Source organism: Pogoniulus pusillus, chromosome 7, assembly GCF_015220805.1.
Source record: "Pogoniulus pusillus isolate bPogPus1 chromosome 7, bPogPus1.pri, whole genome shotgun sequence".
NCBI lineage: Eukaryota > Metazoa > Chordata > Aves > Piciformes > Lybiidae > Pogoniulus > Pogoniulus pusillus.
In genome coordinates, this window is record NC_087270.1 from 13,440,297 (window position 1) to 13,561,344 (window position 121,048).

The 121,048-nt window shown below is 47.6% G+C and overlaps 4 protein-coding genes and 1 long non-coding RNA gene across 9 annotated transcripts; 2 read left to right on the forward strand and 3 right to left on the reverse strand.

Moving 5' to 3' along the window:
- Window positions 1-1,334: 1,334 nt before the first annotated feature.
- FBLN7 (fibulin 7) lies at window positions 1,335-8,588 on the reverse strand. The gene is made up of 8 exons (XM_064146779.1): window positions 8,440-8,588; window positions 6,433-6,592; window positions 5,788-5,958; window positions 4,866-4,991; window positions 4,638-4,775; window positions 4,404-4,541; window positions 3,420-3,558; window positions 1,335-3,287 (listed from the first exon to the last, which is right to left on the reverse strand). The coding sequence occupies exons 1-8, from the start codon at window positions 8,518-8,520 to the stop codon at window positions 2,915-2,917; spliced, it is 1,326 nt and encodes a 441-aa protein (XP_064002849.1). The 5' UTR covers window positions 8,521-8,588; the 3' UTR covers window positions 1,335-2,914.
- A 1,335-nt stretch (window positions 8,589-9,923) lies between these two features.
- On the reverse strand, window positions 9,924-33,739 carry MERTK (MER proto-oncogene, tyrosine kinase). 3 transcript variants are annotated; one of them, XM_064145949.1, is made up of 19 exons: window positions 33,638-33,739; window positions 29,744-30,107; window positions 29,418-29,518; window positions 29,025-29,198; window positions 26,987-27,073; window positions 26,197-26,312; window positions 23,587-23,767; window positions 23,157-23,308; window positions 19,097-19,247; window positions 18,617-18,770; window positions 17,022-17,107; window positions 16,816-16,911; window positions 16,124-16,204; window positions 15,734-15,826; window positions 15,472-15,590; window positions 14,619-14,728; window positions 13,766-13,925; window positions 12,772-12,908; window positions 9,924-10,455 (listed from the first exon to the last, which is right to left on the reverse strand). In XM_064145949.1, exons 1-19 carry the CDS (start codon window positions 33,705-33,707, stop codon window positions 9,978-9,980), a joined length of 2,910 nt encoding a protein of 969 aa, XP_064002019.1. In that variant the 5' UTR covers window positions 33,708-33,739; the 3' UTR covers window positions 9,924-9,977. The 3 variants fall into 3 exon arrangements, with proteins under 3 accessions (XP_064002019.1, XP_064002020.1, XP_064002018.1); XM_064145950.1 differs by having other exon boundaries at window positions 18,617-18,737; window positions 19,097-19,250; XM_064145948.1 differs by having other exon boundaries at window positions 19,097-19,250.
- Window positions 33,740-40,939: 7,200 nt separating this feature from the next.
- ANAPC1 (anaphase promoting complex subunit 1) lies at window positions 40,940-74,869 on the forward strand. Of its 2 annotated transcripts, none has more exons than XM_064145951.1 (47): window positions 40,940-41,315; window positions 41,450-41,611; window positions 41,770-41,821; window positions 42,007-42,116; window positions 42,293-42,375; window positions 43,203-43,276; window positions 43,479-43,627; window positions 43,961-44,181; window positions 45,106-45,315; window positions 45,747-45,842; window positions 46,279-46,369; window positions 46,486-46,551; window positions 47,425-47,562; window positions 47,889-48,029; window positions 48,333-48,393; window positions 48,856-49,043; window positions 49,584-49,658; window positions 50,216-50,481; window positions 50,786-50,877; window positions 51,777-51,925; window positions 55,192-55,270; window positions 55,378-55,414; window positions 56,112-56,182; window positions 56,301-56,479; window positions 60,417-60,643; window positions 61,815-61,933; window positions 62,957-63,228; window positions 63,532-63,766; window positions 64,570-64,661; window positions 64,799-64,933; window positions 65,089-65,171; window positions 65,591-65,669; window positions 65,809-65,883; window positions 66,522-66,598; window positions 66,773-66,863; window positions 66,956-67,009; window positions 67,315-67,508; window positions 67,959-68,045; window positions 68,586-68,703; window positions 69,390-69,467; window positions 69,884-69,951; window positions 71,605-71,743; window positions 72,123-72,209; window positions 72,721-72,816; window positions 73,049-73,247; window positions 73,408-73,542; window positions 74,553-74,869. In XM_064145951.1, exons 1-47 carry the CDS (start codon window positions 41,103-41,105, stop codon window positions 74,666-74,668), a joined length of 5,859 nt encoding a protein of 1,952 aa, XP_064002021.1. In that variant the 5' UTR covers window positions 40,940-41,102; the 3' UTR covers window positions 74,669-74,869. The 2 variants fall into 2 exon arrangements, with proteins under 2 accessions (XP_064002021.1, XP_064002022.1); XM_064145952.1 differs by having other exon boundaries at window positions 43,482-43,627.
- Window positions 74,870-77,433: 2,564 nt separating this feature from the next.
- Window positions 77,434-114,854, forward strand: LOC135176711 (uncharacterized). Of its 2 annotated transcripts, XR_010302790.1 has the most exons (6): window positions 77,434-77,502; window positions 84,442-84,562; window positions 84,767-84,807; window positions 108,913-109,060; window positions 109,181-109,253; window positions 113,291-114,854. It is a non-coding gene; the product is annotated as an uncharacterized LOC135176711 (long non-coding RNA). The 2 variants fall into 2 exon arrangements; XR_010302789.1 differs by lacking the exon at window positions 77,434-77,502 and having other exon boundaries at window positions 84,434-84,562.
- On the reverse strand, window positions 102,770-116,030 carry BCL2L11 (BCL2 like 11). The gene is made up of 4 exons (XM_064145954.1): window positions 115,941-116,030; window positions 115,347-115,725; window positions 110,018-110,130; window positions 102,770-106,255 (listed from the first exon to the last, which is right to left on the reverse strand). The coding sequence occupies exons 2-4, from the start codon at window positions 115,714-115,716 to the stop codon at window positions 106,166-106,168; spliced, it is 573 nt and encodes a 190-aa protein (XP_064002024.1). The 5' UTR covers window positions 115,717-115,725; window positions 115,941-116,030; the 3' UTR covers window positions 102,770-106,165.
- Window positions 116,031-121,048: the final 5,018 nt, after the last annotated feature.

Here is a 121,048-nt window from a genome sequence, read left to right on the forward strand (position 1 = left end):
TCCCCCCAGGCAACTTCAGGACAGATTAACAGGGTGTTTTAAGCAGGACAGGGAGGTCCTCATGCTCTAGGACAGGACACTTCAGCCTGTGTGACTGCAGGCAGCACTGGGCTACCACACCAGCCTCTTCTGTCTTCTCTTCTGATGGTCCTCCTGAGCTTTGTCTTCTTCCATTTTCTCAGTGGATCTTCACCAATTCCATCTAAAAGTGGGCAACCCCCTGTTGCAGAGGGGGACTCTGACACCTATGCCAATTGCGGCGGAGGGGAGAAATTAATTAATGTGAGAGGATATTTATAAAAATAGGTATATTTATTAACTTCCAATATTCCAACTCTCACCACCCCCAACCACTGAACTTTAATATTAATATTCGTTCTTACACGGTTATGAAGACATTATGAGATTATATATCTACAGAAACTTATTAATAACTAGCAAACATTGAAACTATTAACAGAGAGAGAGTGTTCCCTGCAGCTTCATGCCGCTTGGGGTCTTATACTGTAATCTGCTTTCTGCTTTATGGCAGAGGTAATAGAAATTACAGAGGCATTCAAGTATTTACTCACAATTTGGATTCATAAGAAATCACCTTCCAGGGCTACGTCACAGCCTATTGCAAGTGTCCAATTCTTCGGGGTCTCTGCCTGTGGACTTTGAGGCTGGAATCCTCTGGTTTCAGGGGAAATAAGAGTTTCTGACCTTGCTGCTGGCTCCTTCTGGATGTTCTCTTCAGGGAATTCGTAGGCAGGATCTCCAGGTACAGAGGCAGGATTCTGTGCAGTCTGAGCACGGGCCTCATGCTGACTAAAGGCAGGCATAAAGCTGCAAGGAAGTATGCAGGCAGGCAAGCAAGCAATGTGGGGAAGATGCAAGTAATGTGGGGAAGGCTGCATGCGAGCCTGTGCACCCCTATTTACTAAATGTGGGCCGAGAGTTAATGGTCTCATTGGCCACTCAAATGACCAGTCAGGTTGGCAGTCAGCCAAACCTTCCCATACCAGGCAAAAGGCACTTGCCTGGACTATCCCAAATATGGAGATCACATGGGCTTACACCAGGGACACACGAGCTGGGTGTGTGGGGGCGTACACAATCAGGTGTCCTGGGCAACTGACTTTATGGCCCCGGTCTGTTGTGCCCCTTTGTGCTCATTTACCCCTGGTGCAGGCAGAGAGACATGTTCAGGCAGAACAGGCATAAATGAGCCTATTTTTGGGCCTACAGGCCCTCCACGACCCCCCCAGGTCTTCAGCTCTGCAAGCATGTGCACTCCCGCTGGAGCCAGGCCACCCACCTCCAACACTCCTTGCTTTTGAAAACAGCTACAATTAAAAAAAAAAAAAAGGGCATTTTATTTTAATTTGGGACAGGGAGTGATCCTTCTGGTGGAGGAGTGATCCTTCTGGTGGAGGAATGATCTTGTTACGTTTCCTTACCCATCCCCGGCACAACCCTGGGATACATTTCCCTGCCCAGCTATACCATCCATCTGAAGCCAACCCAAACATCCTCCATCCACTAGGCTCCAGCAGCCCTGTTGCTAAGGAGCAGGCACTGAATATCCCTCCTTGTTCTGCTGGGTCCTGCCCCCCTTCCAAGCTTTTACTGGAAAAAACATACCCCCCCCAAAAAATCCAGGAGCTCAGTCTCCCAAAGGATGTAGCACAGATGGGTCTCCTGAAGTCTCTTCTCCTGAGGCAAGGCACCTCAGCCTTGCTGCCTTTTTCTGGTAGGGGGAAGCAGCAGACTCCCCTTAATTGAGGTCTTGCTCAGGGATGAGCTGCCCTGACATCAACCAGCTGCTTTCAAGCAAAATAAGGCAGAAAATATAAATTAAAGGAGTCAGATTGTTGATCCTGAACCCTGTGTGAGCGTCACGCCACAGCCACACGTGTGGGGTATTTTTATTCCACTCTGTGCCTGCTCAGGGGTTATATCATCATTTAATTGTGCTCAGTTATTTAATTGTGCTCAGCATAACAGAGAAACATGCATAACGTGAGGAAGTGTGAATAACATGCACAAGCGCTGCACCAAGGAACTGAAGGGGAAGGGTGTGAGACCAGGGAGGTGTATGTGTTGTCCCCCACAGGAGGAGGAAGTTAAAATGAAATATTCACACCTCAAGCTCCCTCAATACACAGCCAAAGCCCTCCCCAAGGTCATAGCCTGCAGTGGGGAGGATGCACACACATGACACAGTTCAGGAGGTTGAAGGAGCTGTTGACCATGGGACGAAGCATGGGATGGCCCCAGTACATTGCCAGTGCACTGGGATTCCTCCCTTGCCCACCAGCAGTGTCCCGCTTGCACCCAGAGCCAGCCAGGTCTTGTAGGGATAGATGGTCATGGATTTTTCCAGTCCTAGGAAATCCTAGGGAGTTGAGATTCCAGACCAGTTGCATGCCTGCAGGCTGCTGTGGGATTTCTCAGCATCCAAAGGGGAGCAGAGGCATGCTTCCATGGAGCTGGGGTCAGCGCAAGCAAGCCTGGGCTATCAGGGAGGAGAATGGTAGCCACCATGAGCCTCCTTTTTCCTGCATGCACCAGATGAACTTATTTCCTTAAAAAAAAAAGGAATTAAAAGGGAAATAAGTGCTGTGGTTTCTATCTGATGTTTTCTGCACTGTGTAGGACATGGTCTTTTAGGAGCCTCAGTGAGGATAATGCTTTGCTCCCGCACCTGGGTGAATAGGTTGACCCAGGTAACTCCTTTCTTTTGCACCTCATTTGCCTTTTATGGAGGTGTAAAACCTGCCTGAGCATAATAACCATAATGCAGAGAGAAGAATGGTTGGCTTTGTGTGAGATGTCCCTTGGAGCTCCCGTTAGATGCCTGCCTCCAGGGCTAGCGCTTGGGGTGGAGGATGCTGAGCAGGGACCATCACCTTCACAGATGCAACCTCCCCTAAAACTCATAGGCAGAGACAAAGAGTGTGATTTTGGACACATGCTTGGCCTGGAAGACACGATCCAGGTACTCAGACATGTCCACATCCACTTGGATGGTCTGGGGTCCCTTGAGACTCTGCACCAGGATGAGCTCTCCGGTTTGCCGGTCCGAGCGCTGCATCACGAAGTGGCCGCGGTTGTTGCCTCCCACAATGCCAAAGCGCAGGCTGTCAGGTCCTGGCCGGCCAGGTGCAGCTGCCGTGGCCATGCGGAAGAGTGGGGTGGGTGTTAGCAGGTTGGAGGGTAGGGGAAGGTAGTGGAAGGAGATGGTTTTGGGTGCTTGGTGGCACGATCGGCTCTCCATCGGGCAGGGGTTGCGCTCACACTGGCTGCAAAGGGAGGACAGGGGGAGGTTTTCAGGGAACCTCAATGCAGAATCCAGGTGGCATCAGATCCATGCAGTTTTGGAACCCAGCAGCCAAAACCACATAGATACAGGTTTTGCACCCCATTGCACTTACAAGGGTGCTGTTTTGACATAGGTGACATTGCCCATGGGCTGGGGGCATTGCGGGTTGACACACTGGAAGCTTCCCCCTGTGTTGATGCAGGTGGTCCCCCTTGTGCAGTTGTCCTGGGATAGGGTACACTCGTCAATGTCTGCAAAAACAGCAAGTCAAACTCAATAGTGAACCCCAACTGATCCCATTGAGGGGTTCCCATAGCAGAAAAGAGGCAAAATGGGTCAAACATCAAATACAATCAAAAAAGCATAGCTGAAAATGCCTAAGTTGCCTAAAATCTGCTCTATGCCTGCATTCCACCCCCTGGGCCAGATAGGATTAGTGGTAGGGCTCTCACAGCAGGAAGGCAGCTTATTTTCCTAACTTCAAGGGAAGATGTAACTTGTCTTTTATTTACTAAACACTCTGGTTAGTAAACAAGATCCCTGGCAATAAAATCAAGAGCTCAGAATGCCAGTATTTGCTGGGAGCATTGGCAAGATGCTGTGAAACATGCAGAAATAAGGGAGAAGAGGAGCAAGCATGAGTTTCTTCACCACAACCTGCAATAATCAACATCACGCAGCACAAAAAATATCCCAATTTTACATGAGGAGGCTTTCAGATGAGCAGTTCTGTGCACCCACCATCCCTACCTGCTGCTCTCAACCGTGCATCCTAACTCCTCACTCCTCACCACAAAATTCATCCTTCTAAATTCTATTTATGCTTCTTTTCAGGGACATCTCATTCATGGAAGATATCTCCACTATGGCAGTGAGGTTCCTATGCTCTCTTTTGATCAGATGTAACCCCAAAGCACCTCTGCTAGCACTTAAGCATCCATCATTTTCCTCCCATCCACCCCCAGCATGGGAACCACCGAGATTTTTGCATGCAGAAATGCTGCAAGCAAGGAGAAAAAAGGGAAAAACAATTAAAAAGCAATGTACAAGGTGGAAAAAAAAACAGTAAACCCAGCAGTTTCCAGCCCAGCCTCACCTTCACAACTCTTGCCATCGCTCAGGAGAACATAGCCGTCAGGACAGGCACAGCGGTAGGAGCCAGGGAGATTGACACAGGTGTGGGCGCAGAGCTGGAGACCCCCCTCCTGCTTGTACACCTCACATTCATTGAGGTCTGTGGAGGGAGAGATGAAAGGATCAAGTACACAGCTGAGAAGACCTTGCAGCCCACTGTGGTGCCACCACAGTTGTCCACGGCAGCATGGCTCACCCTGGCAGAGGCCATTGGCAGCTGTGCCGCTCATGTGGAAGCCAGGCTCACAGCTGCAGTGCTGAGTGCGGTCAATCTGGGCACAGCGGGGCTGGCGGCTGAATGCGGGGTCATCTGTCACGCTCCAGGCTGGGGGAGCTGGGGGGACACACGCCGCGAGATGCGGTTTGGAATCAGGTGGGATGCTGAAAGAAGCTGGGTCACCCACCTTGGCAAGGGGTCACCCACCTGTCTGTGCCTGGTACTGGCAGGTGGCTCCAGTCCATTGCTGGGGGCAAAGGCACTTGTACTGGTTCAGCCCCTCCAGGCACGTCCCACCGTTCTGGCAGGGGCTGCTCGAGCACTCACTGATCTCTGCAAAATAGCCACATTATTGCATTTTATTTTCATAAGATCACAGATTCATTTTTCTTGGAAGAGACCTTTAAGTGCATCAAGTCCAACACTTAACCCAACACTGCTAAGTCCTTGACTAAACCAAGACTCTCAGCACCACATCTACATGTCTTTACAACCTTTCCAGGGATGGTGACACCACCACTGCCCTCAGCAGCCTATGCCAGGGTATAGATTTTAACTCATGTCAAACTTAAGTCTCCTCTGGTGCAACTTGAGGCTGTTTCTTCTCATCCTATTTCTTGTTCCTTAGGAGAAGAGACCACTTACCACCATCACCTTGCTTTAACCTCCTTTCAGGGAGTTCAAAGTCTCTCCTGAACCTTCTTTTTTTCTTAATTTCAGTTCATTTCTTTGAGAGCACCACACACTCTGAGCACACCAAAACCATTTATTTTGCCCAGTTCAGATGCTGGCTGTCTTCAACACTGCCCCAATGCAATGGTTTGCTATGATGCTGGGAACCATCATAGCCCTGATGCCTCTTCCCCTCCTCTTTCCTGCTGAGCTCCAGCTGAAGCTCCAGCTGTAATTTCCAGCTTTCTTTGAGGATGAGAAGCCCCAAATCTCCAGCTGTGGGAACTGCAGCATCTCTGGGATTTTAGCTAGCTGCAATCTAGCAACATCTCTGTGCCTGCTGGACCCAAACAACCTCCTGTGTTTAGATAAATCACATCCCAGTCTTGCAGATCCCATCCCTGGCCATGAAGCAGCCCTACAACTGTGGCCACCAGCCCAGTACCCAGAGTCATACCTGCACAGTGGGGCTCCTGCCCGGTCCAGCTGCCATTGGCTTGGCATGTCCTTGTGCTGGAGCCCAGGAGCTGGAAACCTGGGTTGCAGGTGAAGTGAACTTCATGTTCCACCAAATACTTGGTGCCAAACTTCTTCCCATCAGCAGGGGCTTGCAGAGCAGGGCAAGAGGCTGTAGGAGCATGGTTATGGGAGAGGTGTCAGTGTCCAGATTTTGGGGGCACAGTTCAGCCAATTCCTCCAAAACCTCCTCTTTATTAATTATTTTCCTCAAGTGTCAGCCTGCTGAGGTTAACTAGTAACATCCAGTACCGCAGTGAAATCTCAGCAGGGGTGCTGGGGCTGAACATGACTGTTAGTTTTTTGCCACCCCTTTCATGCTTCCAGCACAGGACTGTAGCTCTTTTCTGGAGACATGGTTTTCCAGCCTGCTCACCTTCAGTGCTTTGTAGCTGAGGGCTCTTGAACCTCCCTGCATCTTACTGGGTTGGAGACATGCTCCAATTCATGAGCATGTAGATACAGATATCTCCATCCACAGAGATGTTCAAAGCTCCACATATCATGGCCCTGACCATCCCATCCTGCCTACCCCAGTGCCCTTTGTGGCCATAAAAGTAGCTGGTGAGAACCAGGGAGAACTCACCAGCTGGTGGCTCCGAGGTGGCTTTGGCCAGGGAGGCATGCAGGGTGCTCAGGCGGTTCTTCATCATGCGTAGGCCTTCTGTGAAGCGCGTCTCCTGCCCCTTCAGCAGCTGCTGCATCTGCCGGATGGCGGCCAGGAGCTGCTGCCTGCTGAGGCAGCTCTGTGGGGATGTAGCGGCTGCTCAGTGTGGAGGACACTGCTACAGTCCTCATGGTTCTGTGCTACCCCGGACCAAACAGCTTGCTCCAGCTGCAGAGAGATGCTCCCTAAGATAACTTAATTTCCCCCTCCTGCCTCCTCCATTTACCCAGGATGTACAAGAAGTCATTAGCTTAGGCATACTCTTTTACATCTGCGTCCTACATCTATGCTGTGTCCAGCTTGGCAGTCCTCATCACAGGAGAGACAGGGACCTGTTGGAGCAGGTCCAGAGCAGGCCACAAAAATGATCCAAGGGCAGGAACCCCTCTGCTGTGAGGACAGGGTGAGGGAGAGTTGGGGTTGTTCAGCCTGAAGAAGAGAAGGTTCTGGGGAGACCTTATTGTGGCCTTTCAGCACTTAAAAGGGGCCTGCAAGAAAGATAGGGACAGACTTTTTAACAGGGTCTGTTGCAACAGCACAAAGGATGGTGTTTTTAAACTGAAAAAGGGAGATCCAGACTGGATATAAGAATTTTTTTTTTTAATGTTGAGAGTGGTGAGACTCACACAGGTTGCCCAGAGGGGTAGTAGAAGCTCCATCTCTAGAAACATTCCAGATCTGGTTGGACAAGGCTCGGAGCAACCTGACCTAGTTGCAGATGTCCCTGCTTACTGCAGGGGGATTAAACTAGATGAACTTTAACGGCCCCTTCCAAACCAAAGCATTCCATGATCCTGTGATGATTCTAAAGGGGTAACACAGCACTGTGAGCAGGGCTGTAATTGCTCTGTTTGCCCTGGGAGAGATGCCATAACTCATGTTTCATCCTGCTGGAGCTAGAGCCCTGTCCCACTTCCACATTACAAAATAAGAGGAAAACAGCTGTCTTGTGAGCTCTTCTGGGGCCAGGAATGCTGGTGGGACTCCAGCCGGCAAACCGATCGCTACCACGGGACTGACTCATGCAGGAGATGGGCACTGTTATTATGGGTTTCCTGTGAAATGGGCTTTAAACCAAAGAGAAAGAGCAAGGGCTAAGAAAAGCCAAGGCAATGTTCGAGATCGGAGGTTCACAGAGTGCATGGGAGAAAGAGTGCAGAGGGTCTGGGCTGGGTGGCACAAACTCGGGGACAAAGGGGCACTGGGAAAGTATGAAGAGCTGCTGGGCACCTGGCCCCAAGGGATTTCTTTTCCCCCCCAGCCACACTGTGCAGTGGTGAACTTTTTCTCATTATTTGAACTTATTAGAAAGTGAGGGTTTACGGAGGAGAAATAAATGCCAGCCCAAGCAGCATGCTGTCCTCTCCTTCCTTAGTGCAGTTTCGGGGGGTCACAGGGTGGGGGCATGAGCCAGTGCTTGCAACTCTGGGGGTGTCCTACACCGAGTGAGAGGGAACTGAAAGCGAGTAGATGCCTGGCATGTAGCTGGCTTTAATAAACATCTCTTTGTTAGGGCTGGTTTTAACTTCCAGAGACAGCCTGAGCTCCCGGCAGGATGCTCAAGGGGGGCAATCCCCTGCTTCCCCATGACACCGAACTGTGTTCTTCCCTTCTGGGATATTCAGTGCTGAATTCAGGTGTGCTTTAGCTCCCCTCCCCCGACCCCAGCATTGCCCACCTGTTTGCAGGGGCAGGAGCGTGGTTTGCACAACCAGACTGGAACGGTTAAGTCCAATATAAGCGCCTCTCCGGGCTGTGCCCACCTGTTTGCAGGGTCCGGGGCAGGAGCTCGGGCCGCTCTGAACAGCCGGGCCGGAAGGACGGGCTGGCGCCCACCGCACTGGTACCGGGATGGGAGGACAGAAAAGATTCTTCCCGCCTCCCTGAAGCCCTTCCCGAGCAGTCCCCCGCCCGATCCCCGCTCACCTGGGGCGCCGGTGCCGCCGGGAGCAGAAGCAGCAGCAGCGGTGGCAGCAGCAGAGGGAGGCGGCCCCGCGCCCCCGGCATGGTCCGGTGCCCGGTTCCGCTCCGCTCCGTTCCGTTCCGCCGAGCAAAGGCTCTCCCGGGCTCCAGCAGCTGCCTCTCCCCGCCCCGACTCTCCCGCCCCCGCCGCCCCCGCCCCACGCGTGGTCATGCTCCCCCGTGGAGCTGGACGCGGCACTTCCCCGCCCCGGGGAATCGGGGCCCCCAGTCTCGGTACTCCTTCCCGGGGCAGCTGGCTGCAAAGACACAGCGTTACCGCTCCGTGGCTGCGGGGACCCTCTGTCTTGTCCTTTTCCGAGGGGATGCTGCTCCTCCTTTCCCATCACTGCACTCCATACCCTCTCCATACCCTCCCCATCCCTGCACCCCCTTCTCTATCTTTGCAACCCCCTCCCCATGCCTGCACCTCCCTCACCATCTTTGAACCCCTCTCCCTTCTCTATCCCTGCACCCCTTTCTGCATGCTTGAGCTCCCTTCTCCATCCCTGCACGCTCTCCCCAGCCCTGCTCCCCCTTCTCCAACCCCTGCAGTTCTTTCCTATCTCTACACCACTCTCCCCATCCCTGCTCCCCTTTCCCGAACTCTGCACTCTTCTTCCCGATCTCTGCGCCCCTCTCTCCATCCCTGCCAGCCTCTTCCCCATCTCCTGCACCCCGCAGGAAAGGCGGGAGGCGGCGGGTGGTGCGCGGGGTCCCGGCTCCATCCGGCGGCCGCTTGTTGTAGAGCAGCTGCTACTATGGAGCGAGCAGAAATTCCGCCCGCCCCGAGGTGGAGAAGGGACGGCTGGGAACGGCCAGGCCATTAGGGTGGCTTCACTCCCCTTGGAGACTCATACCCACCTCAAAAGCCACAATAAATGGTGAAAAGGGCGGGGAAAAGGCCACATGAGGCTGTCTACAGCCTTGCTGTTTGGTGTCAGTACAGCCTGGGTAGGAGAAAGTCAACTCCACATGGGGTGGAGTCACCTATGCCCACCCTGTGCCCCCTCAGCTTGGCACTATCCACTCTGGCTGTGCTCTGTTAGCCGTGAGAGGTCCAGAGTGGAGCCACGAGTCACCCCTTTCCTGTGAGCCATGAGAAGTTCAAATACTAAAAGCCTCCTACCTAGAATCACCAATTTGTTTTGGTTGGAGTATCGTCAAGTCCAAGTGTTAACCCAGCACTGCCAAGTCCACCACTAAACCATGTCCTCAGCACCACATTTACAGGGCTTTAAAAATCCTCCTGGGACGGGGACTCCACCACTTCTCTGAGCAGCCTGTTCCCCTGCATTTGACAACTCTTTAGGGGAAGAAATTCTTCCTGTTATACCCAGGTTTCCTGATTTCCCAGCTACAGCATTTAATTACAAACAGCCAAGACTTAAGCCCACGAAGAAGCTCGTGGGAAGGGCCAGACTCTGCCATGAAAACCACCCAGGAAGAAATAAACCCAACTGTTTATTAAAATAAACTCTCTCTGTCCTTTTTTACACCCCCTTTTACAGCAGCACTTCTGAGTCCTCCATGAAGTTATTGCCGCATGGCAGCTCTGATGCAAGTGAGCTGCCAGCAGGCAAGGTGCTGGCCTGGGTCCATGATGAGACTTCCTCACTGGCTGGCAGTAGTGGGACATAGGCCTCTTCCTCTGTGGGGCCACTGAGCTGCTCCTCCAGGACATACCTCGTCCCCCATGGGTCATTATGGTGGACATCCACAGCCACCAGTGCTGACTCTGCTCCAGGGGTGCAGGGCTCAGCAGTGTCCCCAGGGTCCAAATCAGAGTCCACTTGGGGGAAGCCTGAATCCTGGGTGGTGTCTGGGCTCTCTTCAGGCAGGCTGGTGTTGACATAGATGACATCTCCAGCTCTCCTGATGGTGGTCAAGTTTTCCAGCAGCTTCTCCAGATGGACCTTCAGCTGTGAGAATGTTGGTCGAGTGGCAGGGTCAGCTCTCCAGCATGCAGACATTATTTCATACCTGGAAGTTGGAAGAGGAGCATGGTTATTGTGGAGCATAGAATCATAGAATTATTTTGGTTGGAAAAGACCTTTAAGATCATCAAGTCTAATCATTAACTCAGCACTGCCAGGTCACTACTGAACCATGTCCCTCAGCATTACATCTACATGGCTATTCAATCCGTCAAGAGATGGAGAATCCATCACTGCCCTGGGCAGCCTGTTCCAGTGCATGACAATCCTTTTGGGGAAGGAATTGTTCTTCATGTCCAACCCAAATTTTGCCTGGCTCAACTTGAGTTTATTTCCTCTTGTCCTATTGCTTGGGTAGAACAAACTGATCACCACCTTAGTACAGCCTCCATTCAGGGAGTTGTAGACAGCAAGAAGGTTTTTCCTGAGCCTCCTTTTCTCCAGGCTAAACAATTCCCAGTTCCCTCAGCCACTCCTCACAAGACTTACGCTCTACACCTTTCATCAGCTTCATTTTCCTTCTTTGAACATGCTGCAGCACCTCAATGTCCTTCTTGGAGTGTGAGACCAAACTGAGCCCAGCATGGCCTCAGCTGTGCTGAGTGCAGCCCCACAGTGCTGAGTTCCAGGGGACAGTCCTTTTTGTCACACTATTCCTGGTACAAGCTAGGATGCTGTTGGCCTTCTTGGCCACCTAGGCACACTGCTGGCTCATATTCAGTTGGCTGTCAACAGGCACTCTCAGGTCCTTTTTGATAAGGCAGTTTCCAGCTACCTTTTCCCAAGCCTGGAGCATTCATGGGATTGTTGTAAACCAATTTTAGTTCCTTGGGAACATTGCAGTTCTGTTCCTGGGATGCTGAGTCCTTCCTACAGGTGCCAGTGCCCAGCTTGGATGTCAGGGCATTCCAGCAGCTCCCAGCAGCTCCCTGACAGGCTGTCACCTCTGGGCACACATCATCTTCTCTGCTCTTCAGCAGGCTGGATCCCATGGAAGGTTCCTTTGCCACATCATTCAGGAACAGGCAAATGTTCCTTGAAGAAACCAGTGACTGAGCAGTTTTCCTAGTTTAACTGGGTTTGTGCTTGCAGCTCTTAACAATGGAGGGGTTAAACATTTTCAGCTGTAATGGCACTAGAAGAAAATCAAGGAATAAAACTCAGGAAAAAAAAACCTTGCTGAGCTGCTCCAAAATGATAAGTTTTGAGGGTTCCACATTTTCCCCTTCCAGATTTAAAGACTTTAGGCACTGAATGACTCTGAGTAACTACAGAGAGTTTTATGGGGCAGAGAAGAGCATCACCACCCAAGACCTTCTGGTCAAAACTATCTTCATTAATAAGAAAAGAAAACATAAAAAAAGTTATTCCTCCACCATAACCTGCAGAAGATACTGCTCCTACCCCCACAGCACCAGTGAGATGACTTCAGCACTTCCCACCCATCTCACACAGCCCTTTGTGCCAGCCCTGCCAGTATGCCCCTTTCTTCCAGGATACTGGATGGGATTTCTGCTGTAGACTTCCTGCCTGTCAACCACACAAGGAAGAAAAGGTTAAATCCTTCTCATGTTTTTTAAGCCCCAGCCTTTAATAGTGGTTAGTTTGTGAAAGAAATGGAGGCAACGAGGTGCAAGGTAACATCATCTCTGGTACAGACCTGTCCCACTCCATTTGGAGAGGAGGTCTGCAGCAAGTGGGAGCAAGAGCACGCTGGAGTGGTCTTTAATTGTGCTGCGATGCAGTTTTACAGGATTTTGGCCAAACTAAGCCACAAATCCACAGCATAAGCAGTTGTTGTATCCTCTGTACTTAGAACTGATGAGGCCACACATTGAGTACTGGGTTTAGTTTTGGGCCTTCACTCCAAGAAAGATACTGAAGTGTTGAAGCAGGTCTGGAGAAGGGCAACAATGCTAGTGAAGGGCCTGAAGAACAGAGGAGTCCCTGAGGGAACTGGGGTTGTTCAGTCTGGAGAAAAGGAGGCTCAGGGGAGCCCTTCTCACTCTCTACAACTCCCTGAAAGGAGGTTGGAGCAAGGTGGCTGTTGGTCTAAAGTTGCAACAGGTGAGGTTTAGATTGGGTATTAGAAGAAACTTCTTCACTGAAAGGGTTCTCAAAGATTGGGATAGGCTCCTCAGAGACGTGATTGAATCACCCAGCATCCCTGGAGGTATTTAAAAGATGAACAGCTGTGGTGCTGAGGGACATGGTTTAGCACCAGACTTGACAGTTAGATAATGGTTGGACTCAATGATCTTAAAGGCCCTTTCCAACCAAAACAATTCTATGATTTAAGGTCAAATGTTACACAGGTCATCGGCAGGCAGATACAGAGCAGAAACAGGGTTACAGCACTCACAGTTCATCCAGGCAGTCCTCAGGCTTTTTCAGGCGCTGCCCATGGAAGAGGTACTCATAGATCTCATGGTTCTGCACCCCTGGGTAGGGCGTCATCCCTCGGGTTGCTATCTCCCACATGGTAATGCCAAATGCCCACTGTGAAGACAAAGGGAAAGTCGCTGAAAGGACATTTCCAGGAGGAATGAATGACTCTTTTCATGGGGAAAGGTCACTTGTGCAGTGGCCGCTGGGATCCTGCACAATGCTGACAGTTGTCACTCCAGTCCTGCCCTCCCCAAAAGTGGAAATAACAAGCAATGACACAGAAGAGGCTAGCAGCCCACTCAGTAAACCTATTCCAGGAGGCTGGGTGGGCAGTGAAAGGTCAGCACGTCCTGTTACGGAGAGTCTCCTGCTCCTCTGGCTTTGCACTTGAGGCTTCAAGAACAATCAAAACAAGCTGCTGCTCATGGTTCAGATGGGTGCACACTTCTGGGTAAAAAAGTGGCTGGATGACCAAGCTTAGATAGTCATGGTGAATGGAGTTAAATCCAGTTGGCAGCTGGTCAAAGTGGTGCTCTCTAGAGCTCAGTATTGGCTACCTTCTTGCTCTCTAAAGCAACCTGGAAGGAAGCTGGACTGAGGTGGGAGTCAGTCTCTTCACCCAAAGACCAAGCAATAGAGTAAGAGCAAATGGCCTCAAGTTGTGCCAGGGGAGGTTTAGGTTGGACATTAAGAGCAGTTTCCTCGCCCAAAGGGTTGTCAAACCCTGCTGAGGGCAGTGGTGAGGTCCCCATCCCTGATGGGATTGAAAAGATGTGTAGATGTGGTGCTAAGGGACATGGTTTAGTGGTGACCTGGCAGTGCTGAGTTAATGGTTGGACTTGCTGATCTTGAAGGTCTTTTCCAGCCCAAACATTTCTATGATCTTATGAAAGCTTGGCAAAGGCGGACATCTCAACCCAGGGACTGATTCTCAGCTCTTGTCTGCCTGCCCAGCCATGCAGACCTACCACATCGCTCTTGGTAGTGTAGACACGATCAGCTAAGGACTCAATGGCAATCCACTTCACTGGCATTTTGGCTATCCGGCCCTGGCGGTAATAATCACCACTGTAAATCTTCTTTGACAGCCCGAAGTCTGCCACGCACACTGTCATGTCATCCCGTAGCCTGTCGGGGGAACAGGGATGATAAAAGACAAGAGTTTGATGATGTGATGGTTTGGGGGTTACCCCGCCCCTCCCACACTTTGTATTTGCCCCAGCTAACTCAGACGGACCCTGGGAATATAGATGAAGCAATTTATTTACAGCTAGCAGAATTTACAAGCAGCTATTTACAATATATACAGTTATATACAGAAATATACAAAGGATAAACAATACAAAAGCACAACTCCCCTCCCAGAAACCTAAGTCCCCAGGAGGGGCTCTCAAACCACCCCAACACCTCCCCCCAGTCCTCTCAACCTTACCCCAGTTCTCAGGAAGAAGAGAGGTGCAGCCAAGAGGTTAGGGAGCAAGGTTAGTAGGAGCAGGGTTAATGAGATGTGACCAGGTCTAAGGCAAAAGCAAGAGAGAGAGACAAAATGGAGAAAAAGTCTTTCTTCTTCCCAAAGTTCTCAGCGTGACTGTGAGAGAAGTAGACACAATTGTTTTCATTTCACTGCCCGTTATCTAGTTCTGTTACCAAAACATTCTAGCTTGCTTCAAACTAGCACAGATGAGTCCATCTATAAAGCAGAAGCCTGAGGCTTCTTTCCCCATGTGTCCCAAGACTGAGGAAGCCATGTTGTGCTATAAAACCACAGGGCTCCCACTGATGTCCATCTACTCAGACTGAAACATAGGAAAACAAACTCACATGCAGTTTCTGGCTGCCAAATCCCTGTGGAGAAAGTGCCGACTGCTCAAGTACTCCATTCCCAGGGCGATGTCAACCATGAACTTCACCAGCGTCTGCAGGGGCACAAACTGGGAAGGGAAGGTGAAGGTTAGGCAGTGCAAGCTCTTTGGAAATGATGTTTGGTTTAGTCTGGAAGACTTCCCCATCTAGGACTGTTGGCTGACATCCTGGTGTGGAGATACCGCCATCAGCGGCATCCACAACAGCAGCCACTGTGGCATCTCTCAGCCTTGTTGGGCTAGCACCCTCAGACTGTAAGATTTAGTGAGTCATAAACCATCAGGAGCTGCAGATGTGGGGACAATTGTTTTAGCAATAACCTCAAACACTGTACCTCTGTGGTTCATGAACCCTGATGCAGAGCAAGTTGGTTACAGTTTGGCAGCAGACCTTTGTGCCAATGAAAGTCAACCTTGTAGCAGGCTGCATGAGCAAGAGGACAGCCAACAGGTCAGGAGAAACTACTCTTCCCTTTCATATGGCACTCATGAAGCCATGTCTTGATGCTGTGTCCCATTTGGGGCTTCTCGGTAGGAGAAAGATGTAGGAGACTGCAGAAGACCACTAGGGCTGGAGGAGAGTGTGTACAAGGAGGAGGTGAGATAGTCCAACCCAGAGAAAGGGTGGAGACAATCCCACAAACTTTATTGAAGCTGGATCCCACTACTGCCACCTGACAAAGGAAGGAAGCGGGTCTACAACCAACTCTTCTCATGCTCTCAGAAAACAAAGGCAGATTTGTCCCCAAAAGAGAAGTGGTGCCACCTTGCTCCTCACAGACATAGGGCCCTCTGCTCCCTGCACTCATTACCTGGGGTGCCATCTCCAGCCGTGAGCGAAGCAGGAAGCTGTGCAGGTCACCGTATTTCATGAACGGGAGAATCACCATGGGCTTGGGGACCTGCTGAGAGCTTAGCTCAATGCACACACCTGCAAAACATAAGACAGGTTGCACGGCCCTGTGGGCAAAGGCACACAATCCCCTTGCAGACATCTGTGGAGGACCTGTGCACTCCCTGGTCCCACTCCTCAGCCCAAATTCCAGCTGGAGGGTGGGGAGCAACAGCCCATACCTAGGAGCTTGATAACATTGGGGTGGTCAAAGTCCTTCATGCATGCTGCTTCACTGAGGAACTCTTCTATCTCCCTTTGGGAAAAGTTATCCACTGGGAAGGAGACAAAAAGGAAGAAATTTAAAATCCTAAGAGCTTAAACAACCCACATCACTGCTGCCATCTCCTCCCTTCATAGCACAGCTCCTGTGTGGGTCAGGGAAAAGGGACCACCAGGGTGTTTCTGCCATCCTTGGCCATCTGATACATCACCAGGAGCTGCAGCAGAGACCATCATACCCACAAAATGGTGCTAAGATGCAGAGAGAGCATCCAGGACAGGTAACAGGAATGTCGGCACCCACTGGGACAGACAACATCAAGTTTTGCAAGGCCAGGCTGATGACTTACACTTCATGGTCTTCACAGCCACCTTCTGTGGGGTGCCTTCAGGCTGGGTGAGACGTCCCTCCATCACTGACCCAAACTCCCCTGCACCATGGGAAAGAAGCAAGAATACCACCATGTTCTACATCTGAAACGCCGTAAAACAGAGACTACACGCCCGAAAGGCTACAGGGAAGGCTTGTGTCTCATCAGTTGCAGAAGGAGGACATGAAGCTACAATCTCCTTTCCACAACTACCTGAAAGAAGGTTCAAATAAGGTGGAGGGGTGGATCTGTTTTCTCAAAGAACAAATGACAGGATGAGAGGAAGCAGCCTCAAGCTGTGCCAGAAGAGGTTTAAGTTGGACATTAGGAAAAAAAAGTCTCTTCCCAGAGAGAATTTTCAAGCATTGGAACAGGCTGCCCAAGGAAGTGGTGGAGTCCCCATCCCCAGAGGAGTTGAAAAGCTGTGTAGATGTGGTGCTGAAGGACATGGCTTAGTGGTGGGACTGGCAGTGTTGGGTTAACAGTTGGACTCAGTGACCTTAAAGGTCTTTTCCAACCAAAACGATTTGATGATTCTAATCCAAGGGTCCTGGCACTTGGTCTAGTGACTCATCATCTGTGCCACATCTCATGGACCTGAAGCTAGGGGATGGTGTAAGTAACAGTGACAGTCCCTGTCCCATCCTCAGCTCCCCAGCCCCACCACTCACCTTCTCCCAAGACCTTCCCCAGGCTGAGGGCATTTCTGTCCACGACAACATCCTGCAGCTTCTGCTGGAGCTCACTGCTGACACCAAGGCTGCCCACTGCAGGAGAAGTGAACAGAAGCTCAGGTCATCTCCATCCTGCAGACATATCACTGCTGAGATATCCCCATCATCAGCCTCCTTGCAGAGGGATTACAAAACACACTCACAGGTAAGTTCCACAGCCCTCCGGCAGTAGGACTTCTTGGCTGTGTAGTTCACTGCTAGCTCTGAGTCGTTCCTGTTGAAAGCATTCCTGGTGGGACAGAAACAGGTCCTGCTTGGGCTATGTGTAGCTGCTCCTCCTCTGATGAAGGAACTGCCACTGCTGGGTGGGCATCAGCCCAGGAGTATGGGTAGAGAAGAAGGAAATGCACATTGGTTCTAATCTTTTTCATTTCCCTCTGACTGGGTCAGTGCCATTGCTTACTTCTGAGGAAAACAGGCACTTGATAAATAAGGAGTGAGTCACAGAGGGTTTTGGGTGAGGAAATGGGATACTAATTTCCTACTCTGACAGCCGTCTGTACCAGAAGGCACCTGGATCTACCACCTACTAAAGTGATCTCTTGTCCGATGCACAGCTCCAGCACGTCAACACACATGAAGCCATTCAGAACCTTTAGCCACAAAGAGACCAAAAGGGACATGCCAGTGTCCCAAAACAGTGGGCATGCTGCTGGGAGATGCTGTGTAACCACTCTGGCATGAGGCTGTGCAAGGATCCAGCTCCAAGGAGCAAAATCACAGCAAATGCTCCAAGGGAGCATCACAAAGAGAAAGCAACAATGCTACACCACTTAGGAAAAGGATCCTTACACACCACCCATGTTCAAACTGGGATGGGGGTGAAGCAATGGGAGATCAGAGTAGGTGAGATTCTTTCAGCACCTCAATAAACTTCCTTGCTGAAATTATTCTCTTCCAAAGGACTTAATCATAGAATCACAGAATCATGTAAGTTGGAAAAAAGCTTGAAGATCATCAAATCCAACCATTAACCCGGCACTGCCAGGTCACCTCTAAATCATGTCCCTCAGCACCACATTTACATGTCCCTCAAATCCCTCCAGGGATGGGAACTCCACCACTTTCCTGGGAAGTCTTCTGGGAAGAGATCTTACTAATGTCCCATTTCCAGTTTGGCAGCAGACACCCAACTGGCAGTACTTAGAACAGAAGCTGCTAGCACAACAATTGTTTAATGAAGCCAGCGGCACAGGGAATGAAATGCCACTTAGCAAGTCACAAAGCTGAGTGAGTAACATTGGCTTATTTTAGCAGAAAGCAGCCCTTTGTCCATATTAAAACACCACTTACGCAGCCAGGGGCCATCTCTGTCTGGTGAGGCAAGTCTTAGCCTCTTAGCAACTGGACCGAGACAGACTTGGTGTGTGATGAGGCAGGAGGGGTTTCAAAAGGGCACAGGATATTAGGCATCTCTGCTCTCTCACCTCTGTGTCAAAACGCTGAGGCCACTCTCCCATACCAAGTTGCACAAGTTTACTTCCCTTTAGAAATCAGAATAGTAAGTGAAAGGTGAACTGCTGGGCTAAGGAAGGGGGGTGGTAAGTACCATTGCTGCAGTAAAAATACTCTTAATCCCTCACCACAGGCACAAAAAATGCCATTTGTGGCACAATGTCAGTATCAGAGACTGAAACCTTGCCCCAAAGTCCAGCATGGGCTGTTGGCCACTCATCCCGCCTGTCCCGTGAGCTGCCCAGCTCAGGGCACCCTTGAAGCTGCCTTCTCTTCGCCTTACCCGTATTTTGTTTCCATGCACCGTTTCTGGATGACCACAGACAAGCAGAGGAGCAGCGCCACTGCAATCGTCCCACAGATGAAGCCCAGGGCTATGGTAAAGGAGTCTGTGTTCCCCGAGGCTGGAGTTGAAGAGCGTGTTGAGGTTATTAATCCTAAGAAAATATCCCATTAATGAAGCTGGGGAGAGTCAGCCAGCAGCACCCAGGGTCTGGGACACAATTTCCCATGGGATGAAACCAAACCCAGCAAAGCCCAAAGGGTTACCCAGGAGAAGAGGGCATGAGAGCTACTCATGGAGAGCAAGTGTCTCCTGGCTATCAAAACATGCCAAAGGTCCTAGATTCTTGGCTGACTGCCTCCTCCGAAGGAGGATGGAGGGATGCCAAATGGTCTCAACTGGGCAAGGAGGCATGCTCTTTGTGCATCTCCATTATCCTCTACACCCATGCTACACAGGCAGGGATGTGCATCTCCTTACCATGGCCAGGGATGAAGATCTCCACTGGGCTGCTGAAAGGTCCCACTCCCCCTTTGGTGACAGCAGCCACACGGATGGAGCAGGTGGCATTAGTGGCCACCACAGGCAGGATGGCCAAGCTGGTGTTCTGCTGGGCTTCAGTGGAGACGTTCTGCTGGAGAGAGGAAGGGAAGAAAAGTCTGGGCTGAGGGAAACGGCAGGAGGGAAACCCGGAGATTTACTGAATTGTCCCCTTGCCAAATGTCTGTGTTGCTTTGCTTTCACAAGCCCAGAGGAAATGCAGCACCAAGCTATTTACAGAGAATAATAGCCCTGCCTGCAAGAGCCGGATGGGATCTGGAAAGGGGCTGAGTGGCGTTTCCTGTTCAAACCTTGTGCTACTGTCACTGCAAATCAACAGCAGTGGGACCAGCAGCCTGAGCCAGAAACAAGGCAGAAACGTAACCTCCAAAGGAAGGGAGAGGTGCATTTTGTGCACCAGCACAAGTTTTGTCTCCCAGTCTTCTTTGTGGTCAGCTTAACCAGCAGAGGCTTGCACCCCTTTTTGCTGTCTGCATGGGATGCCCGTGTCTTGTGACAGGCTGCCCCACACACCTCAGCAATCCCTGAGCCTTGACACTCGCCACCAATGCTCCTACTCATCACCTCTGACTGCTTTCAGTATTCCTGGTCTGATTGTTCCAGTGCCCAGCCACAGAAATTAGATTTTAGGGCAGGTATTTTCTGTCTGTGGTTTTGTGTCAAGCTAATAATATTGCCAGTTCCAAAGGTGTGTTTCCTTGTGAGAGGTAGTGTGCTCTGTGGAACAGATATTTTTCCTTGGTAAATACACAAGTGAGTCTTTCCAGGCAAGTTTCCTTTGCTTTCTGGTCTTCTTCAGTTGAGAAAGTGCCTGCTGCTGACCTCCACTGATCTCCAGCTGTTATACAGCTGCCCAGGAGTGTCCCAAACATCTGGTAGGCTGCAGCAGCCAGCACAGCCCAGATCATGAGTCTGGCTGGACACCATGTGGCTGAGCAAAAGCAGGAGCTGATGGAGATTGATGGGCAAGGAGTAAATTTAAGCTGCTTGGAGGGAAACGTTTTTAGCTCACAATCATGAAAACACCACAGAAGTGGATATGAAATGTACCCCAGCACATCTGTGCTATTGGAGTGAGCAGATACCTGCTGCTGCCTCTGCTCCCACACTTCTGCTTTTCTCCCATCTCACATTCACAACATCCTTCAGCAGAAACACACACAAGATCTTTTCCTTAACACCAGCCTGAAAAAGCACCAGGATTCTTTCACAGACAGCTCTGATGTGTCATTTGAGGACGGAGCCCAGCTGATATCAAAGAACATGGAGAGCATGAGCACACTGGCAGAGCAGACAGCCGTTCTGGCAGGACAGAACTGCCAAAGTTAATGTTTTTTTGTGAGTACTGCGGCTCAAACAAGAACTGCTGGTTTAAGAATAAAACAAAACAGCTTTTAGAAAGTTTTTTAAATGGTTTTGAAGCTAGTTGTGGAGAAGAGGCCTGCAGGTGGCCCCACCGACACAGAAATGCAGAATGCCCCCACCTTTATTTTGCTGGGGTTGTTAAATCAATTCTTATTTTGGAGTATTTAATGTTTAGCCTGATCAGGGGCAAAACTCAGAGACTTTATTTCCGAGAAACTAAAGCTTCACTCTACAGCAATCACACTTCTTTTGTGCTTCAGACTGTCCATTCATCAGCTCAGAAGACCTTTAGAGGTGTATGGGAGAATCAGGTGCTCTGAAGAAAGGTGGCAGCACAGGTTCAAGCCATTCTCATGCCTCTCAGTTCTGTCATAGCCCTTATGAAAAGCTGTGCTGGCCCCTGCCCTTTGCTCTGACTCACATTTCTACCTTCCATAAACCCTGGGGCACGACAAAACAAACTGGCAACAAGCACAACTGTTTCCTTTTCTGCAGAGAGTAAATGTCCCTTGCATAGCCATCTCTTTCCTGAACCCACTATGTGGGTTTTTGGAGCCTTCCAAAAGGCAGTATTAATGAGAACAATTATTGACCAGGAACCCAAACAGAGTTTCACCCCATAAGCATCCAACTGGGTAGTGTTATAAAAAACAACAACAACAACAACAAGAGTCTCCCAGGGCTTAAAGGGCAAGTCTTGTTTTTGATTTCTGCTTGAGAAATGACACAGATGTCAGCATTTTTTCTCCACGCTAATCACAAGACCAAAACACTGTTTCCCTGAGTTCACTTGTTCTGGATCTATACATGATTTTTTTTCACAGGCACAAAAAGAGAACAGAAAATGCAGCATCCTACAAAAAAAAAAGAGTGTGAGTCACTTTTTCCACACCGGGTTCAGGCTGTCATTGCCTCTCTGCTTTCAGCCTGGGACAGAGGAAGACCAAACCACAGCACAGAGGAGACTGCTGGATACATCAGCAATGACTATCTGGAGGTTCCTTGATCACTGGCACAGCCTGGACAGGATGAGATGACCCAGGACTACCTGAGAGGTCAGGTCAACCTTGTCCTAGAAAACTCCTGAAGGCTGCTGCACAAAACCTGGAAAGGCAAGCAAAGTTGTGCCAGATGACTTTATATGACCCCAAAATGTTGCTTGAGCTATGAAACTCTGTGCCATGGGTTTGCAGATGAGTTAATGCACAGAATAAATCTCATTTGAGTATGGAACAATTCAAAACCCAGGGAACAATTTCTACTGAACCTTACGAGTGATTCCATGGCCAAAAGTATCAAAAGATGCTGCCAGAACTTGTCTGCCACTCCAAAGGCCACACTAAAGATCTGCAGCACTGGGAAGAACATCTTGCTCCTCGTTTAGAGAATAGGAGCCCTCTTGTTTCCTTAACGTGCAACTGCTCTTCCTAACATTGGTAATTTAGGACATTATTGTGAGTTATGTGAACACACAAAATGGAGACCACTTGTGTTGAATAAGCCCAGGTGAAAGTGCAACTCAATGCCCAGATGGAGACCTGTGATGAGTCAAGCTCCTCAGAGATCAGTACTGGGACTGGTGCTGTTTGACACCTTTGTTGGTGACACAGACAGAGGGATCTAGAGCACCCTCAGCAAGTTTGCTGATGACACCAAACTGTGCGGCACAGCCAACACGCTGGAGGGAAGGGATCCATCCAGAGGGACCTCGATAGGCTGGAGAGGTGGGCCCATGCCAACCTCATGCAGTTCAACAAGGCTAAGTGCAAGCACCTGCACTGGGGTCAGGATGATCCCAAACATGAATATAGGCTGGGTGATGAGTGAATTGAAAGCAGATCTGCAGAGAAGACGTGGAGGTGCTAGTGGATGAAAAGCTGGACATGAGCCAACAACATGCACTGGCAACCCAAAAAGCCACCTCTATTGTGAGCTGTATCAAAAGATACATGGCTAGCAGGTTAAGGAGAGTGATTCTGTCCCCCCACTCTGCTCTTGTGGCACCTCATCTGGAGTACTGCATCCAGCTCTTCAGTCCCCAACAGAAAAAGTACATAGATTTGATGAAGAGGGTCCCGAGGAGGGCCACAAAGATAACGAGAGAGCTGGAGCACCTCTCCTACAAGGACAAGCTGAAAGAGTTGGGTCTATTGAACCTGGAGAAGGGAAGGCTCCAGGAAGACCCTACAGTGACCTTCCAGTACCTGAAATGGGTCAGAGGGACTTTTTATAAGTGCCTGTAGCAATAGGACAAGGGACAATGGTTTTAAACCAGAGCAGAGTAGATTGAGATCGAACTTTAGGAACAAGTCCTTCACTATGGGGGTGGTAAGACGCTGGGAAGGGTTACCCAGAGAAGCTGTGGAGGCCTCATCCCTGGAAGTGTTTAAGACTAGTCTGGATGAGACTTTGAGCAACCTGGTCAAGCAGGAGGTGAAGTGGAACTGGGTGATTTTTAAGGTCCCTTCCAATTCAAGACAATTTTGTGATTCTGTGACATAAGCTCAGAAAGAATATGTGGAGGCACCAAGACCAAACTGGACATCCCTGATTGATGTCTGCTGGGAATTATTTCAGCCTTTAGCAATTCTTCCCCATTTCCCCAGAAACTTACCAACCCCTTGGAGTTCTGCCACCTGTACCAGATGTGATAGCCCTGCAGTTCCCCGTGTATCCTCCCCAGGGGTGGCTTCACCCATCGGACCTCCAGAGAAGAGCTGGATTTATTGAATGACACTGTGACATTCAATGGTGAGGCGGTGGGAGCTGTGGGAATCAAAGAGAAAGAAGGTGAGGAAAGCTAGATGAGGGTGCAGAGACGTGGTGGACTGAAGGGAATGAAGCTGTAGCTCAGCCAGAAAGCACATGGTATTTTCTATAGCCTTTTAATATTTTCAGCAGGTGGTAATTTCTGCCTGTGGGTAAATTTGCTTTCCCAAATCCATGACTCTGGACCAGCATTTAATCCAGAGACTCCTGCACAAAGCACAGCTGGACAACCAAGGCAGCGAAACCTTTCTCAGTCTCCTCTACTCATTTCCTACCTCCCTCGGTGGTGCTGGCAGGTATCCAGGGGCTAAATGCCGACCAGCCAACTTCATTCTCACAGGAAACACGGATTTTGTAATCTGCCATGGGCTCCAGCTGCTGGATGTGATACATGTGGGGAGGCACTGAGGTGTTGAAGAGAAGTGAGATGTTGCTTTGTGGAATGGCTTCCTTGACCTTAATTGAAATATCAGTTAAAAAACAGGGATTAGTCAGCAGCAACCTGCAGGGTGAGATGCGTGGCAAGGAATTTTACATCTGTAAACAGGATCCAGAGCCCTGCCTCCCATCCAAACACTGGCAGTGCCTTGTTCCTGTATGCTGGCTCATCTCTGACATAGAAGGCTGACTGCAGGCCATTTGTGGAGTTTGGGATGAGGGCTCCAACAACACTGAGAAGATAGAGCTGTGGTGGAGACATGGCAGAGATGTCTTAAATCACCATCACTGCAGAGAGAGGAGGGAGGAATAATCTGCTCTTTCTTGTGGCATGGAGCAAAAAGAGCACTCAATAAAAATACCAGGCAGTGAGTCACAAGCAAAAGACATTCCTTTTTAGTCCTTTTTCATGCCCCACATCATTACACCACAGGACTTATCACCATCGGCTCTAGTAGGACAAATCAGAGACCTTGTCAGACCCTATCACTACATTTAGCAGCAGAAATGAATTCAGCATACTACAAACCAGTCATGCCTTTTACACAAAGAGAAACCAAAGGTCTGTCTGCTGAGTGCTCATTTAGGTGCCCACACAGCTCTCCCTTGCAGCTCTCCAGAAAACATCTCATTTGGTGGGAAGCACCACAAGAGTGGGCTGGGCTGGGACAGTTGGAGCAAAGAAGGAAGAGCAAGAGACACCAGGGTAAGATGGTTAACTTGGAAGACAACCCACAAAACATGTTTCAGCATGAATCACAAGCACAAGGTCATGGAATCCTCTCAAAACGCTTCCATGCTTGATTTTGGGGAGGAGAGCTGCCTTCCTTCTTGAAGAACAACCATACCCTCTGAGTGCAAGGGATGGTTTCAGTATCCCCAGCAAAAATTGAAGAGAACAGCCTTCAGCCTTGCAGAGCTGAGAAGGTCCCTAAGCCATCACTAAAAGCATTGAAGGAAGTGAGCAGCGATCAGATGAACATGAAAGCCCCTTCTAAAATCACCACTGGAGCAGCTGTTCTCCTGAGGATTGAGCCTTGCTGAGCTATCTTGATCCTCAACTTGCTTTCTGGAATAAATCCACCAAATTAATGTGCTGTGTTTTTTTTTTTCAATGGGGCTTCACAAACTTAAACAGTTTGAACTTGGCAGGTGTGACAGCAACAGCTTCCCTTTTAAGCATCAGAGTGCTCAGAAATGAGTCAGCTGGTGGGCCACACTACTCAAGCAACAGGATTATAAAAGGGGACAGGAGCAAAAAGGCTTAGTCACTGCTGTGTTTTTGCCAGACATGTCTTGTTTTCCAGTTCGAAAGCTTATTTCCTAATGACAGACCGTGAACGTTAAGTCATAGGAAATTCCTTGACTCTCCACCCGATTTCCTGAGCTCCAGCTGGAATGCAGCAGTGGATGCAGTGCTAATATTAGCTCTGGTACCGTTCCTCTCTGTAACTCCTTTCACTTTTATCTGACTTCAAACATTGTCACTTTCCATGTGTTATCTCATCCAGAGTATAGATTAGCCAGTAAAAGTGCCCTTAAGAGAGTAAGCAATGAGCCTGAACTGTGAAACTCAGTGAAGTCAAACAGAGGAGGTGGCTACTCCTTCCACAGCTGTATTCATGCAGGTAGCATTTCTTGACTTGTCCAGAAGACACACAACTCCTCAACTCCTTCCCAGTACTTGCAAGAAGTGCAGACCTCAGAAAAACCTCCACCTTCAAACCTCAGTGGAATGACTGCTTGGTTGGGAAGTGTTTGACCAGGAGGTAAAAGCAAGGACAACCACATGACTGTAGCAGCTCAAAGCTGCAAAGCTTCCCAGACTGCTACTTGGAGCAGTTCTGGCCATCTCTTTATGAAGAGTCATTACATGTCTGCCCAAGGGAAAAGATTCTTGCAACTCTCTCCTGCACACTTCACAGGCACAAGCCCAAGAGATAGGCTCTTCCAGGCCAAAAATAGGCTCACCTGTTCCTACCACCTGTCACCCCTTATTTCTGCATCACTCCACCCCTGAAACAAAAGACAGCTCCATGCTCCCTGTGCCTGTCTCTATATGTTTATCCCTTTCATGGTAAGCAGATCAAAACCATTTTTTGTTAGCAGACCCCATAGAGGTGGTTTCTAGCATCTCCTTACACACCTGCTTCCATGTCAGTGGTGCTCTGGTGATAGTCAAGCTCTAAGCACTGCCTGCTGCTCAGCTTGGACAGCCTCAACATCGTGTTCCCCCAGAGTGCCCAGCCGCCTGGACCACAGAGCAGTGGTGGGACAGTGTGCTATCTTACCCTTTCAGAGCTGCCAAGTTCAGTCCAACTGAACTTGCCCAAGCCAACACCCTGGTAAAACCTGCATGGTTCATGTCAACCAACACCCATTTCCACCTGCCTTGGAGCATTTATCCGACAAGGGTTGCAGGGGCAAGGTGAGTTGTGGATGCTTACCTGGACGCTGCAGCTGTTCAAGGCAGAGAATGCATCAAAGCCCGGCACCCAGGATATCACGATACTGTGGGCTGTTTGGTTGAGGACATGCACGCCGGCAGGTGCAGAAGGTATCCCTGCAGGCAAAAACCAAGAGCAATCAACTGGAAGTGTAAGCACAATGGCAGCACGTCTGGTTTCCTCCTTGAAGCTCCTCGGCTACAGACCATCTGTGTGTCAACCCCAGGTACTGCCCTGGCTACAGCTGCAGCCATCGGTCTGCTCTGGGTGTTTCAGACCATTAGAAGGGACAGCAGAAAATTGTTCTTTTCAAGACAATTTTGACTGTGTTCTCTATACGTGAGCTGTCTGGGCTGCTTAGAGGCAGTGACGTACTGCAGGGAACACCTTCCTTGCAGTGAAGGAATGGCTTCCATTAGGAATGTCAGGAATTTCTGCCACTTTCTACCAAAAAATGTGAGCACTGCTCTGGTTGTGAAGGAAGGAAAAGACTGATACAGCCCTTCCGAAACCTGCTGCCGGGCTGACAGCTCTGCTTTCAGATACATTTTGTGGTGCTTCCTCCCACAGCGGCAACAATGGGATGACAGAACCATGCCGGAGGACTGTGCTACTCCATGCATCCTACTTGATCTTAAATGTAGGTTCAAAACAAGGAAAAAGAAGTATGGGAATTCTAAAACCACCTCCTTCAGCTTGTGTGGAATGAGTGCTTGGAATTGCAGAGACTAAGACAGCTTCTGTTTGGACAGCAGTCAACAGGCCAAAAAACTATCATGCTGCTGCTTACCTTTCACGTTGACCTGCCCGGGGTTGGATGCAGTTAGTCCTTTGCTGTTGTGAGCTTCACAGCTGAACAAAGCTGTTTCATTGAGACCTGTGGGGAAGAAGACAAGGGCCTGTTCACTGGATTGGCCCACAACACCCACATCACAGTAAGTTTCTACATGCTACTCACAGAAAACCTTTGTGTCTTCCTTTTATTGCTTTATTTCTCACCAGCAAAACAAAAGACCTTTTTTTTCACATTCAACCACTTCCCTTCATGGTATTTCTGCACTGACTGCCCAAGGATGACCTCTGAGATCCATCTTCCCCACCTGCCACGCTGTGAGCACAAGCATGTCATCAGTGTGAGATGTGGCATAGCAGGCAGGTCTCTACAGCTCTACACTACCATTGCACAACCTCCTGAGTAAGCATGTACTTTGCCTTCAAAAAGGGAAAGGCAGAAAGCAGAAGAGCCCACCACCACAGCTTGGATCAGATGACTTAATGCTTTTGGAAGATTGCTTAAATCTCCCAGCTGGTAGCAGAAGGACTTTTAGGGGCCACTGGAAATACCCGAGTGGAAAGGGCTACTTGTTTCCCTTGAGGTGTTAGCACAGAACCACAGAATCATAGAATTGTTTAGGCTGGAAACAAACCTTAAGATTATTGAGTCCAACTAATAACTTGGCACTGTCAAGTCCACCACTAAACCACGTCTGTAAGCACCACACTTACACATCTTTTCAATCCCTCCAGGGATGGAGACTCCATCACTTACCTCAGCAGCCTGTTCCAGGGCTTGGCAACCCTTTCCATGAACAAACTGCTCCTGCATTTGCAGGGGAATTGGACTAGATGATCTCCAGAGGCCCGCTCCAACCTCTACTATTCTGTAGTTCTAATGCCCAACCTAAATCACCCCTGGCACAACGTGAAAGCCATTTACTCTTGTCCTGTCACTTGCTACTTGGGAGAACAGACCAACCTCCACCTTGCTCCAAACTCCTTTGAGGGAGTTGTAGAGAGTGAGAGGGCCTCTCCTGAGCCTCCTTTTCTCCAGGCTAAGTAATCCCAGTTTCCTCAGCAGCTCCTCAGAAGACTCACACTCTAGATCTTTTACCAGCTTCATTGACCAGCTCTGGACACACTCGAGCACCTCAATGTCCTTCTTGGAGTGAGTGGCCCAAAACTGAACCCAGTATTTGATATATGACATCGCCAGTGCCCAAGAGAGAAGGATGACCAGTGCCCTAGTCCTGATGGTCACACTAGTGCTGATACAGTCCAGGATGCTGTTGGCATTCTTGGCCACGTGAGCACATGCTGGCTCATATTCAGCTGCTGTGAACCAACGTTCTCAGGTCCTTTTCCACCAGGCAGATTTCCAGTCACTCTTCCCCAACTGTATCCAAGATAACCTGGGCAGCAACAGCACTCAGATTTTCATCTCGTGCAAAAATCCCTACTGGAGGTGCCGGACTGTACCTCCTGGACACATTGCCTGCTATACAGTGAAGGGCTTGCCATGGTACACCAGGCACACCAAGCATTAGCTCACACTAGCAGCAGTGCTTCCCAGTGTGACAGGGTGTTTGGGACAGGAGGGCAACTGTTCAAATGCCCTGGCCTAGCATGTGCCAGTCAGATGTGAGAACATCCAAGAGCAATGACTCACTTCTTCCAGCTTTCACTGCCTTTGGATGCCAAGACAAGCCAGTTATAGTCCAGCTTCTAATTAGCTGAGCAAATTAAGAAATCTCTCCTCTCTTTTGGCTCTGCAGCAAAACCATGATGGGGTTTATGTCAAGTGAAGGGCTCTTCTCCCTACGCTCCACTACAAAGACACACTGCAGGTGCCCACCCAAAGACATTCAGAGGGGATCATCAGTAATGCAGCCCATAAGAGCAGCAGGGTGCTTGCTGCTGTGGCTACAGGCTAGAGAAAAAATCTGCTTCTTGCTTAGGAAAGAGTGGTTTGAGTGTCCTGCCTCTTTCCCTCCCCAGCAGCCACACAGAGGTGTTCCAGGTGGCCACGGCAAGGACACTGCTGGGCTCACCTGGCACAGTCAGTACTGATGGGGAGATGTGAGGCTTCTCATTAAGTCGGATGTTGTTGCGAAACCAGTAGATCTCCACAGGCTCTGGTGGACCCACAGCTTGGCAGGTGAGGTTGAAGGGACTGTTCTTTGTGACATTCAGCTTCATAGGCTGACGAATGAAGTGTGGGAGCCCTGCACAGACACAAGCAGAGAAGGAGTTTCACAGAACTTGGCAACATAACCCTGTCAACACCCCCTAAATGTCCTGCCAGTCACTGTGCAACATGCCCCTTCCTGTCCAGGAATCTTCATTTCTGGATGACAGCTCCCAGGTCCCTGGGGCTTGTCACTCAACCAGGGCACAATGCTCCACACCTCTTGCACACCCATCCTGCCCTTCCTTCAGCTCACCTTCCAGTTGCACCAAAATTGGATCCGACACAACCTCCATGTCAGAGATGTTGAGTTTGCAGACATAGGAGCCATTATCTGAGCGCTGGGCAGCAAGGATGCTGCCAGAGAGAAGAGAGACCATGTCAGGGCTTTAGCAGCAAGACCGGACCCACACACAGCTCCCACCGGAGGACAGAGCAAAGCTGCCAGCCTGGGGTAGATTTCAATCCATACCAGCCACCCCACAGTGCACACCGAGCAGTGTCTCCCTATTCCCCAAAGCTTGGCTTTGCAAGACCAACATCTTGCAAGGAGCCAACGTGTAAGGCATCCCTCCAGGTTACCTGAAGCTGGAAGTCATGGCCACTTCTTCCTCGTCAGAGATCTCAAAATGGCTGGTGGCAATGCGGTCCAGCACATGCAGCTCCCTCCCATCCTTCCATAAGGAAATGCCTGGGGTATCTGGCCTGAGCAGGAGCTGAGGTACATTGATGGAGCAATTAAATGTTACATCCTTGTGTTCATTAATCACAATGTGTCGCACCGTGGGGTTAAATTTAATCTGCCGCAGAGAGCTGGCTGAGGGCTCCTTCCAGGACTGCTCTGTGCTCTGGTGAGGCCAGTGACCAAGGCTGGCCACGCTTCGCTCGGGGCGGTGGGACTCTGCCGACAACTGCAGCCTTAGATCTCGACTTCGGTCAGCATCATCTGCGAGAGATGACCTCAGTTTCATTACCACCAGGCAGCAAGAGTCCCCCTCCAAAACCCTGCAAAGCCCCACCACTTCCATTAATAAAGACAGCTCACTGACAGATGCTCCAAAAATTCAAACTCTTTGATACCTCTTGTTACAGCCCTGAGGAGGAAACATGGAGCTGGGGGCTGCCCCAAGACTGGCGATGCACAAGCAGCACCTCCAAAAAAAGCCTTTTTAAAACAAACAGGAGCAGCTCTGGCTAAAGAAAGGGCTCCACTACTTCTCTTTCTGCAGGAGCTATTTCTGCTACATCACACCCCTGGGACTGGATCCCTGGGCAGGAGGAATTTGGGACTTTACTCCAATAAACCCCTTTTGGGGCCTCATCTCAAGCATTTTCAGCTGGGGCAGAGAAATCCCTGGCAGGGATTTCTCTGAGATCAGGCTCTTTGCTGGTGTTGCTGCTCCCTTCCCAGGACGAGGAGAGCGTCCCTGAAAGAGAGAGATGCTCTATGAATCACAAACTCTTTTCCAAAGGGCCTCCAACAAGCTGCTTTTCTCAGGAAACCAGCTGCAGATGGATGAAGAAATGCCTTCAGACAGTGTGTAGGAGCCGACTGCTCTTTAGTCTTTCCCCAGACGTTCTTCCTAAGGAAGGCTATTCACCAGCTCTTTCCGAGGGCTTTGTGCCTCCTCTACAAATGTAGTGGTGTTTTTGCCCTCCTTCCCAGCACTTCTCACCTCAGCCATGAACAGGATGAAGAGCAGCTCCATACAAAGCAATTTCTCCTAAACAAAACTGTGTATGTTTGAAGAGAGATCTAGAGAATATCTCATAAGTAGATGCTTCTGCCAGGCCATTTCCAAGCTTCCTAAGACTTTCAGAGGCACGGAGAAATCCCAAGCAGAGCTGCTGCTTTCACCAAAGGCATTGTGCTAGAGAGGAATTTCGACTTAATTAATTTTCTTCTTTCAATAATGGGGGGGAGGGGGAAGCCCTATTCGCAATTTAAAAGCCAACAGCGCTGGTAGAAAGCACAACTTTTGTATTTAACTGGTGTTCAGCTGAGTTTGTTTTGAGGCAGGGCTTAGTCCTCAAACATCAAACAAGCTTTTAAAGCTGTGTCATTACTATTGCCAGTAATGGGGGCTGAGCCTGGTGTGCTCTCCGGAGAGCCAAGAAACACAACCTAATTTTTGAGTGTGGATGCATTCCTTTGCTAAATTGCTCGCTATTTTTAACCCTCGAGAAACGCTACTTCTGCTTAAGACGGGGTTTTAAGTTCTGCTCGGTACAAAGGAAAGCTCAAGGCTCTCCCCTGGCTCTCACACAACACAACTGTTTTCCCTTTCAGAAAAGAAAAGCGCCACCATCCCCCAGGCGTTTCCAACCTGCTCCCTAAGCTCGCCCACCCCCACGCAAGCACACGGCACGTGGCTGCTCCGCGCCGCGGGCCGCGCCGCCCGCCCCCGCCGACCCGCAGCGACCCGCCACAGGCGAGCAAGCCAGCGACCCAAAACCCCTTCCTGCTCTCCCGGACGTCACCCAGCCCGGAGCCGCTCGCTGCCCAGCACAATTCAGCCCCAACAAGCTGCATTTATTATGCTCCTTTTCGCAGCCTTCCAGCTCGGGCCTGAGCAGCTCCCCCAGCAGGGACCTCTGGCCAGAACACGGACTCATGCCAGTGGTCGTTGCCCTTAGGATCCTCCCTCTGGGATGATTTTTGCTCCCCCCAGGCTGCTTCAAATTTGAAGGCAAAGAGGATAGCAGCCTCGTTTCATTTTCTATACTGATTAAGTGGAAAGTGATGTTTGCTGTCCCAGGAGATAAATACTTTCCTCTCTGACTCATGTAACAACAGGAATTTCTTACATCCAGCACTACCTTTGGTACCCCTTTCCATCCTCAGCTATTTGGGACGTGGATGTTTTCACGGCACTTTCAAAAGGGATTTGCCCTGTGTGGCAGGACATCTCTTAAAGTGTGCCCCGGGCAATTTGCTTAGGCTGCTCCTGAAAGCCCATGGCGGAGCCAAGTAGCTGAAAGCCTGCGTGGGCAACTGCCACGCTGGAGCAGCTCCCTTTGCTTACCACAGCTCGGCAGGAGGGAAAAGTTGGTGTGGAAAGAAATCTACTTGTGAGCACAGCGCTGTTCTCTTTAAACACCTGGGACCAGAACAAAACTAAAGAAAGGGATTAGAAAACGCCCAGGTCTGCCAAATAGCTCCACACATCCCTGGACTTCCCATTACAGGAAGGAATTCACCTGCTGGCAAGTTTTCTGCTCAGGCACTTTTTCAGAGTGTATCTTCACACCCGGACAGGCCAGGAGGAATTCAGACATCCTTGTCTGTGGGAATTTCCCCTAGGATCACATCTGTCTTCCAAGGAGACTCTAGCGGTTCAAACAGCACAACCAGTCCAGGATTTCACATTAAATTCACGGTGAGTTCTCCTCACTGCAGACTCCGGCTGTGAGAGTCAACACTTTTAACTCCACCCTGCCCAAAGCAAACACTCACATTCCTGCCTTCCCTGCTAAATCCCAGTGACACGCCGAGACCCCACTGAGCATGGGCTGCACACAACACCCCAGCAGCTCACAGCCCACAACCAAACGCCAGGCAGCCCTCCCCACATCACACTTTAAATCCAAAAGCTTTTGCCCCTTTGCATTTCTGTTTGTGGGTCACTAAGCACACGGACCTGACAAGCCAGCCGTGACAGCACCACAGTACTTATCCCTGTCCCACAAACCACAGTGTTTCCCACTGATTTGTCCCAGCATTTGCATGCTAGCAAGATAAATCCCGGACCTGCTTTTGGTCCCTGCGTGTCCCCAGCCAAGCACAGGCACATCACAGAATCACAGGATCGCAAAATCACAGAATCATTTAGGCTGGAAGAGACCTTTAAGATCATAGAGTCCTTAACCCAGCACTGCCAAATCCACTCAACCACGTTCGTTCCTCAGCACTGCACCTACATGTCCCACCAGAGATGGGGACTCTGACACTTTCCCGGGCAGCCTATTCAAAGGCTTCATAAGTCTTTTGAGAAAGAAACTGTTCCTAATGTTCAACCTAAACTTCTCTTCTTGTCCTCTTATTCTTTCTCTCACCCTATGTGGTTTCTTGGGAGAAGGGACTAACCCTCAACCTCGCTCCCATCAACAAAGTGCTGGGAGAAGCTTCAGAGGCAGAGCTGTGTCTTAGGACATCAAACTCCTCTTTCTGTGGGGCTAGTGGGCATGTTCTGCTGCCAGAAACTCGCGGAGAAGTCACTGCTGATTTAATCTTCGCTTTAGTCTGCATGCAGAGTGGGCAGAAGCGGGGTGCGGGGGCACTGGGCTGCCCATGCAACGCATCGCTCCCCGGCAGCGACCGAAGAAGGATCTGCAGGTAAAACGAACGAACACCCCGTCCCCGACTCACCCCCTAACCCCGGCACCCGGGCAGCCTCGCCATCCTCAGGCCGTCCTGGGCAGCCCCAATCCCGGACACCCGAGGCTTCCCCAGCCCGGGACACGCTCAGGACTCACCGGCCGCTCCGTTGAGTGGGCGCAGGGCCACTAGCAGCGCTGAGAGCAACGACCATCGCCCGCCGCCCATCGCCCGCCGCCAGCCCCAGCTCCGGCCCCGCCACCGACCCCGCGCCGCTCCGCCGCGCCTCGGCGCCACTCCGGCCCGGCCCGGCCCGGCACCGGCCCGCCTCCCGTGGGGCGGGGACTGGGAAGCACCAGGGAAGGGCGCTCCAGGCCTGTGGTCCCGCCCCGAGAGGTCGCAGAGGTGCCCCCGTCAGATGCTAGGTGGCAATTCTGGTGCTGAAGAGGTAGTCTTTCAGCTATCCACGGAGGGACAACTTCTTTGTGCGGTTGAGCTGGATTCATTATCTCCAGGAAGGCAGAATCACAGGATCATAGAATCACATAATCATTTGTTTAGATTGGAAAAGACCTTTAACAGCTAACCCAACACGACCAGGTCCACCACTAAACCTCTCACTACAAGAAGCACGTTGAGACGCTGGGGTGTCCAATGAAAGGCAGTGAAGCTGGTGAAGGGTCTAGAGCACAAGTGCTCTGAGCAGTGGCTGGGGTAGCTGGAGTTGTTTAGCCTGGAGAAAAGGAAGCTCTGGGGATACCTTCCTGCTCTCTACAACTGCCTGGAAGGAGGTTGTAGTGAGGTGATGAGTGGTATCTTCTCCCAAGGAACAAGTGATGGGACAAGAAGGAACAGCCTCAAATTGTGTCAGGAGAGGTTTAGGTTGGACATTCGGGACCATTTGTTCATGAGTAGGGTTGTAAAGCCCTGGAAAGGGCTGCCCAAGAAGTGGTGAAGTCACTATTCCTAAAGGGATTTAAAAGCCCTAGAGATGTGGTGCTGAGGGACATGATTTAGTGGTGGAATTGGCAGTGTTGGGTTAACAGTTAGACTCAATGATCTTAAAGCTCTTTTCCAACCTAAAAGATTTTATTCTTCTAAACCACATCCCTCAGCACCACATCTCCATGTCTTTTAAATCCCTTCAAGGGATGGTGAATCCGCCACTACTCTCAGCAGCCTGTCCCAAGGCATGACAATCCTTTGATGGAAGAAATTATTCCTAATGTTCAAACGATGCTTAGTGCTATTCTTGCTGTTCTTATGACTAGAACTTGCAAGTTTGGAGGATCAGGACTTGAACATTGAAATACCTTTCATATGAGGGCAGACTGAGAGAGTTTGAGTTGTTCAGACTGGAGAGGAGAAAGCTCTGGAGAGACTTTCTTATGGCCTTTCATTCCTTCAAGTGGCCTAATAAGAAATATGGGGGCAGACTTTTAGCAGGGTCTGTTGTGATAGGACAAGGGATGATTGTTTTAGACCAGAAGAGGGAGATTTAGACTAGATACAGGAAGAAACTTTTTACATTGAGGGTGGTGAGACAACCTGATCTAGCTGAAAATGTCTCTGATGACTGCAGGGTGGTTGGACTAGGTGACTGTTCCAGTGAGTTCTTTGGGGACCAGGGAATGCTCTCACACATGGGTACCCCACTCTGGGCACAGTTTCAACACTTTGTTATAGCTCAAATACAAAAACCATAAAAAGAAAAGGTGTACTGGAAACTACAATGCTTATAGCTTAAATGCTAAAGTCATAGAGAGAAAGGTATATGACAAGAAATGCAGAGTAACTCTATTGAACAAAGAGCAGGTTATACTCACCCTATCCAACTGATAAGCAAAACTCCTGAGATGTGTAGATTGCAGGGCTGGCAGGCACTTATCTTCTTAAGGAAGGCATCCCCACCAGGAACCACACCATCATGGTGGTAAGACTGGTGCCACTCCAACCCAGCTACCTAGGCTCTCGGTATATATGGGTTCAGAATTCTGTAACATATGGCCAGAACGTCCCAGAAGGCTGAAAGAAGGAGAACAGAGCTCCTCCTTTATTTTGGAATCCATTATATGCCATCTTTCCCTACTGCTTATGCGCGTACTTGCAAGCCCCATTTCCCCTGGATCTTATCTCTAGTAACCTAGTGATTATTGGCCTGTTGTAACTTCTCATCAAACACATACCAACTCTTTTCTCTTACAGTGACTTTTAAAGGTCCCTTACAATTCAAATCATTCTATGATTCTGTGTTCTGAGGACCAGAACTTGCATTCTTCTTCTTTATTTCCAACCTTCCTTTCCTGCAGAGGCTCACACCAAAATTGTGGGGACACTGCTGCTGCCTGAGGGAACAGGTACAGGACCCTACATTGTAGGCTAGGAAGGGCATGGTGGGCTGAAAGCATTGTTCCTTGTCATTTGCAAATCAATTAATATCAAAGAGAACCTATATCCTGATAGCGTGGGAAGGAAACAAGGAAGTTTCTAGGTATTCAGATCCTGACCCAAACACTGGCCACGCTTGAAGAGGTCTGGGACCAAGACATCATTTCTCCCACCACAAACAGGAAAAGACTAGGATTTGGGGAACTAGCAGACAGATGTGATTCAGTGTATTTCTTTGCTGCAACCTTTCTGCTCCCAGCTATGACACAAGTGTAACTTTCATTATTGTCTTCCTGAAGCCTTGAAGTTAGGAAAAGAGATGTATTTGTTTGATTAGCACACTGTGGAGATAGAGATGTGGGGAGAAGACAGCTCTGTGTTGACACTGCTCATTTCTAAGTGTACTTTATAACAAGAGCTGAGAAGGCTGTTAGAATTAAAATAACTGTACAAAATCCAGTCTGAAACATTTTCCAAAAGGGAAGCAAAAAATGTCTTAACTTCAGTGAAAAAAAAGAATAAATTGCTCCCAGACTTCTTTGACTTGCAAAGCTGCTTATTCACTGCATATTCTCAGACCTTGGTGACAGGGATTGAATTTCTCCTCTCCCATCACTGCCTCTTTTGCTCCAGACCAGCCTCTCACATCTTGAAGTGATCAGCAGTGAAGGAAAGGCATGTGTCACCAGAGGCCCATACTCAAGGAAAGAAGAAAAGCTGCTACAAGAAGATTGAGTATCTACAGTGGTGCCTAAGAGCCAGTGCAATCCACGTGTTGATTTTCCCCAGGTTTTGAGTGCATTTCTCATTCATCCAATGTCACCAGAGGCAGGAGGAAATAGGGGGAGACAGGCATTTGTCCCTCAGTCTTTCCAGGCTGGCTGTGGATACGAAGCTGTCATTTGTGGTCAGCCTTTGCCACACGGGTGCACTTTTGTCTGGCTGCATTCCCCATTCCTGCTGCCTTTGCAATTTTTGTGAACAAAGCAAAGGCCTTTGGACTTTGTGGGCTGCGGTGTGGAGACAACCCCTTGTCATATAATTCCCTGAAACAGCCCCTTGTGTTGGGGCAATGTCATATCATTCCCCTCCTAACACAAGGAGAGAATGGAGTGATTTCTACTGAAGAGTTACAAAATAAATAATCCTAACACATGGGCACGTGAAGAGGATTGAAGTAGTTCTCCAAAATCCCCTAATTTGGATCATTTCTCTGCAGTAGGTTGGTTCCTGTTCAGCACTGGTGTAAACTAATCTCCACTGTGTAGGGTTTGTTGTGGTTCACTTAGGCACAGCTTTATGTGAGGAAGAAGCTGGTGTATGGAGGTGGAGAAAGAAACAGAAGAAACAAGAGGAGAAGCTCTCAGTTGAGGTCTGTGATAGGAAAGGTCTGGAAGCAGGTGACAGGAGACAGTCTGACCACATTGGCTGTCTTGGGTTGGTGTTGTGAAGCTTCCACTTCACCAAGCATACTGCCATCTTCAGTTTCCTTCCAATGGGACCTAGGCTGAGGAGCAGCCTCAATGGCCTTTCTCCAAGCAGATTATGTATTTCCACACCTCAGAGCCGAAACTCAACAGTTGCTGGGGTTGACACATAAACAACTTGTGCTCTTCAGTCCCAAAGTATGTGTTTTGCCAAGACTTCAAAGAAATCCCCAAATAGTGAAACCCCCTATTTTCACTGTCTGTTGTTGGGCATCAGCCAGCAGCATTTGGCCCTAGAAATACTTTACAGCTCACCTTGGGCAGTAGGAGAGGGTTAAAAAAACAACTGATGGAAAAAGAAGGAGGATCAAAATAAAAAGGAGACTTTTTTGTTGGAAACAAAGGCTGCCTGTCTCTGTCTGAGCACCAGCATCTGACCCTGAACCAGCTAAACCAGTCATGCCTGCAGCTCTCTGGAGAGAGCACACACCTCTCCCCTAGGAAGAAGGAGGACAGAGCAAAGTGCAAGTAACTACGCAGGTACTAGCTGATTCTGAGGCCTAGATTTGTCTTGTAGCTCTCAGTTATCAGATCCATCACACAAGCCATCCCTCTGAGGAGGGACCACTGCCTTTTGAGTCCATGTTCTCCTGCTGTGTTGGTATATGTATGGACGCAGAGCACCAGGGTGTCTATATGTATTATCACTGGCTTTGCCCGCCTAGATGATAAGTTATAATCCTCTTCTCATCACATCAGCAGCTCCACAGGCATTCTCAGCTTTCTTTCAGCAAGCATTGTAGGTGCTCTCAGAGACATCCCAGATTTTTCAGTAGACCCTGATGTTAACTCTTTAGATATCTGTAGTTTCACTTCAAAGCGCAAACACTTCTTCTTCATAAGACTATCCAGAAACTCTGTACACAATGACACAATTGTGAAATGGGACCATTTAGCAGAAACAACACTCAGCAACTGGGATTTGAGCTATTAGATTACATTTCCCCCTTCTTTGCCATTTCTCTGTGTTTATTTTCACTTTACAAAATCTCTTTCCAATTGTCCCCTCCCCCCCAATTTCTGCTTCTTTGTGTCTATTTTAATTTCTGTTTTCTGGAGCGCCGCTTCTTTTAAATACCAGGCTCTTCTGGCAACATGGTTTTAGCTCAAAGCAGATGGCCCATTTGTGTTAAATATTATACTCTGGTCACAGGATGCATCTCCCAGACAATTTGCCCAGAAAACGGAATATTCTGTGGTGCTATTTTCTTGCGTTGCTTTCTTTGGGTACATAGCTCGTGCCACATCTCTTACCAGGCACATTCTGTCCCTTGGATCAGCTGTTTCTTCCTAGGACAGTTTCTTCTGGCCTGTAAATCATTTTGCAAAAGCAGAAAGACATCTTCAAAGGTTGGGCTCTGGATTGAACCTTCCTCATTTTGAGCCCTGGGCATTCTTCCCTACAAAGGTGTTTATATTTCGGTCTTTGTGTAAATTTGTCTCCAGGTGAAAATGTGGTCCCTGGCTGGATCTGGAGATCCAGGTTATCATTGCGTCCAGTTGTCTTCCTGCATCTAAGTTGTGACATGATTTGAAAGCACTCTGGTGAATTCCTCCTTCTCCTAAACCTGTCTTTCCCCAGCAGGCTTCTTCTCCTTTCTGAGAACACGAGAGTGCTTATCGTCATGCCTTGAAACAAGGATTCCCCAAATCACACGCTGCAAACACAGTTTCAAATATGTTTTCGGTTCTTCACCAGCTTCTCCCTCCTTTGACTTCTCGTGTGAAACTAATATCTTGAAATAGAGCAACCATTGTCATCAGAATGCACTATCCTTCCAGTTCCCATCAGGCTACTTTACACAGGCTTTGTTTCATTATTATTGCCTGTCAGACAACTTTTTGTGCTTCACACCACAGGTCCTAAGTAAGAAAAAGGAAGGGGTGGGGGAAGGCATTTTCTAGTATGCTATATGGATACAAGTTGAGAAACTATGCCAGGAAAACTAGCAGCTGGCTGTGATCTGCAGCCAGCAGCACGCTGTTGTTTAGGTGAGCAATTATGAAGGTGAGAGGTGAGAAAGGGAGCTCACTTTGCAACATTCTCATGGTTACAAGACCGCAGGGCAAGCTTGCCGGTTGTCGGCACATCCACGTGGGACAGGATGCCTGTGAGGGCTACAGTGCCTGCAGAATGGTCAGATTAACAGCATGGCGCTGATCTTATCCGTGAGACTGGTTCTCTTTGGAAGGATGAAACCAGTCTGGTTGTCCTACCGGATTGTGGCAGCTGAGAGCGCTCTTTCTGCACGCTGTTTGCTGTGGGACCACAGCCGAGGCCAGAACAGCAGATGCTGAAACCCAAACAGTCCAATTAAACACGGGGGACATCTGATGACACAGAAATGCCCTTCAGCACATCACACCGGCGAAATCTGGCGGCTCTCCTCAGCACGGCCAGGTTAATTGCCTGACATCTGGTGCTGGCAGTCAGAAGTGCAGTTACGAATGTTTTGGCACCCCCAGCCTCAGCCTTTACAAACCTTCCCCGGAGCAGTTTGAGGCTGTTTCCTCTTGTCCTATCACTTGTTCCTTGGGGGAAGAGACTGAATCCCACCTCACTGCAACCTCCTTTCAGACATAACCTCTCTTGAGTCATCACAGGGTAACAGCCACCTCAGGCACTGACTAGCTGTGTATCAGTGCAGTAGGTTGGGATCTTCCCCCCTGCCCCCCCTCTTGAAATTTACCAGACCAGCTCAGACAGCTTGGAATATTCCAACGAGCCTTAAACCAGCACAATAAGGGACTGTTTTAGTGGGCCCCAGCCCTCCAACACGTTATGGTAATCCCTATCACATGAAATGTTGTGTGCTATGTGTCTGGTGATGACTGCGTGTGGCGGGTGTTTGGGATGCTCTGGCAGCCCTATGAAATAGTTTAACATACACTGTATTTTCTCTTTCCCAAGCATCATGCCCTCCTTCGGGAAGTAAGCATCCGTACAGGCACTGCACAGGAATTCCATCCCGTGTCAGCTTTCACGCCTTAAAGCAAAATGATGTTGAAGCATCAGTATAGAAGGTGGTAACATCTAGTTAAAATACGTTCCTGTTCACTGCAGAGGGTTGAAGTAGATGGCAGTAGATGGCCTTAAAAGGTCCCTTCCAGCCCAACCCTATGATTTTATGAAACATCTGACTGCAGAGGTAAGAGTTGGCTGTAGGGAGAGGGATGTTTTTGTCACAAGTCTCAAGACATTTAGGTCGGTCCCCTATCTCTTTGCCGGCTACGTTCGGAAGAGAAGAGGACAAATCGGTTGATGAAGGGTGAGAGAGGTCCAAGTTCGTTAGGAAAGTTGCCATGGGACGCGGGAAACGGAGGCGCAGAGCGGGAGCAGTATGTTAAGTGCTGCGCTGCCCAGAGGCACAGAGCGCCACACGCCAGCGAACGTTCTAAGGGCAGGTGTGATCACGCCCCGCCGAAGCGGCACTTGAGGAGCATTCCCCTCAGGAGCCACGGCAGGGGCGCTGGGGCTCGGCGTACGGACCCTGCCCGCACCGAACGCCGCCGCCCCGCGGCCCGCCCGCGCTCGGCCACGCTCCTTCCCGGCGGCCCCCGCGCAGCGCCGCGGGGCAGGGCGGGAGCGGCAAGATGGCGGCGCCCACGTAAGGCGCTGTCGCCCGCGCTCTGTGGGCCGCGCTGCCGCCAGCGGCCCGGGGGCGCCGGAGAGCCCGGCCGCGGCCTCTGCGTCCCTGCCCGTCCCGCTCCCGCTCCCGCTCGGGAATAATGAGGATAGCGGGCCCCCATGTCGGACCACTCTGACGAGAGGGCGACGATGATTGCGGCCGGCGACCTGCAGGAGTTCGCGCCCCGGGGCCGCGAGCAGTGCCGGCGCCACCCCAGCGCCCTCAGCCTCCAGCTGCGGCGGCTGCAGCCCGCCTCCGAGCTCTGCTCCTCCGACGGCGCGGCCGGGCTGGTGGGCTCCCTCCGCGAGGTGACGATCCACGAGCGGCAGCGGGTACGGGCCGGCAGCAGCCTCCCCCGGCTCTCTAGCTCTGTCGGTAACGCGGCCGAGCCGCGGGCGCCGAGCCCGGTCTGGCTGCGGGGAGCGCAGCGGCAGCGCTCGTAACTGGAACAAATCTGGGTTTGCAGGAGAGCTGGCAGCTGAGGAAAGGTGTCAGCGATGTCGGGGAAGAGGTGGACTACGATGAAGAGCTGTATGTGGCCAGCAATATGGTCATTTGGAGCAAAGGAAGCAAAAGCCAAGCATCTACTGTTTATAAGGCGTTCACTGTCGACAGCCCTGTTCTGCAGGTAGGAACACGTGGAAAGGTGTGCAGGTTAGCTAACGAGTGCTGACTGCTTTGAGACCGCGTTCTGAGGTGGGGCTGTTTGGGGAAGTGCAGAAAGATGAGGTTGTGTGGCAGCATCGGCTTGTTTTCCAGGAATAATTATGCTGGTTTTGGTTTCAGGCCCTATGGTGTGACTTCACCATACCCCGGGAAAAGTCTGAAAGCGATGATGGTAAGTTTCCTGCTTACCGTACTGCCAAACGCCTTCTTTCAGCTCGGCCTTCTTGGCATGGGCAGTTCAGTTACCAAGACTTGCTGTGTTTCTAAGAAGGCTGTGCCCCTCAAGTCTGTGTCTTGCGTACAGAGGGTGTTGAAGAAAGGAAAGAGTTTTCACTGTGTGTTTGTTTTTATCCTCAGTTTCAGGCAGCGGTGAAATAGTAGAGAAATGTATCTGCATATTGCAGAATTCCTGTATAAATGTGCATAGCATAGAGGGAAAGGATTACATTGCTGCTTTACCTTTTCAGGTACGTGTTGTTTGGGGGTTTGTTTGTTTGGGTGGGTTTTTTTATAAGATCAGAAATGGGCTTCTTACCTGTTGACATGCTGTATGGGGACAGGGAGGTGTGTGTAAAGCACTGCATGAGTAAGTACTCGATTTTGGGCTTTTTAGGTCATGAATCTATCTGTAATTTTTTTATAGGTTGCAAATGTCTGGCCAACAAAGTATGGTTTGTTATTTGAGCGCAGCAGTTCTGCACATGAAGTACCTCCAAGTCCACCCAGGTATGTAATGAGTGGTTTTGCTTGCTTTGTTTATAAATTCTTTGCCGGCCTAATACAGAGAGTGAGAGGTGAAGAGCAGTAATGAAAAAGATCTCTGTGTTTGTGATGGGGGATGGGTGAAATCAGGTGAAACATCAGAAAAAGCAGGAAGAGGCTGAATTCTGACAATCTGTGGTATTCTTTCCGTTTTGTCTTAAGAGCTGATGGGGAATGGTGATCCTGGGAATAGGATATAGGAGGTCCAATATGGGTATTACTAGCCTGATCTTATTGAAATTTATCCTAGGGTTTGGTTGCAGGCTGTGATGGATGTCTGGGAGAGGCACTGAGGGGTTGTCCTTGAGACATTTTCTCTCAGCTGCAGGATGCTTTCAATGTCTGGAACATCCTGTTGTTTGTTTGGTGAGGATGCTGCAAGCTCTATACTCTGTGGCTGGGTGGCACGCAGCTGAGAAGCCGAGCGAGGAGTTGAATAATATGCTGATGAGCAGCTTTGAGCAAGCCACTTGCTCTCTCTTGGACTAAGTCTATTCAAGGCACTTGTAATTCTCTAGTCCTGAGAAGAGTTTGGATTAGAAATAGAGATCCTAAAATTGTTTATTCATTGCAAAAATAATGATTTGCCCTACTCAAGTTGGTCTTCAGTGAAAATCCTGTTTGATTCACCAATCTTTGGTTAATTTAACAAAGTTCTGTGAAGGGAATAGATGTCTTTTTGGGCCCATATTTGTTAAGGTCTGAGGAGCTGGTTTGGGATTGCAGCACATGTACCCGACAAAAGAGAGAACAGTTGGCTTTCAAATGTGCTTGGTTTGATTTCTTTCTAGAGAACCTTTGCCTACTATGTTCAGCATGCTGCACCCGTTAGATGAGATAACACCACTTGTGTGTAAGTCTGCAGGTAGGTTGACATCTTTAACGTGTCACTTGAAGTCCAGCAGTCTGTCTTAAATGTGTCACTCGAGCATATTCTGTATCACAAAATTTGCAAATTAACACTGAGGGAAAGTGCTCAGAAAGGCAACCCAGACTGCAAAAAATGGGTGTGAGAAGTGCTAATCCTTTAGGGCTCCTGTAGACATGATGCTTAACTACTTCTTTAGCAGGTGTGTTTGGCTCTTCTCGAGTGCAGTATGTTGCTGATTCCACCTTGAGGATCGTGTTTGTCACTGCTGAACCTTCCATCGTGATGACCTATGATACTGTGCAGAGTTTGCATACTGTTTGGACTCTTCGAAGAGTAAAGCCGGAGGTAACCATTCGCTGTCAGCTAAATATTATTGTCTGTTTTTGTGTGTTGACAGGCACTTATAGCCATGTATATTAGACATACCTGGTATTCGTGATTTATGTTGTTTAGAAGAGAGTAAGATGAGAGGCTTTTATGGCTTACTGCCCTGAAAACTGAGAGTAGTTTCTGTAACTGAAGAAAAGAGTGTGGTTGATAGGAACATCTGCTTAGGCTGGGCACCTACTTAGGCATAGATTTTAACACCTAACTGATGAAACAAGCCCTTTGAGAGTCATCCTGGTTGTTATTCCTCATGTGCTGTTTGTGCACAGACAGCTTTGCTTTCTCTCCCAGGAGCAGAACACAGTGCTGAAGTTCTCGGAGCAGATGGGCACACCACCACATGTGGCCACTAGCAGTTCATTGACTGCTCATCTCAGAAGCTTCTCCAAAGGAGACTCTCCTGTGGGCTCCCCTTTCCAGAACTATTCATCCATCCACAGCCAGAGCAGATCAGTGTCATCTCCCAGTATGCAGTCCCGCTCCCCATCAATCTCCAACATGGCTGCTTTGAGGTGAGTGCTGAACATACTGCATAGGCAGACAGTAACAAAGAAGATGAGTCAGAATAGGATGGATGTCTGGAATTGCTGTTTTGTGTTTCTCAGCCATTACAGATCTGTCCATCTAAGGTGTAGGCATCTCTGTCAGAGTATCCAAAAGCCCTTTGGGAGCACTACTGTGATGTTTGGTGTGCTGTTACCCCAAAGGCACAGGAAAATAATAGCTATGCAAGAGCTAAAGAAGCTGTTCTGTCATGATGTAGTCAGTTTGTAGTGGAGTCAGAGACTATTTGCAATTTTTTTAGTCCCAGGAGTGGTTTCAGATAGCTTTTCTAAAGGAAGCCATATGGAGAAGGAAGAGGTTAAGAGAGGTTTTTGAGGGAATGGACCATGTAACTTAAAATGCTGGTTTTTGAAATCTCATCTGTTGGTTTCTGACAGAGATGACTGGAAGTTAATTAGAGAAGTGTTTTCATAGAATCAACCAGGTTGGAAGAGACCTCCAAGATCATCCAGTCCAACCTAGCACCCAGCCCTAGACAGTCAACTAGACCATGGCACCAAGTGCCTCATCCAGTCTTTTCTTGAACACCTCCAGGGACGGTGCCTCCACCACCTCCCCAGGCAGCCCATTCCAATGGGAAATCACTCTCTCTGTGAAGAACTTCCTCCTAACATCCAGCCTATACTTTCCCCGGCCCAACTTGAGACTGTCCCCCCTTGTTCTGTTGCTGATTGCTGGGAGAAGAGGCCAACCCCCACCTGGCTACAGCCTCCCTTCAGGTGCTGGCCCGTATTACTATAGAAGAATAATGCTGAGCTAGCTACTGGTTTTAGGATGGTTTTGGTTTGTTTTTAAAGTCTCTACCAGTGTGGGATTCTATATCTGATCTTGAAAATGGGCTTTTCAGCAGTGTATCATGTCTTTGCTTGCAGCCGCTCTCATTCTCCTGCCCTGGGAGTCCATTCTTTCTCAGGAGTGCAGAGATTCAACTTCTCCAGTAATGCCCAGTCACCAAAGAGGCACAGCATTACCCACTCACCAAACAGCACCTGCAGTGATTCCTTCCTTGTACCAGAAACCGAACCAATTGTTCCCGAGCTGTGTATTGATCATCTGTGGACAGAAACAGTCACAAACATGAGGTGAGGGCTCGCGTTGGGAAGTGAGAATTTAGCTCCCTTTAAAAAGGAACTGGGCGCTTGCAACAGTTTTACCTGCTCTGTTACCTGTAGGCCTCTGAGCTGGGGAATGGTTTCATTAGATCCTTAAAGATCTACCTTGGTCATTGCTTTGGGGTTGTTTTTAAGTCTGTGTTATCAAAAGGGGCAAAACATGGCATAAACCATAAGACTGAGCAGAGCAAAGCCAAATGGCATGCACTCTGCATGTCAGGGAGTGGGGAATGTGGAGATTGGACTGCTACAAAATCGGCTTCAAGAGTAGTGGCCAAAACTGAGACTGGCTCATTGAAGTCTAATGTGACCCTACAGCTTGTGGTCACTGTGTTTTCCATCGTTACATTTTATTTTTCAGTAGTCTATGCATCGTACTGACTGTTGTGTCCCTCTTACAGAGAGAAGAATTCCCAAGCATCCAAAGTGTTTATTGCCACTGATCTTTGTGGGCAGAAGTTCTTATGTTTTTTAGTGGAATCTCAGCTCCAGCTGCGGTGAGCATCCCTGTTTTGGGATCAGGTGAACACAGAGGAGCACTCTGAAAATTACCAGCTAGGGGTTTAACATACTTATTCCTCCAGCTGATGGGATCAGTTATGGCTGCATCGCTGGCTGTCACGTGTGTTTTCAACTGTGACGGCACAGATGGTTGGGGCTATTTAATACAGGACTTGTGAGAGAACATAAACTGTAATCTGAATGATATTCTTTAGCCTCATTTTTAGCCTTTAGAAGTACATTGGGAGTTTTAATTAAACTAGCAAAGTAAAAATGATTTGTCTACCAGGGCAAAACAAGCAAAGGAGGGAGGAAGGAAACAGCTGTACCACAATAAAAGTAACTGTGTCATGCGACACTGTCTTAATTTTCTGCCTTTGTTCTGTACAGCAGATAAGACAGGCCTTTCTTTTTGTTACCTCAAATCTCTAGGTGTGTAAAATTTCAAGAGAGCAACGATAAGTCACAGCTGATCTTTGGTTCAGTTACCAATATTCAAGCAAAGGATGCAGCTCCAGTGCAGGTATGCACCTGTGTGTGGACTAGGAACTGTGGAGTATCCTGGCATGTTGCTGCTTGTCCAACCGTTGTCATTTTACTGAAACAGAAGCAGTTGAATACTCTGCTTGCTTCTTACAGGGCATTGATACACTACTGGTTCTGGAAGGCAATGGAAATCTAGTGCTTTATTCTGGAGTGGTTCGGGTGAGTAACGATTTTCCTATCTCAAAAGAAAGGTTTCTATATTTGGTTACAAAATGGGCTGTACAAAGAGATCTTGTGTGCATCACACCTTGCAAGGTGTCATTTTTAGGCTGCTGTAGACTGCTACTTATTTAGGAAGGTGGCTGTACTCATGCAACAAGGGTACTTAGGGTGCAGTGCTGGAAAAGTAGAAGTAGAAAAAGAAGAGTCAGTGGCACCTTGTGGTATGATTAAATCATCTCTTCAGTCTTAGTGATGGTAAAACACTGATGTAATAAAATGCTTTTAAAGAGAGAAAACCTCAAAAATATGGAAATTAAGAATTGTTCCTGAGCAAAAAAACTTTAGGACTTGTCTGTAGTGTGCCAGATTGTTTTAGATATCAAATTACTTGTCTTTACAAAGGGCTATTAATAGAGTGGACATGATTCATCCAAAGGAATTAAAAATTCTTCAGTTCTGTAGGGATGCACTATGTTGTCTCTGTGTGTGCAGAAACCTGGTACATTGTAGTTTATATCCTTGTGATCCTGTATGTCTGTATACCCCATATGTATTTATATATATGTATGTATATAAAAATGAGTAAACTCCCTAAAAATAAAGATTTCACATTGAAGCCTTGCTACAGCTTTAAGTGACCACTATTGCTACAGCTTTACTCTCAGTACTGACAATATATATTACTTTTTAGGGTGTGCCATCATCCAAAGACAATAATTACATCTAGTCTTCAGAGAAGTTAGGTTTAGTACATACCCACTTTTCTTAGAGCTTTTCCCTTACAGTTTTAAAATTTGGTGATGTCTGAGTACATAAGCAAAATTGTGGAAAAACCAACTGTTTATTTTCCTTTATATTTGTTACAAAAAGGTGGGGAAGGTTTTTATTCCTGGCCTGCCTGCTCCATCCCTGACATTGTCCAACCAAATGCCTCGGCCAAGCACTCCCTTGGATAGTGTCAGCACTCCATCCAAGCCGTTGAATAAGCATCTGGGGCCCTTAGAAGAGGTGAGAAGAAAGGAAGTCCTGCCTTGGGAAGGGTTTAGTTATAATGCCTTTAAATGATTGGTGAATTTTAACTTTAAAGTTAGTTTTTGGAGGAAAATATTTTCTTTTTCTTCTGTAAATCCCCTGAAGAAGCACTGTTTAAAAAAGATCTGTTTAATGCTGCCCTGTTGATTTATTTGTGAGTTCCATAAAACTTGTGAGGGAGAGATTGGAAAGATTTAAAACTGTTCTCACTCTACATATTGGTGTATTAAATGACAGGTTTAGCTGTCCTTTGCTCAGACCCTCTTTAAGAATGCTAAACAGTCATTTTTATGGCTTTTCAGGTGGTGCTTTTGTCACCAGTTCCAGAGCTACGAGATACTTCCAAACTTCATGACTCAGCCTATGTTGAAGACTGTACTTTTCAACAGATTGGAACTTTTGTTCATGCTCTGAGAGATCCTGTCCACAACAGAGTAACTTTAGTAGGTATTATCCTGTAATTTCAGTCAGCACTTAGTTAGCAAAGCAAAATGAAGGTCAAGTGTGGTTCAGCTGTGTAGTCAGACGTTTGCAGCAGCTCCTGATCAACAGCAGAATATCAGAGCACTTTCTCATCTCTCTCTAGAATACTCTAGAAGTGACATAATTTAATTGATTCCTTCCAGTGATTCAGCTTAAGATTGTTTTCATATGTTTCCTGGGGCTAATGTATGAGGTTGCAAATCTTTGTTGACCTGACTTTATGCATTTTGTAGTTTGACTCTTAACTGTCTTTATTTTTCCAGGAACTCAGCAATAACACAATGGTTCGGATTACAATTCCTGAAGTTGCCACTTCAGAACTGGGTATGATTCAGAATCCAGCACATTAAGTTGTTTTTCAAGTAGGTTTTGCCTAGTTTAGACTGTAAGGATTCAGTAACACATATTAAAGCTCTGTTAACTTACCTTCTAGAGCTACTGCCATTTCCTTAGGTGTGCTCTGCTTGCCAAACTCTTGGAGCTTACTTCGTTCTTTAGGTTGCTTTGCTCTCTACTGTTGTGTATGTTGTTGCTCTAAAAAGGACAGACAAACAAATTTCAGTAGTGAGCAGAAAGAGCCCATTTTCTCCTTTGTGTGATGAATTAGAGAGGGTGTGCTTAATGTGAGCTAAACGAACAGCTGTTGGAGATCGTGTGTTGTTTACGCAAAGAGTTAGAAGGAGGTGTAATAATAGGATCTGTAGAGATTTATAGCACTGATTGGAAGAAGTACCAGGAGGCAAGATGGAAAACATACTTAAATTTTATTTTCTTCTTTCCCCACAGTGAAAAAATGCCTGCAAGGGATCAAAGCTATCCTGCCCAAGGAGATCGCAGTACAGATGCTTGTCAAGTGGTACAATGCTTATAATGCTCCAGGAGGGCCAAGCTATCACTCAGAATGGAATTTGTTTGTTACATGTCTCATGAATATGATGGGTTACAACACGGAGAGATTGGCCTGGATGCGTAATGTAAGCAAGTGCTTATGTTAACTGTAGTGATAAATATTCAAGTTTCAGAATGGTCAGTGAATTGTCAGATTATATTTTGTTTCAAATTGTCAACAAATCAATTCTTTTGCTGTATTCCAAGTATACATTTTAGTTCGTGTTTATCATGGGATATATTTATAAGGTAGTTACCACCAACTGTCATGGTCTGATGAAAATAAATCATTAATATTTTACTGATTAGCAGTGATGCGTTAAAGATTTGCTTCACTTAATCTCTTTTAAACCCATTTTTACTAGAGACACAAATTACAGCTCAGATGCATGTTTCTTAAAGAGGATTTTCCATGTAGTTTTTTTATGACAACATTTAAAGTTTGTTTGGGTTTTTCTGTTTGTTTGTTTCTTGTTTTTTCCCCACTGTTGTACTGAATGTATGTGAAGTTTTTTATGAGTTGTGTAAGGCTGAGTTTGAATTTGGATTCCATGATTTGGTGATTCACTTGTACAAAGTTGGAAGCTTCAATACTGAGCTGCTTTTGATCTTTTTATTTCTTACAGCTTGATTTTGAAGGATCTCTTTCACCAGTTATTGCTCCCAAGAAGGCTAGACCATCAGAAACAGGGTCAGATGAAGTAAGATAGTTCTCTTTTAAAAATAAAGTAGGGAGTTGGTTGCTTGTTTTGAGTTTTTTATAGGCAAAGTAGAGGAAAAACCCCAGAGATACTGCATTTCTTCTGAGCTCATCTACAATTACAAGCCTTTTGGAGAAGGAAAGTTATTTTGCCCTATGGCTGCATCATGTGGCTTGCTTTGTCAGGGTTCTGGAGAAGTGGGTTGGACTCAGGAATTAATTTAATACGAAGCACAAAGCAATCTTAGTCTTCAAACAAGGTCAAATCTCTCCTGGGTGATACCTTTTTCAAATGAAGTTGTCCCACTCCTATGGCTACTGGTAAAAAAGATGAGGAGGATTACAGAAAAAAACACTAAGGAGGAGGGGGGAAAAAAGTGAAACTTAAGAATTTGATTTCTGTGTCTTGCAGGGTTTGTGCAGCACATTTACCTTACTGTACCGCAGTCACATTTGTATTGATTTATGGGGAGAGAGACCTTCTCTGCAACAGTGCTTTGGAGTTCTTTTGCTGGAAGGTTATGTTCACCTCTTCTCTTTCTTGTTTGTTTGCTCTAGGACTGGGAATATCTGTTGAGTTCTGATTACCATAGGAATTTTGAGTCTCATCCCATTGCCAAAGCTTTGCAACTGGACCCTCTGAAAGTTTCAGCTACAAAGGATGACTTTTCACAGAGCCTTAATTTGGATTCCTCAACCCTCCTTTTCACCCATATTCCTGCTATTTTCTTTGTTCTTCATCTCATCTATGAGGAGATCAAACTGAATATTCTAATGGGAGAAGGAATTCGCTCACTTGTTGTTCTTCTGGTCCAGCTGGCTAGGTAGGCCCGTGACAAATTTCAGATACCATATATCACAGACTGTCTCTTGATAATGAGGAATTTAGGGATTGCCCAGAGTGGAGCAGACTTTTTGTGGATTTGAAGAAAATGACTGTTTAAAACTTTATATACTTGGGGGAAATGAAACACAGATTCACTGCTTAGGGAAAAGGCAGTGCGTGTGAGCAGCTTCATATCCAGTGTGTACACAAACGTTAAAATAACCAGCAGAAAATGTCACTGAAATGCATAAAGTTTGTCTATGGGTTTCCCCCTCTAATAGGGTTTCCCACTCTCATTCTAGGGACTTAAAACTTGAAGCTTACATAGATTATTACTACAGAGACTATCCAGCCCTTGTAAAAACCTCTCAACAGACTTGCATAATTGATCAAGGTGAGTTCAAGACTTTGCAAAGTTGAATATTCAGTGATTGCAATATGAAGATTCTCTCTAATTTTGACCGTGTTGGTTACTTTTCCCTTTGAAGCTTGTCAGGACTTGGAATCCCAATATACAAAACTGTGCTTATAGTGCTGAAGTTGCCTTGTTCCTTTGCTTTCTATAACTTCCTAAAATGGCTGGAACAGAAAGAGCATAGTGTAGTCCTAAGTGCCTCATGAGTCGCTCTAGAGAACAAGATTTGGGAGGGAATGATGATTTCATCTTGGCAAGCTCCTAGCTCAGACTGGATGAGAAATCTTAGCAGCCAGCTGCCTCACATCTGGTACTGAGATGTGCCCCTCTTGTGGAAAGTATGGCTAGGCTGGCAGGCTTGTTGTTCATAGGTCATGAAAAACAAATCAGGATTAAATCCACAAAACTTAGAAATAAGGCCATATGTTGTCTTTGCACCTGTGTAGTATCCTACCAGCTGGAATTCATTAGTCAGGAAAGGACAACTAGTGTTTGTGCTGACTAAAAGTAGATCTCATAGTATTGCTCAGGCTTTGATACTCCTGTTTTTGGGCACAGAAGGCATAGAGGTTATAAGTCTATAATCCTCTTATTTATGCAACTGAATGTTACTCATTTACAAGACTGAGGTTTTTGAGAATTACTTTGTATTTATTCCTTTTAATCATGGACTGAGATAATTTTTGTTCTGGAAAGACAGGAAGGTGTCAGATTTTAATTACTGTCCAGCTGTAAACAGGACTAAGGCATAATCTAACATTTTGGGGAAATGCTGTATTTGTATTGTTAAAAGAAATGCTTTATTTGCTTTTTGGAATAGTGGAGAATTACTGTGCATTTGCCATGAACTCAGTGGTGTTGCTTTTCATATGATTAAGTCCATACAGGTTTCATGCACCACCCCTCATTTTTTTCTGCTGAGCCTCCAAGTATCTTTCAGTGGGTGAGTTCCTGTCTGAAGGGAGAAGGAGTGCAGCCTTATCCTTACTTACCAGGAATCTGTGAAAGGAGCAAACTGGTAGTACTGGTATGTGCTTTGGTAAAAAAGATATGCTTTATTCTGTCAACACCATGGCCAGCATTTGCCCCAGCTCCTTAGTTTCCTTCAAGTGAAGCACCCACAGTTGGGGAGTCAAGAGCAGAGGGTTAATTTGCAGTGGAGATGTACTGGAGGAGTATTGAGCCTGTGATGAAGAACTCTCCTGTGGTTATACTGTTTGGAATCTCAAGCATCTGCAAGTGTTGCTGCTCCATACTTATGCACAGACTCATAGAATAGAATCATAAAGGTTGGAAGATGCCTTCAGGATCATAAAGTCCAACCATTAATCTAGCATTAATCAAGCCCTCGACCAGTACCCTCTAGATGCAGCCCATTCCTTATCCACTCAACAGTCCACCCATCAAATTCCTTACCTTTTCAACTTGGAGACAAAGAGGTTGTGGAGGACCATCTCAAAGACACTGCAGAGGTCCAGACAGGTGACATCCACTGCACCTCCCTTGTCTGCTGATGTTGTCTCTTCACCACCAGGTTGGTCAGGCAGGACTTGCCCTTACTAAAACCATGCTGACTGTCTCAAGTCACATCCCAGTCCTCCCTGTGTCTTACCAGAGCTTGCAGGAGGATCTGTTCTGTGATCTCCCAGGCATAGCAGTGAAGCTCTAGTCCTCCTTTCTACCTTCTTTTAAAATGGGTGCAGTGTTTCCCTTCTTCAGTCTCCAGGGACTCGCTGCCAGGACTTTTCAGAAGTCCTTAGAACTCTGGACACATCTCATCACGTCCCATAGACTTCTGTATGTTCAGGTTCCTCAGGTGATCACAAACCTTGTCTTCACTTAAAAGGAGGAGGGACTTTGTCCCTCTGATCTCCATCTTGTGGTCCTGCAGCTCAGGAGATCAGAAGAGTGAGTTTGCCAGTGAAAATCAAGTCAAGAAAGTTGTTGAGCACCTCATCCTTGTCTGTTGTTAGTAACTTGCCTTTCTTGATCATTGTATGGATACATTTTCTTTAACCTTCCTTTTCTGGTTGACATACCTGTAGAAGCCTTCTTGTTACTCTTGCATCCCTTGCCGAGTTCAGCTCTGGCCAGACCCTGGCCCTCCCAGTTTCATCCCTATACAACTAGGTAGCATCCCTATACTTTTCCCGAGATACCTGGGCAGTGCCTTCTTGCCTTTGACCAGCAGGCTTCAACTCAGCCATGCTGGTCTCTTCCCTTCCTTGCTTGATTTCTCACACCTGGAAATCAAGAGCTCTTGTGCTGCGAAAAGCATCCTTAAAAATCTGCTGGCTCTATTCTGCTCCCTTGTCCCTGATGACTGTTTACCAGGGGGTCATACTGAGTAACTGCTTGAAGAGCAGGAGTTTTTCTTTCCTAAAATTCAAGGTCCTCACTATGCTCCTTCTCTGACTCATATTATATCCCTTAGGGAGTGTGAACTCCATCAGTGCATGATCACTGCAGCCCAGATTGCCTCCAGTCTTGACATTACTGATGAGCTCCCCTATACTGGACCAAATCCAGTATCGCATTCCCTCAGGTAGGGCTCTCGGTTTCCTTTCCTGGCAAGTTGTTGCTGAGGCACTTCATGAGTGTCCTGGATTGCCCAGAGCTCAGTGTTACTTTTCCAGCAGATGTTGGAATGGTGGTTGAAATCCCCCAGCAGGATGAGAATCTGAAGGTATGGTGTGTTCTGTAGTTGGAGTAAGAAGGCCGTTTCAGTAGGCTCCCCTTGGTAAGCGTGCAGTAGACACCAACCACAAGGTTCCCTTTGTCTCTAATTCCTATCCATAAGCCTTCAACTTGCTCTTTGCTATAATTTAAGGAGGTCTCTTCACACACTATCCATTTCTTAACATGTGGGAGATTCAGATGCTTTACTGAAGTAAACAATGTCCACAGCCTTTCTCCCTGTCCATTAAGCTGATCTCTTTGTCTTAGGAGATCAGGCTGGTTAAGCAGGGACCTGTGGTGGCTGGGCTTGAACCTCTGGTTGTCCTGCATGTGCCATGTGGTGGCACATAAAATTACCTACTCCATTACCTTTCCTGGCACCAAAGTCAGGCTGACAGGCCTGTAGTTCTCAGTATCCTCCTCTAACACTTCCTGTAGATTGATGTCACATTTGATAACTTGCAGACCTCATCTGTCTGCATCAAACTCTCTTGGGTATCCTTGTGCACTGTCAACTTCTCTACAGGGGGAGAGTACATATTTAGCAGAGAGAAATCCCTGTGAGTCCCCTCTCTTACTACTTCAGTATTACTAGAGGCTGTGGGTGGGTTTTGGCACCTGGGAGGAGGTATTTCAGATTGGGAAGGACAGATTGTAAGCAGCCCATGGTTCACTGCTTATGTGTGTTTTTGTGGTTTGCAGCAGTGGCATGTGCAGACTAATAATGTGACTTCAGGTTAACTGTATTTTGTGAGTGAGAAGTTCCATGTTTTCTTGGGCATATGTCAACATCAATACTTCGCATGAGTAGCTCCAAGTGCTGGTATTATCTTCTAATCAGCACCACTTGCTTGTGCACAAAACTTCTAAGGAAAAGACCTGCCTATACAGGGTCTGAAGCAGAGATGTTGAGCTTGAAGTGACTGAAGAGCAAAGGAGGGAGGAGAAACTCTAGCCTAAGCATCCAAGATGGGTTGCAGAGTTTCTGATATGAACTACCAGCAGCCATCCTGTCCTCTGTTTCAGAGTGGGGGGAGTTAGAGCAGCAGCACTGAGACTTCAAACAGTCTTTTGCCTTTGACTTGGCACTTTGTCTGGCAGTATCAAAAAGTAAATAGTGACAAAGCAATCACTTTGATTTTGCTGGCTAAGTGGCTGAGACAGAGTCTGCTTTGAATGGGGAACAACTTCCCATTTGGAGCCTTCACAATGTAGCAAATGTTCAAGATATTGAGGAAACCAAGTGAAAAATGGTCTTTGTAGATATTGTGGGTGGTTTGCAAGAGAAATCAAATTAAATGTGAGAAACATGGGAAAGATGGCCAGGAGCATGTTTTTCTGTTCAGAGGATCGTTTTCTTTTTACTTTTGTTACAAGTATTAGGGAAAATTCTGTTGTTTCACAGTGTCTTTTTTCCAAGCTTGAAGATAGAAATCTAAAGCATAGAAGTTTGTTACATACCTCAGTTGTTTCAGTCTGCTTTTCCTAACAGTGTTTTTACACTAAGCTTGTCCCACTGTTGAAGTTACTGAAGTCATTAACGTTCTGCCTGTTCTAACAGGCAACAGCTGCACGCTAAGTAACTTTGTGTTACACTGTTTCTCTCCTACCCAGAGCGTGGCTCTGTACATACTGGGTGATGAGAGCGCTGTATCTAACGAAGCATCACATTATTTGTACAAGATCATGCCAGGTAACAATGCTTTGATGCCATCATAGCATCTCCTCCTGTTTTGTGGTTTTTATGTGTTCTTGTGTTGCTCAGTGAACGTTGAAGTAATGTGGCTTTGTCTCTCCTAGGACAACGAAAGCAGCAGACAGAACAGGATGACAATCGGTATTGAATCACAGAAACATTCCGGTTATAAAAGCCCCCCCCCAGGATTATCAAGTCCAACCATTATCCCTGCTCTGCAAAATTCACCCTTAAACCATATCCTCAGGCACCACATCCAAATGACTTTTAAGCACATTCCCTGGGCAGCCTATTTCAATGCCTGACCACTCTTTCTGTGAAAAGCATTTCCTAATGTCCAGTCTAAACCTGTGCAGTCAGAGCTTGAGGCCATTCCCTCATGTTCTGTCACCTGTGAGAAGAGACCAGCAGCAGCCTTTCCATAAGATCTTTTTAGGTAGCTGTAGACAGTGACGAGGTCTCCCCTCAGCCTCCTCTTCTTCAGACTAGACGTCCCCAACTCAGTGTCTCTTTGTAAGATTTATTGTCCAGGCCCTTCACCAGCTTCATTGCCCTCCTCTGCACTTGCTCCAGCACCTCCACATTCCTCTTGTAATGAAGTGCCCAGAACTAATCACAATACCCAAAGTGTGGCCTCCCCAGAGCCAAGTACAAAGGGACAATCACCTCCCTGTTCCTGCTGCACACAGCATTTCTAATACAGGCCAGGATGCCATTGGCTTTCCTTGCCACCTGGGTGCACTGCTTGTTCATACTGAGTTATTTAATTGCTTTAAACTCAGAGTTTTTTACTTTTTGGTGAGTATTCTACTAGCTTCACTTTTATTCCCCTTTACAGGTGGAGTTTCAGACACAGCACATCTGTTTCCAGCCTGGCTGAGAAGTTAGTTATTTGGATGACAAATGTTGGTAAGAGCAGTTCAGAATGGTAACTATCACAAGTGTTGGCCTTGTGCTTGCATAATATGAAATGCATTTACCTAGTTCTGGTAAAACAGTATATTTTTTCCCCTTAATTCATTTTCAGGTTTCACCTTAAGAGATCTGGAGTCTCTTCCATTTGGTGTAGCTCTTCCTATTAGAGACGCAATATATTACTGCCGGGAGCAGCCTGCCTCAGACTGGCCAGAAGCAGTTTGTCTCTTGATTGGGCGCCAGGATCTGTCCAAACAGGCGTGTGAAGGGAACCTGCAGAAGGGTAAATCTGTGAGTATGGGCATAAATGGATTTCATGGTACTGGGTATAGGACAGAGGTCTCTGTTCCAAAACTTCCCCACTGTCTGTTGATGCCTGGGACACCAGGCGGTGTAGAATTTAAGGTGGAGGGCAGTGCAGGGTTTACATGCATGTGATGATTTCAGTCTGAAAACCAGCAACCAGCACAGGAAGACTAGATGTGTAGGTGTAGAAACTGTCAGTGTAAGGCAGATTTTAAACTTAATTTAGGCATGGTGCTCCAAAATTTTGCCTGCGTGGTTACTTGCTGCCTGTAGGTTCCCCTCGTAACAACTGTTAGAGAGGTTTTGATACTAGGTCCAGAGTCCCTGCCATCAAAGTAGCAATGGCACAGGGAGAATGAAGTGGCTGCTTGTCAGTCTGTTTCTTTCTCGGGTTGGCACGCCTGGTATTTCTCCTCTGGAAGAACTGACTTCTGAAATGCACTTTCCATATTTCTTTTCTTTCTCAGAAATTATGTAGTTATTTGTATCCTGAAGTAAAATGAGAAGAAGTCTGTATTGTTTTTCTCTTAAACCTTCTCTTCTGATGGTGACAATCAATAGCATCTTGGAGTTATAACTCACTGGTGTGTCTTTTTTTGAGGTCACTCTGGAAGCCAAAACTCTTAAAGTACTGACTAGTGGCATACATTAAAAAAATTCATAGTAGCAGATGGTAGCCTTTTCAGAAGTCAAGAAGAGGGATTTGTAGACTCAAGGATGTCTTGGTCAACGTATTTTTTGTTGCCTTAGCTTTGAAGTGTTTTGTGTTTTTTGTTTTCTTTAATAAAGGCTTCATGACTGATTACATAATGAAAGAAGCTAATTCATTTAGCAGAAAAACAAACTGTATATCCAAATCCCATGTATTAGCACTTACTAAAAATATACTTTATTTTCTGCTGGTGAACTTCTGCAAAACCTTAACAGTCCAGAATCTGAAAGTGGTGATCAATTTGATTTTTATCACTTACTTATAACAAAGCCTCGAATATATGTTACCTTAAAAGGATAAAGTGATCTTCAAACACCAAATTGTTTGTCATTTCTCAGGAGGGCAGGGTGGAGTTTCCTGTTTCAAAACGGATGCTGGCTATGTGGGTGGTGCAGTTATGTATTGAGATTTGCTGTGTATTTATCAGTTTTCATTCATCGGCTGTTAATTTCCTGGGGTCATGTGTTAACTAGTGAGCCTCAGGAAGACCTTGTGTTCAATCTACTCTGTAATTCTGTCTCTTTCAGCTTGCTGAAATTCTGAGGTATAGAATGGGATAAATGGCCAGGTCAAAGAGTTCTGGAGGGTTTTTGTTCCTGGATTTATCACTTCCCTTGTTATTCTAAAAATTAAACTCTTATTTACTCAGGTTAGAATTTATCTAATTCGGAGAATTGCAGAATTCCAGTGTGACGGGGGTTGGAGGGAACCTCTGGGAATCCTCTAGTCCAACCTTTCTGATAAAGTCACTCAAAGCAGGTTGCACAGGATTGCATATGCAGAGAAGGAGGCCCCACAACCTCTCTGGGCAGCCTGTTCCAGTACTCTGGTACCCTCACAGGAAAGATTTTTTTTTTTTTCCCTCGTGTTCAGTTTGTGCCCATTGGCCCTTGTCCTGCTGCTAAGCACCACTGTAAAGAGTCTGGCACAGTCCTCTTCTCCAGGCTAAACAACCTCAGGTCTCTTGGCCTTTCCTTGACAGAGAGATGGCTCAGTTCCCTCATCTTCACAGCCTCTGCTAGACGCGCTCTGGTAGTTCTTAATCTCTCTTGAACTGGAGAGCCCAGAACTGGACACAGTACTCCAGGACTGGCTTCGCTTGGGCAGAGAAGAGGCGGGGAAGAGCTTCCCTTGGCCTGTTGGCCACATTCTTCTTCATGCACTCCAAGAGGCCATTGGTCTTCTTGCCTGTGAGGACACATTGCTGGCTTATGGTGAGCTTGTCCACCAAGCACTTCTGGATCACTCTCCACAGAGCTGCTTTTCAGCAGATCAGCCCCTAACCTGTACTAGTACATAGGCTTATTCCTTTCCAGGGACTGAACCCTACATTTGCCCTTACTGAGCTTCATGAGGTTCCTCACCCCAATCCAGCCCATCCGGGTCTTGCTGAGTGGCAGCGCAGCCTGATAGTGTGTCAGCTTCTTCTTCCAAGTAAACTCCTTTCATACAGGTTATTAAACAGTGTCAAAGATTTCATAAATCTTACACAGAAAGAGTTTTTCCACAGTGCCTCTAAGTGAGAAAATGTTTCAGTAGTTTTCTGGTCTCATAGCTACGGTGTGGAAGTTCAGAAAACATCCTGGTGCTGTAGTGAAACCCAGAGTGCCTGGTGGCAACAGATTTGGAATATCCTGTCATGAAGGCTTTTTATTTGATTAGGCAGCTTGATTTTTGCCAATATTGCTGTGGAGGGGAATCCAGATTAAAGTTCTGATTCAGTAAAACATCAATGAGTAGAGAAAGTAACACAGATTTCTGAACAGAATGTGCAGAACAGCAGCCCTGGTTGAAGGGGTTGAGAATCCAAAAGCAGGTCATCACCAGGGAACTGTCTGTGCCTTCTGGAGTTTAACCTCCCTGTTAATGCACATCAAAATGCTCATTAGTTTTCTCATTTTCACTGCTGAGCTTGAAGAAAAAGAGAACCCCAAAACACATGTTTCGCAGCCATCACAGATAATTGTGTAGGCAGGGAGGGAAAAGCCCTTTCCTACTACTGTTCTGAAACAAGAAATAGGTTTGAAAGAAGTTTCATCTGTCACCTCTTCAAGTTTGTCAGTCTTTGCTCAGCAGCCTTCACTGCATCTTTGCTGTATTTGAGGTATCGTGTTCTCTCTTGATAGTTGTTTATCCCATTTAGATGTACTAAAACATTTGATCACAATATTCAGATCTCCTTGTGGCTAAATGAATTATAGAATTGTTTAGGCTGGAAAAGACCTTTAAGGTCATTGAGTACAACTCTTAACCCAGTACTGCTAAGTCCACTGCTAAGCCATGTCCCTCAGCACCACCTCAACATATCTTTTAAATCCCTCCAGGGATGATTATTTAACCACTGCTCTGGGCAGTGTGTTCCAGGGCTTGACAACCTTTTCAGTGAAGAAGAAATTGTTCATGATGTCCAGCCTGAACCTCCCCTGATACAGTGTGAGGCTTCTTCCTTTCATCCTGCTACTGCCTCTTTGGGAGAACAGACTGATGCTATCTGATCACAGCCTCCTTTCAGAGAGTTGAAGAGAGCAACAGTCTCCCCTCCACCTCCTTTTCTCCAGGCTAAACCACCCCAGTTCCCTCAGCCAGTCCTCAGAAGACCTGTTCACCAGACTGTTCACCAGTGTCTTTGCACTTCTCTGGACATGCTCCAGCACCTCCACATCCCTATGGGGAGTGACCCAAAATAACCCATTATTTGAGATGTGACCTTACCAATGCCAAGTATGGGAATATAATCACTGCTCTGATCCTGCTGACCACACTATTGCTGATTCAAGCCAGGATGCTGTTTGCCTTCTTGGCCACTTGGGCACACCACTGTCTGTCTTTGGCTTGCTGTCACCTACCACTTTCTTTTCTACCAGATGGCTTTCCAGACAGTCTTCCCAAGGCTGGAGCATTCATGGAATCATTGTGACCCAAGTGCATAACCCAGCACTTTGTCTTGTTGAACCTCATCATGTTGGTGTCAGCCAATGCTAGGAGTTACATTAGGAGAATGTTAGGAGTGAGTGAACTGTGTCATTCATGGTTGCACAAATCTCAACCTATTCTCCTACAGGCCCATCTAAGCGCAGGTTAGATAGGCAGGCACTCTGAAGTGCTGAGTGTATTCAGGTTGTGGTGGTGATGTTTGCTGGCTTTCTGATCGTTATCAATACCCCAAGGCATGACTGAAAGTGACTTCTCTTCTTCCTCTTTCCCTTACAGGCTGTGGGCCCAGTGCTGTCTTCTGATATTCCTTCTGGAATGGAATCAGAGGAGGACGAGGATGGCATGAATGACATGAATGAGGAAGTGATGTCACTGATATGGAGCGAGGATTTGAGGGTGCAGGAAGTGCGCAGGCTCCTGCAGAGTGCCCGTCCTGTACGTGTCAATGTAGTGCAGATGCCAGAAGCCAGTGACCATGAGTACATCGAAGAGAAAGAAAACCGGTAAAAACCATCCCTGTTTCTCACCTAGGTGAAACATTGCTTCAAGACTTTTGGCAGCTTAGGGTTCAGTATGTTTAACCAAACAAGGCCATGGGCTTTAGTCTGGTCTGAATGCTAAAGCAGGCCTGGGTGAAGGGCACACAGAGAAGGATTAGATTTCATAATCTGAGTCTTTGAAGCTCGAAACTGCTGTATTTGAGTTGAAGGGCTCTCCAGACTAGAGCAGCATATGGGCAGGATTGTTTGAACCCCAAACAGCATATTGAGATATGCTCAGTGTCAGTATGAGTTAGTGTTTGAAAGCAGATTGTAGCATTTCTTTTTGTCCACCTAAAAAGCATGAAATACAAGTAGGACCTAATCTGTGGAGAAAATGCTTCTGTAGAGAACAAAGTATTGTCCATCCTCTGCCTAAAACTGGAGAGCCCTTTGTTCAGGGCTGATCTCAGGCCTAATCAAGGTTTGGGTCACAGAACCTAATCAATTCCACAGAGATCAAACTCGCTGCCCTATCACTTTCCTGACACTGAAATCATTCTGTGCTGAGTGGCCTCACAATTGACCCCATATTGCTTCTTCATTCACCTGGTTTGGGAGTGTTCAAAGTATCTTCTTAAAAAAAAAAAGAACAAAAAAAGCAAACTTCAGAACTTCATTAACATGAAAGCACTGCAGAAGTAGGAAGCTGAAGGAATATCTGAAATTGTCTGACCTGACAAGCTGAGTAATTTAGCGAGTCTAGAAAGTGTTTCCAGAGTAAATCATAGAGAATTGTGGTCAGCATTCTTGGAAGCACACCATTAGTTCTGCACACAGGCTGTTACTAGATGTGATCACTAGTCATAGCAAGATCCTCTAGGGTGATGAGCTTTGTTTTGCTTTCTCCTTTTACCTTGTTTCTGATATGGCTGTGGAGCTGTCCGTAGCACAGATGTTCCACTTTGTGGGGAAAAAACAGTGGTAAGTTTGAACCTGATGTCACCTAAAGTGTATTTTTGAGATTCATCTTATAAGGACCAAAGATTTAGTTCCTAAGTTGGCCTAGTCAGAAAAAAAAATCAAAGGCAACACGATCTAGTAAAAAAAAAAACCTGTCTGTCCAGTGCCTGTAAGTTCATTTTATATCATGTGTTAAGTACCTAACTTGGTTTTGCATTTATCCTCCCAACAGGCTATTACAGCTGTGTCAGCGCACCATGGCGCTGCCTGTTGGACGAGGAATGTTCACTTTGTTCTCCTATCACCCTGTTCCAACAGAGCAGTTACCCATCCCTAAGCTGAATCTAACTGGTATGTTGGTCATAGTTTTCTTCCAAAGAACTTCAGTGTTTAGCAGAATGTGATGGAGATTTCTTTGTGAACCTCTTGTAATGTTGTAGTAGCTTGACCTGGACAGGCTGGAGAGTTGGGCAGAAAGGAACCTTATGAAGTTCAACAAGGGCAAGTGTAGAGTCGTGCATCTGGGGAGGAGTTATCCCATGCTTAGTACAGGTTAGGGACTGACCTGCTGGAAAGCGTCAGTGTGGAGAAGGACCTGGAATTGCGGGTAGACAAGTACACCGTGAGTCGGCAATGTGCCCTCATGGTCAAGAAGGCCAATGGTCTCCTGGAGTGCATGAAGAATAGTATGGCCAGCCAGATGAGATGCTCTTCTCCCTCTCTATTCAACCCTAGTGAAGCCACCTTTTGAGTACTGTGTTCACTTCTGGACTTTCCAATTCAAGAGAGACAAGGATGTACTTGAGAGAGTCCCTCAGACACTATAAAGATAATAAGGACACTGGAGCATCTTTGGAGGAGAGGCTGAGAGATCTGGGGCTGTAAATGGATGTGGAGAAGAGCAGACTGAAAGGAGATCTCCTCAGTGATTTATCAGTATGTAAAGGATGGGGTCAGACTCTTACCAGTGGTGCCCAGTGATAGGACAAGGGGCAATGGGCACAAATTAGAACACAGGAAGTTTCAAATATAAGGAAAACTTATGTGAGAAAGTGTGAGGATACTGGAGCCCTGGAACAGACTAATCAGAGAGATTGTGGAGTCTTCTTCTCTGGAGACTTTTGAAACATGCCTGGCCACCTCTTGTATACAACCTGATCTAGGCAAATGTGCTTTATCAGGGGAGCTGGACTAGATGATCTCCAGAGATCACTTCCAACCCCATTATGCTGGGATTCAGTAGTTTTGTGATGCTGGGACATCTCAGATCCGAAGTGTTGCCTACAAATTCATTTGGCACGCTGCTGAAGCTGACAGCTGTTTCCGAAGCAGTTTGGAATCACCTAATTGCTTTAATAATTCTCTCATTGGCAGGCCGTGCTCCTCCTAGGAACACCACTGTGGATCTCAACAGTGGGAACATCGATGTGCCTCCCAACATGGCTTGCTGGGCCAGTTTTCACAATGGGGTAGCTGCTGGCCTGAAGATAGCTCCTGCTTCACAGATAGACTCTGCCTGGATTGTCTATAACAAGCCCAAAATTGCTGAACTAGCAAATGAATATGCAGGCTTTCTCATGGCTCTGGGGCTCAACGGGCATCTCACCAAACTGGCCACACTCAACATACACGACTATCTGACCAAGGTGAGGCCTGCTTCATGAGCAGCAATGTCTGTAGGACTTGAATTCTTTCAGCAAAGCAAGAAAGAAAAGTCAACAGATTTCTTGGAAACACTGAAGTGGAAGTTTCCTGGTGTGGGAGAATGGCAGAGTTGCTCCATTAGTGTAAGAAGTGCAGGACTTTGTTTCTGTTTAAAAGGTTTTCGACAGTTCTGTCACTGAATCTTTCCATGTTGTCCACAGCTCATAGGTGTAAGTAAATGTTCTGAATTACTTAACCTGCTCAATTTCTGTCAAAAACAGACTTGTTAATCTTGACATTTACAGGGCCATGAGATGACAAGCATTGGGCTGTTACTTGGTGTTTCAGCTGCCAAGCTGGGCACAATGGATATGGCCATTACGCGCCTCCTGAGCATCCACATCCCTGCCCTCCTGCCACCAACTTCAACGGAGCTGGATGTCCCACACAATGTGCAGGTGGCTGCTGTGATAGGAATAGGCCTTGTCTATCAGGGCACTGCTCACAGGCACACAGCTGAGGTTCTGCTGGCTGAAATAGGTAGGTGTCAACATAGAATCAATCATAGAATCAACCAGGTTGGAAGAGACCTCCAAGATCATCCAGTCCAACCTATCACCCAGCCCTGTCCATTCATTTGCATTTGTTGTTTGGTAACTCCCAGAGGTAGCTACCAAAGATGGGGATGCTCTGAGGAGAAAAAATACTTTCCTTTTGCAAGGACAATCTTTTTAGCTCACTAGGTTGCTAGACTCGTGTTCTAAACTCTCCTGTTCATTGTTGAAGGCTTTCTGCACAGTAATAGTAGTAGAGCTGATTCTGACCAGTAGCTTTTGGATCTGAATTCTGTCCTTATTCTGTGTGTGGTTCTTGTGATTTTATTTGTAACAGTTAAGCTCTTGTTCCTGTATATTTGTAACTTTAGTTGAAAGACTGTGTGGTGTATTAAATAGAGACGGGGATAAATTTTTAAGGGTAAATTATATCTGTTGTGTTTCTGGTACTGTGATATGTGCAGTCTTTTCTAGCAACAGCTTTTTGGACACTGCTAACAGCATTTGGATAGGTTCAGAGAAGTTAAATTCTAGCCAATTGCAGCATGACTTTTTTACTGTCTCTGAACTCCAGTTGTATCATGTAGCAGTATCTACTGCTTCTGGAGAGGTTTGCTGTTTGGAGATGGATTAGTGACAATTATTACTAATTCTACTGACAACTTTCTTAAGAAGACACTGATTTTTTTTTTTTCATTTTTCTTATCTCATTAGGAATTTAGTGCTTAATTAAACAATATTTTCTTCACTGAAATTGTTAAAAAAGAAATTTTATTCTGTTTTTTCCAGGGCGTCCTCCTGGACCAGAAATGGAGTACTGCACTGATAGAGAGTCCTACTCACTTGCATCTGGGCTGGCCTTAGGCATGGTGTGTTTAGGGGTAAGACCTCTTCATTTCAACTGCAATTAGTAGAAGAATCACTATTTATTAGGGAGGGGTCATAAGAGCTGTGTCATCCTTGACTTTTGGCCTTCATACAGGAAGGAACATCCTTATTTCTTCTCTTCTTTCCTTAGCACGGCAGTAATTTGATCGGCATGTCAGACCTCAATGTTCCTGAGCAGCTTTACCAGTACATGGTTGGAGGTCACAGGCGATTCCAAGCAGGCATGCACAGGGAGAAGCACAAGTCTCCCAGTTATCAAATCAAGGTGTGTGTTGGGGTTTGTTTACTCATTTAAGCTGAAAATAGTAATGGAAGTGTGTGACAGTCACGTATCTAGATGCACCATGTGGCTTTGAATGCACTAGAGGTTGTTGCCTTGCCAGTCAAATGGTCTGAAAGTCTGCTTTTATGTTTCCACAGGAGGGAGACACCGTAAATGTAGACGTTACTTGTCCGGGTGCCACACTTGCACTTGCTATGATCTACCTAAAGACTAATAACAGGTACTAGCCTTGGAATTGTGGAAGTAATGAGCAATATGACGAGGAAATGGCCTCAAGCTACACCAGAAGAGATTTAGGTTGGACATTATGAAGAATTATTCCCCAGAAACGGTTGTCCAACCCTGAGACAACCTGCCCAGAGGCTGCCCAGAGAGGTGATGGAGCTGCCATTCCTGGAAGGGTTTAAATGACTTGTAGATCTGGCACTGAGAGATATAGTTTATTGGTGACCTGGGTTAACAGTTGGACTTGATCCTAGAAGCTTTTTCCAACCAAAGTGGTTCTGTGATTCTATGGATTGCTCAGATGTTTTGCAGTAACTTTTGCTAGCAATTGAAACTGCTCTACTTTGTGTGGCTTGCTTATTTGCATTGCTGAAATAAGATTTGGAAAACCTCTTCCTTTACTGTGCTTTGCAGATCCATTGCTGACTGGCTTCAAGCACCAGATACCATGTATTTGCTGGACTTTGTAAAACCAGAGTTCCTTCTATTGAGGGTAAGATTTTTCCTTTGTTTCATTTCTTCATGCGTGTTTCTGGATCGATTTAGTACATTGAAGAAATATTATTGATGTTTGTGCTGGTTAGTTTGGTTTTTCCCTTATGTTTTGATTTATTTTTTAAATTTTTTTTAAGACCTTGGCCCGGTGCCTGATTCTGTGGGATGACATCTTGCCCAATTCCAAGTGGGTTGATAGCAATGTGCCTCAAGTAGGTATTTCCACTTACTGTGCTTACTTTCCAATTTACATCTCACTGGATTGTTCTTTGTGTGAACATTTCCCCAGTCACATAAACTGCTCACAAAAATGTAGATTAATCCTGTTCACATGATAGAGGTGATGTTTTAGGTTGGATTTCTCCATCCTTATTGGACACTCCCATGGGATCATCATGCTAAAGAGAAGAAGATGCCACTGTTCAGGACATAGAACAGTGCCAGAGTGAGAAAGGGATTCAGTTTTCCTCCTCATTGCCCAAGCAAGAAGCCAGACGCCAGATTGCCATGGGGAGGCTTAAGTTGAGCATTACAAAATAGATAAGGTCTATATGGGCTCCTGAGGTCTTGTCCTGTTCTGTTTTCTCTCGTATCTGAGTGCAAATACTATTGTTTTGCTTCTGACATATTTCCATTGTTTTAGAAATCTTTAAGGGACCAGATAAAGAGCCTTTGTACTCTTTTGGATCAGAAGCACAGTGGAGCACTAGTGTGTGAGGGGGGGGAAATAAAATGGACCTGCATGTGGAACAGACCTGTTTTGTGTCACTTATGAATTCTCAATGCCCAGAGTTTTGGGTAATTAATCACTTTACCCTGGATGAATTTCTCTCTCTTACACTTTCTGTAGATCATAAGAGAGAACAGCATCTCTCTTCAGGCAACAGAGCTGCCTTCATCTGAAGACCTGAGCTTGGAAACACTTGCGTAAGTATCGTTTGAAAGAGATAGCAGCATACCAAAAAATTCTCTCCCTTGATATTTAGGGAATGTTACTCTCTCTGTTTTCCCTTTTTTTTCAATTGTAAAGGAGTTTGTGATGCTTATTCAGATGAGGAAAAGATAAATATTTAGTCATTTCCTGTTTATGTTGCTTATTAGGCAAGCTCATGTCTATATCATTGCTGGGGCATGTTTGTCACTGGGATTTCGATTTGCTGGTTCAGAAAATCTGGCAGCATTTAACTGCTTGGTAAGAGGTTTTTCTTTTTTTCCTTCCAATTTCCTTGGAACTGTAACCTATCTTTTGTATCTGTGTTTAGTGGGCATTTATTTCCTTTGCAGTACAAATATGCAACAGATTTCCTCAAGTGTTTGTCAGCACCAACAGCTTCAATAGTAAGTGCTTTCTGGTTTTCTCTCAATAAAATGGAGGCTTTGTTGTGTGAAGTACTTTGATAACTCTCACCTAAACCCTAATGAAAGCAAACCCATCCCTTTTAGTTTTCTATATTACAGGCTGTTTATAGAATGTGTTGGGGCTCTGAATCATTTTTGCTCAGGACTTCACTGTTCCTCTGCTCTCCCTGTTTCTGTGGAATGTGGTTTTTGCACTCTGGGGTAGAAAGCGGCATGTTAGACCCACCAGAAGAGTGTATTTGACCACAAAAGTGTAAGAATGCCTTTCCTTATTCTACTTGAAGACAGGTCACTATAATCTTGAAACATGCTTAAGTGTCTTGCTGCTGTCTCTTGCCATGGTGATGGCTGGCTCTGGAAACCTGAAAGTCCTTCAGCTTTGCCGTTTCATGCACAAGAAGACAGGTGGAGAGATGAACTATGGCTTCCATCTGGCTCACCACATGGCTTTGGGGCTTCTCTTCCTGGGAGGAGGAAGGTAACTTCCCATCTTCAAAGACCTTTCCCACACCTCTCTTCCTTCTCCTTGCTTTTTCCCCCCATCTTCCCCCCACCCCAATCCTTGCCTATCTTTCTTCTGACGCTTCTGCAAAAAGTGGAGCAGGGTGTGATTTCCTTAATTTTTATTATCATTTTTTAATAACATAAGAATGCATAAAGATGCTTCTTACTGTAAATGAAAGATCTTGTAAGGGAGGCAGTGAAAGTTCTTTACAGCATTACTTGAATAAAGACAAGGCAGAAGCATTACTACAGTATTTCTTACCGCTATGTTATGTTTATTTCTACTACTGTAGGAACACCTGTGTCAATTTCTTTCTTTTATATCCTTTGCTGTTGCCTTCCCTTCCCTGAAATACAAAATATTTTGAACACCTGTGCTAGTATCCGGGTAGCATGAAAACTAATAAATACTGTTTTTTAACAGATATTCACTGAGCACTTCAAATTCTTCAATTGCTGCCCTCCTTTGTGCTCTGTACCCTCACTTCCCTGTTCACAGCACAGACAATCGGTAAGGCTTGCTGGGGTCTGTATTTCTTTAAGCTAAATCATCTTTCAAAAGAGGTTATCTAGAAGCATTTTTTTTCCTCCAGAAAATGGTTTTTATTCATTTTATTTTTTCTTAAGGAATCGTTACAGATTTTTTCGGGGGAGGAAAGCCTACCAAAAAAAGTAGAAAACAAGAGATAAGTGAAGATGTAAGGTGGTGGTAGTGATCTCTGATCAGTGAGGAAGTGCACGCAGGTTTCTTGAGGCTCTGCACTGTGCTCCTGTGACTCAGCTGTTCCAGTTTGCTCAGCTGAGAAGGATCCCATGAAAGATCTGTCCATTTGTGACTCTTAATCAGTTTTAGTTAAGAGTCATAGAATCAGAGGATTATAGACATTAGGTCCAGTTTTGTTAGCCAAGCCGTACAGGTTACAAAAACATGAAAGCTATGATACCACTGCAGATTTCTCTTGAGTTTAACCCACAGCTGTATTTGGTTATTGAACGGTGCAGTTTGGCGATCATTTGTTGCCTGTGCTGAGTCCCTTGTTCCCCCACACAGGTACCACCTTCAGGCTTTGCGTCACTTGTACGTGCTAGCTGCAGAGCCAAGGCTCCTAACACCGGTTGATGTGGATTCGAACACTCCTTGTTACGCACTGATCGAGGTTACCTACAAGGTATGTGTACGGGAGGCAACGACAAGCAAAGGCCTTTGGGAATGTGTGGCAGACAGCTGAGGGACCTGACAGACCAGGGTTCGTTTTCAGGTCTTCAAACAAATGTGTAATGACTGACCTAGGATCACAGTTCTGCTGTTCTTAGAAAGGAAAAACTTTCAAAGGCACAGAGTTGGTTCAAACCACCTGTGGTTTTAAAAGCCTTGTCCTAATACTGCTGGCTACTAGTGTTTCTCTTTGATGCTTGCATTGTGTGTTTTCTGGAGAAGAGCCCTTTCTGCAGGATTCTGTACAGCCTTATGTGAGACAGGTGATGCTCATGGAAGGACTAAAGAAAGGATTCTTAGAATTTCAGAGTAGAAGAGCAACAGCCCAGATATATTGTTTAGGCAAAGAGTTCTGCACGTCCATAATATAGTTTATTCCTCAAACCTTAAGATTTCAGTTGAATTGTGCCTGTTTTGCACAGTGTTATGTGTTGATCCATCCATGGGAAATACATGTTCAGTTTAGGCTTATGTTTCCTGACATTAAAGGCAATGCTAAGTCATGTATTTACTCAGCACTCAGGAACAGAAACTGCCTGACTTTTGCCAAGGGAGTTGTTATAAATGAGATACAGGTTTTCTTTCTTCTCACACAAAAATGAACTTTACTGATATGTGACTACTGGTGGCATTTTGAAGGGCACACAGTGGTATGCAGAAGCCACAGAGGAGCTGATGGCACCCACGCTTCTTCCAGAGCTTCACTTACTGAAGCAGGTAAAGGAAGTTTCCATTTCGATGAGGGATTCAGTCACCCAGGTTTTGTGTCACAAACACAGAGGCTTAGTGACTTTTCTTTGATTCTCTGTCCAGCCTTAGCCAGACTCTGGATGATGCTGTCCCATATTAATGTCTCTAAAGACAATTTTGACATTATGAAGCACATACTAAGTTATGCCAAGTGCTTTTCTTTTGTCTCAGTCTAATCAGATCTTGATGTAGTGGGTTGTTCCTTGTGGCAGAAAGCTTCACTGTAGGAGAGACAAAACTGGGTGTTCTTTCTTCTGGGTTTCTTGGGTGGGTGGCACCATAAAAGGGCACCTCTTCTTTTAAGGGCCCAGAAAGAACTGTAGAAAATTCTTTAATTATATGATTCTGGTTATATCTAGTAATAAAAATGTTTACATTGACAGATCAGAGTGAAGGGACCACGGTACTGGGAGTTATTAATAGATTTAAACAAGGGAACAAATCACCTGAAGTGAGTATTCTTTACAATGCCTGACTGAATGATGACCTTGTAGTAATGCTTTTTAATTATTTTCTTTTTTTAAACCTCCTGTGCTTGTAACACCTACAGGTTGGAAAGAAGCCTGGTTTTGATCGTTTCACTGTTGTGCTTTTGACAGCACTTTAAGGGTGAAGAAAGAAACTGCGTAGTTGGTTTCACATATTGATGTGAATAATTCATGCAAAAAACAGGGCAGGGGAAAACCTGCTAGTAAAAACCGCAGATATTGGCAGCGGGATTGAGCGCTATCAGAAACCTTAAACTCACAGTTTTAGTTTAGTTTTGAGTTGATGTGATGTCATGTTTCCTACACTGTTGATACAGTAGTTGGCTAACTGTCACTGCTTTGTGAAACACTATTTTCTCTCATGTTACGTGAAGTGTACAAGGCACTGCTTACTGCATTTTAACTCTGAAAAACAGAAGTCTTACCGGAATGCAGCATCTGTGCCCAAAGTCATTCTCATCTTTGTGCTTAACCTGTGGTGTAACTCATCACTCTGAGCAGTGTAGAAATAGCCAGCTGCATTTTTTCCTCTCACTTGTTACTTCAAAGAAGAGACCAATCCCCATCTCACTGCAACCTCCTTTCAGGTAATTGTAGAGAGGAGAAGGTCTCCTCTTCAGTTTTCTTTCCTCCAGCCTGAATAACCCAAGTTTCCTCAGGCACTTCTCAGAAGACTGTTCTCCAGACCCTTCAGCTTTATTGCCCTTCTCTGGACTTGTGCTTTCTTGTGGTGAGGGCCCCAAATGTGAGCACAGTACTTTAAATCCTTTGAATCTGTCAGCTCTTGCATTACAACATTTTGTCCCCAGACCTTTAAAATTATAGGAGCCCAAGTGTGCCAGGGGAAAAGCAGACACATGAGAAATCATTTCCCCTCTCTTTCCAGATGTGAATTGCTGCTCTACAGTTACAATAATATTGTTAGTTTAAGTTATTCAACTCGGTGCCTACAGATCATGGCACATCTGATACTCTAGATCAGGTGAAGATGCAGCAGCTTTGCAGTGGCATAGCTTCGATTTGCCTTTGTTGGTAGACTTGCTCAGGAATAGCAGGGTTTGGAGGGGTTTTGGGTTTGTTACAGGATTTTTTTAAATTGCAGCACACCTTGAAAGCTGTGGATACCAAATTAACATGGTTTTCCTTGTTGCTAGGAGCTCATCCTAGAAGAGTAACAAGAATCTGCAGTATCTTCAGGAAGTTTTATTCCTTATATCATTGGTCAGAGTGGACCTTCAAAGGTCATCTAGTCCAACACCCTGCAGTTAGCAGGGACATGTGCAACTAGATCAGAACCCCATCTAACCTAACCTGGAATGTTTCTAGTGATAGGGCATCTGCCACCTCTCCGGGATGCTTGTGCCAGCGTCAAGATACTTTCAGGATGAAAAAAATGTCTGCCTTATAAGTAGGGCTCATGCCTTTTTCATCACCATTGCCTGCTGTCACATCATTGGTTAATACCTGCTTGAAGATACTAAAATTTCTGTGTATACAGAAGTGGGGCAGGGTTAAAATAGTCAAGACAAAGCCTTAATGGGAATATTATCGCATACGTGCTGCTGCAGGTTGTGCTTCTTTGCACATCAGTTGAAAAAGCACTGTTGTTGTTTCAGATCGATTCTGTCAAAGGGTGGTGTTTTGTATGTGAAGCTGAGAGCTGGGCAGCTCTCCTACAAGGAGGACCCGATGGGCTGGCGCAGTCTACTGGCACAGACTGTTACCCACCGGAACTCTGAAGCTCGAGCATTCAAGGTATCCCTCCCAGACTGCTTTCCTGCCAGGAATGCTGCCCCAGCAAGGCTGAGGGAAGCATGGTGCATCCTTCTGTGTTACTTATTTCCAGCACTTAGCTCTGAGTGCTGAAGGTGCTTGCGTTGCTGGAGGAAAAGGAGAAAGGAGGCCTGGTGGCTTTTACAGGGATGCGATGAGCTTAAGCTTAGGGCAGCTACATGAGCGTATGTTTGTGGTGGGCAGGCAGAAATGTGTGGCACATTTTGCCTACTGCTTTGTGTAGGTCCCAGTCTTTTCACTGGTGTGCTGAGGAAGGAAGGATTTGGTATAGACTGTTGTTCCATTTAGGCAATAAAACCAGAAAGTTAGTTTTAAGAATGCCTTTTGCTCTGTTTTTCAGCCAGAAGCAATTTCAGCTTTCACTTCCGATCCTGCCCTGTTTTCATTTGCTGATTACTTCTGCAAACCAACAGTGAACATGGGCCAGGTAGGATGCCTAGAGGTGGACTGGCATGAATTAAAGGTGGGAAAAACCTACATTAAACTGAGAAACAGAATTCAGCCCTTGAAGTAGTGGGGACAGGGAATATTCTAAGGAAAGTATACAAATAACATAGACCTTGCAGTTTTTGTTGAGTTTGTTTGTTTGTTTCCCACTGGTTGTATCATAGTTGCTGCCAGTTTGTCTACACCACTTGTATTCATTAGAGAATGTGTTTAACAAACACAAAGAGCCCTGCTCGGTGTCCTGAAGCATTCATGTGGAGTCACTGCAGGAGAATTAGGGTGCTTTGCACTGTATTTCTTTGCACAAAATGACTTGAGGGAGGGAGTAGAATATGCTGAGGTTTAATAAGCTCAAGACTGAAAACAAACTGCTATTTATACGACATGAGTGCATGAGTTGACTTTAATGGAAGGAAACACAAGCAACGCAAGAGCCCAAAAATAAATTGCGTGTAGCGTGTGTGCTTTGTTAAACACGTGTCTTTTATCAGAAACAGGAAATCCTGGATCTTTTCTCCTCAATCCTTTACGAGTGTGTTACCCAAGAAAATCCTGAGATGCTGCCCACGTACATAGCAATAGATCAGGTGGAGTAAATTCTTTCTTCTTTAAAGCTAAGTATTTTTAAAAGCGAAATGAATGAAAACTCAAATGACCCCAGCAACATTAGCTGGCAGTTTTCCTTGGTAGGTGCTTAGAAGGGCAACCCTTGGCCCAGTGAGGCTTGAGGATTAATTTACCTCATGGTTAACGACAGCAGTGTTTCTTTCTTCCTCCATTTCACGTTGTCCCCATTACTTTGTATCTCCCTTACTTTAGGCTGTGAGGAGGTTGGAAAGAAGAGAAATGTCTGAGACGTTTGAGCTGTGGCAGATAAAGTTGGTGCTAGAATTTTTCAGTTCCAGAAGCCACCAGGAGAGGATGAGCAGGAATCCAAACCGAGGGCTCTTCATGAACTCTGAGTTTCTGCCTGTGATGAAGTGCACTATCGATAATGTTTTGGATCAGTGGCTTCAAGGTATCAATAAGAGAATTCAATCTTGCCTCTGTGATCATGATTCATTGTGGAAAAATGGACACTCTTTCCAGCAGGCTTTCTCCATGGAAATGCTGTTGTGTTGTTTTGGTTTCCTCCCTCAAATTCTGCCCAAACCTCATAACTGTCTTGTTTGTTACAGCTGGAGGGGATGTCTCTCTGCATTCCTACCTAAGTGGGCAGCCTGTGGAGGAGTCTCAGCTGAGCATGCTGGCTTGCTTCTTGATTTACCATTCTGTCCCAGCACCCGGTCAGCTGGCTGCTGGAGGCCTGGAAGGTGAGGCTGGAGTGCAGGGCACTGCTCTGGACTTGCATGGACACAGGCTCCTGGGTTTGGCCTCATACCATAATGAGTATGAGAGGAGACCTCTCTGTACAGCTCCCTGATAGGAGGTTGGAGCAGGATGGGAGTCGGTCTTTTTCCAAGGAACAAGCCATAGGACAAGAGGAAATGGCCTCAAGTTGTGTCACAAGTCGTTTAGGTTGGATATTGGGAATAGCTTCTTCCCTTCGAGAAGGCGCTACAGAAAACTTCAAGACTGCCCAGGAAAGCTGTGGAGTCCCCATCTCTGGAGGGATTGAAAAGACATGTAGATGTGGTGCTGATGGATGTGGGTTAGCAGTGACTTGGTAGTGTTGGGTTAATGGTTGGACTTGATCTTAAAGTCTCTTCCAACCAAAACTGTTCTGTGATTACATGACCGATCCTGTGACAGCGTGCATTCCCTCTGAAAGCTGTTCCAGCCATTTTTGTTCTTTGACAATTGTCTGGAGTTGGGACAGAAGAGGTAGAAGCTTTATGCAGGGCTAAAGAAGCCAGAATTAGGCTGTATAAAACAGTCTTGGCTGTTTCCTGACCTGCAGGTAACAAAGTCCTCTTGGGCAGTGGAACCAGAGCAGATGAGCAGTCACAGGGGGATCTGTTCTTTTTATTGAGTCAGCCATATCCCAAATATCCTTAAATCTCTTTACTACAAGTCAGAACAATCACCTGCTTTTCTGTGTTTCCAGTGGTCATCTAATTTGGGATGCAGGGAAATTCTGGGCCCTTTCACTTTTTTTCCTGTCCCCCATCAGCCCAACGTGGGGATATACCAGTACCCCCTGCTTGCCTAAGCTTTTCAGATCGCAAAAGAAACACAGTGGAACTTTGATTTGAGGAACTCTGTAGCTTGCCTTGGCATGTGATGTGACTGCTACCACCTCAGTGGTGAGAGGAATCTGTTGTTGAAAGGCTTCCCGCAGGCCAGTGCATGCTCATTTTCCTTCTTTCTTTCCTCTCCTTAGGAAGTGCAAGCTTCTCTGAGCTGTTGTTGAAGTTCAAGCAGTTGAACGTGCCAGTTCGCGCCCTGCTCCGGCTTGCTCCGCTGCTGCTTGCAAATCCACAGTCCATGGTGCTGTAGGTCCACAGCCTTTGTTCTGTAGCAGAGCGAGCCATGTGGTGTGACATTGTAGTTCAAAACCGGGTAAAAAGTGATCAGTTTTGTCACTTCTCAAACTGGACCACGGATGAGACACCTAGGACCAGGAGTTATTTATAAATCGTTACCATGGATTAAACACCTGTAAAAGTGAACTAAAAATAAATTTACTTTTGTAACTAAGGGTTGTTTACAAATACATCTTTTTGTGGTGACTTCTGAAAATGCCCTAGCTGGCAGCCAAACAATTCCTTGTGTTTTAATTTCTTTGTGTGCAGTGTATCAAAATCTATTTCCAGAGGTGCTGGAGATGTAGGAAATTGGCAGCCCAAGAGACACCAAACTTACTTTTCCTCTCAAGTCTGGAGCTGGGATTGTTCAGTCTTGAGAAGAGGAGACTTAGAGGGGACTTTATGAGTCTCTACGACTACCTAAAGGGAAGTCAGGTAGGGATCAGGCTCTTGTCCTGTCACTGGTTGCCCGGGAGAAGAGGGTACAATCTAGAGCTGCGTCAGGGGATGTTTAGGTTGGATATTAAGAAGCGCTTCCTCACAGAAAGAGTGATCAAGCACTGGAATGGACTGCTCAGAGAGGTGGTGGAGTCACCTTCTCTGGAGGTCTTTAAGAAAAGATTGGATGTGGCACTTGGTGGCATGGTTTAGCCGATGTTGTGGTGTTGGATCGTAGGCTGAGCTTGATGATCTCAGAGGTCTTTTCCAGCCTCAGTGATTCTGAGATTCTGTGGAAGGGAGCACGAGTCACTCCATGCTGCTTGCTTCGTGCCAAGTGTGCTTTTCAAGAACTGGAATCAACTTCCAGTCTCACAGGATTTATTATTTTTTGTCTCATAAAGGCTACTCCATCTCCTTCCTAGCATACATGTTCTGCGAGTGTAAATTGCTCTGACTCATCACTCTGCAGTTTATGGGGTTTTTTTGTTTTCTTTTCTAAACTTTGTTCTGCAATTAGTCAGTGGATGCTGAGAAAACACCTGCCTCCACCACGTTACGTTATGTCTGGGCAAGAACTGAAACCACTCACAGGCACTTTAAATAATTGGGCATTCATCTGTGTTGCCTTCGGCTCTGCTGTGCTGCCTAATGTGTTTCACCAGAGTGCTGAGCTTGGAGCAGCACTGATTGTGTGTTTGTTCTGTCTGAATTTGTCATAGAACAGGTAGAGTTAGTCCAAGCAGCCAGAGGTGGAATGATTATTACTAGAAAAGCAGCCACTGCCAACCTGTTGGGCTCTGAAGCTTCAAACTGGATCTTGCTCTCTGGGATTATGCTGATCTTAGTCTCCCCTTTTTCCAAACCCTCAAGCAGTGAAGCCAAAGGATTTTAGGGAGGGGACAAATTGGTAGATGAAAAGAATGATTATGAAGAAAGCAGAAGAAAAATTACAAACTTTCTGAATGCTGAAAAAAAAAACCATGTTTAATGTGTATTCACCAAGGGTTTTAGTTTCTAAATGGCCTGAAGGAAGGACCTGAGCTCCAGCCATGTGTGATCCTCATTCTTCTTACACCATTCAGAAACTGCTTTATGTGTGCCCAAGGAAACAAGATTTATTTCATAAGGAGGTTAAGAGAGGAGCAGCTGCTTTGGAGCAGCATCACCTGGGGTTGACAGCCTCCCCTGTCCTCCTGCTGTTAGGACAGGGGTTGCAAAAAAGGATGACACAAGCAACAGGGGCCAGAGGGATGTGCCCTGAGGGAAACTGCTGCACAGAGCAGGGCCAAGAGCTTGCATTCCACACCTGCAAGTGCCTCTGTCAGCTGGAGCTGTCCTTCGAACAAAACCAAACCAAAAGAACACCCATGCCAAAGTTACTTTCTTTGTTTTGTGAATTAAATTTAAGCTGTTACCAAGCACAGAAAATTTGGTAGCCAATGAGGTCTGGACGTTCCTTCCCCTGAGCTCAGGGGCGCATGTATGTCCTCCACCTTGTTGCAGCTTTTAGACGTTGTTCTGTTCCCTCTAAATTGGGGAAATGTGAAAGCGTTGAAGACTCATTTCCCAAAGCAAATGAAAGTTTGCTTTCCCCAGCTCTCCCCCCTTGACTTTCCTGAGGACTAATGGTTTTTAACCTCCTAAAGCTGCTGCCACAAACAGAATTAATTGCTCTATTACTTTTCTGGGGGAGGAAAAGCAGGAGATGTAAGTTCTGGAAACTGAGTGAAAAGCTGAGAAAACCAAACTGAAGGTGGGTTGATGTTTGTCACTCTCACTGCGTATACGAGGTTTTGTCCTGTGTTGATAGAGTTTTAGACCACAGTCTGCCTGCCGTCCATGGTCCAGACTCCCATCATGAGTGTGGTGGCTCAGCGAGCTAGAAGGTGAAGAGCTGACCACAAACAGAATGTAAAAGCAAAACTGGCTTTAAGCAAGGAGCAAAGAGCAGCTTCACTGGGGCTGGAGGATGCATCTCCCGGTGCAGCCAGGATCAGCATGCTGCCGGATCCAACTTCACGCCGGGAGCATGACCACAGCTCTGCCACCTCCTTGCCATTGTTTCAGCGCCGGGGGTAGGAAGGAGAGGGCACGGGTGTGCTTGTGGGTGTGCGAGTCTCCGGGGCTGCGTGAAGTCAAGAGCCTGGAGGCTTCCTGTTTCCTTTTTAAGCTTTAACAGAATTTGAAAGCAGCCGCCGCAGCCCGGACCAATGATCTGAGCAGAGCGGCGAGGGAGTTTCGGCTTGGGGCGCTTGGCGCCCGTTACGAATACCAGCTTTGCTCTCCTGACCCCATGTGGAGATCCCCACGTTCCCTTCGGCCCAGGGAGGCTGCCTCAGTCCCGGCCTCCCCCAGCCAGCCAGGGTAAGGTGCTATTTACTGCAAGCAGCTTCAAACGCTCATTGCTTTAGCTGCTGGATGTGATCTTTCGTAATGCCTTATGAACTCCTCACACTTGCTTGGCCCAAGTGCTCACAGGCTGCTGGGTGGGTTTGGGGCTCTTCCTCATCCTGCTGCGAGTCTCTCAGCGCCCTTGGAGCATCTGGGGGGCTCTGCTTGGGGAGCCCTGCCTGCTGTGGGGTGGTGAGAGAATGTATGGGTGTGGTGTGTGTTTGGCACTCAGCACATGTAGACCCTCTCTCTGCTCAGAAAAAAGTTGTTCTTTTGTAGCATTTCTCCTCTCCTGGCACAATGACCTATGCCCACTATCCCAAAGTCTCCCCAACTCCATCACTTGCCCTTGCAGCAGGTGGGCAAGCACCCCACTGGCAAGGGGACTCATCCAGTCCTAGGCTGGAGTCTCCCTGGGGTTGCTCAGCCCCTTGGAGGGCTTTGTAGAGAGTGGCAGCTCTGCTTGGGTGGGAAGATGGGATATGGGGGCTCTCTGGCACCTGTCAGCAGCACCTCTGGGTCTTTTCCTCCTACATCATGGTGCCGAGCTGGGGTAGGTGTGGGCAGCAGCTCTCAGCAAGGAGCCTGACACAGCTGAGGGTGGAGAATGAGCTCCTCTGATGTTGGTACCCAAGGGTGCTTAGTCACCTTTCCTGGGGGGCTATTTTTGTGCTGCTTTTGTGAAGCTCTTTGCATGCTCTACCCTGGGCTTTGAGAGGGGGGACAGCAGCAAGGTGTCCTTCTGCCATTTCTCGAGTACTTCCACGTTTTTGCCATGAGGAAAAAATACCCAACATCTATCTTATGCATTCCAAACCATGCCTGCTCATGTTCCTATGGCTGACCTGGCTCTGGGAAGGATTTAGCAGTCTCAGGAGTGCCTTGCAGGGGCCTGATCCTCCCTGGCTCAGCTTTTGTCTTCAGAGACATCCTATGGCAGCATGATTCCACTCCAGCTCCACACCCTGCCTTCTTTCCTCTTCATTAGCATTTTATTTTTAGTTGTACCCTGAGAGGTCCCCACCATGGCTGTGGGGGAGAGCACGGCTTCCTCAGTCCATCCCACACACTGCCACGCTGGCTCCACTGCCCTGTACATCACCCAGGGGTGCTGGGGATGAAAGCCTCCGCTCTGTGGACCTCATAGCTGCTGGAGCACAGTTGCTGTTCAAAACTCAGCCCTAAGTTCCCCTTTCTGGTTAGGTAGCACAATTTGTCAGCAACAGTGACCTCTGTTGGCACCACAACTAAGGACCGGTGCCACCCGCTTGGGTGCTGTCACCCCCCAGTTGCATCCCGTACATTCATCCTTCTCCCCCTTTTCACCACAAACAGGGAAATCACCTGGTTAGAGGAGTTAAACCCTGCCCTTCACCCACTGCCTTCAGCCCCGGCTGCTTCGTAATCCCACGGCATGTCCTTCATGGCTGCTCCCTCTGTCGCATGTGTGGGGAAGCAGCTGCTGACTTTGCCCAGCACTGCAGAAGCGTTACTGAAAGGTCTCCCGAGGACAACCCCAAACCTGAAAGCCCGGCAGGGATTTAATTTGAAGAGCCACGCAGCCAGCCTCCGTGACTAATGTCAATAGAGATGTTACAAGCGGTGACTAATCCCGGTAGCGCTTTCTGTGAATTTGTCGTCTCCGTTCACGTTTCTGAAGCCTGTTTGTCACCATTTCTAATAGCAATCGTACAAAGTACGGGCAATTTGACAGCAAAGAGGGGAAGGAAGTGTTTTGGCTGCCAAGCAGTGCTGCCGAGTGAGGGCTGCTGCTCGGTTTTGGCTCCGCGGAGGATGCCGAGCTGGTAGGACCGGTCACCGCTGCTCACGGTGACTGCTGCTCCTATCCCTGCCCCATCCTGGCACAGGGCCTTTGTCTCCCAGAAGATGCTGCCAGCACCTGTATGGCAAAGTGATATCTACTGTCTGGTGGCCGAAATGTGGCTCAGCAGATTTGGGCCAGCTGCAGGTGCTGGTGAGTTTTGGAGAGCTGTGGGGCCACAGCAGTGGCTGGGGGAATGACTCAGAGGTGCTTTGGGGCTCTGTGGTTTTGCTTTCATGGTTTTGCTGTGACTTAGTGACTTGTTTTTTCGCTCCGCGGGAAGGCAGGTGCCAGCATGCCTAGTGATCCAGCCTGTCCTTGGCCTCCTGGACATCCCATGTATCCTGACTGCTTGCTCAGAATTGTTAGGGTTGTTGCTTTTGCCTGTATTGATTTCTGCAGCTGAACCCCATGGGTAATGCAGGAGATAGCATCTTAAGACCCACATCTCCCTGGGGCACAGTCAGGTGCTTGGTTCCACCAGGAAAATACAACCTGGAAGGATTTCTGTGCAGGCTGTTTTGCTCCACAAGCGCACACCACCAGGGTCCAAAAGAAAAGATAATCCCAAATCTCTTGCTGCTGCTCCTTCAAGGGCAGCTTCACCCCATGCTTCCCCAGCACCGTGCCCTGGCAGCAGGGTTTGCCATAAAGCTGAAGCCAAGGCAGCATTTCCACGTTTGCCTGTTTTCTTTTTTGGCAATTTTTTTTTTGGTAATTTGTAGCTGTTGGGGTTTTTTCCCCTATCCACACTGCTGTGAGGACTGAAGCTCTGAATCTAGTGCTTTCCTTCAACAAGGGGTGATGTCCTTCCTAGGCCATCTTGGGTCCAGCTGGAACAGTTTCCACCCGTTCAGGGCTTCTTGTTTTCTTTTTAGAAGGAAATCTGGATTTATGAAAATGAAAGAAACTGACCCAAATCAACCTCACAACTCCCTTTCTGCAGCGAGTTCTGGCTTTCCATGAGGCTCACAGCTGCATGTTGGAGAAGGTCCGGGGGTTGCTGTTGAACTGGGGTTTGAAGTTTGGCCAGCAAGTGCACTTCTTCCAGGGAGATGCTAGTGACTGCCAGCACATTTTCCATTCTCGTTGCAATATTGGAAAGGAAAGAGGTGGGAAGGGAGCAGGACGACTGTTTTCAGACCACATGTGCATGTGCCAGCACTTGTCCTCCTGCCATGATCATGATTTCTTCCTCTGTTCCTCCAGGCAGGACATTTCCCACTGACAATGAGGTAACTTCCAAGGATGTCCTTAGGGAGTACTGGATAAAGAAGACCACCTCATCTCCTTGATTTCTGGGATGATATCCAGGCACTGGGGACCATGACAATGCCTCCAGACACTCACAGCTCCTGGGTTCATTTAGGAGTTTGTTATCTCTCAAGTCCTGGCCAAATTGGCCGTAAATCAACACACTGCTTCCAGTGTTGGGCTCCCTTAGCCACGTACTGAAATCATTAAAGAAGGGCTTATGTGCCAGTCCCTTGCACTGCTTCCCTCTCTGCCTGCTGGCTGCTCAGGGGAGGGGAAAGCCAAAGGTCTCTGGTGAGAACTGGCAACATCAGTGCTTTAGTGGAGATTAATTTAATCTGAAATTAATATGGGATCTGCGAGGATGGAGCAGTTCAAAACATTGCAGGGCGATAGGTAAAGCTATCTACTTAACCCTCAGGTTGCCTTTGCAACAAGCATCATCGCTGCAGGCAGCCTCTTCCACGGGCTGCTGCTGCGAGGGAGCGGCTGCCCGCAGCTTGGCGTGGGTGCCTTTTGCTTCTCGGATGAGAAATTGCTGAAAGCCACAGATGAAAACACGAAGGAGATGGTGTTCTAGTGTTTTTCCCTCCTGCTCATCTGATAAGCCCAAGGATTGGCTCACTCAAGCACAACCTGGCGAGCAAGCAGCAGATTCAGGTTGCTACTGAAGAGACTGAAGGAAGCTGAATTTGGGGAGACAGTGGTGATGGTGCTGGAAGGGCTAAAGCTACCACTGAGCGGTGGGGCTGTGCTGGCTGGAGCCACCAAGGACCATGATGGGTGCTTCCTGAAGTGCTCAGCCAGCGTCCCAGCGAGTCTTGGCACAGGTGCCCCGTCAATGCCAGCCCTTGCCAGACCCGAGGCAGTGGCGTGTCGCAAGCCTGTTTTTAAATAGCGTGAGTTTGTGAGAGGCTGATTAAGGCAGCCCCCGCACACCCCCTGCCAGACTGTTTGCCACTGCCTGACTCATCTCTGAACTCCAGCTGAATCAGGGAGCACAAACCTGCCAGTAAACCATTTTCAGGTCAGTTCATTTTCTTGAAACGCTTGAGAAGTGTACTCCTGGACGTGCCAAAATCACACAAAATAGCAATTTAATCTGAAAACACAAGGTGGAGGACACAAGCAGGGTAACAGACACCATTCTGCAGTGGGAGGGAGGGAAAGGGTCCCTTAGCTCAGGTGGTGAGCAACTTGGACGGGTACTTGCAGAGCTACAGGGATAGATCCATCCTAGGGTGCTGAGAGAGCTGGCAGATGAGCTGGCCAAACCACTCTCCATGATTTATCAGCAGTCCTGGCTCACTGGAGAGGTCCCTGAAGACTGGAAGCTGGCCAATGTGATGCCCATCCACAAGAAGGGCCAGAAGGAGGAACCAGGAAATGACAGACCTATCAGCCTGACCTCAGTGCCAGGCAAGGACATGGAACAGGTCTTTATAAGTGCCATCACAAAGCACCTACAGCATGGCCAAGGGATCAGGCCAGCCAGCATGGGTTTAGGAAGGGCAGGTCCTGCCTGACCAACCTCATCCCTTTTATGATCAGGTTACCCACTTGGTGAATATGAAGGAGAGGGCAGGCTGTGGATGTAGTCTGCTTGGACTTCAGCAAGGCCTTTGACACTGTCTGCCACAGCAAGCTCCTGGCAAAGCTGGCAGCTCATGGCTTGGACAGATTCACTCTGATATGGGTTAAGAACTGGCTGGAGGGCTGGGCCCAGAGAGTGGTGGTGAATGGTGCCACATCCAGTTGGCAGGCAGTCACTAGTGGTGTTCCCCAAGGATCAGTGCTGGGCCCAGTCCTGTTCAATATTTTTATTGATGATCAGGACCAGGGGATGAGTCCAGCATCAGTAAGTTTGCAGATGACACCAAGCTAGGAGCAGGTGTTGATCTGTTGGAGGGTAGGAGAGAATTGTAGGGGAGCCCTGACAGGCTGGATGGGTGGACAGAGGCCAATGAGATGAGATTTAACAAGGCCAAGAGCAGGGTTCTGCACTTTGGCCACAACAACCCCAAGCAGTGCTACAGGCTGGGGACAGAGTGGCTGGAGAGCAGCCAGGCAGAAAGAGACCTGGGGGTGCTGGTATATAATAGGCTGAAGATGAGCCAGCAGTGTGCCCAGGTGGCCAAGAGAGCCAATGGCATCCTGGCCTGCATCAGGAACAGTGTGGCCAGTAGGACAAGGGAGGTTATTCTTCCCCTGTACTCAGCACTGGTCAGGCCACACCTTGAGTGCTGTGTCCAGTTCTGGGCCCCTCAATTCAAGAGAGATGTTGAGGTGCTGGAAGGTGTCCAGAGAAGGACAACAAAGCTGGTGAGGGGCCTGGAACACAAACCCTATGAGGAGAGGCTGAGGGAGCTGGGGTTGTGCAGCCTGGAGAAGAGGAGGCTCAGGGGTGACCTCATTGCTGTCTACAACTACCTGAAGGGAGGCTGTAGCTAGGTGGGGGTTGGTCTCTTTTCCCAGACAACCAGCAACAGAATAAGTGGACACAGTCTCAAGTTGTGCTGGGGTAGGTATAGGCTGGATGTTAGGAGCAAGTTCTTCACAGAGAGAGTGATTGGCATTGGAATGGGCTGCCCAGGGAGGTGGTGGAGGCACCGTCCCTGGAGGTGTTGAAGAAAAGACTGGATGAGGCACTTGGTGCCATGGTCTGGTTGACTGGATAGGGCTGGGGGATAGGTTGGACTGGATGATCTTGGAGGTCTCTTCCAACCTGGTTGATTCTGTGATTCGATCACTCACATGGCAGCTGACATCCTTTCCTGTGAGGTTTGCAGGGAAGTTATGGCTTTTCTTAGCCCAGATGATGGAAATAGGGGAACAAAGGGTGTGCTTCCCATCAGACAGGCTGGAAGAGCATCCAGGTGCCCACAAGCTAGGAGATGTATCACCTGGAGGATCGGGGAGCCCTCAGCAGAGCCTCCCAACACTCCCTGCCACAGCAAATTTTTGTGACAGCATTTCATCCCCTTCATCACTGTGGGTTTGGCTGCAAGCCCTGGGAAACAAGACCTTTTCCAGCAAAGGCACTTTCCGATGGGAAAAAAGCCCTGAGCCTTTCCTGATGGGTGTATCCAGCTGCTTCAGGGGAAGCAGGAGCACCCGTGGGAAAATCTCCGTTCCCCACATCTCAGTGTGAGGGTTACAGGGACATATAAACCCACCAGCATGTCCCAGGCTGAGAGCTACAGTCAGAAGAAGCAGGTAGGATGTCAGATGAATTTTTATGGTCCAGAGGTTTCAGTGCTGGTGTCTGAAACTGGCGCACATGAGGTTTGCTCCAGGAGGATATGACTGCACCAAGACAGCTGGGAGCTCTGTGCTGAGGGAGGGTGCTGGTACCCTGGGCAGCAGGATAGAGACTTTGTGCTTGAGGGGCTAGAGTTTGCCCTGGCTGATGGAATTTTATCCCTCTTGAGGACACATGCTGTTCTTTACTTGGTGTGGGCCACTGTTGCAGCCTGAGGAAGGATGCCAAAGCTCAGCTTTCCTCTGCTCCCCCAATATTCTCCCTATTATTTTCATTAATACACAACATGTAAGCATCAATGGCACCCAAGAAGAAACTATGCAGGTTTTGGCTGTGGACTTTCCCCAGAGAAGCTGATCATAAACCCTCATCCTGACAAATCCCTGGGGCAAAGACCTCGAGGTTGAACGTCCTACCCCATGGACATGCTGCCAGCAGCTGATTTCTGTCCTGCAGCACCAAATCATACCGACATAAACCTGGAGATGCAGAGGAAAAACATCCATGTGCGGGAGGGACCCTTCTCCAGTCTGACATTCTCATTCCTACTAATGAAGCTCTCATTCCTCCATAGGTGATTCCCTGGCCTCTCACTGCAACACAAGAAGCAGAGAAGGATTCCAAGCAAGAGCAATGGCAAGGGGGGGAAAAAAGCAGCCCATTTTCCCCCAAGGCAATAGAAAAGGCTGCAACGGGTGAGTCAGCAGGAGCACGGTAGTCCCACTGGGAACAGGCATTGAGGGGAGGGTCGGGTTCTTTTTCCCTTCCTAATTATTTCAGTCATTGCTTAATGATGGGAAATAAATGACTTTTGTGCCCCAGTGAGCACTTCTGTTTTTTTTTTTAACCCGTTCCCATGTAACCATACCCAGCTGAGATGTTTTCTTTCCCCATTGCAGTCACTGGATCAGGAAGATGCAGGGAAGAAGACACGGTCCGGGTGAGTGTCTCTGTGGGATGGGTGGCACAGCTTCAGGATGTATGGTTTGGGATATCCAGTGCATCCCACAAGGCACTGAGCTGGGGATGGCCTTTTGAATGGGGAACCCCCCTGAGTAGAAGCTCCTTACCTTTAACGTCCTGGGTGCTTGATCCAAGCCCTGGGACTAGGAAGAGGGCTGTGGGTGCCACCAGGATCCTGGAGCCTTCTGAGGGCATCCTGGGCTGGGCTGCCAGACCCATGTGTTTTCAGGGAGGCTGTTGGGTTCCAGTAAATGAAAGTGGGGCTGCTGTCTCATAGGCCACGTGATGAGGGGTTTTGGGAACTCGGTGCTGTTCAGTGAAGAAGAAGAAATGAAAAACTCCGCGGTGGGGTGGAGGTGCTGTGGTCGCGTGGGCTCACCAGCCAAAAATGAGTCAGCAGCGAGCACCACTGCTGCCAGAGAGGGGACAGAAGCCACCTAGGGTGCTCTTCCCCTCCTGCTGTCATCTGTGGTGGCACTGACGGTGGTGGTGCTGCAGCTGCAGTTGATAGTATTGGTAATGCTGGCTATGGTAATGGTAGTTGCTTGCGGTGGTGGGAGTGCTGCAGCTGGTGGTACTTCTTATGGCAGTGGTGCTGCTGCCACTGCCAGTGTTAGCACTGGTGGTGCTGCTGGGGTACTGTGCCGGTGGTGTTTATGCTGCTGCTGGTGCTGCTAGTGCTGGTGGTGATGTGGTGCTGGTGTTACTGTATTGTGGTGCTGCTGATAGTGCTGGTGCAACTGCAGCTAGTGATGCTGTTTGTGGCAGTGGTGATGCTGGCACTGTGCATAGGGGCTTGCAGGGATGCAGCATCTCACCCAAGCACCAGCTTTTGACTCTCCTCACTCTCCTCATCCTCCTGTGCAGAAGCACCTGTTGTGGGTGCTGCCAGGCTCAGAGTAGTGCAATAGGAGTGCCCATTTCTGTGGCCTTGGGCAGCCCCAGTTTCCTCTCACTTGGAAATGCTTGTGTGTCCCCTTGAAGTAGTTTTGGAACCAAGACACCTGTTCATCCATTACCTTGTGCTGACAAAGGGTGTTAATATGGTCCATCTGGCTTTTGACTGCCCCATATCTCAATGTGGAGGTGACAGGATGGGGGGTGGATCTGACTGGGCTCTGTTGCCCAAGTCATGCCAAAGCCCCAGAGCTGGGCATAGGTTGTTGATGCTAAGCATCCAAATTGAGCATTTCTTGGGAATTTCACCTCACAGGAAATTAATAAAAACCTATTCCTGAGGTGAAGCCCAACCTAGGGCTGCCTTCATGCCCAGCTCAGGCACCATGCATCTCCATCTACTCCTAACAAGCCATCATCAGTCTCCAGAATGTGCCACTGTGCACACCTGGTGTTGCCACCAGCCATCCCTGGCACGTGCTGCCATCTATCCTCAACGTGCTACTATCCATCCTTGATATGCCACCATCCAGTCCCAGCCTCTGCTACCACACTTCCCTGGCATATGTCACCACCCATCCCCAGTGTGGCACCATACATCCTTGGCGCTGGAATGGCAGCTGTCTGCCCATCCCCTCCTCTGCCACCTCGTGGCACAGCATCAGAGGAAAGTTCTCTCACTATGATGTTCATCATGCTTTGAAACCGAAACTATTGCTTGCCGTAGGTGGGGAATCTCTTAGCACATCCCCAGGCAAGCCCATGTCTGCAGGATGGCTGGCAGACAGGAGGGTGGCTTCAGTCCCACTGCCCATCCCACCACTCACCCTGCCACTGGGCTGCCCTTCCCAGTGTGAGCTCACATTTATCAACCACATAGACAAGAGATTTGATGGTCTGGTACCCAGGGACGTCGATAATTTTATCCCTATTCAGAGGATTTGTTCTTAATTGTAATAAAATTCACACTTGCAGGAATGCCAGTCCCTGCAGCGGGCAGCAGGAAGTTGGTGGCCATAAAAATCAGGACATCTGAGTCACACTGGCTTGTATTAAGAGCATGGATCCCAGCAAAAATAAATCACTTTGGAAGTACGGCAGCTGCGTCAGCAAGCTCTTCCGCACTTCCTGACCCATAACCATCCATCCATGCATTATTCCACTTTCTGATCAATATCTGGGTTATCCCATTCATTTTCTCATCAATACCTTGATTATTCTCATCTTTTCCTGATTGATGTCTGGATTATTCCCTTGATTTCCTCATCAGTATCTGGACTGTTCCCTCCAATTTCTGGTTGACACCTGGACTATCTCATTTCCTAATCAATACCTGGACTGTTCCCTCTGTTTTCTGATCAATATCTGAATTATTCTCTCCATTTTTCTCATTAATATCTGAACTATACCCTCTGTTTTCTAACCAATGTTCTGGATTATTCTGATTATTTTCTGATATATATATATATATGTGTGTGTGTGTGTGTGTGTGTTTATGTTCTGTTAGAAATCTCTCCTGATCTGTATCTATTTATTAATGGTGGGAGAATGCAGGGAATCTTTTTTGGATGTATTTTCCTCTCTTTAACCAAACTGTCAGGGGGGTTATTGGTTTGATTTTTTAATGTTAACTTTGTTTGTTAATCTATCTTCCCCCTCCCCTCTGTCCCAGCCCCGAGTTCACCACAGCTCCTCTATTCTTTTTCCTGTCAAGGTTCCTAAAATGCTGCTTTGGGCAGCATTGATGTGTGGGGCAGCAGCAGCAAGTGCAGATGTGAGACAGTTTTAATTAGTCCTGATTAAAGCTTAACTTTATTAGTTCTGGCTCATGGAGCTACTTCTGCACTAATATTATCATTAATTAAAGTTATCAAGTGAGTTTTCTCTGCCAAAGTGGCTTATGGTCCTAGAAATGGGAAATGGAACCAGGTAGGGAATTAATTACAAGTAAACTAAATTTGTTTAAAACGCTGACAATTTAAAGGAAAAAAAATATTGTGATAAAGGAAAAAAAAGTTATTCAAGCAATTAGAAAGTAATACTTTAAAAGAAACAAAGATTAATTTCATAAAGTACAAAATGTATTGTTTGGACAGAGGGAAAAAGAATTAACAGAAAAGAAAAAAGGATAACTGGGAAAGGAAAATAAAGGATGATTCTGACAGGGGAAAAGATTGTTTTGATAAAGGGGGAAAGGGTTGGCTTAGTATTTCAAGAGAGTGAGGGGAAAAAAGGATGATTTTGACAAAGGAAAAAATGTGGGGTTTGTTTTTAAATAGAAGAATGTGAAAATTTTAAGAGAGGGAGAAAGGGGGTAATTTGTACAGTGGCGGGGGGGTGTGTGGAAGGACCTCTTATACAGAAAAAAAAATCATAAAGGAAAAAAATATTATTTGGATAAAGGGGAAAAAATGTTTTGATAGAGGGAAACATTATTTGGACGACTCAAAAGGGGAAAAAAAATGTATAAAGAGAAAACCAAAGTCACTTTGATAGAGAGGGAAAAGGAAAGCGAGGAAGGCGCTTTGGGTTCACCGGAGAGGTTTTTGGGGGGTGTTAATTTGCCAATTCGCCTTTCCCAGCCCGTTCTGCGAAGGGCAGTTCCCGGCGAAGGCTGCAGGGGGGGTAAGGAGACGGCCGCGCTGCCCGCGGCGGGGCCGCTCCGCGCACGGGCAGGGCTCCCTGCGCGGCAGCTCAGCGGCGCATCGCTGACACCTGCACCGCATCAGTGTCCTCAGCAATTCTGCCAGCCTTTCGAACGGCTCTAAATATTTGTTGCTCTTTGCAACGCTTTCGTAATTTCCAGCATGTAAATGTGGTGGGTTTTTTTTTCCCCTCCTATTTTCTGTCGTATTTTCCATACTGTCCTTATTATCTATATTTTAAACAGCAACAACAATTTATTACCAATATTTGCAATATTTTCCAGGTATCTTCATTATTTTTCATATTTTTGCCGTGTAAGAAACCTTTCAATATTTTCCAGCATTTTCATCACTCTGAACGTTTGAAAGGTTTCTTTGAAGCTTTCAATATCTCTTCCCTATTTAAAACATTCAAAGCACTGCAAGCATTCAAAACCTCTTCCATATTGCCAAATTTTTGTGAGTTTTTGACATTTTTAGATTTTTTTCAATGCTTTTTTTTTTAAAATAAGTTTGATATTTTCAACGTTTAGCATTTTCCATATTTTCCCCATAACTTTTTGGCATTTGAGATACTTTCAGTATCTTTTCTTCCTCCCTCCCCCATAATTTTTAACATTTAAAATATTCGTAGTATTTTCACTATTTTCAATCTTTTTTTCCCCTCATAGTTGTAACAGTTTTCAACATTGAAAACACTTTCAAATGTTTCCAATACTTCCAACATACCTATAATGCTGTATAATGCTTTCCATACTGGGATTGTTTTCAACGTTTCAAGTATTTGCCTGGGGAGGTGGTGGAGGCAGCGTCCCTGGAGGTGTTCAAGCAAAGACTGGATAAGGCACTCGATGCCATGGTCTAGTTGACTGGATAGGGCTGGGGGATAGGTTGGACTGAATGATCTTGGAGGTCTCTTCCAATCTGGTTAATTCTAAGATTCTATGATTCTATATTAATTTTCTGTATTTTAGCAAATTTTGGCATTTAAAGATTTTTTTCAAGGTTTTCCTACTTGGGATGTTTTTGGTATTTTTACATTTTCATAGTTTTCACCAGTTGCAGTACTTTTTAATCCCCTCCCTTTCATCGTCTCTTTGTTTAATATGCTCACTACTTCCGCTGTTTCAATCGTGTCCCCATTTTAAGCACTTGAAATACTTTTAGTACTGTCATGTTGAAAACGTTTTCATAATGGTCATAGTTCTGTCATTTGAAATATTGTTTCAGAGTTTCAACATTTTTCAATATATCTTTAATGGGTTTTTTTTTATCTTCCATATTTTTCTTGTTTTCTGCCACAAGGATGATCCAAGTGCTGGAGCTCCTTTGCTATGAGGATAGACCAAGGGAGCCAGCGTTGTTCACCCCGGAGAAGAGAAGGCTCTGGGGGGACCTTAGAGCTTCCTTCCTATACCTGAAGGGAGCCTGCAGGAAAGCTGGAGAGAGACTTTTCGTAAGGGTGTCTAGAGACAGGAGAATGGGGAATGGTTTGTAGCTGAGGGCTAGACTGGATCTTAGGAAGAAGCTCTTCAGTATGAGGGTGGTGAGACTCTGCAATAGGTTGCCCAGGGTGGTCTTGGATGCCCCCTCCCAGAGATGTTTAAGGCCAGACTGGGGGAGGTCTTGGGTAACCAAGTCTAGTTCAGAGGTGTCCCTGCCCATGGCAACAGGGTTGGAATAGATGATCTCTGAGGTCACTTCCAACCTGAGACATTCTGTGATTATTTAAATCCTTTCCCATCTTTCCCCCCTTCAGCAGCAGGATGAACATTCTGCTCCCCAGCTCAGCAGTGCAGTTCCCTCCTGGCACCCCCAACGAACCTCATTAGGTCGTGCCCAGTGCCCAGCTCCCGTGAGTCTGGGTTGCCCCTCACCTTCACCGGCATGGCTGGTACAGCTAGCTTCAAACCCGCTCAGTCTCTCACCCAGTGTGGTCCCATGTACAAATGTCTAGGGATGGAATGTCTCGCGTAAGAAGGAGGATAGGGACAAGGTGCTACTAGCTCCCTGGGCACTCTGGTGAGATGAAGCAGAGCCTTCTGAGATATCCATCCATCCTCCTTACTGAACATTCACTGTGTTTGGCCTTTTGTCTTGGCAGATGACCACAGAATCCCCACATGGTGGGGTGCTGGAAGGGAACTCTGCAGATGACCTAGTCCAATCTCCCTGATAAAGCAGGGTCACCCAGGGCAGTTACACAGGACTGCAGTGTACAAGTGGGTTTGGAATTACTTCAGAGAGGCTGCATCTGGAATATTGTGTCCAGGTCTGGGGCCCTCAGTTCAAGGACAGGGAGCTGCTTGAAAGAGTGTCCAGCACAGCACCACAAAGATGCTTAAGGCAGTGGCACATCTGCCTTATGAGGAAAGGCTGAGGGAGCTGGGTCTCTAGCTCAGAGAGGAGACTGACCTTATTTATGTTTATACATACATGAAAGGGAGTACAGAGCCAGGCTGTTCTCAGTGATGTCAATGATAGGACAAGGGGCAATGGGTGCAAATTGGAACGTAGGCAGTTCCACATAAACACAAGGAGAAACTATTTCACTGGGAGCATGATGGAACACTGGAATGGGCTGCCCTGAGAGGCTGTGGAGCCTCCTTCACTGGAGACATGCATTCTGGCTCTAGGTGGTCCTGCTCTAGCAGGGGGGTTGGACTAGATGAACTTTCAAGGTCCTTTCCAACCCCCAACATTCTGTGGTTCTGTGAACCTCTCTGGGCAGCCTGGTCCAGTGCTCTGGCACCCTCATAGGAATGAAGTTTTTTCTCATGTTTATATTCCAGTGTGTGCCCATTGATCATTATCCTGTCAGTGGACACCATAAAAGCATGCTCTTCACCCCTGCCCTTTAGCTATTGATGAGTGTTGAGACAGTCCCCTCTCACTTTCCTCTTCTCCAGCCTAAAGAGCCCCAGGTCTCAGCCATTCTTCTCTCAGAGAGATCTTCCAGGACCCTCAGCACTTTTGCAGCCTCCACAGGACTCTCTCCAGTAGTTCCCTGTCTCTCATGAACTGGGGAGCCCAGACCTGGGCCCAGTAATCCAGATGTAGCCTCATTAGGGCAGATTAGAGGGAGGAGAACCTCCCTTGACCTGCTGGTCACACTCTTCTCTGTTCCCCTCAAACATACTGGTTCAGGACTCCTCAGGTCCACATTTGGTGTATAATTTGGGCATATTTGCTCCCCTCTTGCCAACCATCTCATGCCCACATCTTTCTGGGGCTGCTAAGGTCAGTGTCTCTCAGTGTGCTCTCTTCATTGTGGATAACCAAAGGGTGCCCAGATCAGCTTGGCTTTGCAATGGAGCTGGAACTGCAGTATGTTTGTTAGCCTGTGCTGGCCTTACACTTACCAAGGCGACATTCCATTTGGATCCATGGGGTGTGCCTCTTGGTGATGCTCAACCATGGATTGCAGTTTGACCGAAGTTAGGAGGGTTTTGCCTGGTAGACCATTTATATGCAGAAATGAATGCTTCAGGCCCATTTCCTCAGGTTCAGGCATCCCAATCACCCACCACAGCCAAGTCATGTCCCTCACTGGGCACGCTGGGAGGGTTCAGGAGTTGTTTCAGGGGTGCAGGAAGGATGCCGTGTGTGTAGGAGGAATGCTGGGGCTACAGAAAGGAATCTCGGGGTACAGTAGGGATGCTGCTGAACACAAAGCTGTGGCTGCACACCTCATGAGTCTGAGGACCTCAGAGGGGCCACTCAGTGGGAGGGCTTCAAAGCTGGTTTTACATTTCCTTGAGCTCGGTGTGGTTTGTGAGGGCTCACCGTAACTGAGGACACAAGTGGCCTCCAGCACTCGCTGGGTGGGGAGCCTGAAGCCAGCAAAGCGCACCCAACGCGTGCTGCTACGTGGCCTGACTCTGCAATTTGTGCTCTAAAAGCATGTTCTTGCTGCCCGTGTGCTGGAGATGTTGAGCAATCTCAAGATGACTCAGAAAAGAGGGAATAAACCCACTGAGAGAACTCACGGGGCAGGGCGCTCACCAGTGGCTCCCCGCGAGTCCAGCGCCAGCAGGGTCCCTCTGCTTGCCTTGCTGAGATCCTGCAACATCTTTGCACCTTTTCTGTCGGTTGTTTGTTTGGCAAACAAAGAATTTAGTGCTTGCAAACAAACACAGGCATTGCAGACAAATGCAAGCTTTGCAAACGGATCCAAGCACGTTTATATTTGACTTGTTTCTTCGAACTGCCAAGCAAAGAGCAAAGCCTCTTGGTCAGCAGTGGGGAGCAGCCACAAATGCAGCTTTGGCTCGGGTTTTGGTGGGGTTTTTCAGTGTTGTTTTAATCCCTGCCTGGCTTGTTGGGACTGGAATGTAAGGAAACTGTATGCAGCTCCCTTATCTTATGCATGCCTGGAGTTAATTCCTTGCTGCTCTTGATGGCCCCTACTTGGTCTGTCTGGTGAGGGATTCGACAGGGAGATAGCAAAAAGCCTTTCTCGTAGTAAAAAGCCTTTCTGCATTTAAACTGGGCCCGAGGAGGAGCTCTGCCTCCCATATGGGGCTTGTCACAGGTGACACGTGAGGCTGCCACGCTCACTGAGCCTTGCTTAAATGTCACAAACCCCGCAAGCACCTTCCCTCCCCATTGCCAAAGGGTTTTTTTTAAGTCTATATTTTTATGTAAATACATTCTTGTCAAACCACAGGCTGCTTCTCAGTTTTGTTTTCAGTGAGCTTTGATGAAAAGATTGGCATCTCCCGGCCTAGGCAGTGATGAGAGGCTGAGCCAGGTGATTTCCTGGGGATGTCAGGAGCACCTGCCAGGATGCAGCCAAAAGGGAATCAATCCTCCTGGTCATCCCACTGGAGCAGGAGTGGGATTGCTTGTTTGATCCTCCTTACTGGATCCACCTATTTTCTGGTCTCCAGGTTTAGGGTTCACCCTGCACATGGCAGTAACCAACTCCAAAAATTCCTCCTTGGGGCTATTTTCTTAATATCTTATTAATCCTCAAATCACCAAACCCACTCAAAAGTCCCCATCTAATTTTCCAAGTGAGTTTCATTTTCACCTGATGAGCATTTTACAGCTTCGGGTAAAACCCATCTCTGGCCAAGATGTACTACCAGAAGGTTGTGCTGTCATTCAGCAAGACCTGAACAGACTGGAGAGCTGGGTGGAGGGGGAATCTCATGAAGTTCGACAAGGCCAGTTGTAGGGTCCAGCCCCTGGGTACAAATAAGCCCATGCCCAGTACAGGTCAGGAGTTGACCTGCTGGGAAGCAGAAGGAGGGGCCTGGGAGCACTAGTGGATAAAAAGCTGCACATAAGCCATTAGTAGTGTGCCTTCATGGCTGAGATGGTGAATGGTCTCCAGGGGCACATGGAAAGGAATGTGGACAGCAAGCTCAGAGAGGTTTGCCTCTCCCTCTACTCTGCACTAAGTGGTGCCACATCTAGAGTGCTGTGTCCAGTTCTGGGCTTCCCAGTTCAAGAGAGACAAGGAATTAATGGAGAGAGTCTAATGGAGGACTTCAAAGAGGCTGAGGGGATGTGAGCATGTCTCTGAGAGAGGGGAGGTTGAGAGATCTGGGGCTGTTTAGGCTGGAGAAGAGCAGAATGAGAGGGGATGTTATCAATTCTTATCAATAGTTAAAGGGTGAAGGGCAAGAGGATGAGGCCAGTCTCTTGTCACTGGTGGTCAGCAAATAAGGCATAAGGGGCAACAGGTACAAACTGGAACCCAGAAGGTTCCATCTGAACACGAGGATAAACTTTTTTGTGAGAGGGTTCTGGAGCACTGAAAGTGTCTGCTCACAGACATTGTGGAGTCTCCTTCCCTGAAGAGATTCCAAACCTGCCTTGACACTGCAATTCTCAGCAACCTGCTCTGGGTGAACCTGCTTTAGACATCCTCAGAGGTCCCTTCCAACCCTCACCCACCTCACTTCTGTAAAGGTGGGAGCAGATCCCCCTTGAACAGACCAAGACAAAAATTATGATGGAGTCAACTGAAATCAAATTCATTTTCCCTCCCATCTTCTCTCGTCCAGCGGCTCAAAGGATGCTCCGGCAGCAGCAAAACCATGTGCATTTGCCTTCAGATGCTGTAAATCTGCAGCTGAAATTGTCCAACGTGCTGCTTTTTCACCCTGGGTCGTAAAAGCCCGACTTCAGGGCACTGACCCTGTTTCACTTTTTCCACATGACTCAAACTAAAATGACTTTTGTTCGGAGGGGTTAATGCTCCCCTTGCCAAGTGGCAAATATTACCACGTCTGACGACGTGTTTAATCACACCACTGAGAAAGGGATGAGTCAAAATCTGAGTTTATTGAGCTCTGCCTATTTTAGCTGCCTTTTTTACTCCAGTTTTCAAACGGTGACGTGGAGGTGGTGGTGGAGGGGGGAAGCATTTAACTTAAACAGCAGCGGGACGAAAATAGTGAAGTGGAAATTCACCTTCAGCTCAACATCCAGCCTTTGGCGGGCGAGATTTTTAACTCGGTGCCTCGATACATGATCTCTTTGCCTGACTCGATGCAGTTTCAGTTTAGCACCCCAGCTCCATCCTCTGCCCAGGCATGGGAAGTGGGCAGTGGGTGCAAGGGGGAAAGGTGGGGTTTTTTGGGGGTGCTTTTGGTCATTATTTCTTGGTGCTAAATAGAGGAAGAGTAAGTTTCAAGCAGAGCGTGTTTTGTTTTGTCACAGGAAGTGGAGCGAGCATTGGGAGAGCCATGAGAGATTGACTTTAAAATAGGTATTTTGTTGGTGGCGTTTGGGTTTTTTTTCAGAAGAAAGGAAAGAAAAAAGAAACAATGTGTTCGTGTCTGGCATAAATAGGGGATCGGTTTGGCTGGAGGGGAAGAGGGTGGTGGGACCCTCCTCCTCAAGCATCCTGAGAGACAGGGGCTTGGGGCTGTGAGGGTCCGGTGGAGGAAGGCAGCCCTTCCTAGGGGGGACAGCTAGTAGCTGTGCCCTGCACTGGGGACCCTGAAATTGTGACCAGCTCACAGCACAGGCTGAGAGCCCCTCGGACACCTCTGCTTTGGGAAACCGTTTGAGCTTTTTTTCAGGCAGGGTTTGGGCTCTGGCGCTGATGGCAACGGCAGCCTCAGGAAAAGGAGGTGGGTTTCACAATGGCTCATTCCTCCCCCAGCTGGGCTGCCCCTCCGCGAGGTTTAATTCTTTGAAAAACCCCAGAATTGGTTATGTCGAAGCAGAGGGGTTTGCCAGGGATGCACCACATCACTTCCCTATCTGGCAGCCCAAGAGAGCATCGCATTGCTCCAGCCATAAACCCTGCTGAGGCAGGGTGGGGAACAGCTGCTTTCAGCTTAATCACCCTTAAAAAAAAGCCAAATTTAAGCCTCGCTTGTCCATGAGGGCTGGCAGTGGCTAAAAATAACCTCCTGTGCTCAGGCTTTGCTCTGTGGGGCAGGGATGGCTTTAATTTTATTTTCAAAAATGCCTTCACTCTGCGGCATTAATTTGCTTGTTTGGTTTCACTATTAATATTGAATCGGTGTGAGATTGGCAGTGCTCGTTTTCGGTGGCAAATAACAGAGTAACTGATTTCATTCACACCCCCCGTCGAAAAGGAGGCTCAGACAAGGGGTTTGGGACGGCTTTGTGCTGATGCTTGGGAAAGCAGCATAGAAAATGCTGTTCAGGATCAGGGGAAAATCTAATGGGTTGTGCAGGGATGGGTTTGGCTTCTTCTTGGATGGGGAAACTCAAGTAATTAAAATTGAAATGAAGATGCTTAGGCAGGGTAATGAAGTAGATTCGGGCTGACTCGGTGCTGCCCGTGGGTTCATCCCTGCCTTTGGGACTACAGTTTAGTCAAATGATCATTTTGGGGTTAAATCTGCCCTTTTTCTCGTTGTTCTGTGGCTTGGCTCTGCCCGTATTTGAGGCTGTACCTTTGCTGAAAGGTTGCAAACAGTTTTGGGAACAAGATGTCTGCTTAAAGCATGACAGAATCGGCCACAAATTGCAGATGAGACTGATAACAAAAGCCAACAACATAAAATAGGTAGAAAAACAACACATTAAAGTCTGCAAGACCACTGAAGGGCTTTTTTGTGTGTGCTTTTTTTTTAAGCAGTTCTCTTACGATGGAAGCAAAAACACATGAAAAGAGAACTGCTTTTTGTTGTTGTTGTTCATAATCTCTTAAATCGGATGCTCCTTCACCAAACGGTGGCTAAAACCAATGGTCAGACACTGCTGACATCTCCCAGGGAGTTAGCCCCTATCTGCACCTGCCCCAGGCAGCTGAACCATCCCTGTGGCTTTTAAATCTTCCTTTTTGCAGCCAGTGAAGGCAGTCAGATTGGGGGTTTAACCTTAAATATATTTCACACGAAGCATGCTGTTAGCTCAGGGTTTTTTTTCTCAAAGCAAAGGGGAAAACATGCTGGTGGAGGGGGTGGGAAATTCTTTGTCTGAATAAATCAGGCTTAGCTCAGAAATTAGGATGAGGTTTTTGTTTTCGTTCTACTTATTTCATCTTTGTTTTTATAAATAAATACAAATAACTCAAACTGAAACTCGATGGCTTTGGTGATAATAAAAGAGCAGCCCTGGGGAAATTTTCTTCATTAACATGTTCTTTCACAGCCCACACTCGGGGTTTCAGTAGGAAAACTGCTTAACCTTTGCAGCAGCAGCAACCAAGTCTCTGTGAAGTCCAGGCACAGCGAAACACGGGGTCGAGCTGCGCATCGCCAGGCTCTATCTTGGTTTTTGAGGCTACCACTAACAAAAAAAGTTTCTCATCCCCTCGTAGCTGGGGGTCAATCTATTCTTTCCCCCCTCAATCCTCCTCTTCTCCCCTTTCACCCCTCAGTTCTCCCCTTTCCACCTCAGCTCTCCCCTTTTCTCCAGCCCAGGAGGGCAACCATTTCAAAAAATCAAGAAAATACTTGGTTTGGGGTTTTTTTTCTTTTCTCTCTCTCTTTTTTTAAATGTTTTTGGCTTTGCAGGGCAGGTCTGTGCTCTACCAGCTCTCTTACAACATAGTCGTCTTCAGTATTTGCAGCTCACTTCCTGTATGAGGTTGGTTTGTTTATCATAAAACTCCTATTTTTAAACCCATTTCTGCCAATAAGTAATTTGAATGTTAATGTCAGGTGCTCAGGGCTGGTCCTCCCCCTCTCTGGATGACTCTGCCACCTCTGCCAGCCCCAGGAGAGCTAGGATGCTGTGAGGTCTGGAGGGCCCAGCACTCCCATTTCTCTTTCTTTAGTTGTGTGCTTCAGGAAAAGAAGGGGGGGGAAAAAAAAGCCAGAAAGGATTTCAGAAAATCCTCTGCTTCAGCAAGTGCTGGTATCCATGAGCAGCCATCCTGCGGTGCGGGGATGCAGCAGGCACAGCTGCAGGTCTCACTTGTCCTTTGTGCTTGCTCCCATGCTTTTTTCATTCTTCTCCATACACTATCCCCCACTCACCATCACAGAGCCACCAATTACAGCTAATTAGGGTTGGAGCTGCATGTGAGGAGGGCAGTGATGGGGATGCTCAGGGCAGCTCTGGTTTGCTGCCATGTGCATACTCCCCTTAGGGAACGGCTATTCCGTTGTCTTCCAAAGTTACTTCCACTAATTAATAGCCAAGATAATTATGTCTTGTTCAAAAACTTCTGGCATGGTGCATGATGTCCATAGTCACACCAGGGTGAAGCATTTTTTAATTAACATCTGGAAGTGAAGGTTCCCTGGGTGCCCACCTGGGAAAATGAACATACGAGCCTGTCAAAAGGCCAGTGAGGAGAAATTCATCAAATCAGGGAAGAAAAGGTCCCATATCCTCATGAGGGTATTTCCTTAGTCCCAGGGAACCAGGAAAGCATTGCTGCACTGTCTGATGTGGCTCTGCAGTGTTGGTGTCACCAACAGGAATAAACCCGTTAGACTCACCTTTATAGGGCAGATTAAGCACTAGACTCATAGAAGCATCAAATTGAGTGAGATATTTAAGATCATCGAGTGCAACCCTTTACCACCACTGCTAGGTCACCACTAAACCATGTCCCTCAGCATCACTTCTACATATCTTTTAAATCCCTCCAGGGACAATGACAGATCTTAATTCTTCAAACTCCCCAAAATAGGTTTGAGATACTTGGGAAGGACAGCAGAAGGTGGATAGTGGCTTGGAGGTACCTTGCATATAGGCAGCAGGTGGGTCCTCTTGGTCCTATCATCCTTGGGCTTGTCTTCACCATATAAATATATGTCCAGCCCTGTTATAGCATCTATACAGTCCCTTTATTTCTTCTAGAGACCTCCCTGACCACATGCCAGGACAGCCTGAGCAACCTTGCCTGCAGCAAACTATCTGCCATCCTCATCTATACTGTGTTTGACCAGAGGAGAGGTCAACCACCCTTAAACCTGCCAGAAACATGAGAAACCCACTGGAAACAGTGAGCTTTGTTGCAATATGAAAATAAAATGCAAAACTAGGTGGGTATTTTTAGCCATTTAAGGCTGAACAGGTGTTTGAAAGGTCAGATGCAAGTCATTGGCAAAAGGAAAAAGAAAATTATGTATTTTGAGAGCCTGGCAGCATGATATGGTTGCTCCTATGGCACTGGGGTGTAGCCATTGACTCTGCCAAAGCTGTGAAGTTCAGCCCATATCTGATAGTTTCTTTGGCTTCTCTGCCCCCCCAGCAAGTGCCACACACAATGTTAGCACTCACCCAGGGTTGGCTTTGGTTGCTCATCATTCCTGAGGCAAGCAGGGGGTTAAGGGATGTGAGAACGTCCTGGGATGCTTTGGAGCCAGTCTGAGGTCTTGTGGATCCTCAACAATGCGTACACAAGGTGGTCACGAGCATTTGGGCAGGACTTGAGGATAGAAAGGCTTCCTTCCAAAGAACACAGTCAGTGAGGCTTTCAGATAGCTTTTTCCATGAGCAAATGGTGCTTTCCCCCCTTTCAGGGAATAAAGGAAGTTTGTCATCTTTAAAAGAAAATTACTTGTGGTTTGAATTAGTCACTAAAGCAAAAATTGAAGACCACAGAAAGGAAGGGCCTGGCTCCTGAGAAGGACACAGATGATAGGTCTTAAGTGGACCTGGGCCATGACAACCTTGGACTCGGTCATGGCCAGCCTGGACCAACCTGGGCCATGACAAGCTTTTACCTTGGCCATGGCCAGCTGAGGCCATGACCACCTTTTGACTGACCACCTATGGTCAGTCTAGAGCTGGTAATGGTCAAGTGCATGCCCAAAGGCAAGATCCTGCTGGTGCATGTTGCAGTATTTCTCTTGCCTCTTTTCTCACTAAGGACCCTGGGTGCAGACAGGAGATGGTCTCCTTCCAACAGTGTGAGTCGTAAGGTGTGACAAGCTGCCTGCACAAGCTGATGGACTCCCGGGCAGAAAAGGGCCAAAGACCCACAGGCAGAATGGGGCCAGCAGCTGCCAAAGCCTTGGCTAGGCAATGAAATCTTGTTTTTCTTGAGTTACAGAAGCCTCTGAAATAGCACCTGAAACCAATAAACTTCCCTTTCAGGAACTTCTGTAATTTGAAACACACACAAGAGCAAAAGAAAAAAAATCCTTGTTTTGTTTTTGAGTTGTTTGTCATGTAGGATTTGGGTTCAGAAACACTTTGGCTGGTGGGTGCAGGGGCTGGACCCGTGTGACACAGCATCACCCAGTGCGAGCCATAGCTTCCCACTCTGCTTTTCCCCCAGTTTCTCCCCACCTTTCAGCCTCTCCAGCTGACGCGCAGTCCCGCCACGTTGCGTCACGCAACCCAAACCCCAGTCCCCAGCTGATATGTCGGAAGAAAGAGGCTAAAAATATCCCACCCCGTGGCGTGGGCCAGCAAAATCCCAAGCGCTGAGCCCACAGCCATGCTTGGCCACTTGGTTTGTGTGCCCTTTGACATGGGAACTCCATGAGATGTCAGGCAAGAGGGACAAGCACCATCAGCACAGGCATGTGAGCACTCAAGTGCCATCATTTCATAAAACACTGGACATTTCTGCTGGCCCCAACTTGACCTGCTGCCCCATTTTTGATGTGCAATGTTGTCCCTCCCTCCATGAAAACCATATTGAGCTTCACATTAGCCTTTAAAACCATTTGCTGGGGTCCTCCAAGGGAAACATAACCCCCATTGTCAAGAAGGGGAAAAAGGATGGACCCAGGAACTACAGACCAGTCAGTCTCACCTCTGTGCCTGGTAAGATCATGGAGCAGATCCTCCTGAAGGCTCTGCTAAGGCAAATGGAGAACAAAGCAGCAGTGATTGGTGGTAACCAGCAATGGCTTCACCAAGGGCAAATCATGCCTGATAAATTTAGTGGCTTTTTATGATGAAGTCACAGCAACAGTGGACAAGGGAAGGGCAACTGACATCGTCCACCTGGCCCTGAGTAAGGCATTTGACTCTGTCCCACACAACATCCTGGTCACCAAATTGGAAAAACATGGACTTGATGGGTCAATGGCACAATGTCCACCTGGAGAGCAGAGACAAGTGGTGTCCCTCGGGGCTCAGTGCTGGGAGCAGTGCTGTTTAACATCTTTGTCAGTGATATGGACAGAGGCATCGAGTGCACTCTCAGCAAGTCTGCAGATGACACCAAGCTGTGTGGCACAGTTGACTTGCTAGAGGGCAGGGATGCCATCCAGAGGGACCTGGACAGGCTGGAGAGGTGGGCCCAGACCAACAAGGCCAAGTGTAAGGTCCTGCACCTGAGTCAGTGCAATCCTAAGCACAACTCCAGGCTGGGTGGTGACTGGCTGGAGAGCAGCCCTGAGGAAAAGGACCTGGGGGTCTGGGTTGATGAAAAGCTCAACATGAGCCAGCAGTGTGCATGTGCAGCCCAGACAGCAGCAGTGTGCTGGGCTGCATCAAGAGAAGTGTGGCCAGCAGGGCGAGGGAGGGGATTCTGCCCCTTTACTTGGCTCTCATCAGACCCTACCTGGAGTACTGTGGACAGTTCTGGAGCCCCCAACACAAGAAGGACATCGAACTGTTGGCGTGAGTCCAGAGCAGGGCCACGAAGATGATCAGAGGGCTGGAGCACCTCTGCTATGAGGACTATGATAGTTGGGGCTCTTCATCCTGGAGAAGGCTTTGAGGAGATCTTCTTGTGACCTTGCAGCATCTGAAGGGGGCCTACAGGAAGACTGAGGAGGGATTGTTTACAAGGTCTTGTAATGACAGGATGAGGAGTAATGGGTTTAAACTGGCAGGGGGGAGATTTAAACTGGGTATTAAGAAGTTCTTTACAGTGAGGGTGGTGAGACACTGGAACAGGTTGCCCAGGGCATTTGTGGATGCTGTCTCCCTGAAGGTGTTCAAGGCCAGGTTGGATGAGGCCTTGAGTGACCTGTTCTAGTGGAAGGTGTCTCTGCCTATGGCAGGGGATTAGAACTGGATCATCTTTGAGGTCCCTTCCAACCTAAACCATTCCATGATTCTAAGCCCACACTCCCTGGTACAAGGGGAGTAACCCAAGCCATTCCCACACATCTCAGCAGGCCTGTCCCCATCACCTCTCACCTGCTTTCATCCAGAAAGCTGTATTGGAGCCATCTCACCTGAATGTTGTTCCACACCATGGCTGATGCTCTCAGTTACCTGTGGTGAAGTAACAGCAAGAGAAGTAAAACAACCACCCTGTGTTTTCCCAAACTCCATTTTGAGCTATTAAAAACAACCGGAGAGAGGGAGAGCCCCAAGGGTGCAGGAAGGTGTCCAACATTTGGATTTGAGTCCCATAAACATGGAGAAAAATAATTAAAAAACACCAACCCACACCCAACCCCCAAAATGCACTCAGCTGGGGCAGCAGAGGTGCTGCTATTAGGTCCAGGAACACTCAAGACAACATCTTACAAATCAGCTTTGTTTCAGTGTGTGAGGAACTTCAGAGGGTTTGGGAGCAGAAACACTGGGCATACCCTAGATCTTGCAGGGAGAATTGGTGAACAGGTAGAATGCATGCAGTAAGAGGAGTGCGACCAGCAGGTCAAGGAGAGTTCTTCTCTCTCTTCTACTCTGCCCTAGTGAGGTCACATCTAGAGCACTGGGCCAGGTCTGGGTTCCTCAGTTCAAGTGAAGCAGGGACCTATCAGAGAGAGTTCATCAGAGGGCTGCAAAGATGCTGAGTGGATTGGAACATCTCTCTGAGGAGAAAATAATGAAAGACCCAGGGCTGTCCAGCCTAGCAAAGAGCAGACTAAGAAGGCATCTCCTCAGTGCTCATCAGTAACTATAAAGAGTGTGAACCAGCATACAGTCTTTCTGGTGGTGCCCACTGAGAGGGTAAGGGGCATTGGGCCACACTATAACCCAGGAGTTTTGCATCTGATTTAAGAATTGGGATTCTGTGACAGTCCTTCTCCCACCCTTCCTCTGCTGACCCTTGACCACTAAAGAAAACAATCACTCATGACAAATAGTTGAAAGTTTTTATTCATATAAAACTCATATTAAAGAACGTAAAAGATTGCCTCTTAAAAAAAAAATCTGCAATTATTTACAGCAGTATTGCACAAGTAAAGTGGCAATTACCCTGTCCAAAATTCATCAGTGCAAAACACAAGTAAGCCAGGGAAATTGCAGTAAAAATGCTACATATGCTGGGTCCTATGGAATGAGTTAGTGATTTGCCAGCACATCCACGTGCGCTGCCAGGGCAGTACCTGATGATAAAGCTGGAACGTGAAAAACGGCCGAGATGGAGGAAAATGCAACTTTTGGAAGGGTGGAGAAAATCACAGAGACGTAGAAGCCAAATTCCCACTGGATTTCACTAATGCTGAATTCCTTGAGGTGCCTAAATCACTGCTGGGAAGTGGGGCTTAGGCACTTAGAGAGGAGAAAAGAACGACAAATCTCATGATCCAAACCACGCTGGCTGCACTGTCAGAAGACAGCACTTTGGAAAGTGATCCATTGCTTCTTGCAGGGGCAAGGAGGAGAGAAGGGGGTGACACACACACAAATCTTTACAAGAACTTAAATAAGCAGAAAATAAATATACATTTCTACAAGTTACAGCATGATGGAACAGTAGAGTGCATTAATTACATGGGGGGGAAAGAATCTACAGTATTTACCAAGTCCAACTCTAAAAAGGTTTAGAAACTTGTTTTTTTCTTTTTACTTATTTCTAAGCTGTACAAAACTTACAGAAGAAAAAGGAAAGAAAATACATTGCACACAGATATTTGGCTCAGATGATGAAAATAGTATGGTGCCCTACTCTAATAAATATTCAGGTATTTACAGTTGTGGAGAAGAGAAGCGCTAGCGCATGGTAGGGAGATTGCCCAGGAATCCAGCTGGTTTCTCTGCAACCAAGGAAAACTCTTCTTCATCCCATCTTTTTTGCAGAACTGAGGCCACAGGTTATGCTTGAAATGACCCAGAGCAGTCAGCCAGTGAGGCTAAAACCTGCATCATCTAATTAAAACCACAATTGCTCTGATTAGAGGCTTTTGGGTGTTATTCTCCCTACAGCTCACAACTCCGTGGGGGTGAAACCAAATTTCCCTACACTACCTTTTGGCTGAGGAGACGCCTGCAGAGAAATCCCAGGCAGACTGTGCCAATACCTTATTTTTTTTTCCCTTGTAACATGATTTTTATCTCCATTGTTAGCTGGGGTGGTCTGGTGGGGAGGATGGGGTAAAGTGCTCATCATGTCTTTGGTGTACTCCAAGGGACACATTCTGGGTGACACGGTGCTGGAAGGCTGCAAGACCCAGTGACAGACAAAACTCAACCAGGAAAAAAAACCTCATTTGGTTCCCCTCCTCTGATATTAACTTTATTTACTTTTATGACTTTTTTCAACGACTGTGTAGGTCCACATAGGTTCCCATGGGGAACCTACTGTGGCAGCTACAGAAAAAACACTATGACTTTAGCACAGCTGGAGCTATGGTGAGCCAAAAACCAAGGGGACAAGAAGCCCAAAAACCTGCCTAGATCTTTGAACTGCTTGATCTCTACCACTGCAGATTCCCCCTTCATTCTCTCCCAAAATACCCTTTCCAAAACATCTTCTGCTCCTGTGGCTGAGGCCAGCTCCTGTCACCAATATTTATCTTGCAGGTCAAAAAATAGCCCCCCCAAACACAAAAAACTCTCCAAAAGCCCACCAGAGCTCAAAAAAAGTCAAATAAAAATTAACAGTCGCTTTGTAATCCTCCAGAGGAGTGCAGAGGCCTGCAGCCTCGCACTGACACCATGGCTCTTCACCCACCCAACAGGCACAGGCAGCCAGTACAGAGAGGTCAGACTGTTGTTTGTCCATCATTACAAACACTAAACATCATACATGGCACTCAACACCTTCCCCCCACAGGCGCAGGGCAGGAAAAGACGCTACCATGGGCTTGTGTTTGCTTTGTTCCTTTCCTCTTCATTCTTCTCCTATGGTGCTAGTGAAACCAGAAATGAACCTATGATGCTTCTAAGTGGGTCTGCACCAGTCCATCTGCACCAGTCAGAGAAAATGGGCAGCTCTAGAGGCAGAGAGGGATATGTCTGTGCATAGATATAGGGGTGGCCAGAGCAGACACCCTCCCAAAATCACCTGCCATTGTGCAGCCACCAGCCAGCAAGATGAACTGGAGACAATGGGGCAACAGACCTGCTTCTTCCAAACAGCTCTTGAAGTTCCAGGGCTTCCATATGAAGTGGAGATGCCCTGAGATGGCACTGAGTGCCCAGTCAGGCCTTCCATGGTGGAAAGGAGGGCAGTTTGGGAGATGTGGCAGTCAGACCCCACATGGCAAGTCCCTGAGTGGATCCGTAGCAGGTCATCATTCTTCAACACCTCTTTCATCTGCATCCCCAACAGATCTTCATGCTGCCAGTTCTGTTCCGTTCATCCCTTTGTCCAAACATAGGAATCCCAGGAGAATAAGCGCCTGAAATCCCTCCTGGGTTCCACACCAAGGTACAAGCCACTACATAAAATGATTCCTGAAGTTACGTGGCAGGAGCTGTTGTCTCTGTGTGCAAAGCTGCGGTGTGCTGGGAACTGTTTCTACCTGCCTCCAAGAGCATTTTATTGCTGAATTACTCAGTCACTCACATCATACACTGTATTATACAATACATAAGCATTTTCACATGCTTTATAGGAAGAATTTCTTTAAAAAGAACAAAAAAAGGCAACCTGGTGGATTGTTTTTGGTTTGGTTGGTTGTGATATATATTGGACACGGGAGTCTGACAGAGAAGTCTTGAAATTGAGAGTGTAAAAAATATATATGTATTAAAAATAACAATAATAAAAAAATCCATCAGCAGGAAATAGGCTGTTTGCATGATGCAGAGTAAGGTGAATTTGGAGTAGCATTAGGTATTTACAGGAAAAAGAAGTGCTGATTTAAATTCCTCTGCAATCCTTCCATCATTGTCTGGGAGGCAAAGGGAGAGTGGAGGGCTCCAGCAGTTTCTGTGAGGCAAATGAAGGCAGCTCTACCCATCAGCTGGCTCAGGCTTTCCCTTTCCCTGCTGCAGGATTTATCCCAGATGAGCCGACAGCTTTCCAGAAGCATGACTTAAAAAAAATACTCCATTACAGCTGAGTATTTTCTCTGAAACTCTTTCAAGAATTAAAAAAACCTTTAAAATCACAGAAGAGTTGAGAGAAACACAGTAAACGCTACTCAGACAAATCCTGCTTTGAAAAGTCCCAGCAGGTTGGTGTGGGATGTCCACCCGCATCTGACGGCCCTACCGCAAGTCCTGGGGAAAAGGCAAGTCTGTCCGTCCTCCCCAGGCTTTCCCGATGAGTAAACAAGTCCTGATGCCCTGGGACGCACCCGGCGCTCAATGCATCCTCCAGATGAAGCGGATGATGTAACGCAGGAGGCGCAAAATGATGATCTGGGGATGTCCCACCTGGTTATCCAAGAAACCCTAAAACAGAGGAGAAAAGAATAGCAGAAAACCACTCAATACAGTGACTTAATTTCCAGTGCCATGAAGGTGTTTCAGAGGTGTGAAGTGTTTTACTAAGAATGAAAACAAACCCCACCACCTTTTGTTTTCCTTCAACAAGAAGCTTTATGATACTCAAAGGATCGAAGCTGCCTGCTTCCTGCAGTGTTTGCCTTGAAGGGGGCTGCCACGGGGAGACGTTAAAGTGCCAGCACAAGGGGACAGGAGGCTTGTGATATTGCCAGAGGGTTTGGAACGTGACAAAGAAGCAATCAGGGGCGGTTAAAAAACAATGTGAGAAGGCTGGAAGGATAAAATTATGACTAAAAATGTAAATTAAGGATTAACATTACTAATAAAAATTATCATAAAACCAAACATCCCTCAGCAGGGAGAGCATAAGCAGGTCACTGGATTTGAGCATAACCACCACCTCATTCATAGAAACAAAGCAGCAAACTGCCCTCCCTGCAGCAAGGCATCACAAAGCACAAAAGAAAAAGGCACACCAATGGAAATCTTCACTTTAAAGCCTTCTCTTCCATGGTGAAAAAGCAGCCCAGGTCTTTCCCTCTCTCTCCCATCCCAAAGCAATCCAACTCTGACTATACTTAGCACGACAAAATCATGCCTATGCATGCCCCAGAGAGATGAATTACACAGCTTACAGCAATACACAGACTACCTTCTCTGATATAGGGGTGTAAGGCAGGCACATCCTGAAGCAGGGAGCTGCAGCCATAGAGAGCAAATGCTCAGGAACCCTCCTGTTGGGTACCACAACCTGAGATATGCCTGCACCCCAGAGCACAAGCGGGATTTGCCTACCCAGGAGCTGCCCCACAGCAGCATGATGCTAAAGCCCACTCACTACAATGCCTGATAGCCAGTGCAGCAGAGAGCAAGGAAAAGCCAGCAGGCTTAGAGAAGGATGCCAAAACTGGAGTTTCTTCAATAAAGAAGTATAAAATACATTAAAAAAAAACAAACAAAAAACAATTAGGGAGCTGGAACAAGGCATTTTTCACCTCTACAGGCAGCTCGGGTGTGTGCAGTTGTGGCAGCAGCCAAATGATGCACCCTCTGCCAGCAAAAGCCTGGGTAAGGAGTTTGCCTTCCTGGCCAGAAGGTCCTGTGGCCGTCTCCACTAGCTGGACATGTGAGCTTAGTCAGAGCAGAAGGGCTAGATGGGGAGTTGGCAGATGCCCTGCTGTCTTGGTCAAGAGGCCGTCCCTGGGGGGGTGATGCGCAGGGTGCATTGATAAGGAACGTGATGGGAAACGAGTGGCCCCGACCTGTCTGACAACTCCGACCTGCCTGGCAAGTGCTGCTTTGGCAAGGCTCACAGTTCCCCATTTCTAACCTTGTGCTTAAAGGGCAAACCTCAGCGAGCAGCAGAGCCCAGTGGTGCTGCCCGGCAGAGTCCATCTCTCCTGCCAAAGGGCTCTGCCAAGACCACTCACTCTGCACAGCAGCCAGACCACTTGCAGAAGGGAAAAATCCCACCTTTCCATGCAGAAACAATCGGTGCTTCTATATCAGTTGTTTAAACCAACATCCTCCTTTCTGTGCACAAGCCAGGGACAAAGTAGTTGTTTTAGGGTCATGCACAACAGCCTCTGTTTGTGTCACCTAGCAAGCAGGACACAGTCATAGAATCACGTAATTGTTTTGGTTGGAAAAGACCTTTAAGATCATCGAATCCAACTGTTAACAGAATATTGCCAGGTCACCATATCTACTTGGCCTTTCAATCCTTCCACGGACAGGGACTCCAGCACTTCCCTCTGCACCTTGCTCTGGGGCTTGATTACTCTTTTGTGGAAGAAATTGTTCCTCATGTCCAACATAAACTCCTCTGGCTCAACTTCAGGCTGTTTCCTTTTGTCCTATCACTTATTCCTTGGGTAAACAGACTGACCTTCACCTCAGTGCAACCTCTTTTCAGGGGATAGCAGAGAGTGAGGTCTCCCTTCAGCCTGCTTCTCTCCAGGCTAAACAACACGAGTTCACTCAGCCACTCCTCATAAGACTTGTGCTCTAGACCATTCACCAGCTTCACTATCCTTCTCTAGACAGTTCTTTGATCCTCTGTTTCAGTTTTTTTTCCTGGTTGGAAGCTTGGCTGTGGCTCTGGTAATCCTCCTCAGACCCTTCATTAAATTCATCCCCTCTTAGGCAAAACACAGCACGGACCATTGTCTTCTACGCAGTCTTTGGACCTTTTTTTCCAGCATGTTAAGTCCCACGAGGGGCAGCACCAAGTGATCTGGTCCCCAAGATATAACGAGGGGAAGACATCCCAGTTCATCACAAACCTGTTCACAGAAGGTGCTCAATGAGCTTGTGCCTGCTCTCCAAATTTAAGACACTGCTCCAAGAGCCACCAAGAAGGGTCACCACTTCTGCCAGCCCTTCTGGGTCAGCTCACTGCTACCAAGCACCTTCTGCTTTCTGAATACCAGTAAGATCACTTTAGTTCCCACCTTTCACTAGAAAGATGTCCTTTAAACAAAACCACCAAACAAACAAAAGATACTTCTCATCATAAGGGATCAGCATGGATGGAGGGAAGTCAGAGGCATGTACCAGGTACACGTTGGGATAAAACACAACTTATCTCCAGTTCATTCCAGGTCAGGAAAATCACTGTTTGGAAAGAACACAGCCAATAGAAACATCTTCAGTGAGGTGATGTAGAAGGAACTGGACCACAGCAGCCTGGTACCTGTTTCTGGGGAGAGACCTGCTCACAGGCACCCACCACACAGACCACGGAAGCAGGTGAAGAAATATGCTGCAGGAGTGACTCACAAGCTGGGGAGGATGGATTAAGGACCTAAGCAGTCAGCATTTCATCACTGACATTGCCACCTAACATGCTTCTGACTCCTCTTCCCACAGACAAGCACAAGGGCAAGCTGATGGGACCAGAAACCACGTGCATGAACATGCAGCCATCGATAACACTGAACAGGCAAGTTGCTGGCTAAAGTTGCTCTTCTGAAAAGCGTTACTTCATTTTTCTGTGTTGATTTGTTTTGAGGTGGGTTATTTTGCACTGGAGTCATCTACTTTTCTTGCAACATTCAGAGGTGAGAGAGTCCACAGCCTTACAAGTACACAGGTTTCAAAACGCTGATGAGAGATTCTTTGTAAAAAAACAAGTTATCAGACCCAGACCATCCAAGTTTCTTAGTTATGACTAGCTTTCACACATACGATCCTCAGCAGCAGGAATCTAGGAGCTGAGCACAGAAACCTGCTGCATTTTCTTCCCTAAAAACACCAGTGCCAGCACCCAACTGCTGCCAGGTACTGCTTCTAGAGTGCCTCTTCCCAACTCTACCCAAATAATAATATGATATCCCAAACTTTCCCTGGCTCTTAGCTTTTAGAGGTTTCCTTCTCACCATTCTCAGGTCCAGTCCCAAACCAGCAACACAATTTACTAGTCCTAGGTGCTACGAAAGACACTCTGAACTTTGCACACAAAAGCCTCAAATGCCAGAGTAAAGGTTATTTTTAATTGATTTAATGATGCTGCAGCAGCAGACGATTCATTGGCGGCACATCCCCTGCATCCAGGCCAACACAACCACCCGCGCGCATCCTTTCTCTGTGTCTGAGTGAACGAAACGCTCACCACAGAACTGGTTTCCAGAGATGATTAAGCTTTTCCCTTTTAGAGGCCACATGTAAAAGAAATGGAAAGTAACAAAAAAGAAAGATGAAAGTTACCCTTCTCGGACAATAGGAGGCATTGAACTCATCACCGATGCGCCGCAGCTCCTGTGCAATCCAGATTTCAGGCTGTATGTCCTCTGCTACGGAGGCAGACGGCCACCGGGAAGCTGCATGGAATAAAACCAGAGCACAAGGAACAGGTGAATGACAAAAGAAGATAAAACTGCTCTTATACTTGGCAGGAGTCAGTGGATTACTACTATTACTTTTTGTATTATTATTATTATTTTTACTACTGTTTTTTAAGCTTTGTTACACTTCTAGAAGTTCTGCATGTTCCAAGCTGCTGGGGCTGTATACGTACGGTATACACTGCAAACAAGACTCATTGTATCAGATGTGCATCACAGGAAAAGCTTCTAATTCCTTATTTTGTATTATTAGGTTGTTTGTTTTTTTCAGTACAGGCTTCCCTGCAGAACATCTTTGGTGCAGCCAAGCTTTAGTCCCCTCTTGGAAAGCCAAGATGCCACTCTCCAATTCAGTTCCTACCAAGACCCCTTCTTTTTAAAGGCACCAATCTTGCAGGCACGAACAGCAGCTCCTCCTCTAACCCTAAAAACCCTCTCTGGGGGAGTTTAATCTGATACTCACATTTATTCTCCAAACAGTTCTGAAGTAGCCCCCAAGGAGATAAGGAAAACACTTGTTTTTGTCATACAGAGAAAAAAGCCACAGTTGGATTTGGATGCAGAGAAACCATGTTTCCAGACAACTGAAGTACCTTCCATTGATGGGAGGGAACTCATTTGAGGGATGCCTCTCAAATGGGAGCTCACTTCTCATACAGCATCTTCCAGCCAAACTACAGCCGAAAATAAACCCAAGGCAAAAAAAAATGGTGCTGGTTTGCAAAAGGGGAAAAAAAAGAGCTCATATATCAATTATACTGTAAGACACAAATATTCTGGTCTCCATTTTAAGGCTTCACTAAAAGTCACCACATAGCTCCTTGAACAGAAAAGGGAGAAAAAAGCAGCCTATCATCTGGGCAGGACCCCATGTAGCACCTGCTCCACCTCTTCACACTCTCACAAACTCCAGAGCAAGGTCTGAGCAAGAATCACAGCCTTAAGGAAAAACAAAATGAAAAACAACATCAAAATAACTCCACATGAAAAAAACAAAACAAAAAAACCCCGAACAAACCAAAACCCCAAACCACTGCACAAAACAAAACACGGCACTTTGGCACGAGAGCTTAGAAAGAATCACAAGGGAATAGAAATTGCTTCCAATCTCAAAATATTCAAAGGATTAGTGGGACAGTTTAAAAAAAAAAATTAAATACAAGTCTGGCTCCAACCTGACTGGAAAATGCATTTCCAAGCCAAACTAGCACTGCTTGGCTCAAGGATCTGTTTTGTTTTCATGCTGTAGTAGTGCAGGAGTAGTACCCGCTGCTCGCCTGGGGACGGCCCAGGCGTATTTATTTTCCTTGCTAGTGAATGAAAAGCGGCACAGCCCTCGCGATACTCCACCCTGGAAAGGCAAACAGGATCTCAGCTGGGGCGGGGCAACCACCCCACTGCCTTCACCAGAGCCAGACCTGGGCTGCCCTTCCCAACCAAGAGCTAAGCTAGGAATAAAAATAAGGAAGACAGGACAAAACCATGCAAGAAGACCGGGGATGCAGGGGAAACTCCATGGGTGAGAGGTACTACTCCGTTCTCTAGCCTTTTTACCCTCCTTCTCCATCCTTTCCTCCTCTACCCCAGCATAGCACCCCAAGAGTTCATCCATTTAAGAGATGGAGGCTGGGGTTAGTGGTTGAGAGTGAAATCAGGCTGAGGTTTTCAGAAAGGACTTTCTGTGGCACTGCTGAACAGCGGCCTTAAAAGGGTCCAGTCATAACTGGTCCCAAAATCAGTCAAAGGTGCTTTCGGGGCAGGGGGTGGGGGATGGGGTGGGGAGGGGGATGGGCAGTCCTAGTGCAAGACTGCTGCTGTGAGAATGAGGACAAACCAAGAGGCCAGCGACGGCCGTGGGACATCTTGCTCTAGCCCATGGGATGCTCCAGACGGAAACCAGCACAGTTACACTGTGGTCTGTGCTTAGAGGAAGAAAAAAGCCAAAACCAAGCCACCCCAAACTGCACCTACATCCCCAGAGTTTGGTCATCCAAAGCCCACTCAGACAATGGTTGCAGACCAACCACAACGAAGAGCTCAGGGAGAAAAACAGCAGTAGCTTGAAAACGAGAGCAACAGAAACACCACTACCAGCTTCTTGGCTCAAGGTTTCATCCTTAAACTCACCTACTACCCCTGAAGTATCTCCTTCACAGGCAATAAGAAGTTCATGTAGCTTGTCTTCCCTTTTCCACAGTACAGGAGAACAAGCCAGGATCATGACAGCACTCTAAAAACCTCATTTACAGAGTACTTACACATGCCTGCTCCAAATACACCCCAAAAACCCATACACAAGCTCTGCATCCCTGTGCCCTTCAACAGAGCTGTTCTTCGAACAAAAAACAGCTGCAGAAGAAAACTATCATCCAAAGCTTTGAACTGTCAGAGTCACACGGTCCCACCAAAGGGTGGGTTTATGGCTTGGGAGACGTTATGGTGGGGCAGTGCCACCACCCCTGCCATACTCTTCTGCAAAAAGCAAGCTTCTCTTTTTCCTTCAGGTACAGCTTCATAAACTCTGAACATTCCTCTTCTAGTTATCCCTAAAAACATCTTCCTGCATATGCAGAGTCACCCTTCCCATCTCCCATCCGAGAACATTCCCTTGCTGCCTTCATCTAATTTCCCCACAAAATACAACTTTGGAGGCACGCAGGTATAATTCTTCACACTGTCAGTGAAACGAGACACCCTGAAACGCTACTTCCTACCAGCTCCCATGCCAGCACCAACTCTTCCTCCAGCAATTAGCTCTCACACACACCTAAAGGAATGCCGTAATTCCCTGGGGCAGCTTCCACCTTTGTCTGGCAGCTTAATTATTACTCACGCCATCATCACCGAAAACCTTGGGGAAGGTTTTAGAAGAGGCAGTTTCATGGCAGACCATGAGCTTGGTCTGCTCCACCAAACCTTGGAAAGAGTCCCGAGGGAGAGGTCAAGAGCACCTATCACACACAAACCACTCCTGCTTCCAGGAAATGCCTGTTTATTATTATTATTATTATTAAAGGTCACTTGCTTATGCTTCCTAGAGTAGCTCCCCATCTCTCTCAGCCTACAGTCAGCACAACAGATAAAAATCAGCATATAAAACCCACAACAAAACATTATACCCTTCGCTTCCTTGCAGGGGGACCGACCCGTTTCCGCGCGGGAAAACTCAATGGCATGCATCCGGTGGGACACTGCCAAGGCAAGGGGATCAAGGATGTGGTGTGCAATGCAAAGCCCTTTCTCAAAGCAAGTTGCAAGGCACAGCCTGGTAGCTGTACTTCCTGACCAGGGATAAAACAGCTCTGCAGAGCCAGCTCCCAGCTCAATCCTGTTTGAGAGGAGCCAAGCATCCTATTTAAACAGCTCAAGTATCTTCCCTTTGCTTATAGTTGTTTAGGATGATGCCCCCAATAACAACAACAGAGCAAAGGCCCTAGTAAAACCAGCAGTTCAACAGCTTTACGGTGATGATGAAAAAGCAGCAGCTCAGAAAAGTGAGGGAAAACTTTGATTTCTTCCTGGAGCACTGAAGAGGAAGGGGAAAAAAAAAGAAAAACCCCACTCGTCTGCTGAGGAACTCCAGCGTCCTTGTGCCTGGCTGGGCCACGTGTGTTTGGGTTTTGAAACCTGCATTAAGCTGTAATTACTGCAGTAATGTCAGAAAATATTTCCTAAGGGCATATAACAGTAAGCCCTCTACAGCTGTAACCACAGACATTAACCGGAGTTGGGGGAGAAAAACTCAAGCAACAACAACAACAGCAGCTCCTGTAAAGCTTGGGAGCTGGTGTTTGTTATCCCCCGAGGAGCACCACCGCCTGGTACCTGGCTCCTATCTTCCTCATTTCACCCGGTGGAACTTAAAAGGTTTCCTCTACTTAAAGGGAATTAATCACAAGAGGAGCAAGGCTGGATGGCTCGAGCAGCTACAACAGACACGTCTGCCCCACTGCTAGGGGCTTCCTACCCAGCCTTACCTGGTAAAGCCACACGTAAACACATGCCCGCCCATCACCACGCTGCTTTGAAGCTGGTTGTGCCAAAGCAGGCGGGAGCCGTGTGACCCCAGCGCCTGTGACACCACGCGGCTCATGGAGGAAGAAACAGGAGCCAAAAAAAAACCCAAACCCAACAAAATAAACCAACCCACGAACAAGAAGCCACTTACCTCACACAAACCCTGGCAAAAAAAAGTGGCGCGTAAAGCCTGGCACGAAGCGAGCCCTGACTAAGAAGCCGATTAAATAACTTTGTTCAGGGACTGACCCATCCCGGAAAAGAATAAAAACAGCAAGAAAAAAAAAGTGCTGGACGAGTGGATGTTCCCCGGCAGCACGCTGCTCAGGGAGGCTGGCCCGCTTGCAGAAATCCCACACCCCTGCCTGCTCAGGCAAACGTCCAAGGTGGCCAGGTCAACCCAAACCAGCTCCAAACCAATCAGGTCACCCCAAAGTATCCAGGTCACCCACTGCCAGTCCCAAACTCTCCAGGTTGCCCCAAACCATCTGTGCCACCTTAAATTACCCAGGTTGCTAACGTCCAGCCCCAAAGCAGGTTGCCTCAAACTGACAGGTTACCCCAAATCAGCCCTGAGTTCGGCAGGTCACCCTGAATTGGCAAAGCGGCCCCAAAACAGCCAGGTCACCCATGTCCAGCCCCAAAGTGGCTGGGTCGCCTGCCAAGCACCCCAAATCATCCCAGCTGCTCCAAATCACTCAGGCTGCCCACGGCCAGCCCTCCACGTGCCCCACAGCTTGCCCTGGCACAAGTTCAAGGCTTCGGCGGGGCATTTCGCAACCATCCTACAGGTACTGCAGGCGCTGGAGCACAGCTGCATCGGGTGAAGGCGCAGCACGGTTGCTGCTGCTGCTGCTGCAGCATGGCAGCAGGGTGCTCGACCACAACCCAGCATCCCAAAAACCAGACAAGTGGGATGATGGAGTCTCACTGCAGGTGCATAGTGGCTATAAAACGCTGCGTTTCCAGGGAAAGTAAACACGGCAGGGAGTAGAAGGGGTTGCTGCCAGGCGCAGGAGGATGATGGCGTGAACTCCGTGGACTAATTTGGGGCACTCTGATCAGTGTGCAGCCCAGACAGAACATGTAAAGGATGATGATAGGAGTACGGCAACTTGTTTTCATGTACTCCGAGTGACACAGCTTCCCCGTCCCACGTCCCCCCAAAGCCTTACCCATGGCGCTGAGGCAGTGGCTGAGGGCCTGGCAGGGCGGGCTGGGGGTCTGAGTGGCCTTGTCGCAGCACAGGGGCACAGGGCTTCGCTCGGCGTCGAAGGAGAAATACCCACTGGAGGAGCGCGACAGCAGCGGCGACCTCCGCACAAAGATGAAAAGGGGCGAGCGGGTGGCGAAGGGCCCGGGGCTGGCGGGCGGGCCCCGCGATGGAGGCCCAGCCGCGGCGGTAGCGCAGGAGCCGGGCAGGGCGGCGGGAGCCCCGGGACGCAGCTGCTGCGCGGCCGGGCCCGGCCCCTCCACCGCCGCCGGCAGCCTCCCGCCCTCACCGGCGTCGCGTTGAGCCTTCACCTCGGGGGGTTGCTTGGCCATCGGGGCTGCCTGCGGGGGGTGGGGGGAGCGGCACGGCGTGAGAAGCGGAGAAACCGCCGTCGCCTGCCCCGTGCTGGCCCCTCCCGCACCCCCCAGCCCGGCCCCATTGTTCTGCCGAAAGTGCTGAGGCGGCAGCTCCGCTCCGCGCCGCCCTGTGTCCCGCCCCAACCTTCCCCCCCCGCCCCCCTCCGCTCCCTCCTCTCCCCACTCCGACCCCCGCTCACGGTGCTCTCCCCGCCGCCTCCGGCGGAGCTGGGTGCCCGACCGCGGGGCTGGCGGCGCTATGCGCGGCAGCAGGCCTGCCCCAACGGCTGCCCCGAGCCCTTCGCCGCCTTCGCCACCGCCTCTGCCACCGGCCCCGCCCCGTGTTTACAGCGCCCGCACGAACCGCCCCGGCTCTCAGGGACCGGCCCACCGACGGACCGGCGGCCCTCCCCCTGCCCGGCCCACCGACAGAGGCCGCCCGCCCTCCGCCAGCATGGGTGGGGTGTGCGCGGCGCGGCTCGTTCCTTCCCACTGCGACCTGGCACAGCCCCGCCTGCGCTGCGCCCCTGCCTCTCCGTGTTTGCGCCTCCGCACTCCCGTCTGCCGCTCGCCCTCTCGCTCCGTCTGCTTGCGCGCTGCGCACACCCTCACAAGCGCCGCTTGCACTCTGCGCTAACCCTCTCCCTTGCACTGCACAGCCACCTTCACATACCTTGTGCTGCGCACCAGTGCTCTCGTACCTCTCACACTGTGCACTCACACCCTTACACACTCCTGCATGCGTGCTCTGGCGCAAACTCCTCTGGCACTGTTCACTTGCACCTTCGTGTACCCCCTTGCACTGTGCACTCACGCTCTCGCACCATGCACCAGCTGTACACTCTTCACACGCTCCTGAGGGTGCTTGGTCTGTTCACGCACACTGCACATGCCTGTACACAGCCTACTGCACATGTCGCCACTACCACCACCACCTGCTCTCCACCGATGTGCCAGGCTGTGGGTGCTCAGTGTTCCTTCCAGTGTCCCCAGGGCAGAGGAAGGTCAGTGGTCCCAGCGATCACTGTCACCCAGCAGCATCTAACTTTACCATAGAAAACACCCCAGCCCAGCAGCCTCCTCGACAATGTTTTGCATGAACAATCACAATATAATTTTGTGGTGACAAATTCAACCCTGCACCTTGGCAGCCAGGAGCTGCCAACCACAGCTTCCTCTGGCCCTAGCACCGTCATCAGGGAGCAAGACAGGGGACAAAGCTCTGAAGTTTCTTCCTCCTGAGGGTTGTTAAGTGCTGCAACAGGCTGCACAGGGCACTGGTGCAGTTACCATGCCTGGAGGGATTGAAAAGACATGTATCTGTGAGCAGAGCTTTGCTAAAGCAGCAGATGCTAGGGTGGAGCATAGACCCCCCCCGCATCCTGCCCAGCATCCCCCTCATCCCAGCCATGAGCAGGCAGTGACACTTCACCAGCCCCAAATCTAGGTGACCGTTTTCTTCAGCCAATGCCTCACTTTTCAGCACCTCACCTGGGCTACTGTGCAAATGTTGTGTGTAAAGCTTGAGGACAGCAGCCTGTGCCTGCTTTGACATTCAGCACTTGCATGAACTCAGCTCTGAGGGGAAAGACCTGAAAGTGCTGGTGGACAAGCAGTTCACCACGAGCCAGCTCACAGCCAAGAAGGCCAGTGGTCTTCTTGGATGAATGAGGAAGTGCATGGCCAGCAGGTTAAGGGTGATTCTCCTCCCTCTCTGTCGTAGTTAAATCATATTTGAAATACTGGATGCAGGGTTCCATCTGTTGTCCTATACCATTTACATCACACTTCAATCAATAGCATTTTTTTCTTGTCCCTCAACATGTACATATACACATAGGCAGTAGTCCTCTGGTCCATGAGACATTTCTCCAACAAGTTCATTGAATCCATTTAGTCCAAACCCATGGAATGCACCTGTTAGGCAAAGTTGGGCTGTGCAATGTATATGGAGCTTGTTGCCACTATATGTAGTGCAGTCCATGCTCATGATCTGTGGTGTTGTTCTGCTGAGGTGAGGTAACTTCATTCAGGCAATAATAATCTAATGTCAGTCTCCACTCTCTGTTAGACTTCTGTACTGGATAAATGGTGACTTTGTCTTGCTGATCACTTCTTGCCTCTCAAGTCGATGGATCAGTTTCTGCATGGGGATCAGAGAGTCTTGGTTTGTACAGTATTGCTGTTGAGGTAGCACCTTTTATTCCTCGACCCTCAGCAGCCTCACAGTAGAAGGATGCTCTGATAAACCAGGCAAGGTAGACAAATGTTTTGTTTCCTCCATCTATACTGCTGCTACACCAAATGCCCACTAGTACCCCTTTGGGGCCTTGAATCACAGAATCACACAATGTTACGGGTTGGAAGGGACCTCCAGAGATCATCGAGTACAACATGCTTGTCAAAGCAGGAACACCCAGGGCAGGCAGTGCAGGAACACAGGCAGCTTTTGAAAGTCTCTGGAGAAGAAGACTCCACAACCTCTTTGGGCAGCCTGTTCCAGTGCTCCATCATCCTTACAGGAAAGAAGCGTACACCAGGAATGCATGGGGCATCTGGGCTTGTATCCAGTCAGACCTATCCAGTGCAGCTTCCACTACACTCAGTTCCTGGGATCTCCCTATTACTCTGGAAACACAAATGGATTCTGACCCTCTGAAGTTTGATGGCATCGAGGTGAATTGTGCACAGGTGTCCACCAAAGCCTTATATCCCTGTGGTTCTGATGTGCCAGGCCTTTGAGCCCATACCGTCCTATAAACTCTGTTGTGCCTCTCCTCCACCTGTCTGGAGGCAGGGCCCCTCTTACTCCGAACAGGATGCTCATCATCAACAAGCCTGTTTGGGGCTTGACAATCATTTTGGCATCTTTTCAATCCCTCCAGAGACAGTGACTCCACCATTGCCCTGTGCAGCCTGTTGCAGGGCTTAGCAACCCTCCGGGGAGAGAAACTTCAGAGCTTTGTCCCCTGTCTTGCTCCCCAACGCAAATGCTGGGGCTGGAGGAAGCTGTGGTTGGCAGCTCCCAGCTGCCAGGGAGTGCATTTGAGTCTGTCAGCACAAAATGATATTGTGATTGTTTATGCAAAATATATCACAGAGGAGGCAGCTGGAGTGTTGTTTTTTCTTCATTTTCTTTTTCCTTCCATGGTAAAGTTAGGTGCTCCTGCGTGACAGTGATTGCAAGGGGCTACATGCAAGACCTGCAAGGTAAAATGGTCACAAACCAGGAGGCCCTCCAGGTAACATGCTGTTCCAGTTTCCACTGGGCAGCCTCCTAGATGGCATAGATGGGCTTCAAACTCTTGTCCTGTAAACAAGGATAAAAACAATGGAGGTCTAGTCCATGTGAGTTGCTTGGACTCATATCTTGAAGACAGGCACTCTGTTCAGATTCAGAGAGGCCCTGCAAGCATGCATCTAAGCAGGTTTTCCATCTCATTTTCTCACCTCTTCCCCGTGGTCATACAGGAGAAACCACTGGATGTCTTGTGGTGTGTATTGCCTTTCCTGAGCAGGCCTCACTGGGGAATATTTTCTCCTGATGTTTGACAACCTTGTCAGTACAGGTGGGATTGGAACCTGTCCTTCATCCAGGACAATATTTTGTACATCGTGCCAAGCAGTTCCATGGATATCAGATGTTTTTTTCAGCAGCAGAGATGTCAGCCTGTGGGGAGGAAGAGAGATTATCTGCATGTTGATGTCGTTCAGCACCCATGTCACACAATATTTGTGTCTCGTTGTCTTTCTAGGTAAGCAATGCTGCTGTGCTCCGTGAGTTTCATTTTCCCTACTGAAGTGATTGATGCTGGCACTTGTTGAGTCCTTAAGTCAGCCACTTCACCCTTCACCAGCAGCCAAGTAGGTGCAGTGCTTGTCATAGGGACTGAGATGACTTCAGAACACTTTGCACTGTGTCCACTTCTACACCAGAATGCCTGACACATACGGGCAAGGTGGTGGAAGTATCTCAAAGGTGTAACAAAGTCTCTTCATCCGTTGTCATTCCACAGAGATCAGAAATCCTTGTAACTCAGAAAGAATTGATAGTTTCATAGCCTAATGGCAAAGACTGTGGCAGGTTGCAACTCCAACCTCCCATTCAGAAGTGATAAACCCCACAAAACCAATAACCAGCCAGCAGTGAATGTGCTCACAGCTTCAAAAGCAACTCTAGAAACAGATACCAGAGAATTGCATCCAATAACCACCCAACCCAGATCAGCAACATAACAAATGTTTCTAAGAATCCAGATCGATCCATTAAAACATCAACCCTTCAAGCCTCTCAAATTAAAGGTCTGTGACTCTCCCAGGTACACTGTTTAAGTCAGACCTCAAATAAACACTGGGGACCAAATAACTTGTCTATGTTTAGCGTGTGTCTGGAGCTTAAACTGGAGCAGTTTCTCTATCACCTGCTGACCCCTCCCCAGCAGAGAAGAGGAATGAAGAAAATGAGAGGAAACCTACAGGTTGAACCAAAAATGGCTTTCATGAAATAACAAAACTAACAAAAATGCCATCATAAATGATAAAATACTCAGTCCAGAGCAGCACTCACTAAACAGGAAAACAGTGCTCAAAAGCAGGAGAAGGAAGAAGAGCAGGGTCAGGAGAAGCCCACTCAGGAAGTTCAAGCAGGAGAAGGCTCTCTTAGCAGACTTAATCTTTACACTGAGCATGTGATTTAGTTGGAGCAATTAACGAGGCAGGAATTATAAAATAGGTAGTTCCAAAAAGCCCTGCCCACAAATGATATACAAACTAGTTAACCTTGGGTTCTAATTTGGTTGGGAAAACCTTCACAAGGATGCTTATGGGTGATTAGTCAGAATCAGAAAATTGGAAAAGTTCAGCCACAAAATGGCTTTGTCCCACTTACAAATAAAAGGCAGCCCAGAGCCATAGGGAATGTCTGTTCTACTCACAGTGGAGTAGGAGTTTTGATAGTTGAGATCTTGGTAAGCAGCCTGTGGTGCCTGGGGACATCTTGTTCCCCATCTGCCACTATGAGGGTGTGCCTTTATCAGCCAAGTCTGAAGCTCCCCTGCCCTACCACTGCCCCCGAGGCCATCATCACAAAGATGAGCTGCAAACCTCCAGGGAACTAGCTCTGGTCCTCCCCAGCCTCCGCAAGCCTCATGAGCCCTAATGGCTCCTCCTCACACTGCCCAGGTACAGTGATGAATGTGCTGCTCCTGGCTTTCAGGCTGATCCTACTCTCTGTGATGGATGCTGCTCCACCAGTTGGTGCTGGCACTGTTTTGTCACCATTAATTTCTCTAGAGGAATGGGAGAACTG

Bases quoted from the DNA above. Each gene is read 5' to 3' on its own strand.
- FBLN7 (XM_064146779.1), bottom strand. From the start codon at position 8,520: ATGCCGGGGGCGCGGGGCCGCCTCCCTCTGCTGCTGCCACCGCTGCTG. The intron at 6,593-8,439 runs GTGAGCGGGGAT...ACATCCCCACAG, and splicing joins CGGCGGCACCGGCGCCCCAG to AGCTGCCTCAGCAGGCAGCA. The intron at 4,776-4,865 runs GTGGGTGACCCC...GTGTCCCCCCAG, and splicing joins CCAGTACCAGGCACAGACAG to CTCCCCCAGCCTGGAGCGTG.
- MERTK (XM_064145948.1), bottom strand. From the start codon at position 33,707: ATGGGCGGCGGGCGATGGTCGTTGCTCTCAGCGCTGCTAGTGGCCCTG. The intron at 30,108-33,637 runs GTGAGTCCTGAG...CATCTCTCGCAG, and splicing joins CCCACTCAACGGAGCGGCCG to ATGATGCTGACCGAAGTCGA. The intron at 12,909-13,765 runs GTAGGTCTGCAT...TTGTCTTCACAG, and splicing joins ACACTACCAAGAGCGATGTG to TGGGCATTTGGCATTACCAT.
- ANAPC1 (XM_064145951.1), top strand. From the start codon at position 41,103: ATGTCGGACCACTCTGACGAGAGGGCGACGATGATTGCGGCCGGCGAC. The intron at 49,659-50,215 runs GTAAGATAGTTC...TGTTTGCTCTAG, and splicing joins CAGAAACAGGGTCAGATGAA to GACTGGGAATATCTGTTGAG. The intron at 73,543-74,552 runs GTGAGGCTGGAG...TCCTCTCCTTAG, and splicing joins GGCTGCTGGAGGCCTGGAAG to GAAGTGCAAGCTTCTCTGAG.
- BCL2L11 (XM_064145954.1), bottom strand. From the start codon at position 115,716: ATGGCCAAGCAACCCCCCGAGGTGAAGGCTCAACGCGACGCCGGTGAG. The intron at 110,131-115,346 runs GTAAGGCTTTGG...TATTCCATGCAG, and splicing joins CCACTGCCTCAGCGCCATGG to CTTCCCGGTGGCCGTCTGCC. The intron at 106,256-110,017 runs GTAACTTTCATC...CCTCTGTTTTAG, and splicing joins CCTCCTATTGTCCGAGAAGG to GGTTTCTTGGATAACCAGGT.